This window comes from Acartia tonsa, chromosome 14 (assembly GCF_053477335.1).
Source record: "Acartia tonsa isolate MP-2025a chromosome 14, ASM5347733v1, whole genome shotgun sequence".
In the NCBI taxonomy this organism is placed as follows: Eukaryota; Metazoa; Arthropoda; class Copepoda; order Calanoida; family Acartiidae; genus Acartia; species Acartia tonsa.
Window position 1 is genome coordinate 31,682,150 of NC_137273.1, and position 120,947 is coordinate 31,803,096.

At 33.0% G+C, this 120,947-nt stretch overlaps 6 protein-coding genes and 1 long non-coding RNA gene across 7 annotated transcripts; 4 read left to right on the forward strand and 3 right to left on the reverse strand.

The window, feature by feature from the left end:
• Positions 1 to 202: 202 nt before the first annotated feature.
• On the reverse strand, positions 203 to 23,406 carry LOC145306570 (very long chain fatty acid elongase AAEL008004-like). The gene is made up of 11 exons (XM_080148756.1): positions 23,217 to 23,406; positions 18,575 to 18,654; positions 13,541 to 13,574; positions 6,325 to 6,403; positions 5,434 to 5,495; positions 4,747 to 4,925; positions 4,485 to 4,573; positions 3,393 to 3,437; positions 1,738 to 1,806; positions 846 to 914; positions 203 to 380 (listed from the first exon to the last, which is right to left on the reverse strand). The coding sequence occupies exons 1-11, from the start codon at positions 23,273 to 23,275 to the stop codon at positions 348 to 350; spliced, it is 798 nt and encodes a 265-aa protein (XP_080004882.1). The 5' UTR covers positions 23,276 to 23,406; the 3' UTR covers positions 203 to 347.
• A 20,338-nt stretch (positions 23,407 to 43,744) lies between these two features.
• LOC145306190 (N-alpha-acetyltransferase 80-like) lies at positions 43,745 to 50,138 on the reverse strand. Its single transcript, XM_080148196.1, has 6 exons — positions 50,006 to 50,138; positions 49,474 to 49,575; positions 48,916 to 48,978; positions 48,351 to 48,409; positions 47,334 to 47,403; positions 43,745 to 44,653 (listed from the first exon to the last, which is right to left on the reverse strand). Exons 1-6 carry the CDS (start codon positions 50,122 to 50,124, stop codon positions 44,089 to 44,091), a joined length of 978 nt encoding a protein of 325 aa, XP_080004322.1. The 5' UTR covers positions 50,125 to 50,138; the 3' UTR covers positions 43,745 to 44,088.
• Positions 50,139 to 51,700: 1,562 nt separating this feature from the next.
• Positions 51,701 to 82,545, reverse strand: LOC145305415 (WD repeat-containing protein WRAP73-like). The gene is made up of 19 exons (XM_080147033.1): positions 82,403 to 82,545; positions 81,939 to 81,997; positions 81,366 to 81,447; positions 81,081 to 81,138; positions 80,444 to 80,580; positions 80,069 to 80,141; positions 79,439 to 79,511; positions 78,989 to 79,080; positions 78,472 to 78,583; positions 77,998 to 78,066; positions 77,495 to 77,550; positions 77,048 to 77,149; positions 76,552 to 76,609; positions 76,256 to 76,307; positions 75,399 to 75,495; positions 74,802 to 74,871; positions 54,147 to 54,194; positions 53,023 to 53,098; positions 51,701 to 52,065 (listed from the first exon to the last, which is right to left on the reverse strand). The coding sequence occupies exons 1-19, from the start codon at positions 82,489 to 82,491 to the stop codon at positions 51,954 to 51,956; spliced, it is 1,515 nt and encodes a 504-aa protein (XP_080003159.1). The 5' UTR covers positions 82,492 to 82,545; the 3' UTR covers positions 51,701 to 51,953.
• Positions 56,379 to 60,734, forward strand: LOC145305857 (uncharacterized). Its single transcript, XR_013874752.1, has 3 exons — positions 56,379 to 56,639; positions 59,801 to 59,867; positions 60,408 to 60,734. It is a non-coding gene; the product is annotated as an uncharacterized LOC145305857 (long non-coding RNA).
• A 1,394-nt stretch (positions 82,546 to 83,939) lies between the features above and the next one.
• LOC145306192 (uncharacterized) lies at positions 83,940 to 92,306 on the forward strand. Its single transcript, XM_080148198.1, has 12 exons — positions 83,940 to 84,047; positions 84,512 to 84,601; positions 84,838 to 84,888; positions 85,061 to 85,132; positions 85,333 to 85,399; positions 86,177 to 86,219; positions 86,427 to 86,526; positions 86,832 to 86,916; positions 87,226 to 87,279; positions 88,402 to 88,485; positions 89,527 to 89,608; positions 90,521 to 92,306. Exons 1-12 carry the CDS (start codon positions 83,942 to 83,944, stop codon positions 90,617 to 90,619), a joined length of 933 nt encoding a protein of 310 aa, XP_080004324.1. The 5' UTR covers positions 83,940 to 83,941; the 3' UTR covers positions 90,620 to 92,306.
• Positions 92,307 to 92,309: 3 nt separating this feature from the next.
• Positions 92,310 to 113,770, forward strand: LOC145306191 (uncharacterized). The gene is made up of 20 exons (XM_080148197.1): positions 92,310 to 92,345; positions 93,163 to 93,198; positions 101,260 to 101,346; positions 101,659 to 101,717; positions 102,049 to 102,159; positions 102,563 to 102,674; positions 103,544 to 103,698; positions 103,974 to 104,052; positions 104,506 to 104,575; positions 105,848 to 105,942; positions 106,802 to 106,847; positions 108,180 to 108,263; positions 108,825 to 108,889; positions 109,463 to 109,578; positions 109,898 to 110,061; positions 110,829 to 110,908; positions 111,082 to 111,562; positions 111,999 to 112,108; positions 112,741 to 112,780; positions 113,336 to 113,770. The coding sequence occupies exons 1-20, from the start codon at positions 92,316 to 92,318 to the stop codon at positions 113,440 to 113,442; spliced, it is 2,127 nt and encodes a 708-aa protein (XP_080004323.1). The 5' UTR covers positions 92,310 to 92,315; the 3' UTR covers positions 113,443 to 113,770.
• On the forward strand, positions 93,970 to 100,903 carry LOC145305218 (uncharacterized). Its single transcript, XM_080146807.1, has 2 exons — positions 93,970 to 95,764; positions 100,307 to 100,903. The coding sequence occupies exons 1-2, from the start codon at positions 94,681 to 94,683 to the stop codon at positions 100,312 to 100,314; spliced, it is 1,092 nt and encodes a 363-aa protein (XP_080002933.1). The 5' UTR covers positions 93,970 to 94,680; the 3' UTR covers positions 100,315 to 100,903.
• Positions 113,771 to 120,947: the final 7,177 nt, after the last annotated feature.

Sequence of the window (120,947 nt, forward strand, 5' to 3'; positions counted from 1 at the left end):
TAAAACAAAAAGATTTAAATAAACGAGAAAATAAAAATCTAAGAAAAACAATAATAAACTCTAATACTTGAAATGAAAGCATATTAGTGTTAAAAGTAATACTGTATAATTTTTTTAATCCGACTTATTTCAGCTGGATAAAAACCGGTTCTTTAACCAAAGTCAAAGTTTTATATTCAGTGGCGTGCATAGCAATTTTCCAGAGGTAAAAACGGGAAGGTAGGCCTTCCCAATTTCAATTTTAATGGGGGTGTTACTGTTGACACCCCCTACCACACGCCACTCCTTGAATTAATATTGAATCCTGAATCTCAGCTTCTTTATAAACATTTCTTTGATTTGTTTGGTTAGTCTAGTTTCTTAGGTTTGGAAATATAGGCCTGAAATAAGAAAAATATTTTGATTAACAATATTTCAGTAAACTTATAGCTTTCCCACAGCCACTGAAATAAATAGAATTTTAATCAAGCTAGGTGGTCGATATATTTCCGCGGAATACAAACCAGTTCTAAACTGTAATGAAAAAAAAACTACTGTTGTTTTCGAGGATACAAAATGGTATGACATTCAGTTACGTCCAGGAGAGTGGTGAAGGGCTGTATAACCCCCCCCCCCCCCCCGCCCCCCCCCCTGCGTCCCCAACCCAAATCTGCAGCATAAAAAAATATTCTTAGAAATATACTAGACTTTCCTACATCCCCCTCCCTCGTATAAAAATATTTATGGTTTAATGCCATAATTTTTTATGATCAGGTAATTTTTTTTAGGTAATGGGCTATCCGTTACGGGTGGTTCGAACCTAAATGTCGAAAAGCTTCGCCTTTAATATTTAATAATAAGATTACCTTTAAATAAAAGTTAGCGAAAAGAGCAAAATACAGCATTCCATGTCCAATGATAATATAACAGTAAACCTAAATACAGTAAATACAGTATTCTGTATCCAATTATAATATATCAGTTTGTATGAGAAGTCCTAAACGTGTGCATGGTATTGAAGTGCTCTAGTTTATAAGCCTAGGCATTCCTCCTACTCTAACTATTTATATTTCGAACCTAACATAGCAGCAGTAGGAACCATAACTAAAGTCTTTAGTTATGACGCGGTGTCGGGCCGAGATCCGAATCAATCACCCACCGACGACAAGCGGATTTGCTACGTGTTCAGCCACGGCTGCGGGTTGAGTGATTAAGACAGGGAATCGGATACTTATAAAGATACTTCTCATCTAAAGAAATCCACGAAAAGTTCTAAAATAGTAAAAATAATAAAATGTTCTAAAAATGTCAGCTTAGAAGATTGATTTTGAAATACAGAATTTTATCTTTTAAAGGAACATGGATATTTTTTCAAGAACTTTAATTGCCTAAAAAGAAAGTTTTTTTTATTAAAAAAATATGCTTTCCTAAGGCTCTTTGGGATAACACAATAGATGGTGAATTAATGTTCATTTACATACCTAATGATTATTAACTAAATCATCATTTTCTGTAGATTAATCATTAGTTTAAAAGTTTGGACCGTAATATTTCTAGTTTTGCTTCAAAACCGACTAATTTCCGCTGGATCATAATTGAGACTATTTTCTTAGATAAATTATATTAAAAAATACTAAAATTAATATCAGCTTTGATTGCCCGGGCCTTCGGCTCCTCAGGGCAACTAAACTAAAATTAATCTTATATTTTTTTTATATTACTATCCACGGAAACCTGTCTCTAATAATTGTTTCTTACCTTAGGATAGTCGCACTCTACAAAGAGCATGGGTAGAGAGTGTAGACCAAATATTGTAAACTGTAGCATCTTAATAAATAGATAGATAGATAGTTTATAGATAGATAGATAGATAGGATAGATAGATAGAGGGATAGATAGACAGAGGAATAGATAGATAGACAGATGGAGAGACAGACAGATGGTTGGATAGATAGATAGGTAGATAGACAGAGCAATGGATAGATATACAGATAGATGGATAGAGAGGTATGGATACATAGATAGACATATAGATAGATTAATAAATAGATAGATTAGATAACAGACACAAGAATGGATAGATGGGTAGGGAGTGTAGCCCAAATATTGTAACTGTAGCATCTTAATAAATAGATAGATAGTCACTGAGAAAGATAGTTACATATAGGGCTAAGTAGATGGATTAACCAATAGATAGATGGACTGATAGATATAAAAAGTATAAAAGACACACAGATTTTTTGGAGACCGGAAGTTTTTCTTTACATTAAATCCGCTCAATAAATAGAATAAAATATTTGTCAGTCTGTCCATCAGTCCGTAAAGCTTAGAAGTAGATGGGTTTCATCTGAAATGATTGAGTAATTCCTACTCTGTAACATACTTTGTCTGTCCGTCTGTCTAGGAGCACTTGAGGAGGGGGGAGTTAAATCCATAAACCTATTTTTTTAATTTAGATTTATTTTAGCTTTAAAAAATTTTTTTTTATTTTTTTTTGGGGAGGGGGCAATTTTTTTCTATGGTGATTTCTCTTAAGAGGGTGGTGGTACCCGCCCCCAAAATAGTTATAAACCTTCCCGGGACCTATGAGAAGATACCCTGTAAAGGAGAACCCGATTGGCTCAGCGGTTAGCGAGATCCTTCGGTACAGACAAACATCCTTTTACTTTATTATAAGGACTAGCGGCTTCGCCCCTAGCCTCTAGGGGCTTTGCCCCAAGAGGTTTAATCAAACCAATTTTTCGTATTTTAGATTTAAAAGAAAAATTAAAAAAAAAATTTTTCTTTGGGGGGGTAATTTTTTTTTTTGGGGTGGGGGGTAGTCGACACCACTATTTTAATTTTAGTTTTTCATTTTTGGGGGGGTTGGGGGTGTCCCACCCCCAAGATAATAGCTTAAAACCATCACAGGACCAGTAGGTATAATCCCTGAAAAGTAGAGCCCAATCGGTTCAGCGGTTACTGAGATCTTAAGCTTCAGACGGACAGACAGACGGACAGACGGACAGACAGACATCGTTCTACTTTGTATTATAGATATGTCTCAAAAAAATTTGTTTTCATTTCTGTACTTCGCTACTTATGTATGTTAGTATTCTTGTTATTCATAGATGTCAACTCCAGACCAATTAAATTACAAAACAGAATAAAACAAGGATGGCATCATCTATAAGTAGCGAAGCACAAAAACGTATAAACGGACAAAGTCGGTTGTAGGAATATAAAGAGAAATTAGAAATCACAAAACCTTTTGATACAGACAGATTATGGTAAGGGGTATATTCACTAAACAAATCAGCAGTCTATTTTAAATAGTAGCCGAGAAAATCAAATTTTTCTACACGGCGTTACGGACTTATGAGACGGACAGATATAGTAGATTGTAGAATAACTTTGCTACAAAAAAACTGTACCTGTAGTTTTGTCAAATACCTTTTCCACCACAAAAACTTCTGCATCTAAAAAATATTTTTAAATAATTTTTAAAGCTTTTAAGTTTAACAGTTAGCTCACTTAGACATTTTAGAACTTTCCAATCGATTTTAAACTTTGCATGATGATTCCTATAACAGGTAAATGCAATTTAGGAAGCGTAGTAACTCTGTAAGCATTGCCACTGTGCCAGAAAGCCCGTACGTCCATTTAAAACGTGTCAATTTTCAACCTTTTCAACAAAAGTTTTTATGTGTTATAATTATCCTATTTATAAATTTTTGTAATAATGATTCCAATTACATCAAGGTATAATGTTTTAAGCGAAGCATATTTGAAGAAGTGACTCTTACAAACTCTTAATAGAATTTTAAAATTAATTCTAGATTAACAATTTAATTAAATTTCAAGTGAAGTTAATAATATTTATATTTTAGTTCAATAACAGTTTTAAAAGTTTTAAAGATTTCATAAATTTACATTTTTATCTTAAAATTTATCATTTTTTCTTCTAAATGTATGTCTATATGTTTGTACCTCTGTCTGTCTGTCTCTCTATCCGTCTACCTATATGTCTAACTAACTGGATATTTGTTTGTCTGTTTGTCTCTCTATTCTTCTGTCTGTATGGTTATGTATGTGTTTGTCCCTCTATCTGTCAGTCTATATATATGTCTATATTCCAATTAATCTATATATTTTTTTATCTGTCAGTCTGTCTACCTGTCTGTAACTAATTGTCTGTCTGTGTGTCTTTCTGTCTGTCTATCCATCTGTCTGTCTGTCTATATGTGTGTCAGTCTATCTGTCTGTATATCTAATTGTCCAACTGTCTGTCTGTCCTTCTGTCGTCTATCTGTTTGACTGTCTATTTTTCTGTCTAGCTGTACTAGCTGTCTTTCTATCTGTGTCCAAATCTGTCTGTCTAAATGATTATCTATATGTTTGTCCACCTATCTATCTGTCTGTCTTGCTATATGTCTATCTTTCTGTCTGTTAATCTGTCTTGCTATTTTGGATATCAATGTATCTATCTAGCTACTAATTGGCTATCTAACTATCTATCAACTTACCTCTGGACCAAAAGCTGCCAAGAAGTAGTAAGTATACATGAGCACGTGGATGAAGGCATTCAAAAATCCGCAGAAGGTTGTGTGGCCACCTAAAAATATAGAATTAAAATCTTTTCCTTACAATTTTTACTAGGGTTACTGATCCCAAATCATAGACGTCCAAACCGAGGGGGTTAAGAGTTTTCAGCCTTGCAGATCATAACCACTGACGAACCGTGGGCCAAACTAAACAAATTTTAAAAATCAGTCTGACAACACTAACCTCCAACAAATCTGGGGCCAAACCAAACAAAGATGGGTAGACCGCCATGATGAACAATGTGTAACACAGTGAGATGGCTCCACTTCTTGCGTAGGACGAAGAAAAATGAGTCGAAGAAGTCGACAAATTTAGAGATGTAATACCAGTAGGTCACTTCCAGAGCTGCCAAGCCCAAAGAACTAAAATAATATTTTTTAGCGAAAAACTACCCTTTATTCCCTTTAGCTGTCTGTCCGTAATGCTATGTCTGCTATTGAAGATAGACGGCTGAATTTTTTTATGAAGGCACAAAAAGACATTAGAAATCCTTTTTTTAAAAATAAGGTTTAGCTAGTGATTGCATATTTATCAACTGAACATCTACTAGATAATTTACTTTGTCCGTTTGTCCTTTCATGAATCTTTTGCTTCACTAGTCACTACTTTTGAATTTTATCATCCTTGCTTGGTTCCAAAGTAATAAATCTCAGGAATCTTCAAAACGTTAGATACTTGGAAAATTGGACCTATTTCTTTATCTCTTTAGTGTCTAAATCAATTATATTAATCTTCAGGAGGTGTAATTTTGAATATTACAATTCATTATTACATCGTCTTATTCCTAAGTAAATCTACAAGTACTAAATCTGCTGATAAATATTACATTAAAACAATACCTGGAATATTAATGTTCTTAATATGTTTTACCTCTCAGTGTAGTCAACAGGCTGACAAATCCAATCATAATGATACAGCCATAGGATTCCAGCCTTGATAGATAGATAGATAGATAGATAGATAGATAGATAGATAGATAGATAGATAGATAGATAGATAGATAGATAGATAGATAGATAGATAGATAGATAGATAGATAGATAGATAGATAGATAGATAGATAGATAGATAGATAGATAGATAGATAGATAGATAGATAGATAGATAGATAGATAGATAGATAGATAGATAGATAGATAGATAGATAGATAGATAGATAGATAGATAGATAGATAGATAGATAGATAGATAGATAGATAGATAGATAGATAGATAGATAGATAGATAGATAGATAGATAGATAGATAGATAGATAGATAGATAGATAGATAGATAGATAGATAGATAGATAGATAGATAGATAGATAGATAGATAGATAGATAGATAGATAGATAGATAGATAGATAGATAGATAGATAGATAGATAGATAGATAGATAGATAGATAGATAGATAGATAGATAGATAGATAGATAGATAGATAGATAGATAGATAGATAGATAGATAGATAGATAGATAGATAGATAGATAGATAGATAGATAGATAGATAGATAGATAGATAGATAGATAGATAGATAGATAGATAGATAGATAGATAGATAGATAGATAGATAGATAGATAGATAGATAGATAGATAGATAGATAGATAGATAGATAGATAGATAGATAGATAGATAGATAGATAGATAGATAGATAGATAGATAGATAGATAGATAGATAGATAGATAGATAGATAGATAGATAGATAGATAGATAGATAGATAGATAGATAGATAGATAGATAGATAGATAGATAGATAGATAGATAGATATATTACCTTATATACAAGGAATGCATTTATGACTGTCTGCATGAGATTGTACACGAGTAGGACTGTCCGCAGGTTGTAGGCAGTTCTACATACACAGTTCTTTACTACTTTCCATATGTTATTTGTTATTTTGTCCTGTCCGCCCGTCTGGTCATATAGCTCTGTATGTCACAACATTAAGTATTTTAGCTAACAAGGTTTCATAATTTTAAGTATTGTTATATACGACTTATTTAATTCTATTATATTTTCTTAATTTTTTTGTTTTTCTTAATATTTTTAGTTATCTCATCCTTTTTTGAAGTCTTATAGTAAAGAATTATAGGGTAACTTTTCTCCTTCATATATTTAGGGAGGGGAAGAAGGGGACATTAAACTAAAGTTTTCTACGCATATTTTCTGACACAATACAATCTGTCCCGATTTTGTATTACTTTTGCGGAACATTTTTCCAGTTACGTCATATTTTTCTTTCCCGAAAAAGGGAAGGGGGAAAGAAAAAAAAGGGAAGGGGGGAAGAAAAAAGAGATGGGAGAAAAGGGGGTTTTCCCCATCTCTTTTGAAGAGATTTTCTTCCCCCCTTCCCTTTTTCGGGAAAGAAAAATATGACGTAACTGGAAAAATGTTCCGCAAAAGTAATACAAAATCGGGACAGATTGTATTGTGTCATATTTTCTCATTCGTTGCCTTAAAAATATTTTGTCCTTTTTATCAAATCTTGATTGGTCTGTATACAAACCTTAGGAAATATCTAAACCTCAATCAATCAAGGGGTAATTTTGTTTTTCACAATTGGGGATTTTCATCAGTTCATCATCTATAGTCCTATCCTTAAAGATCCCTGGGTGGATAATAATCATTTCTAAAACTCGCAGATTTTTTTTTACAAGATGCGAAGATGATTAAAGTCCCTCCAAAGATTATGACGTCATAAGATAGAATAGCCAATAAGAGACCAGTATACACTGTAATTGACCAATGGTAATATTTTTGCTGGCCTCCCATTGGCTATTCTGTCGTATGACGTCATAATCTGTGGAGGGACTTTAATCATCTTCCAAGATGCAAATTCTGAAGCTATAAAACTTGAATTTAAACACACCTTAAAATTGTTTAATAGTACAAATATTACAATTTCAAATTAAGCGTAAAAAAAAGAAATGGCGTTTACAAAAAAATTCTGGATGAACAATCTGACCACATTATTGGTCATCAACAAAAAAAAGTCATTCAAATGAACAATTTAATTTCTAAGAATAATGGATTTATTATTACTTGGATATTACGCCATATTATCATGTACTTTAATAAAGTGAAACTTGTAGCTGGCTAAAATAATGAGACCTTCCATCCACCCCATTCCCTCATCTCCTACTTAATGAACGAACTGGCCAATCTGCAGCCCACAAAGAATTTAGGTCTTGGTAAAGTTTAAGGCTATTTTCTGCCTCCTCCCTCCTTTACAGGAAAGCTAGAGTCTATGGGAGCAGCTGCTAGTAATCGTTACAAAGAAAGAAACATACTTCTTTTTAACTTTTTGGAATGATATAATTATCCTATTCATCTGATTTTTTGTGATATCTAGGACAACATGGCACAAAAATCTACTTTTTACAGCATGTTGTTTATAAGCAATTCTGTAACAAATTTTGACTAATTTTATGCTTATTAAGCTCTTATACTTTACAAGTGTTATTTTCGTAATTGACCTTCCTTCTAATTTAAAAACTGTCCTTTTATGGATGTTGTCATCCTTGTTTTTAGAGAATTTATTAGAGTAAGATCAACATTTTAATGATTAAAAATAACAAAATTCTTAGAACATACCAGTTTAAGGTGACTATATAAATACAAAGAAATCAACATTGTAAAAATATCAGGAATATCAAGGGTTAAGACAATGGCCGACTACTTGATGTACATCCCCAATGTTAATACACAAAATTACCCCTTCTGTAGATTACAATTAGTGTTTGAAACTTATGGACACTCAATTTAATAAACTAACCAATTAAAATTCATTCAAAGTTCCCAAAGTTGTTAAGCCAACGAATAAGAAAACGTTATTAAAAATTTTTGGGACTAGTGTAAAAAACAGCCCATTGTCCCCTCTCTCTCTCACTGGAAATTATGCATTTCAAAAATGAATTTATTGTGTTTATACAAAAACTTTTAAATTTTCAGCTACTCTATAACTTACTTTTTTTCGTCTGTCTGTCTTTGGGGCAAGATTTTATTTCTTAGCTGCTACGATCTTTTTAAAATGATATTTTTTGTGAAGATTTCTCTGACCACTGTACATTTAATTTGCTTTTTCATTGTTGTTGCTATTTTGAGAATACATTTTTTTGGTGAAAGTGTAAGGACATATATTGCGTTGCACTTATTATATTAGTTAGCGGGAAGGCAGGGATATAAAGGGATAAGACAATGGCCGAAAGATTAATGTTCATCTCCAATAGTGATAACCAAATTACCCCTTCTGTAGATTAAAATTAGTAGTTGAAACTTAACGAATCAACCGATCAAAATTCACTAAAGTCCTCAAAGTTGTTATTAAACGAATAATAAAACTTTGGGTACTTGTGTAATAAACAGTCAATTTTCCACTCTCACTCTCTCTCTCTCTCTCTGTGTGGTGGGAAGGTGTGTTTCTTTAATAGAGTTACGTTATATAAGAGTGCGAAGGGACTTTGATTAATACACCCCACTGACATTATGTTTTTTTTTTTGGGGGGGGGGGGTGGGAATTAGACTGTGAATAGTACTAGCCTCAAAGTTTTATAACAACGTTTTCCCAGTGATAATAAACAAAATTACCCCTTATGGAGACTATAGATATTGGTTTGAAAGATCAGACACTGCTAATTTCAACCAACTAATCAAGATTCAATAAAAGTACCCAAAGTATAAAGCCAACGAATGAGGGGGCATGATTTAAAACTTTGAGTACCATTATAATTTAGATTTCAATGTCCACTCCATCCTATTGATTTAATTATTATGGTTGTTCTGAACTCTAGTAATTGTAAAACTGTTTTGTCCATTGCAAGTTGGAATTTTTGTAGAAGATTTATCTACAGAGTGTAGCTACTCTCCAGCTTTAAGTATCTGCTAGAAAAGTTGTGCTTTGTCATGCACGTGATATTATCAGCAAGAGTTTGGGAATGCCTTGGCTGTTCAACCATGCTTCCCCCATTACTAAAATTTTATTTAATTATAAGTTTGATAAATATAACTTGATATTCCAATTTGCATGGTGATTCCTGAAAGATTTAGGTTCAATTTAGAAAGCTTAATGATTTTTAATCATAACAAGAAAGTCCAATTTAAATTTGATAATTTGATTGCATTTTGGAGAAAAAAATCTTACTTATTATCCTATTCACTTGATTCTTAAGCACAATTGTAGGCTAATGATCTCTATAATCAAGTTTAAAATTTTAGTATGTCTATATCAATTATCTTATAATTAGGTAATTATGAGATAGATTTATAAACAAGTTCTGTCTGACCCTTTGATTAATTGGGCTTCGCTTAAATGGATGTCGTCATTCTTATTCTTGAAATGATTGCGTAAAAAATTCCTTAGCCTAATGTACTTTTAGCTTCAGACAGAAGGGATAAAAATTAGATCTCTAAAAATTAAATTTTTATAAAAACATGAATGACAACATCCATAAAGGTGAAGCTCTAAAATGTAAAAATACTTACAACAAATATTTTCAAGGAGACAATAGACTATTAATGGATGTACATCCCCAATAATTACAGACAAAATTACCCCTAAACTAATTGGTTGAAAAGTTTTGGCATTGTTATATTTAACCAACTAGTATGGGTAAAATACAGCGAATGAGAGAATGTGTAGTAATGTGCCATATTAATTATAAATATTTATTAACAAGGATGACAACATCCATAAAAGCGAAGCACTGAAACGGTAGGACAAACGGACAAGAACACTTATATAGTGTCAGAACTGAATAATCAGAATATAAATGTATAAGAGTTGAAGCAAAATTGTAAGTAAATTTGTTGAAAAATTGCTTTATACAGGATAATGTTTAAGGACATACTTACATATTTAGGACTTGATTATAGAGTTGCTTCGCTTATAACATTATAATTTGTTGTCCCAGGAATCAATATACCAAAAATCAGATCAATCGGATGATTAGATCACATAAAAATTTGTTGTTAAAAAAGTAAAAAAATCGACATGTTTAAAATGGACGTACGGACATTTTTGTAATGATAATAGAGTTGCTACGCTTTCTAAATCGTACCTAACTACTAAATGAATCACCATGCAAAATTTGAAATAGATAGAACAATTCTAACATGCCTAAATTAACGAAAAAAGCTATCCGTTATCTTTGCATATATCTATTACTATTGTTACTATGCTAGCATATTTTGCAGGAAGAGAGAGGACAATGGAGATGAAATTAATCTACAGCTGTCCCTGGATATTTTATAATAAGTCAGAGATCTTAAGGGATAAGACAATGGATGATAAATTGATGTACATCCCAAAATTAACTATTCTGTAGACCAAAAAGTTTTGAAAATGTTTTATCTATTAAACCAATTAAAATCAAATTACTATCAAAAATGACATAACCAACAACCATAAAAATTCTTTAAAAATTTATAAGAAATAAAATTCATTATATTTTCATTAATCTAAAGATTTGAATTATATTTTACTAGACGCTATGCCTCTAGAGGCCTCTAAGGATATTTGAGGGAATCAGGGAATATATATCAACCCTCCTATTTTCATTTTAGTTTTAAAAAGAAAAAATATAAAGGTGTTTTTTTGGGAGGGGGGGGGGGGGCGATTTCTCTTAGGATGGTAGAGGCACCATTACCCAAAATGCTTAAGGCCCTTCACTGGACCTATCGGAGAACCCGGTATTAGTGTCGGACTGATTATGACGTAACAAAAAAAAATAGCCAATGAGAGGACATTATTGACCAATGGTAAAATTCATAGTAGCCTCTCATTGGCTAATTTTTTTTGTTACGTCATAATCAGTCCGACACTAATACCGGGTTCAAAATTAATACCAGTTTTGTTAGTCCTTCGGCCCCTGGAGTCTAACTAAACTGGTTTTAATACATAATTTTTCATTTTAATATCTGCGGAAAGCTGTCTAGAATACCTTGCAATAAATACCTTTTTCAACTTTTATAATCGATGATTACATATACGTCCAATGGAAGGGGAAAATGGGTGTTTGTTCACATTATTTGTTTCTCTTTAAATATAAATTTAGGTTAGTGGGTTTACCCCCTTTTTAGGCCTCTAGAGGCAGTTGCTGCTAGTATATTTTTTACAAAAATGTGCCACGAAAGAGTGTTTAGTGTAAGTATGGTCCTGCAGGGTTAGAGGCTAGGGCCCCCACACCCCCCACAAGAGCTAGAAGTAACTTTTCAATACAGTAAGGAGGGGAGGGGGCAACGGATATTAAATAGGTTGAAATAAGAGCACCAAAAGTTTTCCAAACTGTACAAAACTATAATGCGCAACAATTGGTCATTAGATAAGCCCTAGTGATTGAAACGCGCGTAGTCCCGTGGATGAAACTAGTATAGACCAGTATTACTATCTTGTACTTGTAGCGGTGTTCCTTCACAGTCGCATTTTATCGCATCCGCGAGTGGTGTGTTTAAATCTAATCATTAGCAATGGATATAGAATACGTCACGTGGATATCATATATTGGTTAATTTGTTCCTCCATGGTCAATGGAGGGGATGGGGGGGGGGGCTTTCGTTTGATTAGCAGGCTGGTAAAAACATTTTATTATGGTATGCGAGAATCTGACACAACCCAATCTTTCCCGATTTTGTATAATTTTTGAGGAACACGATTCCAGTGACGTCATATTTTTCTTTCCCGAAAAAGGGAAGGGGGGAAGAAAAAAAGAGATGGGAGAAAAGGGGGTTTTCCCCATCTCTTTTGAAGAGATTTTCTTCCCCCCTTCCCTTTTTCGGGAAAGAAAAATATGACGTCACTGGAATCGTGTTCCTCAAAAATTATACAAAATCGGGAAAGATTGGGTTGTGTCGAGAATCTCTCACAATTATATCCACGTATTCTATTATTTTTATTAGCACAGCAATTAACCAAGGGAGGGGTGGGGGGTGAATTCTAATGGGAGTTTGACTTCTCCCATACCCTCCTAATGCATGCTACTGATTAGAAGTAAATGGTAAAGGGGCAGTTTGTCCTAAAGTAATATTTAATATGCGTTTTAAATTACTTTAGAATGTGAATTATGTGCGGATGTGTACGACCATCACTTCTATCTAGTTATATATTACTATTGCCCAAATAAAGGAATGATTAAATAGATTACAAACTAAATAAAAGTTTGTAATCTATTTATTTTAAACAAAATTACCTTTTAAATTAGATCAAAGTTATTGGTTAAAAAGTTTAGACACTGCGCTGGTATGAACTAAGATTTCACAAAAGTATCCAAAGTTTTTAAGCTAATGATTAAAATAAATTAGGTTTGGGCCGGATACTTTTTTGGCCGAATACCGCATAACGGATATCCGGAATCCGCCCGGATATCCGGTATCCAGGTAGTTTCAATATCCAATATCCGGCAGGATAATGAAAATGACCGGATATCCGGCCCAAACCTACATGAAATTTACACTTTTAGATTTTGTTGAATATTGAATTCTTTGTTTCTATATATTTTTCAACACTCTTTTCTCTGTCTGATGTGTTGATCCGTCGCTTTTATGGATATTGTCAACCTGGTTTTTATAAGAATAATTAGCAATTCCTTGATTCCTGGAACGATAGAAACCGTCCACCTAAAATTTACGATTTTCTACTTTTTTACAAGTTTTTTTAAAGTTTTAAAATCATAAATTGTTTTCAAATGGCGCAATTTTAAAAACATAGAAATCATTACTGATTATTTCACTATTTACATATCATTTTCAGTGTTAATATCCCATGATTTAAAAAATTTTTAAAGGAGAATTTCTTGACCGATTAGGCTAAAGTATAAATGAGTCATCTTTGTTAACAAGTTTTTAAAAATACATGTACGTCTCTTCATATTTTCATTGATTTTCAGCAAAATTTGTTTAGACTTTTAATTATATCAAGATACTTTCAAAAACGATGAAACACTATAATTATTAATGTTCGTTTGTTCGACTTTATTACTAGCAAAGATGGTCCTGCCTGTTGCTCATAAACCAGGGTCCAAGCTTCAGTACTGAAAAAATAACAAATATTAGGTCCAATCTAGGTATCTTAAGGGGTTATACAAAGGACGATAAATTGATGTATAGATTATTGTAGAGTCTATAGATCGAATGGTTGACAAATTTAGACACTCCAATCAGGATTTGATAAAAGTCCTCAAAGTTTTTATAGAACTTTTTAAAATAAAAACTTTGGTGACCTGTTTGATTTACAGTGCAGTCCCATTCCCCCTTCCTTCATGGGACAGCTGTCTAATTAGATAAGAAAATATCCATACTGTTGAGAGAATACCTCTTAAAAAGATAGTAATACCTATTTCAATATAATTATTTTTCATTAAAAATAACTTAAATGACTAATAAGACTATTAATATGCAGGGAGGGAGGGGACATTGGACTTTTTAATATTCTAGTCCCCAAAGTCTTATAATAACGCTGGCTTAACAACCTTGGAGACTTAGTGAATTTTGATTGGTTGGTTCATTTAGTTGAGTGTCAAAATATTTCAACGACTAATGATATTCTACAGAAGGGATTATTTTGTGTATCATCATTGGGGATGTACATCAATTTATCGGCCATTGTCCTATCCCTGCAGAAACCTACTTATTATGAAATACATAAAATTTTATATTTTCTTAGTATCGATATAAGATACTGATTCCAAGAAAAAAGTAAAATAAATTTTCTGTTATACATAGTAGAAAGGTTGTCTGTCTGTAATTTAAGACCTCGAAAACCTAAATTTAAGTCTTGGATGTTTTAAAGCCTTTCACCCTTTCGAAAATATTTTCAGGGGCACAACCGCTTATAATAATTATAAATTGATAGAAATTATTTTATACAAGATTTTAAAATGTTGAATTTTTTTAATTAAAATGAAATAAAATTATTTTATGCGAGATTTTAAAATGTTGATATTTAAAATTAAAATATTTTAAAATTAAATTATGTTTTAAAATGTCAAATATTCAATATTTTGAAATTTGGTTAATTCTAAATAAATTTAAGAGGGTTTGGCGGCTGCGTTTAGTTGTTTTTTTTGTAAGCCTTTTCTTTAATTCTATAAAATATAAACCGACATAATTGTTTGCGAAATTTTAGCTGCAGCTAGCTGCTGACTTGTGAAACTGAAGCCGAAGCCGGCTTGCGAGCACTAGTTGAAAATTCTATTGATAAGAAAACGAAAAATATTTGGTACTGCGATTAGAGAGATCTTATGGTGCAGATAAACAGAAAACATTAACAGGGCATACCTATAAGAAAATAAATACTGGATAATGCGAGGGTGGGCCATATTACTAGGGATATCTTACCTATGAGAAAATAAATACTGGATAATGCGAGGGTGGGCCATATTACTATGGATATCTTACCTATAAGAAAATAAATACTGGATAATGCAAGGGTGGGCCATATTACTAGGGATATCTTACCTATAAGGAAATAAATACTGGATAATGCAAGGGTGGGCCATATTACTAGGGATATCTTACCTATAAGAAAATAAATACTGGATAATGCAAGGGTGGGCCATATTACTAGGGATATCTTACCTATCAATCGCATCTGTAATAGAAAACAACAACATAAATAAATTTTTAAAAAGCATTAAGAATTATACAAAAATAGTCAAAATGTTAAAATATATCATAAAAAATAAAATACTAAATTCACAGCTACTGTTTAGATCTTTACTTTAACACAACTAAACAACAAATAAAGGAGAAGCGGTCAAACTGGCTGTGTTATAAGAGAGAGAAAGGGAAGGGTGTATAGTTTGAAAAAAAAATCATTTTTTAAAAACAATTGCAACTGCATTTTGAATCAAGTTCTACGATTTAACAATGGTTCAAATTTTCTAATATAAAATTTTTCTCGTGCTAATCTTATCCAAGGATTATTACTCTTAAGTTGCTCAAAAGGAACAAATTGTAAATGGCAAGGGTTGTGGCCATTTTGTGAAAAATGTTGTCCTACAGTTTTTACAGAGTTTGGTTCAATTGAATTTTTGTGTTCTCTGAATCTATCCACTGCTTTACGTCCTGTTTGTCCAATATATTGTGGATGAGATTTACATGTTCCATTATCTTTAGTACAAGTTATACAATATATAATATTTTCCGAGTTAAAAGTCAAATTAGATAAAATAGGAATAGTTTCTTTTGTTACAGAAGATACAATGTTGTTAACAAATTTAGGTGAAAATTTACATAACATACAATCATTACCACAATGTTTAAAACCTATCTTATTTCTGGAAGGTCTCTTTGGAACTAAACTTTTTGGCAACTTTGCTCTTATGAGAAATTCTCTTAGATTTTTTGGTTTTGTCCAGCACACCATCGGTGGCTCTGGAAAAATCTTTTTTAATAAAGGGTTTTGTGTCATGACCTTCCAGAATTTAAACAAAATATTTGAAATATGTGGCAACCGTGGATCATATTGTAAACTAAGAATTGGGCGGTTTACAATTTTCTTCTCAACTTTTTTCAAGGCAGTTGACCTATCAATTGCAGAAACACATTCAAAAGCTTTTAAAATGTAATTTGGTTTGTATCCACGGGTCAAAAGTAATTCTTTTAAAGTATCTAATTGTTTTGCAAAATCTAAATTATCACTACAAATGCGTTTTAATCTCAAAGCTAATGAATAAGGAATATTTTCAGTTATATGACTAGGGTGACAAGAAGATGTAAGCAAATAAGAACATTTTTTGCCAGGTTTAACAAATAAATCAGTTTTAATATAACCATTTTTATCAATTGATATCACAGTGTCTAAAAATTCTACAGATTTGGTCTCGAAATTGTAAGAAGCTTTAAATTTAAGATAAGGATGAAAATTGTTCAAATGTTCAATAAACTTTAAAAGTTGTTGCTCAGTGCCAGTCCAAAAGAAAAAAATATCATCAATATATCGTTTGTAAACATTCGATGGCACCCATGAATAAACAAGCAAAAGTAGGAGCAACACGCGTCCCCATTGCTGTCCCAATACGTTGTAAATAATACTTATTATTAAAAACAAGCACATTACATGTTAGCACTAGGGTTAAAAGAGTAATTAAGAATGAAGTTGGAACACTTTTATCACTTCTTGTTTCTAAAAATTTACCAAATATATTTATTCCCTCGTCTAAGGGAATGTTGGTATACAGACTTGACACATCTAGAGTCACAGGAAAAATCATAATACTAGGGATATCTTACCTATGAGAAAATAAATACTGGATAATGCAAGGGTGGGCCATATTGCTAGGGATATCTTACCTATAAGAAAATAAATACTGGATAATGCAAGGGTGGGCCATATTACTAGGGATATCTTACCTATGAGAAAATAAATACTGGATAATGCGAGGGTGGGCAATATTACTAGGGATATCTTACCTATGAGAAAATAAATACTGGATAATGCAAGGGTGGGCCATATTACTAGGGATATCTTACCTATGAGAAAATAAATACTGGATAATGCGAAGGTGGGCCATATTACTAGGGATATCTTACCTATGAGAAAATAAATACTGGATAATGCGAAGGTGGGCCATATTACTAGGGATATCTTACCTATGAGAAAATAAATACTGGATAATGCGAGGGTGGGCAATATTACTAGGGATATCTTACCTATAAGGAAATAAATACTGGATAATGCAAGGGTGGGCCATATTACTAGGGAACTTACCTATGAGAAAATAAATACTGGATAATGCAAGGGTGGGCCATATTACTAGGGATATCTTACCTATGAGAAAATAAATACTGGATAATGCAAGGGTGGGCCATATTACTAGGGATATCTTACCTATAAGGAAATAAATGCTGGATAATGCGAGGGTGGGCCATATTACTAGGGATATTTTACCTATGAGAAAATAAATACTGGATAATGCGAGGGTGGGCCATATTACTAGGGATATCTTACCTATGAGAAAATAAATACTGGATAATGCAAGGGTGGGCCATATTACTAGGGATATCTTACCTATGAGAAAATAAATACTGGATAATGCAAGGGTGGGCCATATTACTAGGGATATCTTACCTATAAGAAAATAAATACTGGATAATGCGAGGGTGGGCAATATTACTAGGGATATCTTACCTATGAGAAAATAAATACTGGATAATGCAAGGGTGGGCCATATTACTAGGGATATCTTACCTATAAGAAAATAAATACTGGATAATGCAAGGGTGGGCCATATTACTAGGGATATCTTACCTATGAGAAAATAAATACTGGATAATGCAAGGGTGGGCCATATTACTAGGGATATCTTACCTATGAGAAAATAAATACTGGATAATGCAAGGGTGGGCCATATTACTAGGGATATCTTACCTATAAGAAAATAAATACTGGATAATGCGAGGGTGGGCAATATTACTAGGGATATCTTACCTATGAGAAAATAAATACTGGATAATGCAAGGGTGGGCCATATTACTAGGGATATCTTACCTATAAGAAAATAAATACTGGATAATGCAAGGGTGGGCCATATTACTAGGGATATCTTACCTATGAGAAAATAAATACTGGATAATGCAAGGGTGGGCCATATTACTAGGGATATCTTACCTATGAGAAAATAAATACTGGATAATGCAAGGGTGGGCCATATTACTAGGGATATCTTACCTATGAGAAAATAAATACTGGATAATGCAAGGGTGGGCCATATTACTAGGGATATCTTACCTATGAGAAAATAAATACTGGATAATGCAAGGGTGGGCCATATTACTAGGGATATCTTACCTATAAGAAAATAAATACTGGATAATGCGAGGGTGGGCAATATTACTAGGGATATCTTACCTATGAGAAAATAAATACTGGATAATGCAAGGGTGGGCCATATTACTAGGGATATCTTACCTATAAGAAAATAAATACTGGATAATGCAAGGGTGGGCCATATTACAAGGGATATCTTACCTATGAGAAAATAAATACTGGATAATGCGAGGGTGGGCCATATTACTAGGGATATCTTACCTATGAGAAAATAAATACTGGATAATGCGAGGGTGGGCCATATTGAGTCCATCAGAAACCATCCTTCAGACCTCAGATCCCTGAATAGTTATTTATCGCATCGTATTATAAACAGCTTTCCGCGGATATAAAAATGTACAACTATTAGATCTAATCCAGTTTTGTTAGCCCCAAAATGCCGAAGGCACGTGCTAATAAAACTGGTTTTGATATTATGATTGTACATTTATATATTGGTAGAAAACTCGATGTAATACGATACGATACATGATTTTTCATGGTGGCTGAGAACCGGTTCTTATCCACCGGATATTAATCGGTCTTGAAAAAATAATGTAAATATGACAACATCCATAAAAGCAAAGCTCTGAAACAGTATGACAGACGAATATTAACCCTTATAGAGTGTCAGAACTGAATTTACAAATATATACGTATATTTGTTGCAAAACTTCTTAATTACAGAATTCTGATTAAGGACATACTTACATTTTAGGACTTGATTATAGAGATGCTTCACTTGTAATATTGTACCTTATTGTAATAGGAATCAGTACTCCAAAAATCAGATCAATGAAGTTAAAAATCAACATGTTTAAAATGGACGTACGGACATTCTGGTAATGATTATAGAGTTGGAACGCTTTCAAAACATACCTAACTACTACAGGAATCATCAAGCAAAGTTTGAAATCGATAGGAAAATCCTAACATGCCTAAATTAACGAAAAACGCTATCCGACCGATCCTACTTATAGAAAAGCTTCGCTTTTAAAAAGCTAGAAGCATAAAGAAAGGAAAAATAACTATTATGTATATTTTTAATAATAACATAGTAATAAAACCAATATTGATATTTCCATAACAAACACGCTTATATATAATTAGTTTCATATCAAAACAGCAAAATATTTAATTCAGACAGCAAACGGACAAATTTTGTTTATTAAAGCAAAGATCTTCTATAATTAGAGTCTGTCCATACGTCCGTCCATCCGTCTGTCAGAAAAGAATAGCCTTTATCGTCAATATGAGCATATTAAAATTGTCCTATTGATTTCAAACTTTGCATGATAATTCCTGTAAATTTTGATACGATTTAAAAAGCGAAGCAACTCGTTACAAGAAAGTCCGTACGTCCTTTTTGACTTTTTTGACAACAATTTTAGTTTATGACGATTATCCAATTCATCTGAAATTTTTGAAATAATGATTCATAGTACAACAAGGTATAAACTTGTAGGTGGGATTGCTCTATGAATAAGTTCTAAAAATGTAAGTTATTATATTTAGTTAAATACAACTTTGTGCAGACTTATAAATTATATTTTGCTTATAAATTCCTGACACTTGAAAGTGTTAATGTTCGTTTGTTATACCGTCAACTTATAAAGCTTTGCTTTTATATGGATGTTGTCATACTTGTTAGTTGAAATATTAATAACTCAACGCATTTTCAAAAGTAAACATTTGCTGTGTTGTTATAATTGTATGCTTTCCATAACCAAAGGAGGGATGGGGTGGTAATTGGACTGTAAATTACACTGGTACTCAAAGTTTTATAAACGCATTCTCTCTTTTGATAGCCTAAAAAACAATGGGTACTTGTATTAAATTATGATTGGTTGATTCAAACTAGCAGTGTTTAAGCTGTTCAATCGATAATTTTAATCTACATAAAGGTTAATTTTGTTTACCATCATCAAATTATAGTCCATTGTCTTTTCCTTTAAACCCTGACATAACACAATATGCTTCAATTACTTTACAAAAATTATTGGGTAAATAAACTTAATTATAAAGTATATGTACTCAAATAAAAAGTATAACAACATCAATAAAAGCGAAGCTCTCAAATATGAGTGTAGTACAAACGAACATTGACACTTGTAGAGTGTCAATAGTTAACTAACAGAATATTAATTTGAAATTGAATAAAATTTATTAAATAAATTCTTAAATATAAGATATTATATAAGGACATACTTACATTCTATGGACTTGATTATAGAGAATCGCCTGCACACGGCCTTTGTAAGGGATATAACATTGGAAGGTTGAAACACCCCCATTTCTGTTAGGAAAATTTCTGCTTTTAATTAGATACCTAGAGGGATAAGACAACGGACGATAAATTGATGAACACCCACATTTTTTATAAACCAAATTATTCCTTTGAATTATTGGTTGAAAAGTTTGGACAGTGCCAGATTGTACAACAGAATTTAGGATTAATTCATGATTTTTTAGGCCAGCGAATGAGATAGAGAGAATGTGTTTACATAGCTTTGGGGAGGAGGTGAAAAGAGAAAAAAGTATTATAGATCGATATTATGACCTCTTGGGTGCTCCGTGATGACGCTTCGGTTACAAGTCTTCTTAATATACTCTTGGTTTGAATTACAATATAACTCGCTCAATCGACCAGGTGTTAAGTAAAGTAACACCCATTAGACAACCAACCCTTTGATTGCACGAAGTGCATGGTAATGAGTTGCGCCTGTTTTGGACCAATGCATTTCTTCTTGTTTAAAAACTATTTATGTCGAGCACCAGACCTAGCAGCAGAAGGAACCATTTTTAACGTCTTTAGTTATGACACGATGTGTCGGGTCAAGATTCGAACCTATCACCTTCCCGAGCTGATGCACTGTGTGTTATGCGACAGTCGATATTATAATAAGGAGGAGGATTTTGTTTTTCCTAACTTGTAGATTTAGAGGATTGTGCCTTTTGTTTTTGCCTCCGAAGAAGACTTGTTATTCAAGAATACTATTTTAGAAAATGGATATAGAAAACGTGGATATTGTGAAAGATTTTCACATACCCTGATAAAATGTTTCTCTGAGCTGGCTAGTATAACGATATCCACTCGACCCCTTATAGCTTTACAAACTCCCATCCCATGACCATGGAGGAAGGTATTGATCAATATCTGAGGACTATATTAGCAACCTGTTACAATATCCACGAAATATTTCAGCATGACATGAATTATTCCAATAACAAGGATGACAACATCCATAAAAGCAAAGCTCTGAAACGGTAGGATTAATGAACATTAACACTTGAGTAGAGTGTTAGAACTGACTAATTAGAATATAAATGTAATAAAGTCGAACGAAACAAAATTATAAGTAGATCTGTTGAAAAACTGCTTAAATACAGGATATTGTTTATGTTTAAGGACACACTTAAATTTTAAGGACCTGATCATAGAGATGCTCCGCTTATAACAATGTACTTTGTTGTCCTAGGAATCAGTATTCCAAAAATCAGACTAAATTTATCACATAAAAATTAGTTGTTAAAAAGCAACATGTTTAAAATGGACGTACGTACTTTGGGTAACGATTATAGAGTTGCTACGTCGTACCTATCTACTAAAGGAATTACCATGCAAAGTTTGAAAACGATAGGACAATTCTACCACGCCTAAATTAACGAAAAGAGCTATCCGTCACGGACGGACCGACCCTAAATATAGAAAAGCTTCGCTTTTAAACATGTTTTACAATACTTTAGTAGGGAAACTACTCTTTGATTAAGGGATTTCTAGATCCATAGAATATGCAGGGCTCGGCAGCCACAGTTGCAGCAGCAAAATTTGAATTCAGCCGCGACCAAAACTTAAGAATTTGGGGGGTAGTGTTTTCTTATTTCTAACACCTGTTGTAGGCAATAACCCTGCAAGGCTATCCAGGACCCAGTATAACCTAACCCAACTTGACAAACAAACAAAAAACTAACCAAACAAATATTTATTTAAATACTTTTTAAAAGCATTCAAAGTGATTTAATAGTTATTTCTCGTATCGTATTATAAACGGCTTTCCGCGGATATAGAATGTACAATTATAAGATTAAAACTAGTTTTTTTAGCCCCGTGGTGCCGAAGGCACCGGCTAAAAAAACTAGTTTTAATCTTATGATGGTACATTTCTATATTCGTAGAAAACTGGATATAATACGATGCTAGACATAGTTTTTTTGTATGGATGAGAACCGGTTCATATCCACCGGATTCGAATGAATACGAGAAATAGATTTATGCTTATACAATATTTCTTTTAATGAAAAAACTATGAAAAATAAACTTCTTCTGTGAGAAAGAAATATTAGATCTGAACATAATCTGTAATAAGTTTGATAGAAATACTTACAAACTTATCTAAATGAGTTTTTTTAGATTGAAAAAACTGTTTTCTTCATAATTCAATAAATGTTTAAAACAATACTTCAAATTTTATTATTGAATCATTGGGAACGTGTTTATGAATCTTTGGGTACTAAAATAATTTCCAGTCCAATGTCCCCTCCCTCCTTGGCTTTAATTTACCTAAGAATCGATAAATAATTACTTGGATGTTGCACCAGATTTTCATGTACTCCCAGCTAACTGAAATAACGATACCCCCTTTAACGACAAAACAAAGCCCATATTTTCCTCTTGTGACGTCATAAATTTCGGGAAAGGGAAAGTAGAACCCCATTTCTCCCATCTCCTTTGAAGATATTTGATTCCCTTCTTCCCTTCTCCTATCCCGAAATTTATGACGTCACAACAGGACAATATGGGCTTTGTCCCTTTAACTCATCCCCTCCTACTGGATGAATGAACTGGCCAATAATCTATATTTACCTAAGCTCCATAATTTGCTGGTAGGACATGACCATACTTGTATTCTGTAGCTCCAACATTTTTAATATATTATTATTTATCACTAGTTATTTACTACGAATTTTCAATTTTGTACTGCTAATTTTATTTTTGACTAAAATGATGAAAATAAAATTTTATTTTTCTTGTCTAACTGCCGCATTTCTGATCTGTAAATAGACAAGAGATTCATTTTTTAACAGATTTTTAAGAATTTGTCCAGTATGGCTTCGAAACCGATTATTATCCGCTGGATTGGAACCGGTTCTCAGTCAAACTGAATAATCATGTATAGCATCGTATTGTGGTATTCGGCAACCGTGAGCCATGCCTATGGCACCCCTGACCGGGGTTCGGTGGAGGGTCAATGGCCCTCCCCCGAGTCCTGGGGAAGGGGTCTGACGACCCCCTCCCTATGCTTAAAATTAATGATTGAATCTGCCAAGTTTATTATGGTTAACTGTATTGTTAATCCTCCCCCACCCTTTCCAGGGATGGGGGATCATTATTGCCCAAACTGACTATTGTGTATGTATTATAATGCTTTTATGTTATGATTATTTATTCCTATCTGTGTAGTTATTGTTTGTTGTATATAGCTTTAGTACCCTTTAGACCTGCAATAAAGTGACAACTGAAATAGATGTTGATTATTATTTGGTGAATGCTAGAGAAGCGTAGCTTCTCTATAGTAAGGTGTCCACGTCTGTCACACTGCCGTAATCTAATTGAACTCCGGTGTCTGCCATTTATCCTCGGCGGATACCACAGTATTACAGAAAATCATCCAGGAATATCAAAATAAAAATCATAAAATTGTTAGCCTGGGCCTGTGGCCCCTTTAGGCCAGACTAACTAGTTTTAATCTTTTATTTTAATATCCGCGTATAGCTGTCTATATATTAATACGATGCGATAACTATTATACAATCCATTTTTAAAAAGTATGAAAATACAGAGTTGTTTTGGATAAATTATGAGATTTCAATAGGAAGCTCATTTATTCTAGTTTTTAAAATAGTATTTAGTTTTGAAGCTACTATCTATATGTATATTTCACAGAGGAGTACAAAAAGTTAAAAAATACATTAAACTGTAATGTTTTTTAGAAAATATATTTTTTATTAAAGAATTTCATACTTGTGAGGTAACGCAAAAATTTCCCCCGTCCCTTTAAAAAAAAATTTAACCTTGCAGTGCAAATTGTTGCTTTCCTTGTACAAATTGAAGAAGATCATTTTAGTACCTTAAAAAATGACGTCATACAGTACAAATTACCAATTATAGGCCAACACACAGACTAAATGACCAGTGGCTGGCCAGTATGACGTCATTTTTTATAGGCACTTTAAAAAGCTTCGAAATCTAAATCTAGTTTTATACAATATCATGTAAATATGTAATTTTATATCAGCAGAAAAAATTATGATCACTTGCAAACACGCCCAAGCTTTCAATTGAGGGTGGTTTGTAAACTGAGGGGTTAAGTAGTTTTAGGGGACATTGGGCTGTTTATTACACTAGTCCCCAAAGTTTTATGATAACGTTTCTTATTCGTTGGCATATCAACCTTGGGGACTTTTATTGAATTTTCATTTTTATTTAGTTGAATGTCCAAACGTTTCAACCACTAATTGCAATCTATAGAAGGGATAATTTTGTGTATCCTCATTGGTCAGTTCCTATTCATAGGCGCGGAGTGTAGCACTGGTATATTGGTGTAGACAATACTGAAGAGCCAGTTGAAGACTCTGATCCGCTGGTTGGGGAACTCTATGATGAGTCTGATGGCCAGGATGTTAATGCTGATCTTACCCAGCGCCATTTTAGTCAAAAACTTATTCTGAAAAAAAATTGTCAGTTTATGAGAGTAAAACAATAGAGGGGGAGGGGGTTACATAGCTGTATGTCCCCACCCCATGGACCCTGTGCCGACTTTCAATTGGGTCTTTGAATATCAGCCAATGGTGTCGTAAATATTAAAATCGCCAGGTCGCTACAAATAAAGCAGAAAGCAGTTTGCTAGAAGACGAAAAAGGTGCCCAAGACAAGGGCCAGGTAGTTGCACGCACATCTATACTTATTACATTTATTGTTAGTTCAATGAAGTTTTTCACACCTCTCCACCGATTTCCTTTTTTAACAAGGATAGATGGGAATTAATTTGTACTTGACAAACACAAAGCTTCCTCGAAAAGAGGTTAAGACAGAATGCCACCATACATAAAAGCGAAGCTATTAAATCAGAGGGTAGGGCAAACAAACACTTATACATAGAGTGTCAAAACTTAATAAGCAGAATATTAAGTAAATTTCTTGCAAAATTGCTTAAAAACTGTTTCAGGACATACTTATATTCTTAGGTCTTGATTGTAGAGAGTCTTTGCTTATCATTATTTACCTTAATGTCTTAGGAATCATTATTGCAAAATAATCATATTAATATGATTACTATATCACGCCAAAAAAAAATTCAAAAAGTTAAACATCAGCTTGTTTTAAATGGACGTACGGCGCGGATTTCATATTAATGATTGTGGAGTTTAAAAAAAAATAATTTGGGGTGGGGTGATTTTTTTCTAGGGGCGATTTCTCTTTGGAGTGTGGTGGTTCCCTCCCTTCTGTATAGGGGAACCATATAGTTTCAGTGGTTAGCGAGATCATTCGGTACAGATGGAGATCCTTTTACTTTATCATAAGGATATACAAAAGTTGCCATTTAAATTTTTGTATTATTCCACTTATGAACATAATTGTCCTTGTTATTTTTAAAGTAAAGCTTTTCTATAATTAGGGTAGGTCCGTCAGTCCGTCCCTAATGGTCTTTTCGTTAATTTAGGCATGTTAGAATTGTTCTATCGATTTCAACTTTTGCATTGTGATTCCTAAAGTAGTTAGGTATGATTTAGAAAGTGAAGCAACTCTATAATCGTTACCAGAACGTCCGTACGTCCATTTTAAACATGATGTTTTTTAACAGCAAATTGTTATGTGACGTTAAAGTGATCTTATTTTTTTCATACTGATTCCTAGGACAACAAAGTACAACGTTATAAGCAGCATCTCTATAATCAGGCCCTAAAAATGTAAATATGCCCTTAAACATTATCATGTATTTAAGCAGTTTTTCAACAAATTTACCTAAAATTTTATTACGACTTTAAACATTTATATTATGATTATTCAGTTCTTACACTCTATAAGTGTTAATGTTCGTTTGTCCTACCATTTCAGAGCTTCGCTTCTATGGATGTTGTCATCCTTGTTTAAACATAATAATATAGAATACGTGGATAGTGTTAGATATACTCGCTTACCCTGATAAAATGTTTCTCCCATCTGGCTGATATAACCATACCCCTCATCCATCCCTTTTGACCTTACCCCATCACATCATTAAGGAACGTATTGATCAATATCTGAGGACTATATTAACAACCTAAATTGACAGCGAAAATTCCCCTGCCACAATATCCACGTATTCTATATCCATTATAAACGCACATATTAAAAATCATTGTTCAAATAGCATTAATTATTAAAACCCACACATTAGAATATATTGATTAAAACCTCGCAACGACTCAAGGAGGGTAAAAATATGGATTAACTATAAATAAACCTATTTGTATTGTATATATACGACATTGTACTTTTAATGGTTTATTCTTAAATAAAAGTAATAGGATGTCTATTTGTCTGTACCTTAAGGGAACGGCTACATTCGCTCTTCCAAGGAATTCGCCCTTGGATTTTCTTTAGCTTTTTCTTTTTACAACTAAAATGGAAATTGTACGGTCGACTTACCCCGCCCCCCCCCCACATTCCATTTCTTCATGGGACCCTAAAGCTGCTAGTCTTCAAAAATAAACCTATTGGGTACATAGGACTCTATTATTGTGGCTGCTGGACATGATTCTCTTCTAGGAGGGAGGGGTAATTAGCTGTAAATTATATGTTTTACTTACACGACCTCTCATTAGTTGGCTATTTAAATAATGAATAGTTTTATATATACCTAGAGTTTCAAAACTGTTATCCAAAAAATGTAATCTACAGGAGTATCAATTTTGTTTATCGTAATTGTGGGTGTACTAAACATGAAATTATCGTCTTATCCCTTAGAATCCCTGGATTATCTTCAATGTCTTGTTTTTTTTGACGCTGTAGTCTAATTTATGCGTTTTATGTTTTTATGCCAGAGAAAAAAATATGATTATTCTGTAACAAGGACCATTACTTTCATGAAAGACAATAGCAGCTACGCCACTAGAGGTTTCTAGGGGCACTTAAGGTGAGGAGGGGGGGGGGGTAGTCGATTTATGCCATTTTTAATTTAAGCTTTAAAAGAAAAAAGGAAGACCAAATTTAAGGGGTCCTTTTTTTCTAGGGAAGGGGAAGGGGTACTTTCCTCAAAAATAGTTAGGAACCTTCCATATACATATGAGAAGCCACGTTGTAAAGCAAGATTATTCGAAATACACAGACAGACTTCCTGTTACTTTTATATAAGAATTGATACCTATTAGGAAAATAAAAATTAAGACAAAGTCTTCAAAATTTTTAAGCCAACTAATAAGGACCGTGTTCATAGACCTTATGATACCAGTATAATTTACACGTCAATATCCCCTCCCTTCCCAGACAGAAAAGAACGGTAAATTATGATACGCAGATGTGGCTGCCAGAAATACTTATATAATTGCTTTGCTGCTATAATAAGAGAGCCAGAAATAATATGCAAATACAAAAGCTACATTAATGACTACATTTCTATTCAGAGATCTCAAGGGATAAGACAATGGACGATAAATTACCCAATTTTGATGAACAAAATTACTCCTTATGTAGGTTTAAACTATTGGTTGAAAAGCTTGGGTACTGCTAGTCTTGAATCAAATTATCAAAATCAAATAAAAGAACCCAAAGTTTTTAGGAAAACGAAAAAGATAACAACATTTTACTATGTGTAGCCCCTAAATAATTTCGTTGTTGGTATAAGCTGCATCCATATCTATAATACAAAGTAGAACGATGTCTGTCTGTTTGTTTGTAGCGAAGGATCTTGCTAACCGCTGAACCGATCGGGTTCTCCTTTACAGGGTAGCTTCTCATAGGTCCCGGGAAGGTTTATAACTATTTTACTTTAAATCTAAAATACGAAAAAATGATTTGATCAAACCTCTTGGGGCAAAGTCCCTAGAGGCTAGGGGCGAAGTCGCTAGTATTATAAAAGTTAGACTTTTTTCTTGCACAGCATCTCTATATGTGTCCATTTATCTCCTAAGGGTTTAAATGGACAATGGACTGAAAACTTTACTGTTACTCAAAAATGAACCCAGTAATAGTGTCTAACTTTTTATCTTTGTGACGTAACAAAAATCGAAGGATGAGAGGGGAGGTGGGAAAGGAAACCCCTAAAATAGAGATGGATTTTTGTTACGTCACAAAGACAAAAAGTTAGACACTATTACTAGGTTCCTCAAAAATGAACAAACACGTAATTTCATTTGCTATAAGCTTTAAAGTTGTGGTTTTAAGAGACGGATGACAAACAGGTATGAGAGCACAGCTATTATTGGGTCCGGTAGTTTTTGCGGGCATTTGTTTCTTCTTTCTTTCGGGAGGGTAATAGTACCTTCCTTAGACACATAAGAATCATCACTGTAATAAAGAACCATATCGGTCCAACGGTTAGCGAGACCATACACACACACACAGAAAGTAAGAAAACATCCTGATGATTTTTTTAATGGATAATATTAATATTTCTTACTTAAATATTTATAAGGCTTTGATGCAATAATGCCAGATTTGACTGACCATCCACATACAATTACAATGCCTAACTTTTTAAAAGCGAAGCTTTTCTATAATTAGGGTCAGTCCGTCCAACCGTCCATACGTACGATTTAGAAAGAGTAGCAACTCAATAATCGTTACCAGAATGTCAGTACGTTCATTTTAAACATTTTTTACCTTTATAACAACAAATCTTTAAGTGATCTAATCATCCGATTGTTCTGATTTTGGTATATTGATTCCTGGGACAACAAAGTACAATATTATAAGCAAAGCAACTCTATAATCAAGTCCTAAAAATGTAAGTATGTCCGTAAACATTATTAAGAAGTTTTTCAACAAATTTACTCACTATTTTGCTTTAACTCTTATTCATTTATATTCTGATTATTCAGTTCTGACAACATACAAGTGCTAATGTCCATTTGTCCTACCGTTTCAGAGCTTCGCTTTTATAATTGTTGTCATCCTTGGTAACTGTAATAAATAGGCAAAGGACAATGGAAGATGAGTTATTTTCCCCAATTCTAATGTATGGAATTCATTATTCTTATAATATTGGGGGTAAAATTGAAGAAAATATTAAATACTATTGTCTTCTACTTCCCTGAATTTAATAACAACGGACAATATGAAAAATCAATCAATCCCAAAAATTTCCTACAAATGTTTTGAATTGTATTTTTGGAACCTTATAGTTAATCAGAAAAGATTAGTTTAAGTGGCATTGTTTTTTCCCTCCTTGCTCTCAATGCAAAACTAGGTATATATCAGGAATCTTAAGGGATAATACAATGGACGATAAATTGATGTACAATATATTCTAAACTAGCGACTTCGCCCCTATCCTCTAGGGGCTTTGCCCCACGAGGTTTGATCAACCTATTTTTTCGTATTTTAGATTTAAAAGAAAAATTTAAAAGTTGGGGGGAGGGAAATATTTTTTTTTTTTTTGGGGGGGGGGTTAGTCGACTTCACTTTTTTAATTTTAGTTTTAAAAGAAAATTTTTTTAAGGGGGGGGGATAAATTTCATTTATTGGAGTGGTTGGGGGCGTCCAACCACCCAAAAAAATAGTTATAAACCTTCCCGGGACCTATAAGAAGCTACCCTGTAAAGGAGAACCCAATCGGTTCTGCGGATAGCATTTCCTTCGGTACAAACAGACAGACAGACAGATATCGTTCTTCTTTGTATTATAGATGGTAAAAGAATCCATGTATGAATTTGTACCACCCAATAAAAATAAATTAAAGTTCCAAAAGTTTTAAACAACGAATGAGAGAACGTGTTTGAAAAACTTTGGGGGACCAGAATAATTTGCAGGCCATTGTTCCCTCCCTACCTGGGTTACAATGCACATTGCAGAACTAGGGATGTTGGATAGTTCTATTATAGGAAAAGGCTTTAAACTAGAAGCGTGCGGAAGGGGGGTGTAAGGGTGAATTTGCAAATTTAAGGAGACTTGTTTGACTTTTGAATGATTATGTAGAAGTGTTGGACATCTAAGGGGGTTTACCTATCCATAAAGTAACGCCCCTCTTGTTGTTTTTAATACACCCCTCTAAAGATCCAGTCCTCCTTTATAAGGTAAGTGTTAAAATTTTAGCTGTGCGCCCCCTTGACAAAACTCTATGCATGCCTATGTTTCAAATCATTGTTAGAGAAGGAGGGTTTTATAATTTATATATTTCTTATATCATTTTATGGACACTAGGCCGCGGACTCTTAAATAGATCGCCAGGACTTACAATTAAAAACCGATCCTATGATTTTTGTTTATATTTATGTGCAAAATTTAGTGGTTAATTGTCCTATATATTCAAACTAGCGGTTTCGCCCTTAGCCTCTAGGGGCTTTGTCCCAAGATTTTTTTTTGTTTTTGAAAATATCCTAAAACCACCACAACCAGCAGGTATATTCCGTGAAGAGTATACAAATCCAATCGGGTTAGTGGTTGCGAAATCTTAAGGGATAGACAGACGGACGGATGGACGGACAGACATCATTCTAGATAACATACACATTCAAACAATCTTAATTAATGGGTGGGACGTCCAAGATGGGGGTTGTAAAATTGTATTCCCCCCCCCCCTTCCCCCCAATATAGAAAGCTTGGGCGTCCTTTAGTGTTTTTCTGTCAACCAAACCAACAATAAATTTAAAGAGTGGCTGTATGTTACTGAGATTTTTAAACATGCCACTAGGAAATGTACCAATAACAATTTTGAATTTTCAGATAATAGATAATAGAAATTTTATATTGCATTTTTAAAATGAAAATTATAACAAATCTTTACCTATTAATGATATTTTGGGTCGGCAAAAATAAGTTATAGGAAAGCTTTGCTACAAAATAGGGGCAATACAAAATGTCAGTATGAAAAAAATACACAAAATTTAAATAAATGAAACAAATAATAAATTCACTGAATAACTATCCATATCGCTGTTTATAGGAACACTTTTTTGCAGGGATCTTAAGGGATAAGACGATGAATTGATGTTCATCCTCAATGATGATGTTTAAATTTTACTTCTGTAGATTACACCTAAATATATTGGTTTAAAAGTTTGGACACTGCTAGTTTGAACATACAAATCAAGATCTAATAAAAGTACCCAAAGTTCTTTTGTATAAGAGAACGTTGGGTACCAATTTAATTTACAGTCCAAACTACCTTCCAACCTTGCATTTTCTTCATTTGGAATGTACATTAATTTATCATTCATTGTCTTATCCCTTCAGATCCCTGGTATGCTATAGTGAGTGTATGTTCTTGTGCTCAGTAAGGATTTCTCACCACTACTGAAGTCACTACATTCTGCACAACTCCAATATTCAATATTGCACAGTGGGGTAGTGCTGTGCTCAGTAAGGATTTCTCACTACTACTGAAGTTGCAACTCTCTGCACAACTCCAATATTCAATATTGCACAGTGGGGTAGTAATGTGCTCAGAAAGGATTTCTCACCACTACTGAAGTCACTATTCTCTACACAACTCCAATATTCAATATTGCACAGTGGGGTAGTGCTGTGCTCAGTAAGGATTTCTCACCACTACTGAAGTCACAACTCTCTGCACAACTCCAATATTCAATATTGCACAGTGGGATAGTGCTGTGCTCAGTAAGGATTTCTCACCACTACTGAAGTCACTACTCTCTGCACAACTCAAATATTCAACATTGCACAGTGTGGCAGCAAACATAGCACTAAAGCATGCTCTAGCGGGTGGGTAAGAGATTTTTTGTTCACGACAGACTACATAGTTTGGTTTACCCCCTCACGCTCCCGTACGGGTTTAAGTAAAATTTCTGAATATGCTAAAAACCTATTAATATGCTAAAAAATGCTTTTTAAAAAACATCTTTAAGGTTTCTAAAAGTATTTTTTTACTGAGTTTCTTACACCCCCAAAAACACAATTTTACTATTATTTTAATTAGTCTGCCCCATAGTACATTGTGGATGGTTCAATGTAAACTTTCGAATGCTGTCTCCTTTATAATGCGGCACTCATACAGAGAGAGAGAGAGAGAGAGAGAAAGAGAGAGAGAGACAGAGAGAGAGAGAGAGAGAGAGAGAGAGGGAGAGGGAGACAGAGAAAAATAAAAATAGTAAGGCATTCAAATAAATGAAAAGAGAGAGAGAGAGACATAGAAACCAAGGAGGAAGGGAGGGTGTAATGGACTACAAATTATACTAGAACCCAAAATTTATATACATTTACAACTAAACACACCCTCTCGTTCGCTGGCCTTAAACTTTTGGGTACTTATTGACTTATCCCTTGAGATCCCTGCACAGAACAAAACACAGGTTTGGATAGGCATTCCAAACCATGACCAAAAAATAATTATACAGCTTTCTTTTAGCAAATATTTTCTAATATAATATTCAAAAATATCATAAGTAGCGAATCTTTTCTATAATATATTTTGTATGTCGTCAGGTCCGTATTTTTTCTTAATAAAGCTCGCTGCTACCTTTGATCTTGTTACATTGGTTACTCTTCATTTAGTTTCCTAGAATAATTGTTCTACTCTTTGAATAGTAAAGCACCAGGAAGCTTAAGGGATAAGATAAAGGATTATAGGTTCAGTTACTCACCAAATTATGATATACAACATTAACCCTCTTTTAAATACTAATAATTGGTAGAAAAGCTTAGACACTGCTAGTTTTTACCAATCAATCAAGATTTATTATTAGTTACACTGAAATAAAAAAGTATAAATTTTTAGTCCTATATCCTCTCCCTCCCTGTAAAGCACTGACTTAGAAATAAAGTATAAAAAGGAAGAAAGAAATTAAGGGAAAGGAGAGTGAGGATGAGAAAGAGAAGGAGAGGGGGAAACAAGAGAGAGAGAGAGGAGGGGAAAGAAAGATAGTGAAGGGAAAAGGGTAAAGGAAAAAAGGGGAATGTAATAGAAGTGAAATATTGAGACCAAATTTTGCGCAACTTTTGGCACAAATCCTACAACAAATCTGGAGCGTTCCAAACTAAAAATTAATATTTGCCGCAATGCAATTTGATTTAAGGAAAGGTGAATTGTTAAAGACTTTTAGGTAATTTTGATTTTTTCAATTATTTTTCAATTCAAATTAATTTTTTTACCAGCGTTGCGGAGCCGCCATATATTGCTGGAACCGGAGCCGTAATTTTCGTTAAAAAAAGGCTCCGAGTTAGCTAAGAAAAGAGATTTATTATTGATTATAATTTGGTAACTCTGTTGTATCGTGTGCAAATGCCCCTTTTAGGTTTTTCAAGTTCATTTTTATCAAAAATTGAACCTTTAAAACCTTCAAAAGTTGAAAATAGACTTGGCAAAAAAAATATGTTGAGTTTTCTTGATTTCAGGTCGGAGCCGTTGTTTTCACATGCGGCTCCACACCAAAATCAAACGGCTCCGCAACGCTGTTTCTTACTTTACTTTAACACAAAAAACAAATAGAAGTGCGGTATCAACCCCTCCCCCCACCCAATTATAAAACTTACATCCTTCCTTAATGACAGTATAATCATATACCAATCATCGATACACCTACCAAAAAGAAAGGTCTAAAACGACTTCATACCAAAGCAGTCAAAAATGTTATTAGCAAATATCAGCCAAACAGAGTTCTCGGTTCAAAACCCCCTGAAATCCACAAAGATGAACTTAAACTGAAAAGAAAGGCCAGAACAAAACTATCTCAACTCAGAAGTGGATTTTCCAGAATTTTAAATGAATACCTGAACAGAATAAGCCAAGGAGAAATACCAAATACCTGTCCTGATTGTAATACTGGCCCCCACAATGTTCAACACCTTTTCAATTGTCCTGCAAAACCTACAAACCTTACCCCAATTGACCTTTGGAAAAAACCCGCAAAAGTCGCAAACTTCTTAAAATTGGATGGAACTTGACAACGCACTTTATCAGGAGAAAAAACAGAGGAGCTGTGGCTACACACACACACACACATGACAGTATAACTGAAGAATTTTTGTGCTTCCCCCCTCACACAATTAATTTGATTTGAAAAAAAATCTCCACAAACATTGACTCGTTGTGTGGGGTAGGGAGGGTGATGGATCCCCCTTCCTTGTCCATATTAAAAATACCTTGGTATGACCAACAGTTGGGACATTTCAAAACAAGGATGACAACATCAATAAAAACGAAGCTCTGAAACGGTAGGACAAACGAACTTGTATAGTGTCAGAACTGAACAATCAGAATATAAATGTATTTAAGTCGAACGAAATAAAATTGTATGTAAATCTGCTAAAAAACTTCTTAAATGCAGGATATTGTTAAAGGACAAACTTACATTTTTAGGACTTAATTATAGAGATGCTTCGCTTATAACAATGTACTTTGTTGTCTAAGGAATCAGTATTCCAAAAATCAGACCAATCGGATAATTTTATCACGTTAAAATTTGATGTTAAAAAAGTTAAAGCAGCATGTTTAAAATGGACGTACGGACTTTCTGGTAACGATTATAGAGTTGCTTCGCATTCTAAGTCGTCTCTATCTCCTATAGAAATCATCATGAAAAGTTTGAAATCGATAGGACAATTCTAACATGACTAAATTAACTAAAATAGCTATCCGTTACGTACTGACGCACGTACGCATTGATCCTAATTATAGAAAAGCTTTGCTTTTAAAAAGTGCAGTCAACAAGATCTTAAGCTTAATTTGGAGGAACGGACAGACAAACAGACAGATCGGTCTCCTTTGTATTACAGATTATATAATTTTCATTTCAAAATCTCAAATTTGTACTTTAATATCCTGATATGCTAGACGACGAAAAAGCACGTAGTAAAAAAGTGATCTTCAGTTTGATTTAAATTTTTTTTTAACAAGGACAAAAAACAGCAAATATTCTTCATAGTAGCGCAGCTTTGACAACACAGCAACAATTTATAACAATGTTAAATCAAATTAAATGATCAGCCAATTATCCCTTTTTGTGAAACAACCAATAATATTTTTATTAAGGTTATATTAAGATTTTGTGTTAAAATGTTGTAAATCTGTTAATAAAAAAGAAAAATACAGTCTTCTGAACAATCTAAAAATGATTGACGGATGGACGCACGGAAATTCCTAAGATATAAAGTAGCATCGAATGCACCTAGGGTCCTGAAAGGTTCTTATATTTTACTTCTTAACGAAGGTATACAAATTATTTTGGGTTAATTTTCATCAATTTCTCTTGGGAGGGTGGAGGTATAGAAATCTTACCAGTAAAGAAGATATATCAGGGATCAAAAGGGATAAGCCACTGGCCGATAAATGGTTGAAACGTTTGGACACTTGGATTTAGATACATTCATAAACCCCTGAGAAAGATATGTTCGTTATTGCTGTAAGAATTCTTTTAATACCGTACGACCTTGCTTAATTGTAGAATAGTTTCGCTATACTTCAAGTGATGCCATATATGGCGTTATATTTTGATAGAGGGTAATTCTGGCTCAGAATTCGTACACTGCATTAACGAAACATTGTACGTACATATGAGTTTTATTGAGTTTTACAAATATTATTTATAGGGTTTTTATACTAAAGTATACAAATTCTTAAACTAATAGGAGCCAGGGGTCTAAAGGGATAAGACAATGGCCGATAAATTGATATCCCATATAATGACATACAAAATTACCTCTTTGTAAATTAATAATAATAATAATAATAATAATGTTTATTTGGTGCTGCCAGGTACCCCCTAGCTTAGGAGATAGCACATACAATACTCTAAATTGCTGCTATCTATCGACAATTTAGAGTTTACATTATGATGTTTAGTCTCATACAAAATAAAATAATATATACTAAGAGATTAATTATTAACTAAATATAAATTGGTGGAAAAGAAGTAAAATTTTCAGGATATGCACCAGGAGCTACAGGAGTACTATCTTGACCAAAATGGGGATAGTGTATTTGATTCCTGAAGCCCCTTTTTAAAGAAGACGAAAAGAAAAAAAAGAATATAAAACAAATTAAATGTGAAAGGGAAAATTGAAACTTTAATTTAGTTAAATTGAGTTGTGAGGATGGAAAAAAAAAGTAAAAAAAAAACACAAATAAACATTTATATTATGTTAGAGAAATCAGTAAATAATAAGAAAAATGAAAAAAAAATATGTGAAGGAATTTAGAGAAAAATAAAACAAAATTAATATGAAAGTAAAGAGAATAAAAAGGAAAAATAATAAGATAGATCATTGTTGTATATAATTTTAATACCATATTTCAAGTTTTGAAATATCATTGAAGATTAATAAGTAAAGTTTTTATAAAAAGAAAGGAGAAAGAAAAAAAAACATAAAAAGGAAAAAAAAGCAATACGTCAAGCCTTTGTCATTGTATTATTTTTCAAAAAAAAAAACAGAAATTTCTCAATTCAAAATAATATTTTTTTATAGAATGCCACTTTGAGCTTTGCCCTATATTCAACCCTCCCCTCCCCGCCAAAAAACAACACTCCCCTCCCCGCCAAAAGACAACCCCCCCCCCCCTACTTAAAAAAATCACTAGGTTTTTTATGAAATCAATTTTCAAGATCTGTTTATGCACTCAGAACAGTTTTCTCTATTACAAATAAAATTAAGTTTTTCCAACAAAAAATCTTTGAGTTTCATACAAAATTGTTTTCTTGACATAACTGTGCTAAAAGTATAAATAACCTCGTCATTATTATTATTATTTTCATTTTCAGGATTAGGATTAGTATTAGGAATAATGATTTCATTCCATAACTTTGGTAGATCAGAGTAAGGGAATTTTTTAAATGTCTCAAGTCTAACAAATGGAACATTGTACTGTTGATTATTTCTAAGGACTCTTGTTGTTCTTGTGCTATTTCTAATCCATATGTTATCAAAAGAACATGGAAGCCTATGATTAACGTAATCAAACATAAATTGTAATTTAGAATAGACAATTTGTTGAGTTACAGGAAGAATTTCTAAATTTTTAAATAAAATTGTAGTATGTGCATTATATTTTGAGTTGGTGATTATTCTCAGTGCTTTTTTTTGCTGTTTTACAATTTTATCAAGAGTTGATGCTGCTGCACTTCCCCAAATTGGGGCACAATATGTAAGATGGCTATGGACAAGTGAATTGTATAGAGTTTGCAATGCTTTTTCACCAATAATATGTTTTGCAGCATTTATAGCAAATAATGAGCGTGAAATCTTTTTATTTATCATATCAATATGATATTTAAAGTTTAATTTAGGATCTAGATAAACACCTAGAAATTTAATTGCAGGAGTTTCACTCCTTGAGTTGACATATGAAAGTTTGTGTACCAAATTTGGATCATTTTGGTTATCATTATTGTGATCAAGATTAATACTAATGCTATCAAAGTCAATTGTTGATTCATCTTTTGTAAATATCATAAATTTAGTTTTTGATGGATGTAGGCTTAACTCATTAGTTCTAAACCAATAAGTTATTTTTCTTAATTCAATATTAAGAATATCAATAATATCATGAAGGTTTTTACCCGAAATTAAAAAACTGGTATCATCAGCAAAAAGTAATGTAAATAGAGTAGTACATTTAGCTAAGTCATTGATATAAATTAAAAATAGTAAGGGTCCTAAAATAGAACCTTGAGGTACACCTTTGTTAATATATTTCATATCAGACTTTTCATTGTTGATGTAAACAAATTGTTGTCTATTTGCTAAGTAATTTTTAAACCATGTCAATTCTGTACCATTGATTCCAAGCTTAGAAAGTTTGTCCAGCAAGATTCTATGAGAACAGCAATCAAAAGCTTTTTGTAAATCACAAAAGACTCCAACTGTATACTTTTTATCATTACTATTCTTTACAATTTCATTTATTAGATGAAAAATGGGCTGTATGGTTGACTTTTTTTTCTGAAAGCCATATTGATGTTTGTAAATAAGGTTATTTTCATCAAGATATGCAGTAAGTTTATTTGCAACTATTTTTTCAAGAATTTTTGAGAAGATTGGCAAAAGACTTATTGGTCTATAATTAGACATGTTACTTAATAGATCCGATTCTTTTGTTTTAAGTTTAAAAATTGGCAAAACTTTGGCTATTTTGAGCTCATTTGGAATGTTGCCTGACTGTAAGGATAAATTTATAATGTGAGTGAGAGGAATAGCAATATTTTCAATGATTTTTTTCATAAGTTTATTAGAAACACCTAGCATGTCTTGGCTTGATTTAGACTCTAGACCATTTACAATTGTTACTATATCTTTAGGCTGAATATGAGTAAATGAAAATATGGAGTCAGATGCAGTGGTATAATAAGTGCAGTCTCTATCTGATGGATTTATTTCAGTTGTAATATCATCTGCAATGGTTGTAAAAAATTCATTAAATTTGTTAGAAATATCTTTCCCCTCCTTATAGCAAACCCCATCACTAAAAATTTCAGTTATGACTGAACTTTTGTCATTTTGCTTCCTTATTGCTTCCCTTAATATTGACCATGTTTTTCTCAAATCATTCCTATTTTCTTCAAAAGATTTTTGAAAATACAATTTTTTTCCTGTTTTAATTGCTTTATTATAGCATTTTCTATATTCATTGTATTTAGAAATGTTTTCTTGAGTTGGTTCTCTAAGTTTAATGTCATATAACTCAAATTTTGTCTTTCTAGATTTAAGCAAAGCATTTGTCATAAAAGGTTCAACTTTATGAATATTTTTATTTAGTTTAACTTTTTTAAATGGGAAATGTCTTGAGTATGACTCATTAAAAATACTATAGAATTTATTATATGCATCTTGAGCACTGTAATTATTAGACACAGAACTCCAATCAGCATTTAACATATCATGTTTAAAAAAGGAAATATTTTCCTCACTAAAATTTTGAGTTTGAATAAAAACAGGACCAGACTCTTTAACTTTGTCAAGAATAATAGTTCAAGTAGGGAAATGATCAGAAATATCTGCTGTAATAATAAATGACTCAAACTTATTTTTATTATCATTGGTATAAATATGATCTATGAGAGTAGCACTTGTATGAGTGATCCTAGTTGGCAATGAGATTAATTCTAAGAAACCATTTGCAAAGCTATTTTCAAGTAGTGATCTAGTTTTATCATGTTGTTCAAATTTTAATAGATCAAAATTTAAATCCCCAATAATATAGGAAGGGTATCTGCGGCTATTTAGATCTGCTTGTAAGTCAGAGAACAAGTTGATAAACCTGTCTAACTGCTCACTTTCAGTTAGATTAGGATGTTTACAATTTGATCTATAGACGTTTGTTAGAAATATTTTATCATTTTTCCCAATACTAATCTCTAAGGTTAAACTTTCAATTATTTTTTCCTCAAATCTAGATAAAGCTTTTATTTCCTTGAATGCAATACCTTTTTTTATATATATACCAACCCCACCTCCATTAGATTGAGAATTAGTGGTTGAAACGTTAGGACCTCAACTTAATGAACCAACTAATCAAAATTCATGAAAAGTCCCAAATTTTTTAGGGTAACAAATAAGAAAACTTTGGAGACTTGTGTAAAAACAGGATAATGTTTCCTCACTCCCTGAATGGGAGCAGTATTTTAGTCATCATTCACCCTTGTACTTGTTAAACTAGTGTATATTCTTGGTGTACTAAGTGTCTGTCATTATTATTTTAGTCATCATATGTCATCGGGGATATAGTATAGGTATTCTCGTATTTATTCGAATCCGGTGGATAGGAACCGGTTCTCATCCATACGAAAAAACTATGTCTAGCATCGTATTATAAACCGCTTTCTACGAATATAAAAATGTACAATCATAAGATTAAAACCAGTTTTTTTAGCCCGTACCTTCGGCACCTTGGAGCAAAAAAACTGGTTTTAATCTTATAATTGTAAATTCTATATCCGCGGAAAGCGGTTTATAATACGATGAAGGAAATAACTATGGCATAATGAACCTGAAATTCCAGGGATATACGGATGGCACAATGAACCTGAAATTCCAGGAATATACGAATGGGACAATGAACCTGAAATTCCAGAGATATAGGGATGGGACAATGAACCTGAAATTCCAGGGATATACGGATGGGACAATGAACCTGAAATTCCAGGGATATACGGATGGGACAATGAACTTAATTCCAGGGATATACAGATGGGACAATGAACCTGAAATTCCAGGGATATACAGATGGGACAATGAACCTGAAATTCCAGGAATATACAGATGGGACAATGAACCTGAAATTTCAGGGATATACAGATGGGACAATAACCTGAAATTCCAGGGATATACGGATGGAACAATGAACCTGAAATTCCAGGGATATACGGATGGGACAATGAACCTGAAATTCCAGGGATATACGGATGGGACAATGAACTTAATTCCAGGGATATACAGATGGGACAATGAACCTGAAATTCCAGGGATATACAGATGGGACAATGAACCTGAAATTCCAGGAATATACAGATGGGACAATGAACCTGAAATTTCAGGGATATACAGATGGGACAATAACCTGAAATTCCAGGGATATACGGATGGAACAATGAACCTGAAATTTCAGGGATATACGGATGGGACAATGAACCTAAAATTCCAGGGATATAGGGATGGGACAATGAACCTGAAATTCCAGGGATATACGGATGGCACAACGAACCTGAAATTCCAGGGTTATAGGGATGGAACAATGAACCTGAAATTCCAGGGTTATAGGGATGGAACAATGAACCTGAAATTCCAGGGATATAGGGATGGGACAATGAACCTGAAATTCCAGGAATATACGGATGGCACAATGAACCTGAAATTCCAGGAATATACGGATGGCACAATGAACCTGAAATTCCAGGAATATACGGATGGGACAATGAACCTGAAATTCCAGGACTATACGGATGGGACAATGAACCTGAAATTCCAGGGATATATGGATGGGACAATGAATCTGAAATTCCAGGGATATACGGATGGCACAATGAACCTGAAATTCCAGGGATATACGGATGAGACAATGAACCTGGAATTCCAGGGATATACGGATGGGACAATGAACCTAAAATTCCAGGAATATACGGATGGGACAATGAACCTGAAATTCCAGGGATATATGGATGGGACAATGAACCTAAAATTTCAGGGATATATGGATGACACAATGAACCTAAAATTCTAGGGATATAGGGATGGGACAATGAACCTGAAATTCCAGGGATATACAGATGGCACAATGAACCTGAAATTCCAGGGATATACGGATGGCACAATGAACCTGAAATTCCAGGGATATACGGATGAGACAATGAACCTGGAATTCCAGGGATATACGGATGGGACAATAAACCTGAAATTCCAGGGATATACAGATGGCACAATGAACCTGAAATTCCAGGGATATACGGATGGCACAATGAACCTGAAATTCCAGGGATATATGGATGAGACAATGAACCTGGAATTCTAGGGATATACGGATGGGACAATGAACCTGAAATTCCAGGGATATACGGATGGCACAATGAACCTGAAATTCCAGGAATATACGGATGGCACAATGAACCTGAAATTCCAGGGATATATGGATGGGACAATGAACCTGAAATTCCAGGGATATACGGATGGCACAATGAACCTGAAATTCCAGGGATATACGGATGGCACAATGAACCTGAAATTCCAGGGATATACGGATGAGACAATGAACCTGGAATTCCAGGGATATACGGATGAGACAATGAACCTGGAATTCCAGGGATATACGGATGGGACAATGAACCTAAAATTCCAGGAATATACGGATGGGACAATGAACCTGAAATTCCAGGGATATATGGATGGGACAATGAACCTAAAATTTCAGGGATATATGGATGACACAATGAACCTAAAATTCTAGGGATATAGGGATGGGACACTGAACCTGAAATTCCAGGGATATACAGATGGCACAATGAACCTGAAATTCCAGGGATATACGGAGGCACAATGAACCTGAAATTCCAGGGATATACGGATGAGACAATGAACCTGGAATTCTAGGGATATACAGATAGGCACTAGAATCAATCAACTTAGCCAACGTTATAGCCAACATGCGAAATAGATCTAAAAAAATATATATGGGTGGCAAATAAAAGGTCGTCTTTACAACGAAGCGCTGCTCCAAAAAATCACAAAGAAATCAGGTGAAAATAACAACTATTTTTTCGAATTTTCCAGTTGTTGTTCAGCACTTGGTAAATAGTATTTGAGTCGTAAAATACAAAAATTAAAATTATCTTTATAATTAGAAATAATAGAAGTATAAACAAAGAAGACAACATACATGTCAAATCTGACAGTAAGACAAAAAAAAACATTAAGAAATTATTGAAAGTGCTTGTAAGGTGACAAAAATTAGGTACCCAAATACTGACTAATATTTGTATGTAAATCATTCTTAACAAGGATGACAACATCCATAAAAGCGAAGCACTGAAATGGTAGGACAAACAGACATTATCACTTGTATAGTGATGTCAGAACTGAATAATCAGAATATAAATATATAAGAGTCGAAGCAAAATTGTAAGTAAATTTCTTGAAAAACTGCTTGATTCAGAATAATGTTTATGGACATACTTAAATTTTTAGGACTTGATCATAGAGTTGTTTTGCTTATAATATTATATTTTGTTGTCCCAGGAATCAGTATACCAAAAACCAGATCAATCGGATAATTAGATCACATAAAAATTAGTTGTTAAAAAAGTAAAAAAATCAACATGTTTAAGATGGACGTACGGACATTCTGGTAATGATTATAGAGTTGATACGCTTTCAAAATCGTACTTAACTACTACAGGAATCACCATGCAAGTTTGAAATCGATAGGACAATTCTAACATGCCTAAATTAACGAAAAAAGCTATCCGTTAAGTACGTACGGAGGGACCGACCCTAATTATAGAAAAGCTTCGCTTTTAAAAATCCTTTACTACTTCAAGATGCTTCTAATTAATAATCTAACATTTTAGACATAGTTAATTATAGAGATATTTTATACTTATAATCTTCTTATGAATATTTATAATTAACTTCACTTACATACTTATTCTATTAATTTAAAAAATTTTAGTGTAACATTTTTTGTACTCTTCGCGCATCTTGCCAACTAACAACACTTTTGGTAGAATACCTAGCATTATAAAACAATATTTGTATTCATAACTTATATTTTAAATAACAAAATTATTTTTAAAAACAACAATCAAATAATAAGTCAGTGTAATAAATTTCGTTGTAAAAACACATAATGATAACATCCATAATTAGAAAGAAGAAGAACAATCAAGCAGATGGGAAAATGGATCATATAAATCTACACACGGTAATTGAATATCCGTCTCAACCACAGCATAATAGAGAAACAGACAGACAATGGTGAGTTGTAGAGTAGAACGTCTTATGAATCTTCAGGCAAAATTTCAGCTGTCTATCTACCCTACTCTTTAAAGGTGTTTAATTTTAATAATAACATCTTTAAATTATACTTGTATAACAATTTTTAAAAATAATATGAGGCATTTAATTCTTTTTTCATAAACATCTTTTTATCATTGATTCTTGAGACATCATCTTTTGTTATTTTGGAGGAGGAACTTTTGTCAACTTTCAGTAATTCTGGAGGAGAACTTAACAAGGGTGGGTCTTTTGGTAGCAAGGGCAGGGCAAACAATTTTTCACATTTTTCCAACAATTTTAGGTCTAGTTCATTATTGTTGTTATTGTTATTGTTGACAGAATTGTTTGTTATTGTTGTGCCACCGTTACAATTTAACATTGGAGGAGGGGGTGGCGGTATATTTGAATTTGGTGGGGGTGGTGGTGCGGTGGGTGCGTTATTCATCGGTTGGGGAGGCGGAGGGGGTGCATTATTTGTAGGTAGGGGAGGCGGAGGGGGTACATTTGCATTTTTGGGAGGAAATATATGAAATTTTGGAGGTGATGATGCTTTCATGGACTCATTTTGGCCGCCCACCGATTTTCGTCTTTCGGGTGATTTATTGGATGAAAATTTGTTGAGGTTAAAATTTAATTTACTGCTCCCGCCAAAAGCACAAACAGGTTCACTAAAATAAAATAAATAAGATTAGTTATCAAGATAACTTAGGTGGTTTTAAATCACAAATAAAATAGGAAGAGTAAAAACTAAAAGTAATACTTTTAAATGCTTTCAAACTCAAGGGATAAGAAAATAGACGATAATCTGATGAACATCCCAAATGATAATACACAAAATTATCCCTTCTGTAGATTGGGATTAGTGGTCGAAACGTTTGAACACTCAACTTAATAAACTAACCAATCAGAATTTACTAAAGTTCCTAAAAATGTTAAGCCAACGAATAAGAAAACGTTATTATAAAACTTTGAGGTCTAGTGTAATAAATAGCTCATTATCCCCTCTCTCTGTGTTTCAAATAAGTATGTATGTTGTATGGGTGTTTTAAGGGTATATGGTTCGGGTTCCAAATATGTTATAATATATTTTCAGGGTGGAATGTTGTAAAACACCTGCCATATTTAGGCATAGGCATTAAGCTATAAAAATTGAAAAGAATTTTAATGAATATAATAGATTTGAAATCTGCATAAAGTTTTAAGGATTTTTTATAAAATTCGTTTTTTATATAATTCATTATTTAAAAGCGCAAATCCAATTTAAGTTAATAAATTTTGACCAATAGGATAGGTGGATTGGAAACTACCTGCGCTCTATTTGGTTGAATGATGTACGTCACTTAAGCTTCTCCAATCAGGGCGCAGATAGTTTTCAATCCACTAATCACAGATGTCAAAATTATTTAACTTAGTTTGTATTTGCGCTTATAGATAAAGCATTATACAAAAAACGAATTTTATAAAAATTCCTTAAAATTTTATGCAGATTTCAAATCTATTATATTTATTAAAATTCTTTCCAATTTTTATAGCTTAATAGGCATAGGTTAGGTATTAATACATAAAATAAGTAACCCAAGGCCATAGAAATGACGAGAGAGCATTGAAAAAATTTTTTAATTGGTGGAAGAACCGAACACTAGCTACCTTTTTTCAAAAAATGCATAAAAAGTATGCTCCGGTAAGGAATGGTGCCTTACCTATGAATTTGAATTATATAATGAATAACTCAATGATATCAAGACGTGAAGCTTGTATAACATACACAATGTATTTTCTTAAAAAGACAAGTGTTTGCTTAAGTTTTTATGGCAATTGGAAAGGTTTTAATCATAACTTTCTTGTAGTAAACTCAAGAATTTAAAAACTTTCTAAACACCACTATTTTGGAGGCCCCAAGAGCTATACAAATAAAATATATTTAAATCCTTATACTAAAGTAACAGGATGTTTGTTTGTGTGTCTGTGTATCTGTGTGTCTGTACCGAAGGATCTCACTAACCGGCTGAACCGATCGGATTCTCCTTAACAGGGTAGATTCTCATAGGTCCTGGGAAGGTTTATAACTTTTTGGGGGGAGGGTACCACCACCCTTCCAAGAGAAATCACAATAAAATCGAAAAAAATTGAAATATTCCTGCCGCATAGTGTCGCTAGCGTATGAATGTCTCTACGTAGCGTAGTGGCGCTGCGTAGAAACATGAATTTAACAGCTGATTGACCATAGACAAATTATTTCTCAAATTAGATATTTAACATAAAAAAAAACATTTAAATGCCACTAGAGGCCTCTAGGGGCGTAGCCGCTAGTTTTTTTAATATAGGATTAAAATATTTGCTTTTTTGAAAGCTATACCTAACTAGTAGAGAATAAAGGTACTAAGAAAGAGGGGTAATCTGGCTCCACCAATAAAAATATCCTGGGAGAACTCGGCAGACCTGCTATTGGGTGAAACTGTACACATTTTGGTATGAAAGGCTTTATTTTTTTATTTCTTCCCAATAAAAAAGTCGGCTATAAACGGTCGAATTTCTTAATTAAAACCCATAGATCAATTAGTTTCCATAGCTTTCAAATTTTGTTCCGACGGGTGTTAGTGACACTACTCCTTAACTTTTTATAGATTTTTATACATTTAGAAAATAGAAAAAAATATGAAAAATACTATTAAACTTAGATAATAAAATATGAGACTATTTCCTTTCTATTTTTATATGTGCAATTTTTATTTTGAAATTAATTGTCATGCATTATTTTAAATTTTTTTATTTCGTTGGTTCATATATTTTAAGGTGTTGACGCAATAATACCCTCTAATAAAATCAAAACCCTGTATCCGAATATTAAGCATTAATTGTTCTAAATGTTGACGAGATCTTAAAGTACATACCACGCACAATCTATTTAATTTTTTAGAAGTATCTTCTGTAAACTAAAGGAATACAGTTTATACTCAGAAGTTAACATATGATATACCAGTTTTAAAAAACAATTATTCGGTATCTTTTTTTAAGATAATGTTGTAGTCTTAATTTTCTTATATAAAGTAAAAATAATAATTTTTTGTAATGTTTAAAAAATATTGTAATTACTAAAAGAATCTAATAAAATAGTTTTAGTCAATACTGAATAAACGATGATAAATCCTTTTTAAAAACTATCTAAAAGTTCCTCTTTAATTGTGACAAATTGTTTTACTATACATTATTCTTCTTGTCTCATAATTCTATTTAGTGGAGTTATAATGGAAGGACATTTAATATTTGTCCTAAATACCTATTTGGGGTGACATACAGTCAGACGAACAACCCTAATTTATAGGGAAGCTGCGCTTAAGATTCAACTACCTGAATTTATATCCACAGCAGGAGTAGAAAACTTGTTTATCTGTTGTTGTTAAATAGGTTCTTTTTATCCCTAAACAAATAAAAAGCATGAAAAGAAAAATAGAGACGATTGTTTGTATTTTTAACAGTAGTTTTTCTACTATTTCTAGCCCCTGCTGGGGCTCTAACCCTGCGGGGCCAATTGCCTAAAACTTTGGAGCAATCACCTAACCCTATATAACCTAACCTAACATAACCTATAAAAAGCCTGATTTTAAAAATACGACGAATCGCCATTTAAGGGCGTTTCCACGAAAGGGAATAATCCCGAAAAATATTAATTTAAAAAGAAGTTGATTTATTTGTAAGCTTGAGTCATAATAACTTTCAAAATAGCTTAAATATTATTCTCTACTTTTTTTTCTCCAATTCTCAGATTCCTTATTTCGTAATAATCCAAGATTCAAACTTGCATTATCATCTTAGGATTCTTGAATCCACTTCACTGCAGCATGAAGCTTTAATGAGTATTTACAATTAGGAAAATCCAAGCCAAAACATCCAGTCCCAGTCTATATTAATATTTTTATCGAGATTATGTTAAAGACATTTTAGTGATTTTAATTGATTTTAATCAATTTTATATCTATCTTATGATTTTCTCCATAAAGTATAGTGATAAGGCATCCCATTTCTAAATCATAATAAGAAGGACATTTGGATCAACTGCAGTTCACGGTAAAATATTCCTGGTAACGAATATTTCCAAAAATCTATGAATTTCAAAGGATGCTAGCTGCCAAACGGCTGAACGTACAGATCATACCCGCACACCGTTTTAAGCGGCATAAGAAGGCCTACAAATAATCTGGAATAAACATAAATAAATAATGCACAATTATCTCGCAGTGCAGAGAAATGTGCGAAAAAGACATATTTTACGCGTTTTTTCTTCAGTGAAGCTTTCCCTATGCATCATTGGATCTTGGCTATTCCAGATTATTTGTAGGCCTTATACAATATATTTTATATACTCACCCATATTCCAGCAAAATTGTTCTGTTTTTAACATCAGATATTTGCCTAATCCTTTTCCTCTGTTCAAATGATAGTCATTAAACATCTTACTTTGAATTAATGTTGGACTAAGCTCGGACATTCTGTTGAATACCTTGATTCAAGAACGTCCTGTTTTAGGGTGGGTAACGAGGGCCCAGGGGGTTTCAACACCCTTATAAAGACCTCTGGAATATAAGAAGCCTGAGCTTCAAAATAACATTTGGGGGGTATTATCAAACTTATCCGAATGCATGATACAAATACAATAGATCAAAACATTCACCTATTCATTTGTGGGCAAAATTTCTCAAGTGCCCATTCGAGCACAGAATCCCCCCACCCCCTTTCCCTTATTTTGAAATAAATTGAATATAAGGGGCTGGGGGGTAGGGCAGTTTGTTTGTTTATGTCAGGATAATTATTGGGTAATGGTTATCCAAACAGGTCAGGTATGGAAAAACAAAAGTGTTCAATAGACACTTTCAGGCGAAATTGTGTGTAGTTGAGCTTGACTCGGAAATAATATTGTTAAGCATTATCATTCCTTAAGCCAGGGTGGACAATAACAGACTCTACAAAAACAGCTTCCTCATCTGATGGCACTTTACTGAAAAAAAAACTATCTATAATTCAAAGTAGAACGATGTCTGTCTGTCTGTCTGACCGTCTGTCTGAAGCTTAAGATTTCAGCAACCACTAAACCGATTGGGCTCTACTCTTCATGGAATATACCTACTGGTCCTGTGATGGTTTTAAGCTATTTTTTTGGGGGGCGAAGCCGCTAGTTATAAATAAAAAGTTTCATTAATAACTGTTTGAACATGGTTGGGCTCTAGAAAAATAACTTTTTTTTGTCAAAGAAAGATTAGATGCGCATAAGTAAAAGAAAACTTCTAATTTAATTTCTAACTACATTAAATAATCATACATGTTACATTATTAATGAAAATATTATTACTTTGATCTTACACCAGATTTTTATGTTCTCTGATAAAGTGAAACTTGAATCAGGCTATAATAAAATTTCCCTTCTTCATCACCCGACACCGCATCCCCTCCCCTCCTACTGGACACGCACTGACCAATTAACGAGGTCTATTACCTTATTTTAGCATGACCGATAACATATGGCTTTGAAGAAAATTCCTGAGCTAAAATTAAACTCATAGGAAATTTGGCATTTGAGGATTCTAAGGCTCGTTTTCTAAAATAATAATAAAATAAAAATATTTCAATTTTGTTTGCAAATAAACTTAAAGAAAATCAAAATTTTTTACTATGTACCTATACAATGAGACAAACCCACCAAACAATTGACGGATTGAAAAACGGAGTTATAAAACAAATGTTCAGTTTTTATGACGAAAGAAAAACACAGAGAGAATATTTAAAACTCAAAGAAAATCACGTAATCTTTATATCTTTAATGATGACCTACAGACCGAAGGACAAAACAATGTATCGATTAGATGCGCATATGTCATAGGATTCTTCACTGAAAATTTCATCTGTCCAACTTCAACAGCAGCCGAGAAAATCACTTATCCTTCATAGCCTTACTGACTGAAGAACTTATTGACGGACTGGCAAAGTGAAATAGAAATTAGCTTCGCTAATACTAAAAATAGTTATACCTAATTGTATCTGACCTCGGCCATTCAGAATTTAATATTAGCATGGCCTGATTAATAATAGAGCCATAATGGTCCGGGCTAATTTCGTGGACTGGCTCAAATATAAAGTCCTCATTCATTCTATTAATTCTGAAATTCAATTTTATAATGTAATTATTTGTTTTTGACTCATTTAAAAAATCTATTAAAAAATATTATAAAAAATTGGGGAAAGGTGTTTTATCGGAAGAAAAGCTGTAATGTTGCAACAACATTTTTAAATAAAAATTAACAAAAAGAATAATTTTTTTCTTCAAGTCTTTGTTAATTTTGACTTGCGCAAATGTTGAATTTAAAATATCTTTCTTCTGATATAAGTCTATTAATACTTATGGCGGAAATTTACATGAAGGCACTTTAAATAAGGGTTCTTTATATAAAATCTTTAAAATATAAGTAAAAAAGATAATACAGGGTCATCTCAAAAAACGCCTATCTCAGAAAACGCCTATCTCAAAAAACGCCCATCTCAGAAAACGCCTATCTCAAAAAACGCCCATCTCAGAAAACGCCTATCTCAAAAAACGCCTTTTACATAAAATGCCCACTACATTTTAGAAAAATAAAGCCTAATTTATAAATAGTATTCAATAGAATAATACAATACTTGTCATTCATGATCTCTTACTTAAAACACAAATAATCAGTTACCAAATCAACCAATTAATAAACTATGTACAAATATGGATAAAATGGTAACCTAAAGAGTAGCTGCTATATTAAGAAAATAGGGAAAGTTTAAATAAATGGGAGAAAATTATTGTAGGGAGAACTCATTGGAGGAAAGAGTTTAATTATTGAAGCCCATTAAAAAGTACATCATTTTTGAATCTGATAAAAATAAGAAGGAATATAGGGATAAGACATTAAAATAACCTCACCCTATTTTTCCCCCAAAATTCATCAAATATGGAAAGTTAAATTGTTAAATAGAAAATTTTAAATTGCTTTATAAATTATAATAATAATTATTTTAAACTAATTTTTTTATTTTGAGGAACAGCTATATAATTCTGATAAATTTAAAGCATATCATACTCAATAAATATTTTGTATATTATTTGTGTATGTTAATGAGGACATAACATGAATCTAAAATTTCTTTTAAGCATGATAAAAACTAGAACAAAATTTTGTGTTTTCCAAACTATTTATCCCTTACTTACACCCTACCCAAATTTCACAACCCTATTTTGAAATTCACCCATCCAAAATTTCACAACATCTTTATTTACAAATTTACTAGGTTTAGTCATATTTACAACATTTCAACCATATATTCTGTTAATTCAAGATATTAGGTCAAATAATAAAGAAAATAAATAAGAAGTATGTTTTAATAGAGCTCATAGTTGTTCATCTTAGTGTAATAACTGAAAAGGAAACTGGGTTGTTTGCAGTAGATATATGAAATAAAGAAACTTAAAACATGAATTAAGTAGGTAAAAGTTTTTGTTATTCAGTTGTGATCAATTTTCAAAAAGCAAACCTTTAGTATGTTGTTGCTCAAAATGCTTTAAAAAATAAAAAGTGCCTAAGTAATGTACAAGATTGACATTATTCTTCAGGGATAGATATTTCAATAAGAAGATTCATAAGATTCGTTTTCTGAGATAGGCGTTTTTTGAGTATAGCCATAATACATAGAAATTAAAAACACTCATTATATACCAGATTTTATAAGATTTAATAAAATTAATTTAACACTTTTCAAATTTTAAGGGAATAATTATTTATCGCATCGTATTATTGACAGCTTTTCGCGGTTATAAAAATATACAATTATAAGATTAAAACCAGTACATTTTCATGTTCGTAGAAAACTGGATATAATACTATACGATACATGACTATTCAGTATGGCTTACAGTAATTTTCTATCTATTTCCCTATCCCCGCACCACTGGTATTATGAATCTGTTGAGGTGGAGCTTTGTGATGGTTCCCGCTCTCTTTCTCTGGAGGGTTCTAGATCTAGTTCTTCGCTCTCCACCGAGGATTCTTTACGTTCTTGTTTTAACCTAAAAAAGGATGACAACATCCATAAAAGCGAACGGTAGAGTTGTAGATCGTCAGAACTGAATAATCAGAATATAAATGTATAAAAGTCTAAACAAAATTGTAAGTAAAATATGTTGAAAAACTGCTTAAATACAGGATAATGTTTAAGGACATACTTACATTTTTAGAACTTACAGAGATGCTTCGCTAATAACATTGTATTTTGTTGTCCTAGGAATCAGTATTCCAAAAGTCAGATCAATCAGATAATTATATGACATAAAAATTTGTGGTTAAAAAAGTTAAAAATCTCAACCTGAGGTGAATTCTTAAAAAACTTTTGCCTCACTAAAATCAGTTTGCCTCAATAAAATCAGTGAGGCTCGCTAAAAATTTTAGTGAGGCAAAAGTTTATTTTAAGAATTCATCTCAGGTTGAGATTTTTAACTTTTTTAACCACAAATTTTTATGTCATAAAATGGACGTATGGACATTGTGGAAACGATTATAGAATTGCTACACTTTCTAAATCGTACCTAATTACTTTAGGAATCAACATGCCTAAATTAACGAAAAAAGCGTCTGACGTACAGACGGACGGACGTACTGACCGACCCTAATTTTAGAAAAGCTTTGCTTTTAAAAATATCAAAAGTTTCAATATATCGACTTAAAGTCTCTTAATGTCTTTTTTCCTGGTCGAAGCTTTCTCTCTGCATAATAGTTTCAAGTGTCTGAAGTTTATAGGACTAAAGATTGTCTATTTTTATTGTCTAGAAAAACGGATTTCTCATGTAATAATAAAGATAGAGAAGATATTTTCATTTGGCTGCTAATAAAGATAGACGGCTAATTTTTATAGTTTTTAAAGTTATAGTATCCATTTTAGAAATCAATGCTATCAAGAAGTAGGATATTTTGTTTAGTTCTACGCTTCTTAAAGATATTACATCCTTGTTTTAAAATCAATTAAATACCTGCAAATAACTGCAGATTCTTTATTGTTTAATATTAATGTTTTACTCCTCTTATTCCAGGATAAGCACATTACACCTAAACAACAGTTTTATTCTAATTTAAAATTAACAAGATGTCTTTTTCTCTATTTGTCTATGTGTAAAAGAGGATCGGGAATAGTCCCTTTCGTAACATCTCCCCATAAGGGTGTCCCATAGTGTAGTGGTTAGCGCACTACGCTGTGGTTGGGAGAAACCGAGTTTAAGTCCCCACATAGACTTTGCACTTGGTTGACAAATGCTGTCGCAATTTGTCAGATTATGATCACGCAACCTTCCCTAAAATGCCCTAGGGTTGTAAGGGGGGAGATTTGTAGGAAGTTAGGATTCTACAAATCAAGCAGCTCTAACCATGCTTTCCCTCATCCATGCTCCTCGTATGAGAGTGCCATTAATTAGGGTGGCTTAATATGGAACACCTGCCAAAGCTCTAGGCCAGGGTGATGTAATAATTGAGTAGCTTTCACGAGAATTGCGAGTCAGCTTGTATTGTAACATAGAATACAATCAGCTGTGCGCGAATCTTACCAATCTAAGATTGACAGGATTCTCACTTCCAGTCTCCGTGTGCATCTGAGTCCTAACTTCAGAGAATCATGGCTACAACAACAACAATAAGGGGCGATTCGTCGTATTTTTAAAATGGCTTTTTATAGGTTATTTTAGGTTAGGTTATGTTATTTTGGGTTTGGTGATTGACCCACAGGGTTAAGTAGTTGGCCCCGCAGGGGCTTTAAATAGGAGAAAAGCTACTGTGAAAAATACGAAGAATCGCCCCATAAGGTGCGATGTTACGAAAGGGACTATACCCTATGCTATCTCCTTTACAGTGAAGTTTCTTAGAGGCAGCGAGAACTTTATAATTCTTTTTGGGGAGTGGTAAATAGGGAGGGGGGGGGGGGTATAGTTATTGTAGCCAGATGCGAGTTTCACTTTATTAGAGAAAATATGGTGTAAGATCCAATTAATTATATGTCCATTATATAATTTAACAGTAAGGTATTGGGAAGGATGAAAAAAATGTTACTACATAAAAAAAATTTTTTTGGCAGGTAATGCTTATAAATCTTAAAATAAAAATATACCTGACATATTACCACGTGCCACTGGAGGTATTCTACCAATAACACAACCTGATTTAAGACAATACATCCTTATATAGGTAATTGAGTATTACTTGCAGGTGTCCCACAATTATAAAAAATGGATCATGGAAAGAAAACAAAGTCATTCCTAATTAGGACAGAAGTCACTGGAAATTGGTCTAAGGAAGGCTACTTATGTCCTTCATCTAACAAAATCTAACTTAAGGGAGGTGACTTATGTCCTTTGTCTAACAAATTCTTACATTAGGAAGGCTGCTTATGTCCTTCATCTTGCAAAACATAGCTTCTCTTTCCTTCACATAGCAAAACCTCACAAAACATAGCATTTTTGTCCTTCACATAGCAAATTCTTGCAAAACATAGCAAATTCTTGCAAAACATAGCAAATTCTTGCAAAACATAGCAAATTCTTGCAAAACATAGCAAATTCTTGCAAAACATAGCAAATTCTTGCAAAACATAGCAAATTCTTGCAAAACATAGCAAATTCTTGCAAAACATAGCAAATTCTTGCAAAACATAGCAAATTCTTGCAAAACATAGCAAATTCTTGCAAAACATAGCAAATTGTTGCAAAACATAGCAAATTATTGGAAAACTTAGCTTTTTTGTCCTTCACATAGCAAATTCTTGCAAAACATAGCATTTATGTCCTTTACATAGCTAAATCTTTCAAAATGCAGCTTTTCTGTCCTAAACATAGCTAAATGTTGCAAAATGTAGCATATTCTTGCTATTTAGACCACCCATTCCTGGGATCTTAAGCTTCAGACAGGAAAACCTTTCTGTTTGGTTATTGAATTGATAGGATTTCAGAACAATGATATTAATTTTGATGTTTTTTAACTCTGAATTTTTTCATCCATTTAAAATAGCCAGCTTTTTGTTAATAAATGTGAAAACTAAAAATGCTTTTAAATTTAATGATCAACTAACAGCTATGCTAGAGACATGTTAATGGAAAGAGGGAAAGTCTCCCCACCCTAATTTTTATTTCATTTTTCTAGGGCAATTTCTCTTAAGAATGTGGTAGTACTCTTCCCCCAAATAGCTTTAAACCTTTATTGGTCTCATACGAAGATAAATTGTAAAAGAACCATACAATTACTATAATAGCATAGTAAAAAAATATTTTTTTTTTAAAGATAGCTTTTTATAATAAAGAAATAAGTCAAAAAAAACTGTTTGGCTAGGTGGCTAGTTGGGCGTTTACGGCATGGGTCGGAACACACACAAAGACCATAGACTATGTATGCTTAGATTTGTAAGAATTTTGATTTATTGTTGCCTGTTGGTGTTTTATTTTAAACTATCGGCTACGCTCCTAGAGTTCTCCAGGGGTACTTGAGGTTGATGTGGTTTGGATTCAACCCTTCCATTTTTATATTGCATGCAGCTGTCCAACCCAAACACCAGGACCGCACCACTGAAGCTGAAAAACAGAAGTCTAACAATGCATCACAACAACCTGATCTCGATTCTGCAATGGCTTTCCCTCACCTTACTGCATCTCAGACAAATACAAACACACCAGCGGCCAATAACAACCAGACTGCCAGCAGTTCCAGCCAGGCACAGAGGGACCAACCATCTAGGGGAGCTAAAAACAAAGCCAAGACTAATAAGACTTGAGCACTTTCTCTTCATTTCTATTTTATTATTTATTATTGGTTATCTCCAACAAATAAAATCTAAATATCTAAAACAGTAAACATGATTGTTTAATATTAAATAACACGTTGTATCCAGTCCACGTATTTGCCATCATACCCACCTAATTTGATATAAATAAACATGTGATTTCTTATTTATTTATGTTTGCTTTTTATGCATAAATAAATAACTGACCTTATAAATCCACAAATAGGGTTTATAATGGCAGTGCCACATTGGCTTATCCTATTATATATTGTATATAAAATAATGCAAGCAACCACCTTGCTATAATTATGCGCTCGCGCACATAGTTATACAAGTGGCGCCATTTGGCACTTGAGCAATTAACCCATTAGATTGTCTCTACTACACTACTCATTATTGTATTATTTAAAATAACAATTTATTAGCCCCAACGGCCCTTTGTTTGTTTAATTTTTATGTCTCTATGCATTTAATGCATTTTATCATTTTAACCCTAATGTACCTTACTATCTTTTAATAAAAATAACAGTTTACGTCATTGGTAAGGGTTGGAGCCACCCTAATAACTATACCCTAGTAACCTCTATATGTGTCACACAATATCTTTATGCTCGTTTTCTGATATTTATCTCCCAATATTTATATGTTCTTTTTTTGTAGTTTGTGTGTGTGTTGTACCAGACCTAGTTGAACTTAATTTCGGGATGTGTTTGTCTGATTATGCTAATGGTGCTGATGGTTTTGCTGAAGGTGTCTATGGTGCCGATGGTTCTGATAGTGTTGCTATGCCCCCCTGTGATCCTCCCCCTCTTGTTCTCTATGACTAACCAGGTAGACATTGATATCTTTGAGAGCAATCCAAATTATTGTCTGGATTCAATTTTGTATGGTGATTGGGCAGAATATAGCGCAGAAATGAATATTAAAAGCAATTTTGTTTCTGAGCTAAATGCTGCTCAAGAGCTTAGTAGCAATGATAACAAGCTTAGCATCTTTTCATTAAATACTCAATCTTTATTTGCAAAATTTACTGACCTATCCTGTTTTTTGTATAACTTAAACAAAAATAACGTCTTTCCAAGTATTCTAGCCTTACAAGAAACTTGGATAACAGAAAAAATTAACCTTGACCATTTAAAATTAAATGATTATAACTGGATTGGTAGAAACCGAACCACTGCTAGAGGCGGAGGCGTCGGTTTTTACATAAATAACAACTTTAAATTTGAAGAAATTTATCCAAATTATTATCGTGAAGGTATTCATGAGAGCATATGTCTTAAAGTTAGCCAAAATAATTTCAAATTTTTCATTATTAATTGTTATCGTCCGCCCCATAGTAGCCCTGATCAATTAGAATTATTTTTTGAAATTCTCTCTGAACTAATGAACCAACTTAGCGAGATTAATGCACCCACCTTTGTTTGTGGTGATTTAAATTTGAATATTTTCGAAACCTACTCTACAAGTCATGCCACACGGTTAGTCGATTTAATGACGTATAACGGATTCTTAAATACCACCTTGCGTGCTACACGCATAACCCCCCATTCCTACTCTCTAATTGACGTCTTTTTTATGAAAAATTTTGTACCCAATCATGAAAAATCATTAATCATTGTCAGTGATATTTCTGATCACTACATTGTCTGTAATTCCTTTGATATCAAATTAAAAAAAACTGATAACAAATCTGATAATTATGAACGTCGTCTAACACATGAAGAAAATTTACTTAACTTAAATGAAGCTCTTCAAAATCAAAATTGGAATGATGTAATTCAAGCAGTTGATGTAAATGTTGCATATAATTCATTTATTCAAATATTTATGAGTCATTATGATGTTTACTGTCCTAAAAAAACATTCAAATCAAACCATAAAATCACCCCCCAACAAAAATATGCAAATAACCACTTACTTAACTGTAGAAATTTTAAGCATATGCTTTACAGTAAACAACATAAAGACAAATCAGATGAAAACATAAACAAGTACAAAAAATATAGAAATGAATTAAGGCGTAGTTTTGCAAGAGCCAAAACAAATTATTTTCAATCTTCTATTATAAAAGCTGGTACTGACAGCCGCAAAATCTGGCAAGTCCTCAGAGAAGCCATGCACATTGAAAAATCTAATGAATGCACTGATCATTTAATTGTAAATAACATTAAAATTACAGATCCCACTGAAATAGCAAATCATTTCAATTTTTTCTTTACTTCATTAGGTACTAGCTTACTTGATCAAATTCCAATAACAAATCAAAGTTTTATGAATTATTTACCAAATAGAATAAATGATACAATTTACATCCCCCCATTAGATGAACTTTCAACATTTAATACAATTACTAGCTGCTTTCCAAAAACTTCTACAGATTCTAATGGCATTGCAATGAAAACAATTATTAATTGTGCTGCGCCCCTATCTGTACCCCTTAACGCAATTTATAATCTTGCAATAAGTTCTGGTACCTTTCCAGAAGGGATGAAAATTAGCAAATGTATTACTTTATTTAAAGGGGGGGATATATCAGCTGCAGAAGATTATCGCTGTCTAAGCCTTATAGATAATTTTAGTAAGCCTCTAGAAAAAATACTTTATAAACATATTCATAATTTTTTAGAAGAGAGAAACTTCTTTTCTGACAGACAATTTGGCTTTAGGAAATCTATTAGCACAGTACACAACCTACTGAACTTGAGTAACCTCATTGCCAACACTCAAGCAGAGAGCAAGGTCTGTGGTGCTGTGTTAATAGATATAAAAAAGTGTTTTGACACTATTGACCGAAATATTTTGTTTAGCAAATTAAGCCACTATGGAATTAGGGGACAAGTTTTAGAGCTAATAAAAAGCTACTTTAATGGCAGAAAACAGTACATTTACTTTAAAGGAAAAATAAGTTCATTACGTGATATTGTCTTAGGAATCCTCCAGGGATCAGTTCTTGGTCCGTTATTATTTTTAATCTTTGTAAATGATATTGAAAATGCCATTGCAAATGCTATTTTCAATCTATTTGCAGATGACTCTTTGACTTTTCTTGCTCGTGAGAACCTGACAGAACTTATTGATGGACTACAAACAACCTTACCTCACATTGTCCAGTGGTACTCAGCAAATCGCCTTATTATAAATGCAAAAAAGACTAAAATATTAATCTTCACCACACCACGACAAAATTTCTCTCCTGATGAATTGCAATTAAAATTTTCTTTTCCTGTCTATATAAACACCAATGATTTTAATCAAAATGACCCAAATAAAATAACAAAACTTTCTCTTGTAAGTAATGACAATCAAAACAAGAACGATAAACATGCTCGTCACCTTGGAGTAGAGCTTGATGAAAAAATGTCCTATCGTTTCCACTTTGACAACCTTCACCAAAGATTGCAGCGCGCTTGTTTTTCATTAAGAATAATGAAAAATATTCTTGATCGTAGGCATTTAAAGATTTTATACAATGCTTACTGCAAATCCCTCATGGATTATAGCATCATTCTTTTCACTGGTGTTAATAAAGAAACCCTCCATCCCATAAAAATAATTCAAAAAAATTGCATTAGAATAATAGCTAAATCGAAAAATAACAGGGAACATACTAAACCCTTATTTAAACAATATCAAATTCTTCCTTATAGTGAACTAATGAAATTCAACATATGCAAATTTATGCATAAATTTAAAAATAACTTAACACCTCGTATATTTGATGATTGCTGGCAATTTAATTATGATATACATGGATACCCCACACGTAATAATAACAATTTTGCTACAAGAACAAATTCAAATTCATTTATTATGAACACTCCACTTTTCCGCTTCCCACGTATCTTTAATGAATTACCAGCAAACATAAAAAACATTCAAAATGAAAAAATATTCCATAAAAAACTATTTAATCATTTGTTAAACAATATTGAATAAATTACCCTCTTTTCTTAATTTATTTTAACTAATGAATATTTTCTGTAATTTAGGTGTAATTCGGAATACTGCAGACAATCCATGTAGAACATAACTTGCGAGCAATATAATCCCCAAGTTGTAAGTCAAAAATATCCATACATTTATTTTTTACCCTACTCCACAGACCCCTTTAATCCCCCCCCCCCCTCTATATATGTTTTATGTAAACTTGCAAAATATCTCTCTTTCTTTAAGGAGATTTTTGTTTATTTTACATGAAAAGACTTATTTTTATTTTACATTCCTAGTTTTATCTTTATTTTATCATTGTAGTCTTAATAAAGACCAAACACACTCCATAAATAACCCACTTCCATTTTCTGTTCATTCACTCTCACTTTCTGCGTACTCTACACAGCGTATATATGTACGCAATAAATTGCGTATCTAAACCTACGCAATTATTATTTTTTCGTACGCTAATATATAAATATACTTTACTTTTTTTTAATTTTTATTTTATTTTATCTTAACTTCAGTATATTAACTTTTTTCTCAACTAAGCTCTACACAGTTCAAAATTAATGATATCCTCACATCTGTTAGGACTGCCTCAAAGATATCTAAAAAAATTCTCTCCTTGTCCCCTATGGGACAAGTTAACTATTGTATTTTTAGTCACCTGAACATTGAGGTTGGGAGAGCAGGGTAAATAGCACACTGACGTACCTGAACCACCTGAAACAACCTGACGCACCCTGACGCAACCGGAGGCATTTTGACGGCTTACACACCCCCCGACTGATAGCGAAACGAAGTTGAAGTACACACACACACACACACCCCGCCGCCGAACAGCGGCCATACCCATGGACAGCCAAGCCCCCATTGGAACCCCAGAAGGGTCCTGCACGCCCGCAGGACCTCTAAGAGCCGACCAGTTTTTGGCTAAGGAGGAACCAGAAAGAATGGGTCAAGTGTAACTGTCCAGCAGCTGCAGCCTACATTGATTTATTATTATGATTTTTAATAAACATATTTGTTGCTAACTAGCTGTACTGGCACCAGCAGCGAGTTAGCGCCCCTAGCTTAAAATTTTGTAATTAATAAGGTTATTATTATTAAGGCCATTAATGTAATGTATGTTGGTGCAAATGGTCATGTAGGCCTGCAAGCTGCCGTGCAAGAGGCGCGCAGTTGCACAGGATTAAATATCATATCATATCATCATCATATTATTTTTAAAATAAAAAAGTAAAAAACAAATTACTCCTCCCCCATTTTTCATTCGATTTTTTAAAGGGTTATTTTTTCAAGGAACGGTTTATCTTAGGAGGACGGTGGTACCCTTCCCTAGAATAGCAATAAACCTACCCATGTCCTGTAAGAAGCTACACTATAAAAGTGAACCATATCGGTGCAGCGGTCCCTAATTATTTTTTTTCTGAAAATCTTTTATATTACACTAGCGGCTTCGCCCCTACCCTCTAGGGGCATGGGCACCAAGAGGTTTGATCAAACCAAAATTTCGTATTTAAGATTTAAAAAAAGAATGTAAAAAAAAAATTCTTGGTGGGGTAGTCCAGCCCACTATTTTAATTTTAGTTTTAAAAAGAAAAAAAAAATTTAGGGGGGTTGGGGATGTCCCACCCCCTAAGAAAATAGTTATAAACCTTCCCGGGACCTATGAGAAGCTACCCTGTAAAGGAGAACCCGATCAGTTCAGCGGTTAGCGAGATCCTTCGCTACAAACAAACAGACGGACATCGTTCTACTTTGTATTATAGATATTCTATATTTATAAATAGTCTTTGATGTTAAACATTTTTGACCCATGCCGTCACATAAAAATCACGCCAAAATCAGGAATTAAAAGGGATAACACAATGGATGATAAATCAATTTACATAAGGGGGGGGGTTTTTAATGCAACCATCTCGTAATCAATGTATAAATGGCACTTAGAATTCGAATTTCGATCTCAAATTTTGCATGAGTAATCCTTGGTAGGTCTATTTTCCCTAAATCGAACAAAAAGTTGGAAAAGTAACGGCTGGCAGCTGGCGGCTCAGCCGTTTAGCCGTTTTTTGCCTATTTTCAGGGCAAATTCATCATTAATTACGTAGGAATCAACTTTTTAAAACATACTTTTGGTTTAATTCATGTTAAATGATAGCAATAACCATTTTTTAAATTTCTAGTACCAGCTGCTAAACGGCTGAAAACGGCTGGGAGCTGCCAAGAGTATGAAGAGTTGATAGGGCATGTGACATGTCTAGGGGTAGGTTTTTATGGTTGCTCAGCTCAAAAATGCTACCAAAAATAGTGGCAGCCCATCCATATGGCAGCTGGGTAACAGCTGCAGCTCAGCTGGTAGCGGCCAAGAGTAGAATGGGTAGATAGGGCTTGTGACATGTCTAGGGGTAGGTTTTTATGGGTGCTGAGCTCAAAAATGCTATCAAAAATAGTGGCAGCTCATCCATATGGCAGCTGGGTAACGGCTTCTGCTCAGCTGGGAGCAGCCAAGAGTAGAATGAGTAGATAGGGCTTGTGACGTGTCTAGGGGTAGGTTTTTAGGGGTGCTGAGCTCATAAATACTATTAAAAATAGTGGCGGCCCATCCACATGGCAGCTGGGTAAAAGCTACATCTCAGCTGGGAGCGGCCAAGAGTAGAATGAGTACATAGCGCTTGTGAGGTGTCTAGGGATAGGTTTTATTGGGTGCTGAGCTCAAAAATACTACCAAAAATAGTAGCCGCCTATCAATATGGCAGCTGGGTAACAGCTGCATCTAAGCTGGGAGCGGCAAAGAGTAGAATGAGTTCATAGGGCTTGTGACGTGTTTAGGGGTAGGTTTTCATGGGTGCTGAGCTCAAAAATACTACCAAAAAAAGTGGCCGCCCATCCATATTGCAGCGGGGTAACAGCTAAGCTTAGCAGTAAGCCGTTATTTAAGACTTATTGACTATTGGGACTATTGAAGGATAACCAAATATTGAATATTTCAGTATAAATACACTATTGTCATTTTATATTATTAATAACAACACCTTATCAATGTATTGTTTTAGTTGTTAAACGGCTGAAATTGGCTGAGAACAGTTACCAACAGATAAAAGTAAACGTTTAAGACATAGCTTGTGATGTGTCAAAGAGGTGTAAGTTTTTATAGGTGCCAAGCTTATTAATACTCCCAAAAATAGAAAAGCCCATCCACATGGCAGCATGGTAAGGGCTGCTGCTCAGCTGTAGCTGTTACCCAGCTGCCATATACACAGGCCCGAACTTTTATCGGTAGTATTTTAGAGCTCAACACCAATAAAAACCTACCCCTAGACACGTCACATGCTATATACTTTTGGCTATTGATAACTGTTCTCAGCCGTTTTTTGGTAGTTTTCAGCTCTTGAAACAGTGAAATCTAGTAATTAAAAAGAGTTATTAGTAATATATCCATGAAAAAAAGGTAAAATGTTAATTGGGAGAAGTTTAACTCCACTCAAAAAACAGCTGAGCTGTGGCCATTACCCAGCTGCCATATATGTAGAAGGGACGGCACTAATTTTTGTAGTATTTTTGTGCTCAGCGCCCATTAAAACCTACCCCTAGACACATCAGAAGCCCTATCTACTCATCTACTTTTGGCCGCTCCCAGATGAGCTGCAGCTGTTACCCAGCTGGCATATGGATGGGCGGCCACTATTTTTGGTAGTATTTTTAAGCTAAGCAACCATAAAAGCCTACTCCTAGAGACGTCACAAGCCCCATCTACTCATTCTACTATTGGCCCCTCCTAGCTGAGCTGTAGCTGTTACCCAGCTGCCATGTGGATGGGCCGCCACTATTTTTGGTAGTATTTTGAGCTCAGCACTCCGAAAAACCTACCCCTAGACACGTCACAAGTCCTAGCTACTTATTCTACTCTTGGCCGCTCCAAGGTGAGCTGCGGCCGTTACCCAGCTGCCATATGGATGGGCGGCAACTATTTTTGGTAGTATTTTTGATCTCAGCACCCCTAAAAAACTATCCCTAGACACATCAAAAGCCCTATCTACTCATTCTACTCTTGGCCGCTCCCAGCTGAAATGCCACTACCCAGCTGCCATATGGTTGGACGGCTACTATTTTTTGTAGTATCAAACTATAGTATACAAGGGGAGGGAGGGGAAAAAAGGGGGCGGTGTCGGATTCTTAATAAGGGAGGGACTTAATTTTCAGGAGTTAAGGGATTTAAATCTCTTTAAAGAAGGTTTTCTTGAGAGCATGTTTATTAAAGTATTTACACAAAACGGCAGATATAAGATAATAGGAAACATTTATCGCCCACCAAATAGTAACATTGATATCTTTCTACAAGACTTAGAACTTATTCTCAAAAAGCTTGACTGTAAGGAATTTAAAAATGCAGAGGAAATATTAATTTCTGGAGATTTCAACATTAATGTTTTATCACATCTAAATCATGCCCCTACAAATAGGTTTTTATCATTGATGCTTACCCATTCCTTTATGCCTACTATAACTTTACCATCAAGGATAAGTGAAAACACAGCCACTTGTATTGACAATATATTTTCTAACAAACAAAATTTAAATTTTCAAAGTGGGTTAATACTAGAACATATTACAGACCATTTACCTGTCTTTTTGGCACACACATGTGAGGGGAAGGAAGAAAGGGGTGATATAAGTGAAGATAAAGTCAGAAGTATGTCTAAGAAAAATATCAATATTTTTAAAGAAAAATTAGCAAAATCAAATTGGGACAGCGTTATGAATGAAATTAGGCCGGAAGTAGCTTTTGAGTCATTCCAGAAAAAAATAGAAAAGGAATTTAATGAAAGTTTTCCCTTCTGTAACAGAAGAAAAAATCGAAAAAAACACCCCCAAAATCCATGGATGACACAAGAACTACTTTCTATCAGAAGACAAAAAGATAAGTTATTTAAAAAACGCATCAAATACCCTAATGAAACTAATTTTAATGATTGGAGGGACTTAAATCGGCTTTACCAAAATAAACTAAGGAAGGCAAAAAAAGATTATTATCACAATAAATTTCTAGAATTATCAAATGATATTAAGAAAACTTGGACTCTTATAAACTCAGTTATAAATGGAAGAAAGCATAAGGAAAGTTTACCTAACATTTTTTATGATGACATAAAATCATATTCAGGGGCAAAGTCAATAGCTGATGGTTTCAACGACTTTTTTTCAAGTATTGGGTCTAAAATTGCAGAAAATATACCAAATTCTCAATCCAATTTTCACAGTTTTCTTGGGGAGAAAAATTATACTAATTTCAATTTTGGTATTGTAACTAAAAAGAACTTGTTGTATGCTCTAAATAAACTTAAAAGCAAAAAGAGTTGTGGGGAGGATAACATCTCAATCTTTCTTATCAAAGAAGTTATAAATGAAATTATTGATCCGTTAGTATACCTATTTAATTTATCATTAAAAACAGGATTCATACCACAAAATTACAAAATTGCTCGTGTAGTACCTATTTTTAAAGCAGGGGAAAAAATAAGTTTACTAATTATCGTCCAATTTCTATTCTTTCAGCATTTAGCAAAATTTTAGAAAAAGTTGTTGCATTACAAATGATCAAATTTTTATCAGATTGTAATATCCTGTATAAATATCAATATGGGTTTCGTCCTAATCATAACACAACACAGCCTTTATTAAATTTACTTAAGCATATCTATGAAAATCTAAATAAAAAGAACCCTGAATACACAATAAACATTTTCCTAGATCTTTCAAAAGCCTTTGATGTCCTAAATATAAAAATTCTTTTAAACAAACTTGAACACTATGGTTTTAAAAATACCTTGAAATGGTTTGAAAACTATTTAATAGGACGACAACAGTTTGTTACAATCAATGGTGTAAATTCAGCTAAAAAAATCATTCAAACGGGGGTTCCACAGGGAAGTATTTTAGGCCCCCTCTTATTCATTCTATACATAAATGATTTACCAAATGCAACATCTTTTTTAACAAATTTATTTGCTGATGATACTACATTTAGCAAATCAAACAACAACTTAAATGATTTAATTGCAGATTCTAATTTAGAACTCGATAAAGCAAAAAATTGGTTTAGAGCAAATAAACTAGCCTTGAATGTATCAAAAACTAAATATATGATTTTTCGCCCACATAAAAAGCTATTTGATCCAGAGTTATGCACATTGAAAATAGGAGGGGAAAAAATTGAAAGAATTGGCAGAGATTGTAATACTAAATTTTTCAAGTTTGTTGGTGTTCTTATAGATGATGAACTAAAGTGGGACAAACATATAAACTATGTAGAAAATAAAATAGCAAGCTCAGTCTATGCCCTATCCCAAACAAAAAAGCTCTTTCCAACCACTACTTTAAAAACAATTTACAACAGCCTTGCTAAGCCCCACATAGAGTATGGCTTAATTGTTTGGGGTGCGGCAAAGGATGAGCATATCACAAAAATTCATAACCTACAGAAGAAAGCTGTAAGGAATGTTTTAAATGCTAAGTACAATGTGCATGCCGAGCCCCTGATGGGAAAACTAGATATTCTTAACATTTTTGACCTAAGGGATGCAAATGTAGTTGAATTTGTCTCTAAATATTTAGAAAACAAACTTCCCCAATGTATGCTTAATTTTCTAACACCATTGCAAACTACTAGATCAAAATGTCTTAGAGTAGAGAAGCCAAATTATAAAATATATGAAACTTTCCCTTCAGTAAAAATCCCGAAAATTTGGAATAGTTGGGCAGGTGAGCTAAGATCATTAAATTCATCCAAAGCTGTTAAAAAATATGTAAAAAATAAGTGTATATCAAAGTACAAAACATTTCAATGCAGGGAGAGAAAGTGTTATCCCTGTGGAAAAACCTAAATATAATTTAAATATCGCAACCAGTAAGCTACTTAAATGCCATACCCTGTAAATAGCTAGTATTATTTTATATCATTTGTGAAACTTGTAAATATATAAGAAAAAAAACTTAAATGAAAATTGGGCTGAAGGACAGTCAAGATTGACTTTAAAGGCCCTGTAGTACAGTTACCCTAATTATGTCAATGTAAATAAATATATCTATAAAAATTGATGTAATTTAAAATGTATTAAATTATTTGTTAAATTAATCTGTAATTTACTGCTAATAAATCATATCATATCATATCATATTGAGCTCAGCACCCATAAAAACCTACCCCTAGACACGTCACAAGCCCTATCTACTCATTCTACTCTTGTCCACTCCCAGCTGAGCTGCAGCTGTTACCCAGCTGCCATATGGATGGGCCGCCACTATTTTTGGTAGCATTTTTGAGCTCAGCACCCCAAAAAACCTACCCCTAGACATGTCACAAGCTCTATCTACTCATTCTACTCTTGGCTGCTCCAAGGTGAGCTGCAGCTGTTACGCAGCTGTCATATGGATGGGCGGCCACTATTTTTGGTAGTATTTTTGAGCTTAGCACCCCTAAAAACCTACCCCTAGACACGTCACAAGCCCTATCTACACATTCTACTCTTGGCCGCTCCCAGCTCAGCAGCGGCCGTTACCCAGCTGCCATATGATTGAGCTGCCACTATTTTTGGTAGTATTTTTGAGCTCAGCACCCATAAAAACCTACCATTAGACACGTTACAACCCCTATCTACTCATTTTACTCTTGGACGCTACCAGCTGAGCTGCAGCTGTTACCCAGCTGCCATTTGGATGGGCTGCCACTATTTTTGGTAGCATTTTTGAGCTCAGCAACCATAAAAACCTACCCCTAGACATGTCACATGCCCTATCAACTCTTCATACTCTTGGCAGCTCCCAGCCGTTTTCAGCCGGTTCTAGCCGTTTAGCAGCTGGTACTAGAAATTTAAAAAATGGTTATTGCTATCATTTAACATAAATTAAACCAAAAATATGTTTTAAAAAGTTGATTCCTACGTAATTAATAATGAATTTGCCCTGAAAATAGGCAAAAAACGGCTAAACGGCTGAGCCGCCAGCTGCCAGCCGTTACTTTTCCAACTTTTTGTTCGATTTAGGGAAAATATACCTACCAAGGATTACTCATGCAAAATTTGAGATCGAAATTCGAATTCTAAGTGCCATTTATACATTGATTACGAGATGGTTGCATTAAAAACCCCCCCCTTAATTAAATAAAAAGTCTCCAAAATGTTGAGCCCATAAATGAGAAATTGTTAAGATAAAACTTTGGGTACTGTGTAATAATCCAAGGAGTGAGTGTACATTGAGCTGCTTATTACACTGGTCTCCAAAGTTTTATAGTAACGTTTTCTTATTCGTTGGCTTAATCTTAGGGAAATATAAGGGGGGGGGGGGGGGCACATCTGACACTTTTGCGTAAACAGGGATTATAGGCTTTGTCTTAGGAGTTATAGGATAGGTTATTTGGGGAAAAAGTTTAGTTTTTGGGTGTATTTTCCTTATATTTAAAAAAAATTTTGATAGGTCTCCAGGTTCAGGTGCTGCAGGCTGGAAGGTCACTTCTGGACAGGTATAAATGAAAAAAAAATTTTGTTTGAAGAGTTAGAGATCAACTTATTGAACCAAATATGCATTTTTTGGGATGTTATGAGCATATATGAAGAAAAAATAAAAATCAGCCTCCAGGTTCAGGTCCTGCAGGCCTCCAGGTGAATTCTGGACAGGTAAAAACTGAAAATTTTAAATTTTATAGTTAGAACAAAACTTATTTTACAAAAGTTGCTACTTTATGGATGGTATGAAATAATTTGAAGAAAATTTGAAATCGGGCTCCAGGTACAGGTACTGCAGGCCTCCAGGTGGATCCTGGACAGGTAAAAACTAAAAATTTTCACTTTAAAAGCTAGAGCATAACTTATTTAACAAAAGTTGCTACTTTTTGGATAGTATTAACCAATTTGAAGAAAAATTTGAAATCGGGCTCCAGGTACAGGTACTGCAGGCCTCCAGGTAAATTCTGGACAGGTAAAAACTGAAATTTTTTACTATTGAAGTTAGAACAAAACTTATTGAACAAAAGTTGCTTCTTTATGGATGGTACTAACCAATTTGAAGAAAAATTTGAAATCGGGCTCCAGGTACAGGTACTGCAGGCCTCCAGGTAAATTCTGGACAGGTAAAAACTGAAATTTTTACTATTGAAGTTAGAACAAAACTTATTGAACAAAAGTTGCTACTTTTTGGATTGTATTAACCAATTTGAAGAAAAATTTTAAATCGGGCTCCAGGTACAGGTACTGCAGGCCTCCAGGTAAATTCAGGACAGGTGAAAACTGAAATTTTTTACTATTGAAGTTAGAACAAAACTTACTGAACAAAAGTTGCTACTTTATGGATGGTATTAACATATTTGAAGAAAAATTTGAAATCGGGCTCTAGGATCAGGTACTGCAGGCCTCCAGGTGGATCCTGGACAGGTAAAAACTAAAAATTTTTACTTTTATAGTTGGAACAAAACTTATTTAGCAAAAGTTGCTACTTTATGGATAGTATTAACTCATTTGAAGATAAATTTGAAATCGGGCTCAAGGTTCAAGTTAAATCCAACCATTGTTACATTTTGAATTATATCTGCAAAAAAAATATTAAGCATTGACTAGAATATATTTAAAAAAAACGTACTGTCAACAGGTCAGTCACTAAAGGAAGTTTGTGCAGAAACATGTGGTTTTATTGGCAATTCAATCTGACAATGAATAGATGATGTCTAACTTGTATCTTAGTTCTAATTGTCTATTTTAACAAAATTTGTTTGGTTTGTTTGTTACTTTTAAGTTAATTTTGTCAGAAAGTTTTCATATCCCTTTTTTTATACTTGATAGTTGAAGAAAGCCTGCAGGAAATATGCCGCTCTTATTGCTGAAAGACTGCCACAATAAGGCTTAATACCCCAAATTTGAAGCCTGCAGCTTCAATAACTTTTTTGTATCAAATTGAGGGTATTGTGTTGGATTTTGGTTGGATTTTTACCGCAGTTAGAGCAGTGTATTTCCTGCAGGCTTCCTTTAGTGACTGACCTGTTGACAGTACGTTTTTTTTTATATATATTCTAGTCAATGCTTAATATTTTTTTTTGCAGATATAATTCAAAATGTAACAAAATGGTTGGATTTAACTTGAACCTTGAGCCCAATTTCAAATTTTTCTTTGTATTAGTTAAATAGATATAGTTCGAACTCTTTAGTTAAATATTTTGATTTTTACATGTCCAGAATTCCCCTGGAGACCTGCAGTACCTGATCCTGGAGCCAAATTTCAAATTTATCTTCAAATTGGTCAATACTATCCAAAGATTAACAACTATTGTTAAATAAGTTATGCTCTAACTTTAAAAGTGAAAATTTTTAGTTTTTACCTAACCAGGATCCACCTGGAGGCCTGCAGTACCTGAAGCTGGAGCCCGATTTCAGATTTTCTTTAAATGAGTTTATACTATCCATAAAGTAGCAACTTTTGCTAAAGAAGTTATGCTCTAACTAAAAACGTAAAAATTTTTAGTTTTTACCTGTCCAGGATCCACCTGGAGGCCTGCAGTACCTGAACCTGGAGCCCGATTTCAAATTTATCTTCAAATGAGTTAATACTATCCATAAAGTAGCAACTTTTGCTAAATAAGTTTTGTTCCAACTATCAAAGTAAAATTTTTAGTTTTTACCTGTCCAGGATCCACCTGGAGGCCTGCAGTACCTGATCCTGGAGCCCGATTTCAAATTTATCTTCAAATTGGTCAATACTATCCAAAAAGTAACAACTTTTGTTAAATAAGTTATGCTCTAACTTTAAAAGTGAAAATTTTTAGTTTTTACCTATCCAGGATCCACCTGGAGGCCTGCAGTACCTGAAGCTGGAGCCCGATTTCAGATTTTCTTTAAATGAGTTAATACCATCCATAAAGAAGCAACTTTTGCTAAAGAAGTTATGCTCTAACTTAAAAAGTAATTTTTTTTAGTTTTTACCTGTCCAGTATCCACCTGGAGGCCTGCAGTACCTGAACCTGGAGCCCGATTTCAAATTTATCTTCAAATGAGTTAATACTATCCATAAAGTAGCAACTTTTGCTAAATAAGTTTTGATCCAACTATAAAAGTAAAAATTTTTAGTTTTTACCTGTCCAGGATCCACCTAGAGGCCTGCAGTACCTGATCCTGGAGCACGATTTCAAATTTTTCTTCAAATTAGTTCATATCATACATAAAGTAGCAACTTTTGTAAAATAAGTTTTGTTCTAACTATAAAATTAAAATTTTTCAATTTTTACCTGTCCAGAATTTACCTGGAAGCCTGCAGTACCTGATCCTGGAGCCCGATTTTAAATTTTACTTCAAATATGTTAATACCATCCATAAAGTAGCAACTTTTGTTAAGTTTTGTTCTAACTTCAAAAGTTAAAATTTCAGTTTTTACCTGTCCAGAATTTACCTGGAGGCCTGCAGTACCTGAACCTGGAGCACGATTTCAAATTTTTCTTCAAATTAGTTCATATCATACATAAAGTAGCAACTTTTGTAAAATAAGTTTTGTTCTAACTATAAAATTAAAATTTTTCAACTTTTACCTGTCCAGAATTTACCTGGAAGCCTGCAGTACCTGATCCTGGAGCCCGATTTTAAATTTTTCTTCAAATATGTTAATACCATCCATAAAGTAGCAACTTTTGTAAAATAAGTTTTGTTCTAACTATAAAATTTAAAATTTTCAGTTTTTACCTGTCCAGAATTCACCTGGAGGCCTGCAGGACCTGAACCTGGAGGCTGATATTTATTTTTTTTTCATATATGCTCATAACATCCCAAAAGATGCATATTTGGTTTAATAAGTTGATCTCTAACTCTTCAAACAAAATTTTTTTTTCATTTATACCTGTCCAGAAGTGACCTTCCAGCCTGCAGCACCTGAACCTGGAGACCTATCAAAATTTTTTTTAAATATAAGGAAAATACACCCAAAAACTAAACTTTTTCCCCAAATAACCTATCCTATAACTCCTAAGACAAAGCCTATAATCCCTGTTTACGCAAAAGTGTCAGATGTGCCCCCCCCCCTTGAATTTTTATTGGTTGGTACATTAAAATGAGTGTCTTGTCCATTAACGATTCAACCACTAATCATAACTTATAGAAGGGGTAACTTTATGTTTAATCATTGAGGATTTACATCAACTTATTGGCAATTGAATATTATTTTAGATCCCTGGTAATAGTAAACGATTCAACCACTAATTATAACTTACAGAAGGGATGAATTTATGTTTAATCATTGAGGATTTACATCAACTTATCGGCAATTGTCTTATCCCTTTAGATCCCTGTAAATAGTACGTTTTGCGAAATGGACATTATAATACTATATGGGGGGGATGACCAATAACAGAGCTAAAGAAATGTTAATTTTCGGAATTTTTTACAATTAAATATACATGTTGAAAAGTTATAAGGGATTATAAATTTTCTTAGTATTCATATTAATTAATACCAAAAAAATAAATTAGAATATTTCTTAATTTCAAAACTTTGTGTGATTAGATTTTAGTATTGGTAATTAACCAACCCCAGGTCGTGTTGGGTCAAAAGTCATAAGGATGGCTCAATTTTGGAATTGATAAGCACGCTATCTTATTGACATAGAATTACATAGAAAAGTTGTCGCCAAATTAAGTTGCTAAGTTCTGTATTGATTCACGTTGATATTATAACAGGAAAAAATTTTGGTTGCAATTTCTCTTCGATTTTATTTTGTGGGCCATTTATCCAGTAAGAAAGGAGGGAATAGGTTAAAAGAATTGGGTGGGGGAGATCGTTTTTTTAGCCCACTAGAGAGTTCACTTTATTATAGAACATGCAAATCTCGTGTAATATCCAAGTAATAATAAATCCATTGTAATGAATTAAAAATTAAAAAAAAAACTTTGAAAATTGACCCACTCTAATCTTCATAGACCATACTTCGCGACAGCGGACGGCATGATGTGTCAAGTTTTTTCTTCTTATTTTGAAAAGCTAGCTTTTACACAAGAACATATATTTTACTATCCTTATAATAAAAGTAACAGGATCTGTGTCTGTCTATCTGTATGTATATCTCGTTAACTTCTGAACTAATAGGGTTCTGTACTTAGTTTAGCTTCTTATTAGTTCTGGGATAGGTACCACCCTCCCAGGAGAATTCACCCCTAGTAAAAATTAACCAACCCCCCCCCCCCAAAAAAAAAGGTCTCTAGGGGCAGAGCAGCTAGTAGATCATTAAATTTAAAAGCATTTTTACTTTTCACATTTATTAACAAAAAGCTGGCTATTTTAAATGGATGAAAAAATTCAGAGTTATAAAACATCAAAATTAATATCATTGTTCTGAAATCCTATCAATTCAATAACCAAACAGTAAGGTTTTCTTGTTTGAAGCTTAAGATCCCAGGAATGGGTGGTCTAAATAGCAAGAATATGCTACATTTTGCAACATTTAGCTATGTTTAGGACAGAAAAGCTGCATTTTGAAAGATTTAGCTATGTAAAGGACATAAATGCTATGTTTTGCAAGAATTTGCTATGTGAAGGACAAAAAAGCTAAGTTTTCCAATAATTTGCTATGTTTTGCAACAATTTGCTATGTTTTGCAAGAATTTGCTATGTTTTGCAAGAATTTGCTATGTTTTGTAAGAATTTGCTATGTTTTGCAAGAATTTGCTATGTTTTGCAAGAATTTGCTATGTTTTGCAAGAATTTGCTATGTTTTGCAAGAATTTGCTATGTTTTGCAAGAATTTGCTATGTTTTGCAAGAATTTGCTATGTTTTGCAAGAATTTGCTATGTTTTGCAAGAATTTGCTATGTTTTGCAAGAATTTGCTATGTTTTGCAAGAATTTGCTATGTGAAGGACAGAAAAGCTAAGTTTTCCAAGAATTTGCTATGTTTTGCAAGAATTTGCTATGTTTTGCAAGAATTTGCTATGTTTTGCAAGAATTTGCTATGTTTTGCAAGAATTTGCTAAGTTTTGCAAGAATTTGCTATGTTTTGCAAGAATTTGCTATGTTTTGCAAGAATTTGCTATGTGAAGGACAGAATAGCTAAGTTTTCCAAGAATTTGCTATGTTTTGCAAGATTTTGCTATGTTTTGCAAGAATTTGCTATGTTTTGCAAGAATTTGCTATGTGAAGGACAGAAAAGCTAAGTTTTGCAATGTTTTGCTATGTGATGGACCAAAAAGCTATTTTATGCAAGATTTTGCTATGTGAAGGACCAAAAAGCTATGTTTTGCAATATTTTGCTATAATAAGGACAGAAAAGCTAAGTTTTGCAATATTTTGCTATGTGATGGACCAAAAACCAATTTTATGCAAGATTTTGCTATGTGAAGGACCAAAAAGCTAGGTTTTGTTAGGTGAAGGGAGGCTACTTATGTCCTCAATCTTGCAAAATCTTTGTTAAGGGAGGCAATTTATGCCCTTCATCTAACAAATTCTCACTTAAGGAAGGCTACTTATGTCCTTCCTAGGAAGGTGACTTCTGTCCTAATTAAGGAATGACTTTGTTTTCTTTCCATGATCCTAAAAAATATATGAACTAAATAATTTAATGATTTTGGTTCAGGTAAAGTGTTAAGTAAGGCTTACCTTTATTAGATTAAGAGCCACAAAATTTTCATAATAGTTAAGTACACCAATTGGTTTACATAAACTATCGAATATCTTTATTTTGAAAATCTTTAATAACAAATCTAAACTTTCAACCAAAGACTATCGAGCCTTATCAGTTCAGTAATATTAGAGATCTTAGAGATTAGTCTGTCTATACTGAAGAATCTCACCAACCGCTGATCCGATAGGGTCCTCTGATAGTGTAGCTTTTCATTGGTCCTGGGAAGGTTTAGAACTATTTCGGAGGAGGGAATGCCCAAGAGAAATCGTACCAATAAAAAAAAATGAATCCTAACCCAATTTTTTTTCATAAAACTAAAATTGAAAATGGGAGGAGGGAAGGCATCCTGGAAATCCCCCCTTCCCCACCATCCAAGTTCCTCTAGGGTAGTAGCCGCTAGTTATAAATAATGCATTGCCTAGAGGTGTCCAGAAATACAAAGCAGCCCCTCCAGTGACCACACCAAGTCGTGGCTGGAATGAGTCCCACTACGGTTCACAGTATCCATCAATTTTGAGTAACAAAAAATATGAATATAATAATCTTTCAAACAGGGGTGTATATTTTTCAAGTTCCTCCTCTCAATTTCCTTCCTTTATTTGTACAGTTAAAATAGGTGATTATACCCTAATCTTGAATTTCTGACCCTTCTCCCTCCCCCGAGGGTTTTGGAACTTGGAATATAAATATTATAGACCCTTGCCTTCAAATATTTTACCCTGCATTACAGAAAATAATTACAAATATTAAAAAATTTTAACTAAGGGGCTAATTGAAAATTTCAATATAAAGACAAAACAATTACATTTTTCTCAATATTTTCTTTTAAAACCATTTAATTATATTATCTTCCAATATAACAATGTCCTTTGGTTGTGTAGCTCTCTAACTCAGGCTTTACTCTAGGTCCATCCTGGTCGCCTACCCTTAGCAGTACCAACACTTTGATTATTTAAATGTACATAGTATGTATGTGAAACAATTAAAACGACAGATATATTTGATGAATATTTTCCTGCATTTGTTTGATGGTAGATTTATGTACAGCTAGAGCTGCTAATTTTAGGGTTTCCAGGTCCCAGATCCAGGCCACTGTTGGTAGGTTATCACATCTTAATAGATAGATAGATAGATAGATATTCAGATGTACAGATTAGATAAATAGATATAGAATACGTGGATATTGTGACAGAGAAATATTTGTCGTCAGTTTAGGTTGCTAATATAGTATTTAGAAATAAGTCAATACATTTCTCCATGGTCAAGGGAGGGGAGGGGGTAAAGTAAAATGGAGGGGTGATATGAAAATATAAATAGAATGATAGATATTGATCAATGGAGAGAGATGGAAAAAATAGATAGATAAATGAAAAAAAAGAGAGAATGTATGGTTGAAAAATGATAAATAGTTAGATGAAAACATAGTTATATGAGTGGATGGATAAGTTAAATTGTATATTGATAAATAGATAAATAATTGTTTACGTGGTTAAAGCTATAGAAAATATAAGTAGATTGTTGGATAAGTTAACTGCCAAATGATATAAGAATGCTGCCTAAACTGTCATCATTCAAGAAAAGAGTTGCTGAATATTTAGCCAACCAAAACTGATGACTGCTGCCCAGTAAACCTCTTATTATAGCCCTATGTTTGGGCTCTCAAGAGTATTATCAACATAAACATAAACAATATATGCTCATAGATAAATAGGATTGACTATAGACTTTCTGAAATAGGTATAAAGTCGTCAATTTTACTGTGTGTTGCCTCCTAACGAAAGCTGAATAATAATATACGTATAGATTTTAAATTTTTTCCCGAATTAATTTCGTTGTTGGTATGAGCAGATAAATAGATAGATAAATGTATACCTGGAGGCAATATAACGGCCACATTTACTAAACAGACAAGTTCCAACACCAACTGAGATTTAACAAAAAGTTTTTTTTATGTCTTTGTCAAATGCATTGACTACATCATCATATTTTAAATATTTTCATTTTCCCCAAAGAAGATTTTTGCTTGAGCCTGCCGTATTGCCTAAAACCAACAACCTTAATTCAGTGCAGGTTAGTTACGGCTGAAACCTTAAGGTCTATCAGTTTAAAGGACGCAAATACATCCAAAATGCAAAAATTGTAATAAAAATAAAAATCTTTTGGTATTCCTTTGACATTGGCCGCTGAATTGGCTGCTGATCCAGACCCACTTTTCTTTGGATCAACCTGAAACAAAATTACCCCCTTTTATATATTAAAATTATTGGTTGAAAAATTTGGTCACTGCTAGTTTAGAACGAACTAATTAATATTCAATAAAAGTACAAAAAAAATTTTATGTGCAAACTTAGCTATAAAGACTCTAGGTACTAGTGTAATTTACAACTTAAGGTCCCATACCTCCTTGAGTTTAATAGAAATTACCTATTAACCAAGTTTAATACACCTATCCCAATATAGATGTTAGTTTTAAAAAGAAGTTAAAACGAAAACGAATAAAAAACGGGGGGGGGGGGGGGGGGGGGGGGTTAATGCAACCATCTCGTAATCAATAAGTAAAGGGCACTTAGAATTCGAATTTCCATCTGAAATTTTGCATGCGTAATCCTTGGTAGGTCTATTACTCTAAATCGAACAAAAAGTTGGAAAATAAATAAACATTACCTTACAAAAGTCTAGGTAAACTGGACGTTCATTAATAATGTTATATTTTGTATGTTGAACAACTACTCCCCCTAGTTCTAGGGCTATGGCGGTATCAGGGTCCTAGAAAAAAATAGATCAATCCTTATACAAAAAGAAACAGGATGTCTTTCTGTCTTTACCTTAGGATTTGGCTAATCGCTAGAGTTATAAGTGATTTGGTTATCAATTGCAATGAACCTTCTTACAGGTCCCGGCAAGGTTTATAAATATTCTGGGGGAAAAAACCTCCAACAACATAAACGAGATCGTCCCTTCTTCCCTGAACTAAAAAACAAATTCCAATAATTAAACTTTTACGAAACGAAACAGAATTTTTGACTGTTTTGTGCCTATAACCATCCACTAACTTCCAGAGCCATTTTAGAGATATATTATTATAGCATCAGACTTATCATATGTAAATACCTGGAGCTCTAAATCAGTTTCTTCATAAACTACAGTTCTACTCGTAACTGGTTCACCTACAAAACAAGGCAACGTAAAGAGCACTTAGGTCGTTTGGGTCAAATAAAAAATCTTATGATTTTTATTCATAAATAAGAGGAGGGGGGGGGGGGAAGTTTTGACATATTTGCGTAAACATGAATTTATCTTTAATAGCATATCCTCTCAGCCAAAAGTTAAAGCCTATAAACAATGTTTACGCAAATGTGTCAAAACTCCCCCCCCCCCCTCTTAATTAAGTATTAGGGTTAATTTTTCAAGGGCGCTTTGATTTCTCTTTTAGGTCGAACGGGCCCTCCCAATAATAGTTATAAACCTGCTATATATGTACACCAAAGAAGATTCTCTCTGAGGGAGAACCATAGTGGTTATCCTTAGCTACAGACTGACCTGACAAGATTCTAAATAATATTATGTTGCTGCGCTACTATTGAACACGGATGTCTACGTGTATGGAAACTTACCTTCATGGAGAGATGGATAATGATTAATTTCATGTACTAAGGTCCAGGCTAATGTACTGAAGATTCGAATCCTGACAATTTAAACATGAAAATATACCATCATCAGTTCTTCATTAAATGCAAAGAAACTCTATAATTCAATCTATATGTCCGTCCGTACCGTTTTAGAAAAAAATATGATTACCTCTTATAATATAAAAGATGCATCTTACTAATAAGCATCAATTGTATGTCTTATTTTGAAGTCTGACAGTCGGAAATACAATGGAATCATAGTCCTCCTGGGAGGGGGTGGCGGGAATAAACTTTTACCCACTTAAACTTTGAAACTTCTAATTTTACCCCCCTCAAAATTTTGAAAGTACATTAGATTACCCCCATCAAACCTTTGAATCTCTCATTTTACCCTCATGAATGGATGAAATAATTTGCACTTCTCTGCATATTGTCATCCTTGTTTTAGTATATTTTCATTCCTGCCATCATGGCTGCCAGCAGCCAGCAAATGTCCAGAAGGAGAAAATGTGACCGTCTTCACACCCAATTGATGTTCATAAGCACAGTAATCAAACTCCAACCGACCATTCTGCAAAAAAAATATTAGTTTCATTACGCAAAGTAAGATTTATGAAGCTTTGAATCCCTCACTGCGCAATACTCATTTAGTTTATCCTATTATAATAGTAACAGGATGCCTGTGTGTTTATGTGTGGGTAAGGATCTCACTAACTACTAAACCGATATGGTTCACCTTTACAGTGAAGCTTCTTATAGGACTAGGGAAGGTTTATACCTACATCATCATCAAAAGAGAAATCGTCCCTGAAAAAAAAATTTAGTAAAGGATTATAACAATTATCGACACCACCACCCTCCCTAGATAAATCGCCCCTAGAAAAAAAATTTCCCCCTCTTGGGGCGTAGTCGCTCGTAACTGTAGCAGAAAAACATAAAACTTTGAAACAGCATAACTTTTAAAATGAATTTAAACCTGCGTGTAAACTAGTAGTCTGTATTTGAGCGGAGAATCCCAGATGGCAAAACTGTTAAACAAAGGACACCAAACAGCCCCGCTTGCATCATCTAAAACAAAAACAAGTATATGCAATAATGTATGTATGTAGCCATAGTTTCTTAGTGTTTGGTTGGACCTAAGTAGTCATGGAGTAGGACGAAACACTTTTGTATGCTAGCACCAGGGTAAGCTCAATGTCCACCTCAAGTACAAGTACTTGACCAGCTGTCTCAAAGGACCTACTAGGTAGAGTAGCCTTTTAAAAAAACTTACCTAATAAAGAAACTACCTATTATATTATATATGGAAAACTTCCTTTCATCATCCTTTTTAGAAGAAAAATATAGATTACAAAAATTTGAGTTACCTACAGTACAAAAAAAAGTAGAACTTATAATGTAGCTTTATTACTTTACGTAAGTTTACCTGTTACTAAGGGAAATTGATGTAGCAAGCTCCAATCTTGGGTTGTAAGAATATTAGCAGTGTCAAAACCATTCTAAGGTCGATACTTAAATTAATATTAATAAATATTCTTGAAAAGTTGTCAATGCAAATTCAATTGATTATCAAACTATATTAAGTAAGGAGAGGGAAAAAGGGAATGTGATTCTGACAAACAATTCTAAAGGAAAATTTCCCCACAACCCGTTACCACTTTTCCTACCCTTATTTATTACCCACCCCTCTTTAATTACATCAAAAAAAAAAAAAAAATATACTTCCACCTTACTTTAAACGGTTTCGTGATTTTTTGTAAAATTGATTGTTAGAATAGCTAGTAAGAAGAATGTAATGTCTACTTATTTTGTTTCCTTTTCTGAACTATCTTACCTTTACATTCAAGCAAAACACAACAAAATAAAAAAGACACAACCAGTTTAGCTTCCTTTTGATGTTTGTTTTACGCAATTTAAATATTCTTTAATATTTCTTATGACACTTCAAACAAATCAAGTAATACAAGGATAGAGCACTGGAAAAAAATTTTATAAGAGAAGACAAATAAATTTTTCAGATATCACGTCTGTTTTATAATATCATAAGTATCGTTTCCTGTCGTTCTATCACCAGTCCAAGACTTTTATCTTTGTTATAATACACTAGTTTTCCAGTTTGCTTAGGGTTCCTGGTTTTAATATTATCCAATTTTAACTGTGTTTTCAATTTTATGCACATTTTCATAAAAAAAACTCTAAAAGGTTCATTTTGTTAAGTAAACAAATCAACTCTATCATTCTCAATGTCCTTATGATCGCATTTTTGAAAAAAAAATGAGAAGACATAATTTCTCGTTTGTTATATCAAGACAGACGGCTGATTTTTTGGGTGTAAATCCCCTGACCTTAGAGCATCCAATATTTTTTGTCTGTCAGTCCATCAGTTATGTTATGGAGGTCATTGAGCTAATTTAGGAGAAAATTATAGTGCGATTTTTCCGCTTCTATTAAAGTTAGAATAACATTCCTAATATAACTGATGGATTTATTTGTGAGTGACCAAAAAGTTTGTTTGATATAGAACTCAGAAGCTGTCACAATATGTCGAGAATCTTGAGTCCATTCCACCTAAATATTGTCATGCTCCGTTTAAAATCTAGAGGATTATTATAAAGGGTTTGAATGATACATATAAACTTTTCACACAGTTAAAAGTTAAATTATGGTTTCCTAGAGTATTACTGGGCACAATTGAATTATATAGTGACAACACAACTGAACAGACAAACCTTTATTTTCTGTACTTAATATTTTTTACGTGTTTTTAAACTTTCTAGGAACGTACATCTAAATAGCTAGACTTTGGTTCTTTAGTGAATTTTAGATTTTTGCAGGAAGTGAGAGGGGACTGTTAACTACACTGGTGTCCAAAGTCTTGTGTTCGCGTTATTTTTCTGTTAGATTAAAAGGTTTTGTTACTTTTACACTAAATTTTCGTTGGTTAGTTCAAACGTTTCAACCAAAAATCTAGATCTACATAAGGGACAATCTTGTTTATCATCATTTGGCATGAATAACAATTTATCATCCACTGTCTTATCCCTTAAAATCCCCAGATTTTGTCTAACCTTGACTAAACCGGAAAGCCCTTCAGATAACCGTCCGTTCCAATCTGGAGAGTTTACACTAAACAAAAATTTTTGAAAATATTCTTTCTTCTAAAATAAAATGAACTTGCTTTTCTTTAAAAATTCTACTTTTTGGGGGGCCATAGGTATAAAATTACTTATTAGCAAACTGAATTAAAAAGGTATAAATAAGAATACATTAAAAATTATAAATATTGTTAAAGCAATTAAATTAACCTACTATAGAAAAAATATTTACTTGCATGACCTCTTTCAAAAACAATCCTGTATATATAGACTTCAGCTGCTTTGTAGCAGGCGGCTAAAATAAAGTTTGAATCTGGGCTGAATTGAACAAAATCAAGCGTTTCCTTTATATTCAGATAATTAATAAGTTTAGGTAGTTTTTGCACATTAATTTTTTTTATCTCAAAAGTATATTTATCATAGCGAAGCTACTCTATTATTCACTTTGTCCGTCCGTCAGTCCGTAACGCTTTAGAGGATTTTTTTTCTTGTTTGCTATATAAGATAGTGAAGATTTCTATGACCCGTGCGCATCTAGCCTATACCTATTTTTTCTTCTGTTTGTCATAAGACATGAATACTTATTTTTAAAAGGGGTCGTGATTTTTTTTTTGCATATTCTTTCTATTTATTTTTATGACAACTTAACATCTGCTCCATAACTCCCTTTGTCCGTTTTTCTATCGATAGAATTTTGTGCTTCCCTTTTTCATATGGATGCCGTCATACTTTTCATTATAGTTTAAATCAATTGGGTGAACAATATAACCACACATGTCATTGTATTTTACAATATAATCTTCTAAAACATGTTATAATTATTAATTATCTTTTCCTTTGAAGAATAAACTTGCAGGACTTGAAGAGTTGCTGCATCCCAAATGGTCAATCTAGATACATGTAAAAGTTAGAAAAGTATACCCTTTATTTCGGGTGTTTGGTTGATAATATCAACATAGTGTTAAACCATTGTAATATTACTAGATTAGCAAACGTACACTTTTTAAATTCTAAATTACTTAGCTTTCTTGTACAGCCAGACATAGATTGTATGGAAATTAAAATTCGAATGTATTTGTACAAAATTGTAGGAAATACAATGAAAGTCCGGTTAAAATCGGGTAAGATATGGCAACGGATTATGCCGGCCACTCTTGTGCAAGAAGTGGAACCTATCAAAACAAAGTATTAAAAACGACACGATCAACCCATTTATGACAAAATAACGCCCAGACGAATGTCATGCAATCAAAGTTTAGGTTGTATTACCAAATGAGACTTAATAATAAACATACCTAGGTCCAGAGGTTGAAGCCAGAAGATATCCACATTCAGACCAGGCGATTTGGCCGTTGGAGATTTTTATTGGCTCAGAAAAGTTCATGTTTAAAAGTAATTTATTAATTAACAGAACATTGTCAATAAATATTATTGATTTAAATCTGAAAATATGTCATGATTTCATATCTATTATTGTCTGAGAGAAAGAAATATTTAATTGTAAATTATACTAGTACACGTCTCTTATTTAATTGTTGGCTTAAAAACTTTGGGGACTTAAATTATAAATTGATGGTACAAACACTTGAAGTGGCCAAAGTTTTCCACCAACTATGTTCATTTATAAAAGGGGTAAATAAAATAAAAATATATTAGTCCATTGTCTTATGCCTAATTATCATAGTTTTTAATGCTTATGTGTCCCTAGAGGCTATTCATTATAGCATAATTAAAATTTGACCAGTATTCTAAAATTAACTCTATTTGTTTACATTTTTGTATAGGAGCGCTTTTGCCGCGGATAATTTAGTAAAGGTGACAGAAAAAGTCGTCGTTTTATGTAAAAAGACCCATATTTTCTCAAGAGATTTCCAAGCATTACATTTAGGACTTTTTTAGTCATTTTTTATTGTCTGACGCTAAAGATCTCGAAAAATGTTACGTAGGTATTGTCTGTACTTTTCAGGGAAGCTTTATATAGTTGTCATGCATTGGCTTTAGGCTATTTTCCTGACCTCAGTACTGAATTCTTGATAAAATTATGCCTTAAATTTTCGAGTCTTTGGATGGTTTTGAGCTATATTACTACACTCCTTTATCTATAATACGAAAATTTAAATATGGCCGAAAAAAGAGAAAGACAAATTTCCCCCATCTCATGAATAAATGTGAAGAGAAAAAATGTAAGATGTTTCTCAAATGCCGCGTATATTTATTTTTATTTATAAATGTTCACAAATTGCGAAACAAAAATATAAAATGCAAAATAAATTGATTTTTAACGTCAAAGTGCATTAACAGTTAGTAATATTTGTTTTAGATGCATTAACATAATTAATATATTTACCTTTTTTTGTATTGTAAAAAAAATTTCATCATTTATTGAGTTAATATCAATAAATGTATACAAACGTTCAATTTTAAAATTTAACTTCTTTGCTTGAATTTCAGCTCGGTACTTTTAGAGAAAGGTCGTGCAATCTAAAAAGATCAATATGATAATCTAGATTGGGTTGTACAAACTAACTTGTAGGTTCAAAACTTTATAACTATATAAATTTAATACAGAGGGGCGTGTTATAGTTTATTTCCATCGGGTAAATTGATCATTACAACATCTGTTCATTGTCTTATCCTTTAAAAATCCCTTGTTGATAGCGAAGCTTTCTTTAAGCAGCGTCCGTCTGTAACGGTTATTAGCTCTTTTCGTTCATTTAGACATGTACGTCTGAATTGTCCTATCAATTTAAATCCGTGCATGCTGATTTCATTAATTATAGATAGAAAAGCGTAGCCACATTGTCTTCGTTGCCCTCTGTACATCCATTTAAAACATGATAATTTTTTTTCAGAGAAGTTTAATAACTTGCAATATGCATTGCCTTGTGGGACGTGGTAACGTCGTAGGACTCTTGTATCATGCTAGCGGCTCAGTTGCAGGTAAGTTTCTCCTTTTTCCAGTATGGCTACGTACGAGACCGATTAATTCCGGTGGATAATAATCGGTTCCCAGCTTTACTTAAAATATCATGTATAGCACAGACAATTTTCTTTACAAATATTTAAAAATATCACAAAATTAACACCATTTATGTTAGCATGGATCTTACGCCGCTCTGGGCTAACAAAACTGGTTTAAATCTTATGATTTTTATTTTGATATCCGCGGAAAGATGTCAATAATACGATACGATAAATAACTATTCTTAACTGCCATGTTGTAGAAACTAGCGGTTGCACACTCAACATCTACGGGTCATGCATTGGATCGAAAGTGATGTGAAAGGGAGATTCTTTATTCATTCGTGAATCAGGCCATGTAAAGCTAGCTTTCTTAAATGGAGAACTTAATCGGTTCAGTGGTTAGCGAAGACTTAACGAACTTGATACTTTATTTTGTTTAGGTTGTAATGGGGCTGCTACAGCTACTATAGCAATAAACAGAGCTACCCTTCATCATTTTGCCAAACATCAACAACTTACTGCACCAATTGGTAAGGGAGGAAGGGGACATTGGACTAAAAACTAAACTGGTACCATAAGATAATATTTTGTTCAAATTTGTTGGCTTATATTTTTACGGTGATCTTGATTGGTCTTATCCTTGATATCTCTAAACAACAAACCAGCGCACCATCAATTAACGACTGATTTTTAAGAACTAATGAATTAGATACCTACTTCATTATAGGCAAAACAAAGCAATAAATAACATTTTTATCTACTTAAGGCAAAAAAGAAGAAAGTTTTGTAGAGAAAGAAAAACCTCTTTTATTTTCACATCAGGAATAGATTTTATTCAGTTTAAATGGAATTTTTCCCAGTTTAAATATCAACATTACCTACCCATCGAGAATTAAGACATATTTTTTATCAAATAGAACATGAGAAATATTATATTATATGAAGGCATTTATATCAACTTATACTTAATTGAAAAAAAAATCTACTAAATCAGTTAAAAAGCCAACAATTTCTACCAACAGTTTATAATCTGGATGATACTGATAACATTATTTCTTACAAGGAATTAAGTCACAATTGATTCTATTTTACATAAAAATGAGCGAATCAGATGGGATATTATATTTTTAAGCATTTTTTTAGAATATGATTAGGTCTCGCGTTGTCTTTTTTGTTGTCTTAAGCTTTTTTTTTACATATATTTAGTCTTTTGTAGGTATTGATCAGAGGATGCAATTAAATATAATAATGACTTTAAACTAGACCTATTGCTTACCAACAGAAGATAAATCATTATTACAATTTAAATCTTCAAGCCCACAAAACAGGTGCCTAATAAATATTTTTATTTAACAAACAAGTTTAGTTACGTAACTAATAAAACAATATTATTTAATACCTACTAATAAACATTAAAATATAAATAAATAGGCAGTATCTTTTAAAATCAAAATCGAACATTGCTGTTAATTTAAGTATAGACATGACAATAAAGCAACTTGGTTTAACGGAGTGACAGAATAACGGACGAATATTTACACAAAATTAAGCTAACTTTATGACAGAGTAACTGACGGATATTCTCAAGTTATAGGGTAGCCAAGCTTAATTCAATATAAGTATTTTCATTTCAGTATTTGGATCTAGTACATATTACGGTAAAAAGTTCCTGGTAACGATTATTACCAAAAATATATGAACTTCTAAGGCTGCTAGCTGCCAAACGGATGAATATACATGGCATGTACGCACACCGTGATAAGAATCATAAGAAAGCCTATAAAATAATCTGGAATAGCCAACACCCAATGATGCACAGGGAAAGCTTTGCTGAAGAAAAAACGCGTATAATTAGTCTTTTTTGCGCATTTACGTGAACATCAAGATAACTTTGGATTATTGATAAATGATTAGGTATTCCAGATTATTTGTTGGTCTACTTTTGTCGGTTAAAGTTTTGTGCGAGCATAATCCATACGTTTCATTGTCTGGTCGTTATCAGCCTTTAAAGTTCTTAAATTTTTGGAGATAATCGTTACCAGGAACATTTTACCACAAACTGCACTGTATCCCAGTATTGTATTATAATTTCTTTTTATTTCCAGTGACAAAGGGACACCCTCTCCAGAAAAATCTAATCTAGATGAGGTAAGAAAAAAAAACGAATTATAATTTATCTTAATAGAAAAAAATCTTATTACCTAAATAGAATTGAGAAAAATCATTGAAGTCATAACACAATTCAAATGACAAATAAAATAAGCCTTTGAAGGTTTAAAGTATTCGAGTCCTTGAAAGTTAGAAAAAATATATGATCAAAAGATAGGTAATTTTAGTACAATATTATTTTTTTAGATTGCCTACAATTTGAGTTATGAATTACAGAACATTTTTGTTGGGCAAATGAATTGGAAATTATACCATCCCAACCTTGTTTTCGAAGATAGGATTAGAGGTATAGTTTTATGCTTGTCATTCAATTCAAAAGTGAAGTTTCTTTTAAGGGGGGGGGGGGGGGCTGGGGCTGAAACTTACACCCAAATTTGAATATTTTTATTATTTTCATTAGGTAAACTTCCATGAAATAGAAAGATATTATAAATCTGATTACTTGGGATTATAAAGAAGCTGTTTCAGTATCTTAGGTTAAAAAAGGTCTATTTTGAAAGTATTTTTGACAGATTTAATGCCAAATATATGATAAAACGTATAAAAAATTTACAGACTTAAATGTTTCAAAATACTGTTATTATTATCTAGGCAAGAAGCTGGTTGGTTTGGTGGAGTATTCAAAATTTGTTAACTTGGTGAAAATTATTGCACACTTAAAATTTGTTTACGTCAGGTAAAATATTTTCCAGTATTGCTTCGAAACCGATTAATATCCCCTGGATTAGAACCGGTTCTCAGCAATACTGAAAAATCATGTATGTTCCCCCAGCATCTATGGAACTTGTCTTTAAAGGGATAAGAAAGGTACACAAAATTAGCTTAAAACCATCCCTGGACATATTTCAAGCATTCTCAAAAGTGAGAACTCAGTTCTATAGTTAAATGCAATATTAAGGTTAACTTTACTATTTTATATAAAAGGATTTAAATCCTTTTAAAGACATAATTTTGATAAAAATTCTTTTATAATCTTATTTTACAGATTTGATATCTTAAATATTTCCAAGCACCCAGAAGATAACACCATAAGAATAAGGTAAGGGCGACATAGATGTTTCGTAGAAACTTATATTTTCTTTTAAAAAGAATGACAACATCCATAAAAGCGAATAATAGTCTCAACAAATCAGGTAGACAAACGAATAATCAGTAACAACGCATTTAATATTCAATTATACATATAAAAAGTCTAAAAAATTCTTGTATTCCCCCAAAATTACTTGAATAGGTACCTACAGGATCTTAAGGTGGGCATATTTACATTTAAAAACTATTTTAGAGATGTTTCTGTTTTAATTTTAGGTAAAAATAAATATAAGGATTTCTTTGGGAAAAAGATTGTTGTTGAAAGAATAATATTCAACAAATAGAGTTGCTAAGCTTGCTAAGTTTTACCTTATCGTAACAGGAATTATTATGTTAAGTTGACACCGACTTGACCAACCACCAGTTTTTTTAATTTGAAGCACCGGATAGTTCATACATATGATGTACCTAGAAAAATGAATATCTTATATGAGGCCGTAGAGTTCATTTCTTAAAAAAATAGTTTCTCATCTTTATGCAAAAGAGCCCTATATAATCAGGGAGTAAGGGAGGGGACAATGGATCGAATATTCAATTTTTAGGAGTCTCAGACTTTGGGTACTGGCTTAAAGGGAATGTGCAAGAATTTAGCAGTTTCTGACTGAGTTTGGGTACTTGCGCATGAAATGCCGCTACTCGTTATGTATGTTTTGAATATTGCAGACGGGGAGAAGGGATAAGGGTAGTGGGGGCAAGGGAAATAAACACTCGTTGTGTTAGTTTGGAATGTAGCAGACGGGGAGAAGGGAGGTGGGGGCAAGGGAAATAAACAGAATAAAAAGGGGCAGTCATATTCTTGCTAGCAGCTGGCCGGGTCCAATAATCTTGTAATATAAAAATCACACCAAAAAACCCCAATATATTTCATCAAAAACAAGTTGTGATTTCACTTTACATGACGCTATGGAAATCTATTATTCAATTAACAATCCCTTTATAATTTCCTACATATTTATTGGATTAAACTGGATTTCATGCCCTTTCTTTGATAACTCTTATATTGAATTACTTGGCCATTGTCCCCTCCCTTACTCCCTGCTATATAATAGGTAGTAAACATATCTTATTATAGATGGAGAATAGCTGGACTTGGCACATTGAGAATGGTTTGGAGATATTTCCCTGACAAGCTCTGGAGGAGAGGCAATATGAACAAGTAAGTATTCTGAAGTAGCGCAGCTTATAACTTTACTTTATGTCTGTACGTCCCTTTCCCTGGAAATACTTTCCTGACAAGCTCTGGCAGGGGTGTATATTCTGCATGGGATCCCCGGCTCAGGGGGGGGGAAAAAAAATAAAAATCAAGTGGTTGGAGGGAAAAAAAATGTAAAAATTAAGAAAACTGAAAACATTTTTTCCATTTCCCCCCCTCCTTGGTGAATAAAAAATAAAAAAATGTGTGGTAGGAGGGATAAAATAATTAAAATATAGAGTCCTTTAAATATTTTTCCATTTTCCCCCCTTCATGGTGAGAAAAAACTAGGGGGGGGGAAAAAATAACAAATTTTGTAGCCGGGGAAAAAAAATAAATCTTGTGCAGAATATACACCCCTGAGCTCTGGAGAAGAGGCAATATGAACAAGTAAGTATTCTGAAGTAGCGCAGCTACTTTTACTTTATGTCTGTACGTCCCTTTGGAGATATTTTCCTGGTAAGCTATTGAGAAGAGGCAATATGAACAAGTTAGTATTTTGTATACATCTTTAGTAGCGCAGCTACTCTAACTATGACATGTCTGTACGTCCCATTCCCTGGAAACATCTCTGACAAGCTCTGGAGAAAAGGTGGTATTAACAAGTAAGTATACATCTTTAGTAGCGCAGCTACTCTAACTATATGACTGTACGTCCCCTTCCCTGGGGGATATTTCCTTGATAAGCTCTGAAGGAGAGCAATATGAACAAGTAAATATTCTTCGTTAGTAGCGCAGCTACTCTATAACTATGCATATATCTGTACGTCCCTTTCCCTGGAGATTCTCTCCTAAAAAGGTCTAGAGGAGAAGCAATATGAACAAGTAAGTATTCTTCGTTAGTTGCACACCTACTTTATAACTATGAAATGTATGTGTGAACGTCCCCTTTCCCTAGAGATACTTCCCTAATAAGGCTTGTAGTAGAAGCAACTACTCCTGTTTGTTGTTACTGATTTCCTGAGAACACCCTGTAGAGTGTAGATAAAATTCTTATATTTTCAGGAACGCCCCCACCTGGTATGATGGATATTCTGTATTTCACGTTGGACCTGATGATCTCATCTACAAACACGTGGCTGATAGGGTGAGTATCCAGGGATAAGACAATAGACGATAAATTGATGTACATCGCGATTCTCCAATGATGATAAACAAAATTACCCCTTCTATCCATATTGGTCGATTTATTGGTTGAAATTTTTGACACTGCTCTATTTTGAACCAACCTTTAAATGTACCCAAAGTTTTGAGCCAACATATGAAAGGATGTGTTTCTAAAAACTTTGGGTACCAATACTAACTTCATTCATTCAATGTCCCCCGTTTTTTTTATAACAAACGTAAATAATGTTAATCTATAGAAGGCATAATTAGGGATGCTAATAGATTTATCATCCATTGTCTTATACCTTAAAATCTCTGCTAATATGTAAATTTAGATATTTTTATGGCTGCTGGAATAGTTATTCATCGTATCATATTATAGACTGATTTATGAAGATATTAAAATAAAATATTATAAGATTTAAACCATTTTTGTTAGACTTAAGGTGCCTAAGCAATATTGGAAAATATTTCCGGTCTTTTCATGTAACTTCGGTATGTCTTTTTTATTTTAAAAAGGTGCAAAGGGGTAGTTTCACGAAATGCATTTGAACTTAATTTAGTGAACCGCATAATTTTTGCTAGTTAATGGGTTAAATTACATTTATATAGCATATATTTGAAATAAATCAATTTTCTACCACGTAGTTTTTAATATATCAAGACTTGAAAATTATCTTTTTGTGATATATGCAATTTAAAAAGACGATTTTCAAGTCTTGATATTTTAAAAACTACGTGGTAGAAAATTGAAATTCTTTCAAATATATGCCATATAAATGTAGTTTAACCAATTAACCAGGAAAAAATATGCGGTTCACTGAATTAAGTTCAAATGCCTTTCGTGAAACTACCCCGTAATCTAATCCTTGTTGATTTTAAATTATTTCAGCGTATGCCCGACCAAGACAAAGAAAAAGTTGGCGTCAACCCTGTGGTGGAAAAATTAAAGAAACTGAAACCCACCCCGGCTCCAGCCCCAGCAATATAAGAAAATAAACCCATGGAGGGGAGGGTACATTGGACTGTAAATTATACTGGTACCCAAAGTTCTAAATAAACATAATTTTTATTTGACTTGAAAACTTTGGGGTAAAAGTATACAATTTTTTCCACCAATAATATTAAATTACAGAAGGGGTAATTTTTTTTATTATAATTGGCGGTGTATATCAAATTATCGTCCATTGTCTTATCCCGTTCTCAAGATCCTTGGAAACAACACAATTGGGATGAGAAAGGGGTTAATAGGTATTTGTTTATCTTATTTTCTAAAAGGAAATATAAATGAACGCGATGTTAAGAGATTTTTTTTAAGTTTAGACTTTAAGAAATCTTTTGATACCAAGTCTAAAGAAAATGCATACTAATTTAATTTCATATTCTTATTTTTTGTATATATACATTGGACTGTAAATTGTATGGTCCCCAAAGTTTTTATCACATCTTCTCTCATAGTTGGCTATAAACTTTTATTAAATCTTGATTGGTTGGCACAAACTATTATTTTAATAGAACTTTTTCACCAATAAGCTTCATTAATGTTGTCGAGAATCTTTATAAACTCATTACATCGCGTTCATAAATATTTTCCGTTGTAGAAAATTTTGTTGAACCATTCACATTTTATGTTCTTTAAGAAGAAAAATAGAAAATAGTTGATTTAAAAAAGTTAAAATGATTTGATTACTACTTAGGTAGGCCTAAAATATTAAAGAAAGAATATTTTTTATTTTGTGAATCTTTAGTGCTGTGATATTATTTTAATATTATTACATTTTATTATTATACAAATGTTGTGGAAGAATTGTAATTTGTAACAATACCTTTTTTATTGTTTCGAGTTACAAGCTACCTACAGTTTTTATAGTTAAAAGTTGATATTTAAAAAAAATAGTATAAAACTTATGAATTTTACTCTTAGTAAATACGTAATTGGCTGATTTAAACTTTATATTTGTTTGCCCTTCTTTTCCTCTTTATATTTTAGATTATTATTATATAAGACTGATTTAACCTAAGATAAAAATTAGTAGTTTTAAATTTGAAGACGAAAAAATTTATGTTTGATTATAAAAAATGAAAAAGATATTTTCTTTAGGTAAGGAAATACTTTACATGACAAAAGTTTCTTAAGTGTTAATTTGATTTTAAAAGAAAAACTAAATATATGGGGGATGATGATCCAGGGGTGATTTCTCTTAGTAGGGTTGCGGTACCCTCCCCTATAATTAGTTATAACCCTAAAGCATAAAGTTATAACAGGACCTATGAAAAGCTACAATGTAAGATTCATGTACCTTCAGCTGATATAGCAATCTTTCAGTACAGGGTCCTACAGACAGAAGACATCCTGTTACTTTTCTAGAAAAACTAGCGGCTACGCCCCTAGGTGGGGGATTACTTACCTTTACGATTATTTATGTGGCTAAGAAAGATATTTTTATTGTTTTGCACTAAATTCAATCACACAAAATATTGTAAAAGTAAGAATTTGTAAGGATTTATTGTGTCTTACAGTTTACAATTAATGATAATATTAAATATTTTAATTTATACCTAAAATATATGTATTTTGTTATATGTATGTATTATTTTTAAAATACACTTTAGATATTGAAAAAATGATTTTATTTTATGTTGTTGAGTTAGTAACTTTTTATTCCTTTTTTTTCAGATATATTAAAATGGAACTACCATGTCGAATATGTTTTGTGGTAGGTATTTGATATAAAAGATTTTTTTTTAAATCAGATAAAATATTTGTTTCAACGGATTTGGCAATAGCATCCTGGGTTTCTCTATTTGAAGGGTTGGGGGGGGTGGTAAATAAAATAGCCTGATACCATCTAAGGACTCCAAGAACAGAATAGCCCAAAACCTCTCCCAGACCTCTGTGAAACTTTCCTCTGTTAGGTCTTACCGGACAAATAAAAATACCTTATTACGTTACTGAACACCTAGGATTATGATCACTTTTTAAAGGGGAATGGTAGGTGGTCCATTTAGATAGTCAAATGATATCTTTGTCAGGGATCTAAAGGGATAACGCAATGGCCGATAAATTGATGTACAATGTACATCCCCTATGATGATACAAAAATCAACCCTTCTGTAGATTACAATTAGTTGATAAATCATTTGGAAAATCGAATTAATGAACCAACCAATCAAAGTTCACTAAAAGCCCCCTAAGTTGTTAAGCCAAAGTAAAAGAAAACATTATTTTAAAACTTTATGGACTAGTGTTATAAACATCCCAACCATGTACTACTCTTCAACTGCAATTCTTAATATTAAAAAATTTACCTACCTAATATTTATCAACTTAATGGATATAAGAATACGTGGATATTGTGACAGGGGAATTTTGTCGTCAATTGAGGTTGCTATATGTTCCTCCATTGCATTGTCAGGGGAGGGGATGGAGTGGTCACATTAGCAAACTGGAAGAAACATTTTATTAGGGTATGTAAGAATTTCTAACAATATCCACATATTTCATATCTATTATCATTCTGTTATTTTATTTAGAAATCAAGAGCAGAAAATTATTCAAGTTTATTTGAGGTAGGTACTTAACTATTAGGTAACATTTTTTGTTTTAAAAACTATTGATCCATCTCAACCCAAGGCTACTTGTATCAAACTAACATCTTTTTACAGGCTGAATAGGATTGTTTTTGTTTGGTATTTTGACTAAGGAGGGAGGGGATATTGTATGAATTATTGGATTATACTGGCACCCAAACTTGTATAAACTCAATCTCTCATTAGTTGGCTTAAGACTTTGGAGACTTTCATTTAATCTTTATTGGTTGATAAAACCTAGCCGTGTTAACGTTTTGACTAATAATCTTAATCTACAGATGGGGTAATTTGTTCATTATCAAATCATTGTGGATGTTAATTTCATTGTTAATATCATCCATAATCAATATCAATTTATCGTTCATTGGCAAGATGGTTGACATTTTTAAAAGGGAAGCTTTTCTATAATTAAGGTCGGTCCGTCCGTACGTCCGTCCGTACGTCCGTAACGGATAGCTTTTTTCGTTAATTTAGGCATGTTAGAATTGTCCTATCGATTTCAAATTTTGCATGGTGATTCCTTTAATAGTTAGGTACGATTTAGAAAGCGTAGAAACTATAATCATCACCAAAATGTCCGTACGTCCATTTTAAACATGTTGATTTTTTTACTTTTTTAACAACAAATTTTTATGTGATCTAATCATCCGATTGATCTGATTTTTGGTATATTGATTCCTGGGACAATAAAGTATAATGTAATAAGCGAAGCAACTCTATAATCAAGTCCTAGCGTTAAACTCTATATTAAATAAATAGTTACATTTACTTAATACAGGTTCCTGAGATGCTACAGAACAAGATGATACTGATGACGACCTGAACAATGGAATGGATAATGATGAAATTGATGTTGTTGAAAATATGATTGAAGATGATATTGATGACTATAACCCTAATGATGGATATGATGGAAATAATCTTGAAGATGACAATAACAAATAGCTTTCTGCAATACAATCAAGTCATCAATATAACAATAGCCACAAATCCAATTATTTTAATAAAGCACTCATCAATCAGACAGTTTGTATTTTCAACTTAAACATTCATAATGATTTTATTGAAGTTTTAAAGTTTTATCAATTTCTTTTATACAAACTTTTATTCAAAGCTTTATTGGCCTTATGTTTTATAAACAAAAGATTAGCAGCAATATTTAAAAGACATTTTATTTATTAAATATTTAGCCCGGAGTGCTCCCCATGTAAAATGTGACATATTGAAATGTGATGATGAATCTTGCAAATTGAAATGTTCACACTCTACACGGGGAGCACAAAGGAACACTAACCTATCTCTTTTAGACCATTGAGCTTACGGTTTTGTATGGCTACAATGATGACACTGAGTACAGCTTCACACTAGGTGAGTCACCAACTAATGTGGTGGCAGCGGTGATTCACAACCAGCACGCCCAGAGGAGTCTTAATCTACAGTCAAAAGTGATCAAGCATAAATATGCCTGGTGGAATAAAGATATCAAAACCAGAACGCTTGCCTAAAGACAATGTTAGTGAGCCTGATCTTCACTCTTGGTGGAATGAACTTTTAAATTATCTCAACCAAGATGATGATTTCCACCTCTTTAAAACTAAAGGCATATACAACACATGGACTGCTGCAGAGATTGATGAGGACAGAATTGCTAAAGTTCATGCTAGTGATGAAAAGGATAAACTAAATACCAGAAGAAGACAATTAAACAACTACCTCACAATCATTGCTGGATGCTGCAGTAAAGACCAGTACATGCTAGTGATCAGACAAGCAACAAGTTTAAACTGGATTTGGAACGAGCTAACTGTCATATATCAACATCAGCATAAAGGCAAAGATTTTCTTGGAATAGTTGACATTCAATATGATCCTGATAAAGACACAGCCATCTCAGTTTACAACAGCTACAGAGCCAAAATAATGGAAAACTTAAAACCAGCTGGAACACACATTGAATGGAAAAATACAACTTTGACAACCCAAGAATCTATTTCCCCAACCTTTGAAGATCACATCCTTCTAACTACATTGCATCTGATTGACAAAAGATTACCTGCCAGGGTGAAAGAGATTTATGGTCCTAGAATTGAAAAAGGAAAATTTCTTATGGATCTTAAAATGGACATTCTTACAAATGTAAGCAAAATGCTTGATGATATGGAAGATGATGATACTGATGTTAACATCAATGCTATTAAACATGGTCAAGACTCCTTCCAACTTGCATACATGAGAAACAATACTAGAGGATCTCAAAGAGGCAGAAACAGATACCAAAGATCTAACAACAGCAGATCACAACAAAATCCAAACACACAATTCTGCCGTCTATGCCATCTTAGCCGTAAGCCTCAATCAGTAACCCTATCTCATGAGATTGGAGATATCTCCTGTCCATCCCTTTCCAACAGAGACAGAGATGGGTTAAAATCCAAGCTGTCCATTAATGCCATTCAAGCTGATGAAAATGCTGATGATGATGATGATGAAATTGATGAGGAAGAAAAAATGAATCAGATTGCTGAACTACATGGATATAATCCAGGTGAGCCTTTAATTTCTAAACCTAATAAAAGTGTGGCCAATACTTCAATACATGTTATTAAACCAGTCCCTTCACAGATCTTCACTGTATATCAAAATGACATACCAATACACATGGATCTTGATTCTGGATGTTGGATCAACTCAGTCAAGCTAAGCTTTGCCCACCAAATGAAATGGAAGATCCACCCAAATGGCCAACTGGCTAAAATTGCAGATGGAAAAACAATCCTAAAATCATCTGGAGAAATTCATGAAACATTCCAAAGAAATAACTGGGTTGTTAAATTTTCTGCTATTGTCCTAGAGAATCTTCATACTGATGTTATAGCAGGAAACAATTTCTTCATGGACAACAATGTGAAACAAGACATACCAAAAAGAAACATAATTGTCCACAACAAATACATTGTCCCAGAAACAAATAGAAATGTAGCCTTGCCAACTCTTCCCATCAATTCAATCATTGAGATATCAGAGCCTGCAGTTATCCTACCACTTCAAGAGATACCAGTTAAAGTCCCCCTTGAAGATGACAAAGTTGTCTTTATTGAACAATCTCCAGGAGCAAATACTAATTGGCCTACACCTCAAATATGTACTGTTAAAGATAACCATATCAACATACTCAACAATACTCAAGAACCAGTCTTTATCAAGAAACACAACATAGCTGTCAGAGAAGTAGTTGAGAAATATGATCTTGAAACCAAACTTGATTACAAAATGAATACAGTCAAAGCAAATGATAACAATGGTCTTGAACATATTGAGGAAATACAAACAAATAAGCAAAGACTAACAAATGATCAACAAAATAGATTGGACCAAATGCTCAACAAACATAATAAAGTCTTCAACCAAGATTTGTCTATGGGATACAACCACAAATCTGGTCCACATTTTTGCAAACTCAAATTTGCAAATCTAGAAAGGCCCAGCTCCAAGAAAGCCATCTGTGTACAGTACAATTCTCAAATGAATGCATTGTTACAAAAAGTCTGTGATGAACTAACAGAGAACAATGTTCTGGGCATTCCTCAGCACGACAATGTTGATGTTCAATATATTATGCCCTGTTTCTTGAGAAAAAAGCAAAAGGCTAAAGATAAAGCTGCCAATGAGCTTACAACCAAAGATGTCAGGTTAGTTGTTAATACTTGTGAACTAAGTAAATACATGAAATCCTTACCAGCAAAAATTAACAAACCACAGGATGTTTATAACAAACTTGCCAAATGGAAATACATTATTAAAACAGACCTCTATCAAGGATTCTTCCAGAACCACATGCATAAAGATGCCCAAAAATGGTGTGCAATACTAACACCTCATGGTGGAATCAGATACTTCAAAAGAGGTATCCAAGGACTCATCAATCAATCTGAAGAACTTGATGAATTACTAGCTAATGTATTCAGACATCTTCTCACAGATGGTAAGCTTGTAAAACAAGCAGATGATTTGTTCATAGGGGGTGAATCAGTTGAAGAAGCTTTGCAAAATTTTCATGAAATGCTTCAAGTGTGTGATGAGAATAACATTAAACTCTCTCCCTCCAAAACCATAATGTTTCCAACATCTGTTGATATTATGAGCTGGATTTGGAATCAAGGTGGTACACTATCCCCTTCTCCTCACAGGAAAAAAGCTCTTGCCAAAATCACAGAAAATGATCTAAAAACAGTTAGAGATATTAGATCATGGGTTGGCTTATACAAAACTTTTATTTACCACACACCTAATCTCACAAAAATAATGGACCCTTTTGACAAACTAGTTGGTGACAAAGATTCCAAAGATATTATTGTTTGGAATGATGATCTGAGAAAACAACTTCAAGAGGCCAAAGATCATGTAGAGAAAATCTCTGATGTCTATCTCCCACACCCAGACAACCAACTTATAATCCTTACTGATGGAGCTAGAACACCACCTGGTGTTGGATTTGTGCTTCAAGCAAAAGATGATAAAGACAAAATTAGAACTGTAAGATACTATTCTGTCAAGCTTAAAGCTCATCATCTTAAATGGTCACCATGTGAGATAGAAGCAGTAGCCTTTGGCACTGCTATAGAAGCATTTTATGACATCATTAAAGAATCATCAAAACCTGTCATAATATGCCCAGATAGCAAACCAGTCTGTGATGCTACAAAAATGCTACAACAAGGTAAATTTAGCCTATCACCAAGAATACAGACCTTTCTAAATAATATGGGCAAAATCAGATGTGAAGTACAGCATATTTCTGGCAAAAGTGGACATAATCAAATGGCAGATTTTCAATCAAGAAATACTGAAGCATGTTTTGCTGAAATTTGCCAACTATGTAACTATGTTAACCAACAGTCTGACACCATCTTGGATCCCAAAATTGGAAATATAGAATATGAAATACCATATTCCAACAGACAAGGATGGAAAAGCATACAACAACAAGACAAAGCTTGTGTTCTTGCCAGAAATGCACTCCTTACAGGACAACTTATTTCAAAGAAATCAGGTAAAGTCAATACTGATGCAAGAAGAATCATCTCTCAAGGTAAAATTGCTAAAGATGACCTTCTTATTGTTCCTAAATCTATAGATTTGTCAACAGAAAAGATAGAAAGAATTATTGTACCATCATCCTACAATCAGGCTCTATTAACACAAATGCACTACAAAAATGACCATCCTACAAAAAGTCAGTTAAAGAGTCTATTTGACAAATACTTCTTTGGATTAGGAATAAATGCTGTACTTGACAGGTTGTATGATGAATGTTCCTTATGTAATTCAATGAAAAAGCTGCCAAAGCAAGATAACTTTCAAACAACAACAAATGCTACTCAACCTGGCACACATTTTGTTGCAGATGTGATGAGAAGGGCAAAACAGAAAATATTGGTAATTAGAGACCAGTTCTCATCCTTCACTCTTGCACAATTTATTGGCAGTGAAAATCATCAAGATCTTGAATCAGGGATTATCAACCTAATAACACCAATCAGAAACAAAGAATCTGTGATCATAAGAACAGATCAAGCAACAGGATTTCAAAAATTGGCAAAAAACAAATCTCTTGAAGAAATTAACATCAAAATTGAACTATCTGAGGATTTCAATAAGAATGGAACAGCAGTTGTTGACAAAGGAATCCAGGAACTGGAGAGAGAAATCACTATTCTTAATCCTAAAGAAACACCAATTGATGACAAAACTCTATCCAAAGCACTTGTCAATCTCAATGACAGATTAAGAAGAAAAGGCAATCTTTCTGCAAAAAACATTCTTTTTTCAAGAGATGAAAAACTAAATGCCAACCTAAATCTTGATGATAAGGAATTAGCTTCTGAGCAGCTGAAAACAAGGCAAGAAGCTAACCAAAGGAAACATAAGGAACTTAATGATGATAATTTTGCTATTGGAGAACCTGTTATGTTAAGAGAAAATCCAAGAAAACACACTGTCAGAGATCAATTTATAGTTACTAATGTGTTTAAGGAAAAAGTTCAAATGCAAAAAATAAATAATCACTTGACAAAAAAAACACAATCTCAGATTAGATCAAAAGTGTATGCAGTCAATAAAAATAAACTTTTCAAACTGAAAAAATTTGAGACCATACCTACCAAACCAAACAAACCTAAACAATCAAGTGAATATAACTATGATCCTGTAAAAAGAGATGATTCATCAGAAGATGATTGGAGTTCAGATGATACTATACAAGAGGATATCATTTCTGTAAATGCTCAAACTACCTCTGAAGACAATGATGAACCCAGCTCTTTTCAAAGTGCAGATTCCTATGACACACCAGAAGAAAACATTGATCAAAACAATAGTAACTATCAAAACAGGGGAGAAAATCTAAAAGAAGTTTGGATAACAGCAAAATCTACCAAACATCATAGAATCTTAAACAATTTAAAGCAAAACTTTGCTGCAACTATGATCCAATGTTGGTATAGAAGAAATTCTCAAAAAAGAATGACTATTAAAAACAGACTAAGAAAAACTACAAAACAACCAGAAGTTTTCAGAGATAACATACATGTCAATGCTACTGCCAACATTGTCTTAAGTACTACTGAGGAGAGAGTCATTGAAACTGATGATGAGGAATCATGTGATTGGGATCACCATGTTTCTTGCATTGACCTAACTGATAATGATGTAAACCTTGGATTTATTGCATCTCCCCTAGATTTAAAATTTAGTTTCTCTGAGCATGATTTGGATAAAGTGTTCAATTTCTCTGATGTGTTTCCCCTACAGTCAACACCAAATGAAGATGTTCCCCAAAAATTAGATATAAATTTCAATGAAACAAATTTCAACCCAAACAAAGTGTATGATTTTTCTAATGTACTACCACTGAATCCTGAACAAAAGAGAGTGAAAAAATCCAAATTCTCCAGGATAAGACATTTTTTAAGTAAAAGATTTGATTCAAGTGGGGGGGGCACTCCATCAAAAGGGCTAGCTAATCTCAAAAGAAAATGGGGAACGTTAAACTCTATATTAAATAAATAGTTACATTTACTTAATACAGGTTCCTGAGATGCTACAGAACAAGATGATACTGATGACGACCTGAACAATGGAATGGATAATGATGAAATTGATGTTGTTGAAAATATGATTGAAGATGATATTGATGACTATAACCCTAATGATGGATATGATGGAAATAATCTTGAAGATGACAATAACAAATAGCTTTCTGCAATACAATCAAGTCATCAATATAACAATAGCCACAAATCCAATTATTTTAATAAAGCACTCATCAATCAGACAGTTTGTATTTTCAACTTAAACATTCATAATGATTTTATTGAAGTTTTAAAGTTTTATCAATTTCTTTTATACAAACTTTTATTCAAAGCTTTATTGGCCTTATGTTTTATAAACAAAAGATTAGCAGCAATATTTAAAAGACATTTTATTTATTAAATATTTAGCCCGGAGTGCTCCCCATGTAAAATGTGACATATTGAAATGTGATGATGAATCTTGCAAATTGAAATGTTCACACTCTACACGGGGAGCACAAAGGAACACTAACCTATCTCTTTTAGACCATTGAGCTTACGGTTTTGTATGGCTACAATGATGACACTGAGTACAGCTTCACACTAGGTGAGTCACCAACTAATGTAGAAATGTAAGTATGTCCATAAACATTATCCTGAATCAAGCAGTTTTTCAACACATTTTACTTACAATTTTGCTTTGACTCTTATACATTTATATCATGATTATTCAGTTCTGACACTATACAAGTGTTAATGTCCGTTTGTCCTACTGTTTCAGTGCTTCGCTTTTATGGATGTTGTCATCCTTGTTTCATTAGTTATTTTGATCAGTGGCTTACGGTAGGGGGGTCTCAACACCCCGTTAATATTGAAATTGGGGAGGCCTGCATCTCCTTTTTTCCCCCCATAATAATTGCACACACCCCTGGTTGATCAATGTGCACGCCACTGATATATTTTATTTTAGGAAGACAACCAACCAAATGTATTGAATAAGAAACTAAATGAATATCTAAATATTAAGTTTACTTACAGGAAAGAAGCTTCAAAACAAGTGAGTTGGTTTTAGTCCATTTTTTTCAACTTTTATGTATGTATATCATATTAACTTAATAGGTTCTATTTATAGTAATCGGTGGCTTTTCTTCATATCTTATGCTTGAACCATAAACATCAAATGTCTTGGAAAAAATTTAATTTTATTGCTTGTTTAAAATAAGGTTTAGGTAAGTTAGGTGGGGTTAGAAGAGGCTAGAATTGTTTTCTTTTCAGATTAAAATTAAGGGAGGGGGGACTTGGGTGGTCCATTTATATGTTTTAGTGATAGCAATGAAATTTCTATTATTAATTTATTGTCTACTTTTAGATATGTAGAATATGTACAGAATTATTACAAATCTTTGTCGATGTAATAAGGATCTTAAGGTAGGTGATTTTTTCATAACATTAAATTGCTTATAAAAATACTAGTGGCTGCGCACCATGTATTTAAGGGCTCCATGTTCGAAGAGAAGAGAAAACACAAAAAATAGCCTGAAATCAGACCAAGAAAGAAATCAAAAATAAAATTCCTTAAAACCACATTAGGACCTAAGTGAAGCTTGCATAAAAAGGAGAACTCAATTGGTTTAATAGTAATTGAAATCTTAAACTGCATACAAAAAAAAAATTTTACTTTATACCTACCTATAATAGGTTATTTTTTTTCCCTTTAAAAAGTTTTTGAGAGATTTACCTACATTTTTATGTTTTTCAGAAATATCGAGGAAAATTTTGATTCTGGGGCTGAGAAAACAGATAATCAAATATTGCATGAACTTGTTACTTACAAGCTTATAAGAGATAAATTAATTTTGGCCAATAAAAGGTAGGAATTTTTAAAGTTTTAGTGTTTAGATGATCAGATTTGTATTAAGATATTATCAAATAGAAATGAAACCTTTTATACCTATAACATAATGTGTATGGAGACTCGAAAGGGAGGGGACAATGGGCTGTTTATTACAATTGTCCCCAAAGTTTTATGATAACGTTGTTTGTTAGTTAGATTAGAATTTTGATTGGTTGGTTCATTAAATTTAGGTCCAAATGGTTCTATTACTAATTATAATCTACAGAAGGGTTAAATTTGTCTATATCATTTGGGATGAACATCAATTTATCGGTAATTGTCTTATCCCTTTAGATTCCTGTATTGTTTTCATACAGGCCATATATAAAAATTAAAGTAGGTAGAAAAAAGATATAAAATCATATTATCCATGTTTCAGTAATAAAGAACAAGTATCATTACAATCCAAAGAAGACAGCAAAGTAGATAAGAAAGAAGAGTATCCTTGGCGCAGGGGTGGTAATGGAGGAAATAATAGGATATCTGCTAAAAGGAATGGCTTATTTCATTGTAAAATAAATCTATGACTATGTAAGATCTCTATAACTACTGAACCTAGGATTGATTTCCCAATTTTAGGGAAGTTTCACATATAACCCGGTATGGTTTTAGTCTATTTCATTTTAAAATTAAAGTCTTGGTATAGTTTGGGCTTTTTTTCTTCTCCCCCCCCCCCCCCCCCCCTCTTAGTATGAATATACACCACTTTAATGTTAGAAGTGCAGTCGCTAGTTACTTTAATTCCCCACAACCCTCTTCCCCTTTTCCTCCCATTCTTACCCATCCCTCTTCGGTTGCATGAAAATAATCAAGATATACCCCTACCTTTCTTCCAAAGGTTTCGTGATTTTTTGTAGAATTGATTGTTGTTGTTGTTGTAGTAGCCCTGATTCTCTGAAGTTAGGATTCAGATGCACACGGAGATTGGTTGTGAGAATCCTTTGGCCAATCGCTAGATTGGTAAGCTTCGCGCACAGCTGTATGTATTGAATGGTACATTTCAAGCTGACCCGCAATTCTCGTGGAAGCTACTCAATTATTATATCACCCTGGCCTAATTGAGTATGGCAGGTGTTCCATTTTAAGCCACCGTAATGAATGGCACTCTCATAGGAATGAAGAGCATGGATGAGAGAAAGCATGATTTAATTTGCTTGATTTGTAGGGTCCTAACTTCCTACAGATCTCCCTCCTTACAACCTAGAGGCATCACAGAGAAGGTTGCGTGATAGTATTTATGACAAATTGCGAATTAATTTGTCATTCAAACTTGAATTGATTGTTAGAATAGCTAGGCCTGGACAGGATAGGTATTTTATAATGTTTCCTTTATTTTTCAATAAATGAGCAAAAATATAACAGAAAACGGGACTCGAACCCTGGTGATATGTCCTCCAGCTCCAATACAATGTCTAAAGCAGCAACCCAGCCACGTGTTGCCAACAGAAACCTTGTTCCCAAATTGAGTTCTAAGAATGTGGAGCTCATCCCCATACAGAATACTCAGAATGGAAAGTAAGAATTTTGCAGGGATCTCAGGGGATAAGACAATGGGCGATACATTGATGTACACCCCCATCTATGTTAAACATAATAACACCTTCCGTTGGTAAGATTTCTGGTGAAACAGATAGAACACTGGTATTAATAAATCAAGGTTTGATAGTCAACAAAGTGAAATTATATGTTTAGGAATAAACAATTTGTACCAGTACAAATAACAGTTCAATCTACCCCTCCCTCCATAACAGTAATTAAACTAAAAAGAATAGGTATTTGTTTTATTGCAGGACTAATGTTGTCCACGTGGGTAACCAGATCATGATTCCAGTATCTGTTAAAACTACCTGTAAACACTGTGGAGAAACTATAGGAATCAAGTTTAGACAATGTTATTGTAATTATTTTCAACAAGGATTACAACGTCTTGATGTAATGAAAAACAATTCAACCTCCCTACCTTGATAAAATACCCCATGAGTCCTCGATATGTAGGTTGCCGCTAGTCCTTGTACAAGAGTAATAGGATGTTGGTCTGTGTTTATGTGTATCGAAAGATCTTTTTAACTCTTAAGCCGATATGGTATTTCTTTACAATAAAGCTCCTTACAGGTCCAGGGAAGGGTTTTAAATAATATTAGGGAGGGTACCTCCACCCTCCATAAATCGCCTCTAGAATCACTCCCCTAAAAAAAGGAAAATGTAGGGTACACTCCTCTCCCCCCCCCCTTTCCTTAAGAACCATTTAATGGCCTCAAGTGGGGTCGCCGCTAATAGAGTAATATAGGTAATAAACTATTTTGTTGTAAAACTTGATTTTGAATAGTTGCAGCAAGTATGAATGAATACAAACAGCACAACTGCAGGGCTACCTTTGAAAAAAGATCCTTAGGTAAATTCATTGTTAGTAAGATGTTATAGAATATTATTGAATAAGAAGGGGGGGGGGGGGAGTTTGTACAGTTATAGGAAATGAAAATTCAGTATTAAATTTTGGACTGGCCGTTTGGGCTTGTTTTTATAGATATCAACCTAATTCTTTTTGTAAACTCTCTTATATGATTGGATCTACCTGTAAAACTTTGAAAATTTGATTTTGGGACTTTCCTTCTAGGGGCTAGTGGGGCAAAAGACCCCCCCAAACACTAAAATTTTAAGTTAAGAGTTTATTTTTTAAGATATCGAGCTGATTTTTTAAATGGAAGCTTTTATTGCATAAATGAGTTGATTAGCCATCCCTTATTTCATTTTTGCACTTTACTTCTAGGGGCTTGTAAGCTCAAAACTTATAAATTTTGTAGATCTTATCATATAAGAGAGTTTACAAAAATAATTAGGTTGATAACTATAAAACAGGCCCAACGGCCAGGGCAAAATTTGATGCTGAATTTTCATTTCCTATAACTGTACAAACTTCCCTCCCCCCCCCCCTTAATCAAGGGGCATAGCAAAGTTATTGGTTAACCTGTCTTTGGGGACAAGAGTAATATTTAGACCAGTGTATCCTCCCTCCTTGGATTTTCTACCTTTTAATTTAAAAATTTACAATTTACTTTTCCCTGTCTCCTCAAGGGGAGGGGGGGGGGGGGTAATGCAACCATCTCGTAATCAGTGATTAAATGGCACTTAGAATTCGAATTTTGATCTGAAATTTTTCATGAGTAATCCATGGTAGGTCTTTTTTCCCTGAATCGAACAAAAAGTTGAAAAAGTAACGGCTGGCGGCTCAGCCGTTTAACCGGTTTATGCCTATTTTCAGGGCAAATTCATCATTAATTATGTAGGAATCAACTTTTTAAAACATATTTTTGGTTTAATTAATGTAAAATAATAACAATAACCATTTTTTAAATTTCTTGTACCAACAGCTACCGGCTAGAACCGTTTGATAAAGTTTTTGAGCGACAAAAAGTATTATGTGGAGATAGGTTTCGTAACTAATTTGCTCTTAAGATAGCCCATAAATGGCAAAACGGCTGAGCTGCCAGCTGTTAGCCGTTATTTTTCCAACTTTTTGTACGATTAAGGGAAAATAGACCTACCAAGGATTATTCATGCAAAATTTCAGATCAAAATTCGAATTCTAAGTGCAATTTAATCATTGATTACGAGATGGTTGCATTAACCCCCCCCCCCCCTTATATTGTTGATCCTTTTATTTTAGAGTGCAAGATCAACAATTGCGGAAGAAAATTCTTTGGAAGTCATTCATTAAAATTTCATCAAAAGATTTCACATTATAATAAGTCAATAACTCAGGTTTTTGTTTATACAATACAGCAAAAAAACAATTTTAAGATTAAAACAGGTTTTGTTAGCCCCGTGATGCCGAAATACGGGCAAAAAAACTGGTTTAATCTTATGATGTTACATTTTTATATTCATAGAATACTGGAAATAATACGATGCTATACATAATTTTCAGTATTCAATTTTTCTGGAAAAAGATTTCTATGTTTTCTAAGATCTTTATAACGGCTCACCTAATAAGGTTTGATGCCTACTAGTTCGAAAGTGCAGACATAACAGTGTTATAGATTAGCTCTGCTATTAAAATAAGGATGACAACATTCTTTAAAAAAAAGCTTGCAAACGCTTGAATAAACGAACTTTAACACTTATAACACAATGTCAGAACTGAAAATGCAGAATATAAATGTGTAAGTCTAAACAAAATTGTAAGTAAATTTGTTGCAAAAGTGCTTATGTACAGGAGACTGTTTAAAGATATGCTTAAATTTATAGGACATGATTATTGATTATAGAAATGATTCTCTTATAACAATGATAGTGTTCATTAATATCCGAGGAATAAGTATTCTAAAACTCAGATAAATACGATAATTATGTCATAATCATTTAAACAATTGTACGTACGGACACTCTAAAAACAATTATAGAGTTGCTACACTTTCTGAATCGTACCTAATTATTACAGGAATCACCATGGAAAGTTTAAAGTATCTAAAACAATTCTAACATGTTTAAATTAGCAATAAGAGCTATCCGTTACGGACGGACCTACCCTAATTATATAAAAGCTTCAAATAAGATGCTTCAAATTCTGGGGCAATTCATTTATTATTATATTTTTTGCTGTATTGGAATAACTTTGAAGTCCCTGGAGGCCTCATCCACCAAAGATGTTTTATCATTAGCTATGCAAGGAACTGGTTTAAATTTTTAAATAATCATGGAATACAGGGACATGTGAATAGAAGAAAATAAAGGTCTCTCTTGAAGATTTTATATTTTGACAGTCATTATAAGGTATTCAAGAGATGATAAATTACTCTACTACTCTTAATTTTATTAAACAGAATTTCCCCTCTTTCTATTGATAAACATATTGGTTGAAAAGTTTGGACACTGTTGTTTCTAACCTATCAATCAATTAAGATTGAATAAAAGTCCCCAAAGTTTTCAAGCTAATAAAGGAGAGAACATGTTTATAAATCTTTTGGTGCTAGAGTAGTTTACGGTTTACATTTGATTTTTCTCTCCTTGTATCCTTGTTTATTACAACTTAGCAGAGTTTCGGATCCGGATCCGCAAGGATCCGCATATATTTTTAAGTCCAAGGATCCGGATCCGTAAAAAAAGGCGGATCCGGATCCTTGGACTCAAAAAAATGCGGGAAAAATGGAAAAATCTACCTAAATTTATATAAAATCTCAGACATTCTCTTGATGAGAGCCAATCTTTAAGGTTTAGGTTCAGACTTGAAAATTAAAAGTATTTTTGACTTCGAATTAAAGAATAATTTTTTTTTGAAAAATTTGGTGATTTTATTTTTATTGTCAAGGATCCGGATCCGTATCCGCACTGACCAAATTTTGAGGATCCGGATCCGCATACAATCAATGCGGATCCGAAACTCTGCAACTTAGGGTAATTTTGTGTATCATTATTAGGGACGTACATTAAGTACTTAACGTACATCAATATATCAGCCAATTTTTTATCCCTTTAGATCCCTGCAGAAAACTGCTATACTCTAATAATATATTATTTTTATACCAGCTGCTCGATAAACAGGTTCTGTTTGTTTAGATGCATAACTTTGTTAAAGTATTTTATTTGTGATATTTGTATGAAGGATAACCTAACCTGGAAAGCCTATAGAGGACGGGATACATGAACCAAATCTTGTTTATGCAGCTAAGCGTCCTATACACAACCAACCCTTTGATTGCATAACCTTTGTCTTTAAGTCCTATCAATGCATCGTAGGGATTGTGCCTTTTTTGGGCAAAGGCATTCATCCTACTTTAATTTTTAGCAATACTTTAGTTGCTGGTCATGTGTATACTATACAGCAACGCCAAATAAAATGCAAGGAATCTAGGCAACTCGTCATAGTTCAAGTTGTGATTCCACTACATCATAATAAAAAAATTGAAAAAATTCCTTTATACATGAATGTAAAAAGATGTGACTAATAAAGACTTTTTTGTGCCCTGTTTGTAAAGATTTTAAACAGTTACGATAAAAAAAAGACATAAACAATGATGAACCAATAAAAAGTCCTCCAAAAACATCATCCAGTTTGTCTCTATTCAACCAACAGTCAATACAAGGTAATTTAAAAAAAAAACTTATATCAAATTTATTTTTAAATGACAAAAACTACTCTATAATCCACTTTTTTCTGTCAGCAGCGAAACTACTTGATAATTAAATTTATATTGGCTGAATGTACAGCTTATAAGGATAATTTGAAATAAACAGGATTTGCTTGAAATAGACGGCTTATTTTTCCTTGGCCTCTAGTGGCACGTAACATTTTTTTCAATCTATGTTAAGATCAGCTGTTTTGTTTTTTAAAAATATTTTTTCGGCCGCTAGATTGGGTTAGTTACAGATTTTTTTGCGATTTCTCTTCTAAGGTCGGTGGTACCTTCCTCTCTAATAGCTATAAACCTTCCCATGACCTAAGAATCGAAGCTACACTGTAAAGGAGAATCATATCGGTTAGGGGGTTATCGAGATCCTTAAGTATACAAGACATAGAGAGATCCTGTAACTTTATTATAAGGATTGAATACATACTCTACAACTCACTATGTCTGTCTGTCTGTTTGATATGTCGTTTTGAGATGTATTATGAATATAAGCAAAACTAATCAAAAACTATTTAGAAGCAGACGAATTTAAACTGGTGTCTCCGGCCACTCAAACTCCTACTACAACCACTGGATATAAGGTACAGTCAGGGATATTGAGGGATAAGACAATGGTCGCTACATTGATGTACAATGTACATTCCATTTCCCAATGATGATAAACAATATTACCTCTCTGTAGATTAATGCTATTGATTGAAAAGGTTGAATGCTGATAGCTTTGAATTAAGATTTGATTAAAAGTACCCAAAGTTTTCAAGCCAACGATTTAAGGGGTTCAAATTTAATTTACATTCTAACATCCCCTCCCTCCATTGTTTAATGCATAGGGGTTGCTTAAAAAATATCAGCTGGTTGTTGGGTTCGAATCTCTGCTCAAACCGAGCATGATAGGGAGACACAGAATTTCATTATAATAAAATTATTACATATATTATTATCAGATAAAGTTCTTGAAATCTTATTACCTTATTCCAAAAATATGCTGAATTAATATTTCACTCCGTTTCTTTTACTTCCTTTTTTCTTTTTCACTTTTCTTTTTTATTCTCTATTTCTTACAGATATAGGATTATATCTATATGTCCTTAAGCTTTGCTTTTTCTAAATAATTTTGCTACTCTAGAATGTAATCGTCCTCGTTTATAATTCAGATTATTGCTAGCATGGAACCAATGGTGGAGTCAATCAGTATTAATACAAATGCTAGAAATGAATCTCATACAAATTCTCTGAATTCTGAAAGTTTAAATCTACCCACGGCTCATAGGTATTTCTTTAGTTTACCGTTATTTAAAGCATATATGTATCTTTTTTTCATATATGAAGATTCCTGTGATAATAAGAAATAAAAATACCTACCTATAGATTTATATTTTAAATTTTTGAATTTTTTTTTAAATGATAAACTTTCCCGTTCAATATTCGGCATTTGAAGAGAAAAACAAATGGAGAAGGATAGCCTAAAACCTTCCCTGGACAAATAAAAAACTTTCATTTACTATAAAAAAATTAAGATCATTGTTCGTTGTTTCAATTTTATGATAAGTTAAGCTTTGCTTTTATATCAATTTGGTTTTCATATTCAGGTCTAGTGCAAATATTCTTCGAAAATCTGGAAGGAGCCAACATTCGAAACCAGTACTTGTGAGTACAGCGAGCCTAAGTACATACAGTATATGCGCACCAACACCAACTAGTACGTACAGTACATCATGTGCACCACCTGTTTCTAGTCAAAACAGTAATATAGGTAATTGTTAATTTTTATGTACGAAAAACATTCGAAACCAGTACTTGTGAGTACAGCTAGCCTAAGTACATACATTACATGTGTACCAACACCAACTAGTACGTACAGTACATGTGCAGCACCTGTTTCTAGTCAAAACAGTAATATAGGTAATTATCAATTTTTAGGAAGCAAAGAAAATCTACAAGTCTTATGATTCATAAATTTGCTTGTTTTAATTTGATGTAAATATTTAGGTTCTAATCACATTAGTAGGTACTAGTTGCACTAAGGTCATTGAAGGATTTTATCTAATAATATATTTGTTATCATCAAAAGTGTTTGTTGTTTTAATTTAACTATATTATATATTAAATAAACATTGTCTTTAAAGTTTCAGTAAATCAAAAATGTTTAATTCAAAATAGTCAAAGCTATGAATGCAATGTTTAATAGCATAAAACACAAGAGAAAAGTAAATAAGGGTATTTGATATAAAGTTGCACTTTATGGTAATCATGTTTTATCCATTTTCAAGTTCAAAAACTAGAACTTAAGTAAAAGATATTATATTATAATATACAAAAAATCATAAAATTACAATCAGTGGTTGAAACGTTTGGAAACTCAACTTATTGAACCAACCAATCAAAATTTAATAAAAGTCACCAAGGTTGTTAAGCCAACGAATATGAAAAGTTGTAATAGGACTTTGGGGACTAGAATAATTAACAGCCCGATGTCCAATATTGTTGAAAAGTACCTAAATCAACTATTTTTTCTTCTAGGCCAATTATTGGTGTCCTGTAGAAACAATCTTGGTACTGCCTTAACAAACAGTATTGTTAAACTTTCTAATCATCAACAGGTTTGATTAATTTGAACAATTTTGAACCATAAATTTTGAATAAAAAGTATACCTAACAAAATAAGAATATGCTTTTACATATATTTACTGACTATTTCTTACAATTTATGATGGTTTACACAAATGGATTTATTATTACTTGGATATTGCAACATAATATTTTTCCATTTTAGGGCAATTCATCTGAAATTGGAATTCAAGAGGCTAAGAATGAATCGTCTCTAACTAATGTCATAAACAGCGACACAATTGGTCATCATGATACTGAGGCAGACTTTAGTGACATCAACTTTGATTCCTCACCATTAAAATCCAGCTCTGCAGACATGATTGTATCTACAGTCACTTTAGATGCAGCTGGCCACCATTTTATGGCCACAACAACAACAAACAGTATAAATCAGCTGATACAAAATGCGGGAAATGCTTTAGTAGAAAATCCACCAAGTCTAATTGTTCAAAATAATGCGGGAACGAATATGCTTGCATCTGAAAATCAGCTGATGGCTATCACAAGAGGAGGAGGTGCTGGTGAGTTTCATGGGTTAGTAAGCGAGGGGAGTGTTGTGCAGGGTTTTATTCAACAAGGAGGACAAAATGCAGTGGTTACCCAAGAACATCTAATTTCTTTGAAAACAGAAGAAAATCAAGAAGGTAGACCACGTATGAAAAAGGGTACATTTTTTCGCGTATTTCCCTTAAAGTTGTGTGTAACAAACTAGTCAAATGCTCTTTTTAAATCAAACTGTTCTTAATTATGATCAAACTTATATTGAGGATTTGGTCAAAATTAAGAACAGTTTGACTTAATAAGAGCATTTGACTAACAGTTACACAGAACTTTACAGAAAATAGGCGAAAAATAACCCACTTTTTTCCTATATGAATTGGTTTATTTAAAGAAAATCAAACATGCATTTACCTAAGTTATAAAGTTACGTAATAAATAGATTTTTAAATGAAAAATTAATTGCAGATTTAAGAATGTTGCATAATATATTAATTTTGCTTCGTAATTTTTCTTTTCACAGAAAGCTATTCATACCTTGATTACGAGAATTCTATGATAATTAACCCTCCCTTTTTTTAGATGATTCATTACCAGCTGATAAAGAAAGTTCTTTGTTGTATAATTATACCCTAAAAGAAAAAGAATATCCATATAAGTGTACCTATGATGGCTGTGACAAAAAATATATTAGGAAAGTAATACTTTAACAACAGATCTCTAGTATAGATGTATATACAATTAACGACCTCCCCCACTTTTCCAATGACCTTTCTCGTCTGCAAGCAAATTGTGTTCTGCCACTTGGCTGTGTTAATATTCTCCACATTATTGGTTGATTTTCAAAGACCCAATTGTGAGTCGGCACAAGGTCATTGGGATTTGGTGATACAGTTATTTAACTCCCTCCCCCTCTAGTGTTTTACCCTAATACTTTTAATAATCCTATTGAATTTTGGACCAATGTAGTAGCGGCTCCGCCCTTAGCGTCTATTGATTGGTTATCTTCAAGTTCAAATAAGATACCTAAATAAAAACCTGCATGGAGAACTTAATCGGATCAACTGTTAACAAGATTTCTAGTCGTTCTATGCAGGATATCTATCAGACAAAGCAGTACGATGTTTGTCTGTCTAAAAAATTGGCGCATTTTGAAGTTGGTGTGTCTCTAGTAACACGTTTGGTCAGTAATTCTTTTTCATTTCAAAAAGTCATATGTTTTTATTAAAATTAATAATAATATAGTTTATTTTGATGATATCTAATGGATATATTTTTAAAAAACACACCCTAATAAAATTTGGATAAAGTATTGCTTAATAACAGACGAGTTCAATATGAAGAGCATACTCGCATGCATACAGGTATGATTATGAATTTTTTCAGATATTTAATGGCTTTGCTATTTTTACTAAATGTAGGTATCATAAATGTTTTCTTTTGTGGCTAAGCATTTCATGATCTGAATTCACAATTTGTTTAACAATTTGTGATAGAACCTGATTTTTTGTTCAGAAGCTTATTTAGTATATTAACAAAAAAGCATGTTTAACATTTTTCCCTTATAGATTATTTTTTTAAGAGGGTCATTTTTTCGCGTATGTTCCGTAAAGTTCAGTGTAACTTTTTTTGTCGAACGACCTTATAAGAGCATTTGACTAAAAGGTTACACCATTAGAGTAAAACACTAGAGGGAGAAAGGGTTAAATAACTGTATCTCCCCATCGCAACCGTCTTGTGATCTTCCTATTGGGTCATTGAAATTCAATTAATGGTGTCGCTTATATTAACACAGCCAAATAGCAGAAAATAATTTAGAAGCAGACCAAAGAGGTCTTTGAAAAATGGTAGTTGTTTGTATATACATTTAACTTTATGGAAATTACACGCAAAATGACCCCTTATATCAATGTTTTCAGGTGAGAGGCCATACTCATGTCCTGCCTGCGATAAAAAGTTTGCAAGAATTATGAATCTGAAGAAACACACGCTATTAAAGGCCTGTCAGAACTTGAAGTCAAACTAACAATAATAGTTATTTATCGTGTATTTTTGTAATATTGATAATGCTGGAATGGATATTTCAAATATTCTGGCAATTTTTTATCACAAGGCGCGGCATTTCTCTCCCCTACGTGGATGCGAAGGTAGAAATTAAAAATTTTGCCATTCGATCTTTATCTTGACAGAATAAAATGAAAACCTATTCCAGAATGTGCCAAAATGCGATGCATGATTTTGTCGTATTTTAAGCGAAAATCTATTCTATTGCAGTTGTTTTTTAATAAATTGATTTAAAATAAACCTAACATGATCAAATGTAACTTTATTATAATAAAATTTATATTTTCAGATTACTAATAGAATGTTTCAGAAGGGAAATGTAATGGTTTATATATAAAAAATTCAAAACAGTACACGAGTATGTTTTCTAGTTCATTAAACCTTTTAAAGGGGGGGGGGGGCGAAAGTGACACTTTTTGAAACCAAAACTAAAAGTCAAAGGAACTCAACTAAAAAAAGAGTTACAGGTCTGACATTTTGCATGGCAGTTGCTTTATAGGGGTACAATATGGAACTGTGAAGAAACGGCGGCGCAACCGCCGAAAACCGAGAAAAGGCAAAAAAAAATTCGGCGGGAAACGGCGGTTTTCGGCGGTTGCGCCGCCGTTTCTTCTCAGTTCCATATTGTACCCCTATAAAGCAACTGCCATGCAAAATCTCAGACCTGTAACCCTTTTTTTAGTTCAGTTCCTTTGTTGACTCTTAGTTTTGGTTTCAAAAAGTGTCACTTTCGCCCCCCCCCCCCCCCTTTATTAACTTACTCTTTTTATATATTATCCCGATCGATTTCATACCATTCACTTGTATTCCTGTAGCAATTAAGTATAATCTGGAAAAATGTACTAACAACTTTATAATCAACATCACTAAACTTAAAAGTTCAAAAGTTCATTTTAAGCATGTAGTTTTTTTTTAACATTTCACTGCTTTGATTTGTTCAGCCTGACTTTATGTGATGTGATAGGTACTTGTTCTAGATAATAAACATTTTATTTAAATTCTCAAGGGGGGGAGGGGTGCAATGATTTCTGTTTACAGACGGAGGAAGAAATGAATCTTGTTGTTCATAATAATGATAATTATAATGTAGATGATTTGTACTTCTCCCTAAGGAACAAATAATTGGACACTTTCGCACTAAATACCCTCTTGAGCTCTAATACCCCCCCCCCATTTATTTTTAATAAAAATTAAATTAAAGTTAGGTTAAGTTACTATGGGAACTAGGTAGCCTCGCATGGTTATGTCATTTTTGATTAGCTCTCCGCAAGGGTTAGGACACCCCAGAGAGATTAGACCCAAGGATGACAACATCTAGTAGTAGCGAAGCACAAAATCTATTATGAAATAGACAAACGGACAAAGTGAGTTTTAGGGCAGATTATCTGTTATCATAACCAAGAAAAGAAAGAGAGTGAATATGCAAAAGCTTAAAAGGGAATCTTTACAATAAGTTTCAGCCTTCTACCTTTCATAGGAGCTGAGAAAATCACGTTTCCCCCAATTGATTAATTACGGACGGACATTTGGAATTATAGAGTAGCTTCGCTACTAATAACATCCCCCTTATTTTTAATTTATTTAAAAATATGGGGGAGTGGGGGGTTATTGGTACTAAACCGGCCAGTTGTGGGAAAGCTGCTACAACTATGTGTGAATGTAAGGTAATGAATGATAATTAAGGGCCCAAGAGAATTGTTGTAATCATCACACATGCAGGGATAGGTCATCTCATCTAAAAAGTACTTTTACCAGGGTGGGAGGGGAAGTTGGACTGTAAATTGTACTTGTATCAATCCATAGTTTTATAAACAAGTTCACTTATTCGTTAGCTTAAAAACTTCAGGTACTTTTATTGATTATTGATTGGTTGGTACAACATTCTATACAATTGAAAAAAGGAGTTATTACTGGAAATTAAAGTTTAACATACGTTCTCCTATTTGTAGGCTTAGAAACTTTGAGACTTAAGATAATCTTGGTTATTTTAAATTAGCAGTTAGTAAACTTTTCAACCAATAGTTTTTATTTACAGAAAGGGATTTTGTCTATTGATAAAGTAGATAATTGTAAGAAACATAACAAAATGTCTGTAATTATAAGAATTTTGTAGCTCTATGCTTCTAAGAACTTTTAAAAATGGAATAGAATAGATTCTAATTATTTGATATGTAGACTGCTTATTCTTTTAATACTTTCTGTACAGAAAAAAAGAAAACGCTGAAAATACCTTCTCTTGTCACTCAAAAACGTGACGTCCAACCTTTTTTTTTTGAAAGGCGGATAAGTATCAGAAGGGTAACTCCAACTCGAAAAGAAGCAAATCTGACACGTCTCCACAATTTTACCTTGTTTTTAAGTAAGAGGTGGGATTAACCATCTAAATTTGAGGGTAAATTTGTGATTGGTCTGTACATTAAACTCTAGTTGTAACTGGCAAAACTATTTGTATCACATTGTGATCTTGTATTATGTTTCGTGTAACACATACCTAGACACTGACAGGGAAATTAATATTGTAATAGTAATATATCGCACTGAATTAGAGACAGCTTTCCACGGATATTAAAATATGAAAAATATAAGATTAAAACCAGTTTTGTTTGCCCAGAGAGGAGACTATGGCCATAAAAAAAAACTTTTATTTTTAGAAAATTGTTTGTAATACGCTGCTATCAATGATTTTTCAGTATGGCTGAGAACCAGTTCTAATCCCTTAAGATTCCTGAGGTTCATTGTATCTTTACTATCTTTTCATTTAAATATACTATTACTCAGAAAAAAATATATTTTGTTGCAATAATGATTATTTTTGCATTGTAAATAGAAATGTCAAAAATATCCTCTCTTAAAAATAACGTAAAGGTTGACTGGAGGAGAGAATGTTCAAGTGACTTTAGACTATTTATAACAGCAAATATTACATGGTTAAATTAGATTAAAATCTATCCTTATTCCTTTTTGTAGGCAACGAGATGGAATTTAGAAAATCCGTCAAAAAAGCCTCCTCAGCCGTCTTTTATTGGTCTTGTTCATTCAATATAACATAAAAATAGCAAATATAGCTAGGACAATTTAAATATAAAAGTAACCGGATGTCTATTTGTCTTTGTGTGGAAGTTCACATTTGTTTAAAAAATCATTATACAAGGTGTGAAATCTACAGGGCAATTCTTACATTTCTAGTTTGACGATAAGAGATATACGTTACAGGTAGACGCTTAATGTATAAAAGCTTTGCCCTCGATCACAAAATATTCTTTCATACCTATTTAACGGCATTTATGTGCTTATGTCCAAAGTCTTAAAAATTAGCCAAAAAAAGGAAGAGTTGCAATGGTTCTTGTACCCAAACAATAAGACGTCAGAAAAAATTATTTTCGATTCATTGTCTCATTCTTAGATAATTGAGTTTTTTATTAAATAAGTATATAATATTGTATGTCGGAGAGAGGGGACAATGGGCTGTTTATTACACTAGTCCCCAAAGTTTTATAATAACGTTTTCTTATTCGTTGGCTTAACAACTTTGGAGACTTTAAGTGAATTTTGATTGGTTGGCTCATTAAGTTAAGTGTTCAAATGTTTCAAACACTAATTGTAATCTATAAAAGGGATAATTTTGTGTTTTATAACTGGGGATGTACATCAATTAAGCGGCCATTGTCTTATCCCTTTAGATACCTGATTATATGTACTCGACTTTTTGGCTGTTTTGTTAAGAATTTATTGTGATAGGCAGTAAGAATAACTTTTTGTCTTCAAGGTAAGGGAGTTTTCCTACACATAGATAGATAGTCAATAAAAGGGGGAGTGTTAAGGGGGGGTGGGGTGAGTATGGTTTCTCGGAGAATAAAGAGGTTGGCGGTGGTATACAGTATATATACACTCTGACAGTATATTGGAGAAAGAATAGTGGGGGGAATATATTGATTCAATCAGCTGATTCTAACATTTTCAGGGATTTATTTTTCTTTAAAATATTATTTTTTAATATAAAAAATTTATATTTTATTTAGCATACGGTACAGTATAATATTTATTGGCGGATTTTTGGGATTGTATATATCCTGATATGTGGTAATACTCCGTTATTTTTGAAAACACATGACCCGGTGAGCAGACTGCGAGATTCATATCATAAACAGACCAAGTCAAGTCTGCTTCAATGGTGTGATTGTGTGTGTTTGTTGCAATTTGAACTATAATTGTGTACAAAGTCTTTTAGATCTTATTGAAAATCATTCCCAGTATGGCTTCAAAACCTATTAATATCCGCTGGATTAGAACTGGTTCTCAATTATACTGAAAACTGAAGTATGGCATCGTATTACAGACAATATTAAAATAAAAAATCATCACAAGTTTAGATAGCTCGGGTCTTCGGTCACTCATTTTAGTATCAGCGGAAAGCTGTCTATAATACGATGCAATAAATAACTATTATATGTTCTATTTTAAGTTCATAATGTTAACATTGGTTTTTATATAAGTTATTGTTATTAAATTAAATTGTATGCATTTATATTAATCAATTTAAGTTGAATTATTGAGGTTTTAACTTGTTGTTGGATTATGAAAATTGCTTGTATATCTCCGAGACAGGGAACTTTGGACTGTATTTTATAGAGGTTCCCAAAGTTTTATAAAAACGTTCTCTCATTTGTTGTCTTTAAAACGTCGAGTTCTTTTCTTAGATCTTGCTTGGTTGATTTAAACTAGCAGTTTTAATCTTTTTAACCAATAATATTATTTTATAAAACGCAAAAGGGGTAATTTTTTGGTAAATCAATTCACCCTTGAAATAGCTAAACTGTAACAGGCTGACTTTGAACCTGTCTGTCTCTTTGTACCGTAGTATAACAGTATAACCACTGAACCGATATGATTCTCTTTTACAGTATAGCTTCTCATAGGTCCTGTGAAGGTTTATAACTACTTTAGGGGAGGATACCATTACCTTTCCCAGAGAAATCGCCCCTTGAAAAATTGCCTCCTACTTTTTATTTTTAAAACTGAATTGTAAGTTTTGGAGAATCCCGCCCCCCTCCCCCCTCAACTTAGAGGTCTCTTGGGGTGCTAGTGTATGATAATGAATTTAATATTCAACATAATCTTAAAGTATAGACAAAAACCCTGTTTGAAATTGTCCAAAAATTACTTTAAAATACAAGATGATTTAGTTATACTATGACTTCATTATGAAGATGCACTTTTTTATACCTAACTTGGTGCCTTGAAAACATTTTTGAAAAATCATATGAATAGGACAATATATGGTAAAAAAAACATGTTCTAATTATACCTAGGAAAGCATTGCTTATAAAAATTAGGAAATTACCGTAAAAATTTTATGTAATAGGATTTTGTGTATTTAGTTTTGGTAACAATTGAATCGTGAAATTTAATACAGGGAACGAAAGGATTGCGCTTCTTGGATTAAATTGTTTCAAATGCCCCCTAGAGCCTCTAAGAGCACTTGGGATGGGGTCGAGGGAAGTCAACCCCTCCAATTTAAAATTTTAGTTTTAAAAGAAAAAGTAAAACAAATTCGAAGAATATTTTTTGGGGGGGAGATTTCTTTAGTTAAGGTGGTGTTACCCTCCCCCAAAATAGACATAAACCTTCCCAGGACCTATGAGAAGCTACCCTGTTAAAAAGAAAACCATAATGGTTCAGCGGTTAGGGAAATCCTACGTTACTGACAGATAGACACACACACACACACAATCATACAGAGATACATCCTGTTACTTTGTTGTGATTGTATTATTTTTTTATTAACTTGTAATAAGCGTTGGACTTGAAAAGAAACCTAGATTTTATTTGGTAATTTAGTATATGTTAATTCTTTCCTTAAGACCACTAAACATCTGCTTCACTATTATTGGGATGTTGTCATCCTTGTTCACATCCAACTACTTTTGACATATTAGTATTACGAATTATAAAATAATGCTATTTTAATATCTTGTAATACTTTTAATCAATAAGCCTGATCCCTATTTCATGTAAAATTTTTACTAAGCTGTGTAAGCTGATTGTCACAGGGGCGTAGCTAGTTAAAGGGTCAAGGGGGGTAAGGGGGTAAAGTACAAAAATTAGAAAAGAGAGGGGTAGGTTTCTGGTAGAATCCGTAAAGGTTATGTGTTATAAGTTAAAAATAGTAGTAGAACGATAAAAATTTATGTTAACTTTAAAAAAAAAATTTCAATAAGAAATATACGTATTTAGTGAATATTATCGTTCTACTACTATTTTTAAGCCTTAAAACACACACCTTTACGGATTCTACCAGAAACCTACCCCTCTCTTTGTCATTTATATCAAAGGAGGGGGGGGGGGGGAAACTAGAGAAATAGCATTGAACCGCCGAAAAAAACTCATAACCGCCATAAGACTGTAAGATTTATGCCGCCATTATTTCACTTACACCTTTTCCCTTATAAAATTTTGAATCGCTTGTTTTATTTTCATATTTAAACGATACTATTTTGTATTTAGATTAAGAAAATTATAGGCGTTAAATTCACCCTCGCCCCCCGCCTCCGCCCTTCCCATTTTCGGTCGATGACAAATTAATTCCACGCTGTATCACGGGATGGGGGCGTGATTGAAATATGTAGTATACTCCTTTGATTAAACTCAATTTACGGGTTTTTATATAATTGCAACGTAGTTATAAGACTTTTGGTAGCAATAAATTGAGACGTTGGGTATCCCTCTAACTGAACCGATTTTTGATTAGTCAACGGTCTAAATTTGTCTCGGCCAGGATATGATTAAAAGCCTAAATCGGCCAAGGAATAGCCGAGTACAATATTTTTAAACTTAAAAAATTAAAAATAAAGAGCTAAATGATTTATTGTGTCTTTCTCTTTTTATCGACAGACGCACTTGGATATATTATTTTCATAATTAATTATTTGTATTTCCCATGTTAACGTCACCTTATGTGTAAATTTGGTGAGCCACAGTATTGAGTAGCGTTGTTAAGTTAGGATGGAAGAATTTTGTAATGAAAGCAAAAGTGGGGTAGAGGATAAGGGATGGGGTAAAACAGGTTATCATAATGTTTTATTTTCTTGACTTTAAGTTAAACTCTATCCCATTTTCTTTATGACAAACTTTTTAAGAAAGGGGTGAAATGAAAGCGAAAGGGAAAATGTAAAATAATATAATATTTAAGGATGGATGATTTTCAGTTTGTTAATAGCTCAGCGAGTTTCAGCTTAGCTAACAGTTTAGTTTAAATAATTCATTTGTTTGTTTTGACATGTTGTGAATTATTATTATCCGTATATGAAAGTAACAGCATGTCAGTTTTAACTATTTTGGGGTACCTCCACCCTTCCAATAGGGAAAATAATAAATACGAATTCAACTCATTAATCATTATACAAAGGAACAAGGATGACAACATTCATAAGTAGCTAAGCACAAAAAATCATGGATGGTAATGTGTAC

Excerpts from the sequence above, each read along its gene's own strand:
- LOC145306192 (XM_080148198.1), top strand. The coding sequence starts at position 83,942 with ATGATAATTTTTTTTCAGAGAAGTTTAATAACTTGCAATATGCATTGC. Across the intron at positions 85,133-85,332 it reads TGATAACATTATTTCTTACA|AGACCTATTGCTTACCAACA; the intron begins AGGAATTAAGTC and ends TGACTTTAAACT. Across the intron at positions 89,609-90,520 it reads ACAAACACGTGGCTGATAGG|CGTATGCCCGACCAAGACAA; the intron begins GTGAGTATCCAG and ends AAATTATTTCAG.
- LOC145306191 (XM_080148197.1), top strand. The coding sequence starts at position 92,316 with ATGGAACTACCATGTCGAATATGTTTTGTG. Across the intron at positions 108,264-108,824 it reads CAACCAACAGTCAATACAAG|AAGCAGACGAATTTAAACTG; the intron begins GTAATTTAAAAA and ends AAAACTATTTAG. Across the intron at positions 110,909-111,081 it reads AACTTTCTAATCATCAACAG|GGCAATTCATCTGAAATTGG; the intron begins GTTTGATTAATT and ends TTTCCATTTTAG.
- LOC145305415 (XM_080147033.1), bottom strand. The coding sequence starts at position 82,491 with ATGAACTTTTCTGAGCCAATAAAAATCTCCAACGGCCAAATCGCCTGG. Across the intron at positions 78,067-78,471 it reads TGGCAGCCATGATGGCAGGA|TTCGAATCTTCAGTACATTA; the intron begins ATGAAAATATAC and ends AAATTGTCAGGA. Across the intron at positions 77,150-77,494 it reads AAACTGATTTAGAGCTCCAG|GACCCTGATACCGCCATAGC; the intron begins GTATTTACATAT and ends ATTTTTTTCTAG.
- LOC145306570 (XM_080148756.1), bottom strand. The coding sequence starts at position 23,275 with ATGTTGGAGCTACAGAATACAAGTATGGTCATGTCCTACCAGCAAATT. Across the intron at positions 5,496-6,324 it reads ATGCATTCCTTGTATATAAG|GCTGGAATCCTATGGCTGTA; the intron begins GTAATATATCTA and ends CTATCTATCAAG. Across the intron at positions 4,574-4,746 it reads TGGCCCCAGATTTGTTGGAG|GTGGCCACACAACCTTCTGC; the intron begins GTTAGTGTTGTC and ends CTATATTTTTAG.
- LOC145305218 (XM_080146807.1), top strand. The coding sequence starts at position 94,681 with ATGCCTGGTGGAATAAAGATATCAAAACCAGAACGCTTGCCTAAAGAC.
- LOC145306190 (XM_080148196.1), bottom strand. The coding sequence starts at position 50,124 with ATGAATGAGGACTTTATATTTGAGCCAGTCCACGAAATTAGCCCGGAC. Across the intron at positions 49,576-50,005 it reads CCGAGGTCAGATACAATTAG|AAAACGAGCCTTAGAATCCT; the intron begins GTATAACTATTT and ends TTATTATTTTAG. Across the intron at positions 48,979-49,473 it reads ATCGGTCATGCTAAAATAAG|TAAAGTGCCATCAGATGAGG; the intron begins GTAATAGACCTC and ends TTTTTTTTTCAG.